A 144,179-nucleotide genomic window follows, 5' to 3' on the forward strand; every position below is an offset into this window, starting at 1 on the left:
CAGGTTTCAGTAGCTGTGGCACGTGGGCTTTAGTTGCCCCGCACCATGTGGAATCTTCCCAGACCAGGCATCAAACTCTTGTCCCTTGCACTGGCAGGAGGATTCTTAACCACTGGACCACCAGGAACGTCCCTCAATAGATATTTGCTGAATGAGTATATGAGTGAATATGGTTACAGGACACAAATCAAGAGCAAAGTATTAAAAGAATACAAAAGTTTTATAGGGAAGTCCTAAAGGCATTTCAATCCAATAGCTGAATACACGTGTACTTAATTTAGTTTCTCAAACCCTTGCTGTATCTCGGGAGGGATTCTCTTCTTCTCTGGGTGGGAAAGACAACCTGCCCATGCTGATTGCGATGATAATGACGGTGATGGTGACGACCATACAAGCTGCACATGGTTAGGCAGAATTCCCAGATGACCCAATGTCCTTCACCTTTGCATAATTCCCTCCTCTGTAAATATTATGTTACATCACATGACAAAAAGGTTTTGCAGATGTAATTAAGGTTACTAATCAATTGATCTTAAGATAGGGCTCACCCACTCACATGAGTCCTTCTCTGTTGGATGCAGAGGGGAAGTCTGAGACCTGCTTTGGCTGGCTTGAAAGACTACAAGCGTCTATTCCACGAGTTGCCCGTGGCGGGAGGGGGAGCTGAGGTCACAGGGGAAGAACCTGTGATCAGCTTCTGGGAGCTAGGAGTGGCCCCTGGCTGACAGCCAGCAAGGAAATAATAAGGGATCTCAGTTCTACAACTGCAGAACACTGAATTCTGCCAAAAGCAAGAATGATCTGGGAAGCCACTTTCTCCCCAGAGCCTCCAGACCAGCCAGACTGGATGACACCATGGTTTCTGCCAGAGAACCAGCCATGCCATACTAGTCTTCTGGCATACAGAGCTGTGGGTCAATATTGATACTGTTTTAAGCCACTACATCCCCTGGAGAAGGGAATGGCTACCCACTCCAGCCTTCTGGCCTGGAGAATTCCATGGACAAAGGAGCCTGGCAGGCTACAGTCTATGGAGTCGCAAAAAGTCGGACATGCCTGAGCAAATTTCACTTCACTTTAAGCCACTACGTTTGTGGTAATTTCCTATTAGCAACAGAAAACCAGTCCAGTTGTTGATGATATTTTTAAGGTGTGGAAAATTCCTGTGCAGTTTACGGGGAAGCCTGAGCGATGATTTAGAGAAACAGGGAAATAGGTGGGCTTGGCACCCTGGGCTGGGCAAGGTGCGGCCAGCCACCCGGAACTTCAGTATTCTGAAATGGAGTCTGACAGGCGGGAAGAAGACCATGCCATCAGCAAGTGCCTGAAAGACAGAGCATTATCTTTGGGAATCACTTAGAATAACATCTTCCTCTTTCATTCAACAATTTATATTTGTTCTATTCTCAGTGTTGCATGTAATTACATATATGTATACCAGTCAGATGGATAAGGTCCCTGTTCTCAAGGGGCTTCCATGCTAGTGAGCATGGAGGAACCAGAGGATAAAAAAACTTTTATCAGTGTCTGAGAGCAAAGTCATTCCAGGTAATAAATGCAAGAAAGACAACAAAGCACATGAATGTGAAGGAGGCAGCCAGGTAGGGGTGGGACTGCTGGGGTCGAAGAAGGCATCCGGGGGTGGGGAGGGACATTTCAAATGAGATCCAGATGGTGCAAAGTGGCAAGATGGTAAGGTCAGAGCATTCAGGACAGAGAGAACAGCAAGTGCAAAAACCCTGAGGTCAGAAAAGCAAGTAAATAATGTGGCCAAGTCACTGGGGAGAAGGAGGTAGGCTGAAGACAGGCGGTGGAAGATCGCATCGGCATCAGGGAGGAGCTGGGATTTAAATGTGCGTGCACTGGGTTCTAAGAAGGAGAAGGGAATCATCTGATGTGGTGTTTCTAAAAGGTTGTTCTCAGGGATAAGAGTCCGGGTAGGAGTGAGAGCAGGGAGGCCAGGGGAGAGAGGCATCAAGAGTTCTCATTCTTGGGCCTCCCTGGTAGCCCAGTGGTAAAGAATCCACCTGCCAATGTGGGAGACACGGGTTCAATCCCTGATTGGGGAAGATCCCGTACACCTCAGAGCAACTAAGCTTGTGCAGCAACTACTAAAGCCCTTGCACCCTAGAGCCTGTGCTCCACAAGAGGAGTCACTAAAAAAAAAAAAGGCATGCATACCACAACTAGAGAGTCGCCCCTGCTCAACGCAACTAGAGAAAAGCTCACGCAGCAGCAAAGACCCAGCCCAGTCACAAATCAATTAATCAATAAAAATAATTTTTTTTTAAAGTATTCTGGTCCTGGTGGATAGTTGGGAAATCTGTACACGAGCCTCCTGTAATGCTCATGGAGAGAAAATGAGGAAGCAGGCTCCAGAAGAAACAGTGAAGCTCTATGGACCTAGCAGGACGATTCTTAAAAGACAAGCAGGCAAGCAAATAAAACACTTTTATTCTGAAGTAATTTGAGGTGAATTTAACTCAGATGACCATTTTATCCACTACTGTGGGCAGGAATCCCTTAGAAGAAATGGAGTAGCCATTATAGTCAACAAAAGAGTCCGAAATGCAGTACTTGGATGCAATCTCAAAAACAAAAAATGATCTCTGTTCGTTTCCAAGGCAAACCATTCAGTATCATGGTAATCCAAGTCTATGCCCCGACCAGTAACGCTGAAGAAGCTGAACAGTTCTATGCAGACCTACAAGACCTTTTAGAACACCCAAAAAAGATGTCCTTTTCATTATAGGGGACTGGAATGCAAAAGTAGGAAGTCAAGAAACATCTGGAGTAACAGACAAATTTGGCCTTGGAGTACAGAATGAAGCAGGGCAAAAGCTAATAGAGTTCTGCCAAGAGAATGCACTGGTCATAGCAAACACCCTCTTCCAATAACACAAGAGAAGACTTTACACGTGGACATCACCAGATGGCCAACACCAAAATCAGACTGATTATATTCTTTGTAGCCAAAGATGGAGAAGCTCTATACAGTCAGCAAAAACAAGACCGGGAGCTGACTGTGGCTCAGATCATGAACTCCTTATTGACAAATTCAGACTTAAGTTGAAGAAAGTGGGGAAAACCACTAGACCATTCAGGTATGACCTAAATCAAATCCCTTATGATTACACAGTGGAGTGAGAAATAGATTTAAGGGACTAGATCTGATAGACAGAGTGCCTGATGAACTATGGACGGAGGTTTGTGACATTGTACAGAAGACAGGGATCAAGACCATCCCCATGGAAAAGAAATGCAAAAAAGCAAAATGGCTGTCTGGGGAGGCCTTACAAATAGCTGTGAAAAGAAGAGAAGCGAAAAGCAAAGAAGAGAAGAAAAGATATACCCAATTTGAATGCAGACCTACAAAGAATAGCAAGGAGAGATAAGAAAGCCTTCCTCAGTGATCAGTGCAAAGAAACAGAGGAAAAATAATAGAATGGGAAAGACTAGAGATCTCTTCAAGAAAATTAGAGATACCAAGGGAACATTTCATGCAAAGATGGGATCAATAAAGGACAGAAATGGTATGGACCTAACAGAAGCAGAAGATATTAAGAAGAAGTGGCAAGAATACACAGAAGAACTGTACAAAAAAGATCTTCATGACCCAGATAATCATGATGGTGTGATCACTCACCTAGAGCCAGACATCCTGGAATGTGAAGTCAAGTGGGCCTTAGAAAGCATCACTGCAAACAAAGCTACTGGAGGCGATGGAAATCCAGTTGAGCTATTTCAAATCCTAAAAGATGATGCTGTGAAAGTGCTGCACTCAATATGTCAGCAAATTTGGAGCATTCAGCAGTGGCCACAGGACTGGAAGAGGTCAGTTTTCATTCCAATCGCTAAGAAAGGCAATGCCAAAAAATGCTCAAACTACCTCACAATTGCATTCATCTCATATACTGGTAAAGTAACGCTCAAAATTCTCCAAGCCAGGCTTCAGCAATACATGAACTGTGAACTTCCAGATATTCAAGCTGGTTTAAGAAAAGGCAGAGGAACCAGAGATCAAATTGCCAACATCCCCTGGATCATCGAAAAAGCAAGAGAGTTCCAGAAAAACATCTATTTCTGCTTTATTGACTATGACAAAGCCTTTCACTGTGTGGATCACAATAAACTGGAAACTTCTGAAAGAGATGGGAATACCAGACCACCTGACCTGCCTCTTAAGAAATCTGTATGCAGGTCAGGAAGCAACAGTTAGAACTGGACATGGAACAACAGACTGGTTCCAAATCGGGAAAGGAGCACATCAAGGCTGTATACTGTCACTCTGCTTTTTTAACTTATATGCAGAGTACATCATGAAAAACGCTAGACTGGATGAAGCACAAGCTGGAATCAAGATTGCCGGGAGAAATATCAATGACCTCAGATATGCAGATGACACCACTCTTATGGCAGAAGAAGAACTAAAGAGCCTCTTGCTGAAAGTCAAAGAGAAGAGTGAAAAAGTTGGCTTAAAGCTCAACATTCAGAAAACTAAGATCATGGCATCTGGTCCCATCACTTCATGGGAAATAGATGGGGAAACAGTGGCTGACTTTATTTTTTGGGGCTCCAAAATCACTGCAGATGGTGACTGCCACCATGAAATTAAAAGACGCTTACTCCTTGGAAGGAAAGTTATGACCAACCTAGATAGCATATTCAAAAGCAAAGACATTACTTTGCCAACAAAGGGCCATCTAGTCAAGGCTATGGTTTTTCCAGTGGTCATGTATGGATGTGAGAGTTGGACTATAAAGAAAACTGAGCGCCAAAGAATTGATGCTTTTGAACTGTGGTGTTAGAGAAGACTCTTGAGAGTTCCTTGGACAGCAAGGAGGTTCAACCAGTCCATCCTAAAGGAGATCAGTCCTGAGTGTTCATTGGAAGGACTGATGTTGAAGCTGAAACTCCAATACTTCGGCCACCTGATGTGAAGAGCTGACTAATTTGAAAAGACCCTGATGCTGGGAAAGATTGAGGGCAGGAGTAGGGGACAGAGGATGAGATGGTTGGATGGCATCCCCGATTCGATGGACATGAGTTTGAGTAAACTCTGGGAATTGGTGATGGACAGGGATGCCTGGCGTGCTGTGGCCATGGGGGTCTCAAAGAGTCGGACACGACTGTGCGACTGAACTGAAGACATTAAGGTTGGTGCAGTTTTTATTAAGTAAACTACATATTGCATTCACATTTTACCAGTTTTTTCACTAATGTCATTTTCTGTTCCAAGATCGAATCCAGGACACTGTCGTGTTGCATTTAGGACTTAATTCTTTCTAGTGTTTTATTTAAGGATGCACAAATGTAAACCAAGCTGTAAGTTTATTAGGCTTTTAGCTCTTGTATTACTGTACACCAAAACAAACGCATAAGTTATTTTCATGCAAAACTGAAAAAAAAATTAAAACCAATATAACTCTAATTAACTTACTATGATGATTATTTTTTTAAACGAAAATCAATTGCTGCTTTGGTAAATGAATATGCAGCACTGCTACGGCCTGAGGGCTTTCACATTCTCTGTCCCTACCCTATTTACTTCTTCCCACCACTGTTATTGATTTGATCAACTGCAAAACCTTATTTCACACAGCAAGCCATGACATATTGGGTTTTCAGTAGGCTCAGACTCGCCCCTACTCTATTTTTTCACACTATCGCCTCTCCTTCCAACCACTGAACTGAGACAATAAAAGCAGTGGCATGTGGAACCAGTGAACTGTAAACTTAAACACAAACCTGGTGATGGTATGAGCAGTAGTACTTTTCAGAAGATGCCAATCAGAGAATTAGATATGTTTATATCAACTGTTTAAAAGGTTATTGTTGAAATAGAAAACAAAAACAAAAACAAAAACAACACCCGAGATGCTATTTTACAAATACATCTGTAAGCCCTAGTTTAAGAAACACTGCAGTGAGGTTACACATAATGTATGATGAGGATCTAGATTATTTAAAGCCTCCTGGAGATGAAGGAGATTGAGTGGGAGTTACTGAGGTACATGGGGAGGGGGTGGAAGTAGTCAGAAGAGCAGGTGCAAAGACTTGAAGGAGGCGTGAGAGAAGGTCTCACATTTTTCTACTTTTTATTGGAGTTTAGCTGCTTTGCAGTGTTAATTTCTACTGTATGACAAAGCAAATCGGCTATCAGTTCAGTTCAGTCGCTCAGTCGTGTCCGACTCTGTGCAACCCCATGGACTGCAGCATGCCGGGCCTCCCTGTCCATCACCAACTCCCAGAGTTTACTCAAACTCATCTCCATTGAGTCAGTGATGCCATCGAATCGGCTATACATATACATATATTCCACCCTTTTTGGATTTCCTTCCCTTTTAGGTCACCAAAGAGCAATGAGTAAAGTTCCCCGTGCTATACAGTAGGCTCTAGTTAGCTGTCTATTTTATCCATCATATCTATAGTGTATGTGTGTCAGTCCCATTCGGGGGTCTCATATTTTTCAAGCTGTATGTATTTCAGCCTGGAGAGTCTAGGGAGTGAGGGTGCAGATAAGAGAGGTGCTGGGGAGGGGCCAGCACCAGGTGCGGTGGCTGGGAAAGTCAGAAGGGGGCAGCCAGGTTGTTCAGATGTGTTCTTCTAGGTTTGCAGAGAACTAAAAAGTTTTGAGGTGGAGTGTTAACGTGATTGGGTTTGCCTATTAGAGACATGACTTTGTCTCCTGTGAGAGTCAGATTTGAGGCACAAAGATCAGAACAAAAAGATTTTGTTGGGCCAGGTGGGAGAGGATGAGATTTGATCTCGTCTCACAGTGAGAACACAGAAGAATGAATTCGACATCTGAAAGGTAGAATCAAAAGGATTTGGGTGTGAATGGGCTGTGGAAATAAGGAATTGGGAGAGGGATCTTGAAGGCTGCTTGAAGGTTTCTGGAATGGCAACTAATAACACAGCATTTAAGGTTATTTAGAGTCTACAACTTGATTTTTTTTTCCCCTTAAACTGTTTTGGTTCCCCAGCATTAATAACAACTAGTGCATAGTGCTTACTATGTCAGGAAGTGTTCTAAGCGCCCCGTATATATTTTATTGACTCTAAAAGCTCATTAACTATAAGATGCACCATTATCCCATGTACTATTAGAAGAAAAATTACTGTCAATTAAATATGCTTGACACACAAGACACATCCTGATTTCAAAGTAATAGATATCCTGGACTCAATGATTTATGGCATGCACTCATTTTATCTTTATGTCAAGCCCTCTGAGGTAGATTCTATAATTATCCTCATTGTTCAAATGAGGAAAACAGAGGCAGAGAGATTACAAAACTTGTTCTCTCCAGTCTCTATCCAGGTAGTCAGTGGTAGGGCCAGAATTTGGATCCAGGCAGTCTGGCTTTAAAGTCTGTGCTCTTAGCTCCAAGGATAGGTATTGAATAAAGCACTACATTCAAGTTCATCCCACTCTAATGACTGAATATTTGTGTTAGAGATGAAACTAGAAACACCTGAGAAGCAGCACCTGCTTTGTAGTTCCACCCTATAAAACACTGGATTGAACCCTCAGGCCAGTGACTGCGGGGAGGGCGCCATCCTGGCACGGAGGACCGAGAACACCTTGTTCTATCTGGCAGAAAACACTGCATTCCTTCAAGTGTGTTTCCTGACTCTAAGCTATGACATTTCTTGTTGGAGAGACAAGGTGTATAACTGGGCATGTTTGAAACAACCATCATCTGTCAGAGAGCTGTGCTGTTTTCAATATTCCAAAGGCCAAAAGGTAGGTTACAAATAACTAGGACTTTGGGTCAGGTTGAGGAGTGATCAACTGATACATTTTTAAATCAAGAAATCTTTACGAGAGTGTGCTATGTGCCAGGCACTGGGGTAGGAAATCCAGAGATGAATTAAGCCCCAGACTTGTCATCACATCTAGATAGAAGGGGTGGTCAGACAAGTACATTACAACCCACAGAGGTAATTGTCATGGACTGACTTCAAATCTTTCAAAGTAATCCAAGGATGAGGAAGTGGTAAGGGTGTAGCTGAAACATGATGGTTCATGTGTGAATTGTTGAAACTGGGTTTTACATATATGAGTTCAATACACTATTATACTTGTAAATACATAAAACAAAATCCCCTATGATAAATGAGGTAGAAAGAAAACAGGGTGAAGAACACGTTCAAAAGGACTCTACACCACATGGAAAAAACCTAAGGGTTCATCAAGAGATAAATTCTGTGTGTGTGTATTTCCATCAACACGTACAGTAGAATATCATGCAGTCATAAAAAGAATGAAACCTTGCCATTGGCAGCAACATGGAAGAACTTGGGGGGCATTATGCTAAGTGAAATAAATCAGTCAGAGAAAGATAAATACGTATGATATTGCCTATATATGTATTATGTTTATTCTAAAAACTACAGCAAACTAGCTGTAATAAAAGAAGCAGAGAGAGAGAACAAACTACTGGTTATCAGTTATGCGGGACAATAAAGGGGTGGAGGAGTGGGAGGTACAAACCACTGGGTGTAAGATAGGCACAGGATGCATTTAAAACATGGGGAATATAACCAATATTTTGTAATAACTGTAAACTACAAATAATTATAAAAGTCAGTATTTCATAGTAACCTTTAAAAATTTAGAAATTAATTTTTTAATTTTTAAAAAGAAGCCTATCCCAGGTTTAAAGAAAGGAAGTTTTATGGGCTTTATTTTTTAAAAAATGACATTTTAATTAGCCTTGAGAGATTGTGACTTAAAAGGAAAACAGTGCCTGAAGGAAACTGCCAAGAATAGGCATCTAGCATAGCATGCCATCCACATTGATTATTTATTATTTGTAGGATTTTGTGTATTTTGGTAATAAAAATCTACTAAAAAAAAGGCATTTATTCAGTACAGTGAAAGCATAGGAGAATGAGAAAAATATTCTACTCCAAGAATTCCTAAGTCCTCAGATCTAGGCAACAGTAAAGGCAGGTCTCTAAGTAACTGGATGATCAGCAGAGAAAGGTCGTGAACCTTCTGAAAATGATACGTAAGTGAGGGGCTGTGACTGTCAATACCGCCACACACCCATCTCATATGATATCACGTTCAAATCCACTTCATTCCTGATCACTTTTCCGTTTTTTTTCTTAGGACATTTTTTTTTTTTTTAATATCCTTATTTAGTGGAATTGCCAGGAAGGAAAAAAATCTACCCTTCTAGGTTCCTTTGGCTGGTTTAAGAATTGAATTGACATAAGACAGACTAATATGAGAAAAATCAAATAAAAGTGTACTAACATGAAACCACTAGACCATTCAGGTATGACCTAAATCAAATCCCTTATGATTACACAGTGGAAGTGAGAAATAGATTTAAGGGCCTAGATCTGATAGATTGAGTGCCTGATGAACTATGGACGGAGGTTCGTGACATTTTACAGGAGACAGGGATCAAGACCATCCCCATGGAAAAGAAATGCAAAAAAGCAAAATGGCTGTCTGGGGAGGCCTTACAAATAGCTGTGAAAAGAGACGTGAAAAGGAAAGATATAAGCATCTGAATGCAGAGTTTCAAAGAATAGCAAGGAGAGATAAGAAAGCCCTCCTCAGTGATCAATGCAAAGAAATAGAGGGAAACAACAGAATGGGAAAGACTAGGGATCTCTTCAAGAAAATTAGACATACCAAGGGAACATTTCATGCAAAGATGGGCTCAATAAAGGACAGAAATGGCATGGACCTAACAGAAGCACAAAATATTAAGAGGAGATGGCAAGAATACACAGAACTGTACAAAATAGATCTTCACAACCCAGATAATCACGATGGTGTGATCACTGACCTAGGGCCAGACATCCTGGAATGTGAAGTCAAGTGGGCCTTAGAAAGCATCACTGCGAACAAAGCTAGTGGAGGTGATGGAATTCCAGTTGAGCTATTTCAAATCCTGAAAGATGATGCTGTGAAAGTGCTGTGCTCAATATGCCAGCAAATTTGGAAAACTCAGCAGTGGCCACAGGACTGGAAAAGGTCAGTTTTCATTCCAATCCCAAAGAAAGGCAATGCCAAAGAATGCTCAAACTACCACACAATTGCACTCATCTCACATGCTAGTAAAGTAATGCTCAAAATTTTCCAAGCCAGGCTTCAGCAGTACGTGAACCATGAACTTCCAGATGTTCAAGCTGGTTTTAGAAAAGGCAGAGGAACCAGAGATCAAATTGCCAACATCCGCTGTATCATCGAAAAAGCAAGAGAGTTCCAGAAAAACATCTATTTCTGCTTTATTGACTATGCCAAAGCCTTTGACTGTGTGGATCACAATAAACTGTGGAAAATTCTGAAAGAGATGGGAATACCAGACCACCTGACTTGCCTCTTGAGAAACCTATATGCAGGTCAGGAAGCAACAGTTAGAACTGGACATGGAACAACAGACTGGTTCCAAATAGGAAAAGGAGCATGTCAAGGCTGTATATTGTCACCCTGCTTATTTAACTTCTATGCAGAGTACATCATGAGAAATGCTGGACTGGAAGTAGCACAAGCTGGAATCAAGATTGCCTGGAGAAATCTCAATAACCTCAGATATGTAGATGACACCACCCTTATGGCAGAAAGTGAAGAGGAACTCAAAAGCCTCTTGATGAAAGTGAAAGAGGAGAGTGAAAAAGTTGGTTTAAAGCTCAACATTCAGAAAACGAAGATCATGGCATCTGGTCCCATCACTTCATGGCAAACAGATGGAGAAACAGTGGAAACAGTGTCAGATTATATTTTGGGGGGCTCTAAAATCACTGCAGACGATGATTGCAGCCATGAAATTAAAAGACGCTTACTCCTTGGAAGGAAAGTTATGACCAACCTAGATAGCATATTCAAAGGCAGAGATGTTACTTGCCAACAAAGGTCCATCTAGTCAAGGCTATGGTTTTTCCAGTAGTCATGTATGGATGTGCGAGTTGGACTGTGAAGAAAGCTGAGCACCAAAGAATTGATGCTTTTGAACTGTGGTGTTGGAGAAGACTTCTGAGAGTCCCTTGGACAGCAAGGAGATCCAACCAGTCCATTCTCAAGGAGATCAGTCCTGGTTGTTCTTTGGAAGGAATGATGCTAAAGCTGAAACTCCAGTACGTTGGCCACCTCATGTAAAGAGTTGACTCATTGGAAAAGACTCTGATGCTGGGAGGGATTGAGGGCAGGAGGAGAAGGGGATGACAGAGGATGAGATGGCTGGATGGCATCACCGACTTGATGGACGTGAATTTGGGTGAACTCCGGGAGTTGATGATGGACAGGGAGGCCTGGCATGCTGCAATTCATGGGGTTTCAAGGAGTCAGACACAACTGAGTGACTGAACTGAACTGAACATGAATACACGGGAGAAACTCAGGGAAACTATTCAGTTACTCAACGCAGCAAAACAGTTGAAACCCTCACCTTAAATACCATCATTGCTGTTGCTGCTTAGTTGCTAAGTCCTGTCCAATTCTTTGGGACTCAATGGACTGTAACACACCAGGCTCCTCTGTCCATGGAATTTTCCAGGCAAGAATACTGCTTGTTGTTGTTCAGTCACTAAGTCGTGTCTGACTCTCTGTGACCCCATGGACTGCAACACACCAGATCTCCCTGTCCTTCACTATCTCCCAGAGTTTGCTCGAACTCCTGTCCACTGAGTCGGTGATGCCATCCAACCATTCCATCCCTGTCACCTCCTTCTCCTCCTGCAAGAATAGTATGAAAAGGCCAAAAGAACACTGGAGTGGGTTGCCATTTCCTACTCCAGAGGATCTTCCTGACCTAGGGACTGAACCCAAGTCTCCTGCATTGGCAGGTGGATTCTTTACCACTGAGCCATGTGGGGAGTCCAAATACAATATTTAGCTAAAGACAAAAAATTGTTTTGCACGCTGGTTTGAGACTTCAAAGGCCAGGAAGGCAACTGACATGGAGATTAAAAAGCAAATGTTTGGTAAACAAATAAATGCTTGCTGGGTTCCTCAGGGACAATAGGACACGGAGAAGAATTTTAACAGACTTTGGTAGGTTCCTCCTTGTCCACCACACCTAGTTCATACTGTAGTTATCTCTGGTGACAGCGCCCTTCCTAGAACAGGTCCTCTGGCTACATTCTACTAGACAGAGAAGGGGAAGGTCAAGTCTCTTTCCATGTCTTTTGGACTGTGATTGTTTTCAGATGGAAATAATGCACATGCAAAAGAGACATGTTGGGGTGGTGAATTTTACTCTTCTATGGATGAATGCCAAATCCATATGAAGGGACTTTCCTGGTCCCTGCGGTGGATAGGAATCCGCTTGCCAATGCAGGATTCCATTGGGGTCTGGGAAGATCCCACATGCTGCTGAGCAGCTAAGTCCACCCGTTGGCCGCATCCACTGAGCCTGCAAGCCCAGACTTCACAAGAGAAGGCACCGCAGGAACATCAAGCATCGCAGTGAAGCCCAAGCATCACAAAAGAGCGCCACCCCGACCCAACGCCCGCAAGTAGAGAAATCACATGCAGCAAAGAAGACCGATCGTAACCAATTGATAAATACTTAAAAAAAAATCCAGATAAAAAAAATCATTTAATTATTTAATTTTCATCTTTGGCCACTCCATGCAACACGCGGGACCTTAGTTCCCCGAGCAGGGACTGAACCCGTACCACCTCCAGAGGAAGCCCAGGATGGTCGGGGCAGTCCCCCCCAATTTTTCTTTTTTAAATACATCTCCAAAAGCATTTATTTCTATGGGAAGATTGCAGAAACACCGGTGAGAACAGAATTTTACTTCCACTCCGCATTTGCTCACAGGTCTCCTTCTCTACCTGGCTTCACTGACTGGGAGCCACTCGCCCCATTCCCGAAGGCTTCCAGTCAGCCCGGCCAGCCACGCCCTCCGGGGTACCTCGACGCTTCGGCCCGGGCAGCGACCCTAAGAGCTTCCTTCGTCTTCCTGCCGTGAGGAGGGAGAGCGATTTCGGCCCTCCCCATCTTCACAGGGCTCCCAGGACACTGCCATCTCTCCGAAATCCTCACCGGATCATCTTCCCTAATTCCGTCATTTCCGGAATCGGCCATTTCCCGCCCCCTCCCAACTTCCCCGGCACCCGGAAGTGCGTAATCACCCAGCGCCGGCGCTGGCCGGCGCTCGCGCCTGACGCTGCACAGGCGCTCCGGGACGCTTACTTAAGTTTCTGATGCTTGCTCCGCGTGGAGAGGGTCCCGGACAGGAACGGGGATTGTTCCCTCCTCGGCGCCGCCATGCAGGTCTCCAGCCTCAACGAGGTGAAGATTTACAGTCTGAGCTGTGGCAAGTCCCTTCCCGAGGTGAGTCAGGTCGGGTCCTCCTCCTCGCGGATGCCCCTCTCTCCTGCGCTCCGTCCCTGGCAGTTTCTGCTGGGCCCGGGCCGGCCCCGGTCCCGGGGAGGCTCAGAGGCGAGGAATGGTACCTGGGGAAGCTGATCGGTGCTGGGAGACGACGACCGTGCTGTTAGCGCGCCAGAAATTGGGCCTCGGGGTAATCAGGATGGATGAGTTTTTCTTGAACTATTTTGGGGGAAAGTTCTCTAGAAAGAGGAAGTGTCCCTTTGGACTTGTATGGATGTTCAAAACCGCTGCTACAACCAAGGAGGAAAACGTGGACAGTTTAGTTGACAGATATTTCTCCCCCGTTTAAATGCCCCTCATCAGCTTCCCTGGTGGCTCAGACGGTGAAGGATATGCCTACAATGCGGGAGATCCAGGTTTGATCCCTAGGTCCGGAAGATCCTTTAGAGAAGGGAAGGGCAACCCACTCCAGTGTTGTCTGAGGAATCCCACGAACTGAGGAACCTGGTGGGCTACAGTCCCTGGGGTCGCAAAAAGAGCCGGATAGGACTGAGCGACTAACACTTTGACATTTTTCAGCTGTTCTTGAACTTCTGTTATATGCCAAGTTCTAGAAATACAGCAGTGAAGGGAAATGCAGGCTTTGCAGCTGCAGAATTTATGACATGGACATATTTTTGAACCTTGCTGAAGTTAACTTGATATCATTGAGTCTTTAGACGTCAAAACTGGAAGGGGCTTGGAAAGTCAGCGGTTCTCTTCCAATCTTTTCATGTTAGAAATATGCAAAGTTCCAGGGAGGGGAAAAGTGACTTGTCCAGGGGTCACACACCTAGGCTCTGACGCTTCGATGTTATTTCTTAAGAGTGATGGTCAAGCCACTGTGGAAGCACTACCAGTGAGAAGAAAATTTGGCAGAAGGTCTTTTCCACTTGAGACTACTTGTTAGACAGTTGTTTTTAAAACATGGCCCTTCCTACATCCTGCTGTTGGTCTGAGTTCTGCCCTTGGAAATCAGAATCAATTTAGCTTTTTCTTGTGTCTGACCCTAAAAGGTTTGGAGCCAATGATCAGTTTCGTCTCAGAATTCAGGTTAAATAACTCCTCCAGCTGTCACACAGCACGATCCCTCTCAGTTTGTTCTTTTCCTCCGTGCATTTCCTGGGACGTGAGTACATGCAGGCAACCCTGAGCTAAGTGTTGGGATACGTGACAAACTGGTCAGATATGGTTTCCTGTTGGAGAAAAAGGTAATAAGTAAGCAAATAGAACAACTTCAGATACCAATAAGTGCTTTGAATGCTGAGTGTCTATAAGAGAGCTCTTGTGGATGAAGTGTTGAGAGAAAGTGGTTTGGACTAAAGCCTTGAGGGCGGTCTTCTCTACAAGAGGCAACCTTTGAGCAGAAACTTGGATAATGAAAAGGATGGAGTCTTGTGAAGATAAGGGGAAAGGAGGAGTTTTTTTGTGCTGAGAGAACAGGTGTCAATGACCCGCAATGGAATGCACTTGGCACATTGGAGACACAGAAGCATCACGGTGGTGGCTGTGGAATGCTCAATGGGGTGGGAGAGTGCGGGCAGATGAGACTGAAGAGATGGGCCTTGTAGGCTCAGGTAGAAAGTTAGGGTTTTATTCTTAATGCCTAAGGAAGGTATTGTTGGGTTTCAAACTGGCTACTCCGTGTCAGATTACTGCAGTTGGGGAGAGTGAGTGGGGATGAGTTAGATGGTCCAGCTGAGAGACTGATGCTTGGGCTAGGATGGTAGCAAAGGAGATACTAAGACTTGGTGGGGTAAAGGAGGTGTTTTGGAGATAGGCTAGTGGCGCTTGCTAGTGGGTTGAATAGCGGTAGGGAGTTGAGGTGAAGGGAAGGAAAGAATCCAGAGAGGACTCTTAGTGTTTGGATCTGAATGACTGGGGGCATGGTGTTGCTGATAGTTGAAATGGAGAATTGAGCACGTTGTGGGTCAGGGGGAAAGTAGTGGGCAAAAGAGATCAAGATTTTATTTCTTGGTATTGAAGTTTTGACGTTCTAATAAACATCAGATGGAAAAGTTGAGTAAACAGGTATGTCTATCCTGTCAATGGAATCGCTGAATCTTCTTTTAAAGTAAATCTGACTTATCAACAAATTGCCTATTTTGCTCTACCTATTTCACATGTAAGATCCACTAGGGTTTCTTTTTTTTTTCTCCCCCCAGTGATGGCAGGGTGCCTGTCTAGTGGGAGATTTAGGTCATCAGCATCTCCGGAGCTCTTTTGCTGGGTTTCAGGTTAAATTATTTGGCATTGGTAAAGTGCCATTCTCTATTAGCAGTGATTTTATAGAACACAAAGAGGATGCCCGGAATCAGTGAAAACTGTCAGGTCTTTGGTGAACTTCTAAAACTTAGACTGATTCGTTCTTGTACTGGACAGACTCTGTCTAGTGTGCTGTCCTGGAGTGCTGTCAGTTTGTACAGAAACTCCAGAATGAATTGTCTTTCCTTCCTGTCATCCCTGTGGTACAGAATTTCTGGCCCTTTAAGGTCCCAGGCTCCCATTTAGAAGGCAGTCTCCATCCCCTTCTCTTTGCCCCATGGTCATGATGTATGAGCATCCCTTATAGCATGGGAATCATAGCATTGGGCTTCCCTCATAGCTCAGTTGGTAAAGAATCCACCTGCAATGCAGGAGACCCCTGTTGGATTCCTGGGATGGGAAGATCCACTGGAGAAGGGATAGGCTACCCACTTCAGTATTCTTGGGCTTCCCTGGTGACTCAGCTGGTAAAGAATCTGCAATGTGGGAGACCTGGGTTCAATCCCTGGGTCGGGAAGATACCCTGGAGAAGGGAAAGGCTACCCATTCCAGTATTATGGACTGACTAGTCCATGGGGTCACAAAGAGTCAGACATGACTGAAAGACCTTCACCTTCACTTTTCATGATGTATGAGACCAGCTGTTGAGTGAACTGGCCTCTTCTTGAGCATAACTTCTGAGAAGAGGAACCTGAATACCCTGTTAAAGGAGAAGCCCTGGTAATATACCTCTGTTTTGCTTGTCTTTTGTTGTTGTTTAGTTGCTCAGTTGTTTCCAACTCTTTGTAACCCTGTGGACAGCAGCCCACCAGTCTCCTCTGTCCATGGGATTTTCCAGGCAAGAATGTGGGAATGGGTTGCCATTTCCTTCTCCAGGGGATCTTTCCGATCCAGGGATCGAACCCAAGTCTCCTGCATTGGCAGGTGGATTCTTTACCACTGAGCCACCAGGGAAGCCCTTTGCTTGCGTTAGTTTGATGTAAAAGAACATATCGAGTGCCCAGAAATACAGTTTAACATCACCTTTAGTTGAAAGATTATTGCCTCAAATGAAATCAGAACAATATAATCACAAAGACTAGTATAAACCCACAAATCAGTGCTCTGAAGACAAAGGCAGGAGGAGAACTCTGGCTCGGACTCAGGCCCTTCAAAGAGTGACACGTGTTGCAGTGACCACAGAGCCCTAAAGATTATAATGTCCGGTGTCTAACATGGGCTGTACGTTGGGTTTGTGCTTTTAGAAATGGTATCTGTTAATCTTTCTCTTGGTTTTCTTTGATTTCTTGAGCATATGTTTTTTTTAACCTTGTGATTATTGACATTTTGGGAGGGACAGTGCTTAGCCTACAGGCTGTCCTGTGCATTGTAGGAGGTTTGGCAGCATCCCTGACCTCTACCCACTAGATGCCAAGAGTGCCCACCCTGTCCCATTGTGCCAACCAGATACGCTTTAAGAATTACCAGATGTCCTTTGGAGGCAAAATTGCCCCTGGTTGAAAACCACTGCTTTAAGGTAATTGTACTTTATGGTGCTTCATCATTGGACCTGTTCATGCAGTGGAATTATATTGCTGGCTAAAATAAGGTATAGTAATCACAGAACAAAATGTGGTGTCTGTGAATATGAGTTTTAAAAGTATCATTTCTTTATCATCAAGTCTCAGCTATTTATCTAGTTTTTTGTTTTATAAAAAATATATTTATTTGAGACAGTTTGTCCATTTAATGTCTTGCTTTTTAAAATTTCACTTCAGGTGGTTCCATATATTAGTTATAACCCATACTATTTGAGGCTTACTCCTTTCCCTTAGGTTGATTAGATGAACTAGTTTTCTCTTGTGTAAAAATATGGTAGTTCTTAAAATATATTGTCTAGTATAGGAAAATGCATAGCAGGAAAAAATCTGTATTCCAGGATGTAACAGTAGGGTTAGGATTACAGAGTATTTTCCTTTTCTATGTTACATATTTCTTTAAGTTTCAGTTTTTAAATATGAGCATGTATTATTTTTTGTAAGCAGAGAGACAGTTCAAGTAAATGTGTTTTAAAATGAAGTCTCTTCACTTTCTTTAAGTGGCTTTCTGACAGGAAGAAGAGGGCACTTCAGAAGAAAGATGTCGGTGAGTATAATTTATTTTTTTTTCCCATTTCAGCCACATTTGTGATCCCTATTATAATGCTTTTACTCACTTATTATATTTAAGTGAAGGTTCAGAAAAACAGTGGAATTCGTGTGGTGGGAAATAAACATTCTTGCCCTTTCCCTCTGAAGAAAACTTGTGTTGTGGTAAATACAGTCACCTGTGGGCCTGGGGTTTGATTTTCACCAAGTCACACGGCAGTCAGTTAAACCTCTTACTGTTTCATGGATGATGGCAGAAGTCATAAGACGCCTGGGTCAGAGACAAGGACCCCTTGAGTCGTGTGGCACAGCAGATAGCCTGAACACCAGCATTCTTCCGTCACTTCCCTGCCCAGAGTCCCATGGGGGCACTCCGGGTGGCCTGGATGGGTGCTCTGCATGCAGTAGGTTTGTGCTGCGGCTGAGGACACTGAATATAGGGGTCCACTGCCTTTAAAGTAAGCGGTAAGCCAGCTGGCTCTTTGTCTAGAGGAGACTCACTCGTAAAGCTCCCCAGCTGCATAAATAATGCTGAGAAATGACTCAGGTTAACGGACTGGCCAGGGCCTTACACTCTTGCCACACCCACTGAAACAGTCCTAGAAGGACTAGCTGTCCTAACAGTTCTGTAATCGCTTTATTTTCCAGCATATTAAAATCTTTTTCCGTTTGTTAAATCCATCTGTCAGTTTTTGAGATGTAGAGACGTTGGACCTTTTTTTTCTGAACAAAGTGATTTTATATACAGGACATATAAACATGAACCCTGAAAGATCATTGTAGAAGATTTTGATTCTTTAAGTTATGACAGCAGGGAAGATAGGCTTGTAAGATCGGTTTTTAACTTAAATCATTTCAGACAGACTTTTATTAAATTTTCTCTGTTACAACTTGTAATGTATGAAAAATGATTAACTTCCCATATATTTTGTTCAGGTTATTTTCTACAAATCAAAGACCTAAGATAATGAAGGGGTTTCTGGATGTGAGATAAATACCTCAAAGCAAGCATCTTGGAAAAGTAGGCTTTATATAGTATCTATAAAATTAGAAAATTAAGGACCTCCCTGGTGGTCTAGTGGTTAAGAATCCGCCTTGTAATGCAGAGGACGTGGGTTCGATCCCTGGTTCGGGAAGATCCCACATGCAGTGGAGCAACTAAGCCCCTTCGCCACAACCCTGAGCACGTGCGCCTAGAACTCGTTCTCCACAACAAGAGAAGTCACAGCAACGAGAAGCCTACACACGGCACCTAGGGAGTAGCCCTCTCTCGCCACAACTATAGAAAGCTGTGCTCAGCAAGGAAGACTCAGTGCAAACAAAAATGATAAATCATTTAATTTTTTTATAATTAGGAAATTAAAACTTTAAATCAAAGGAAAAGAGCAGTTGCTGCTTTCACAGTGCTTACTGATTCTGATTTCTTCTGTTTCTCTCTTTGCCACTCCAGTGTTCAAGTGTGTAAGCAAACAGACTTAGATTATTTAGAGGAAAAACGTAGTTCACTGACTACTTTCTAACCCATCTCAAAACTATCCCTGTCTTCCAGGCTGTGTGGCCCACTCCTCCTTAGCTGGTTCGAATCTTAGGTTCAGGTTTAGTGACCGAGGCAATGAGGGGCCGGACAGTCATACACGGTCCTTGCAGAGGGCACATACAGCAGCCAGCCAGAAGCCACACCCCCTTGTGTTTGGGAACCCGTTTTTGAGAGTCCATCTTAGTGTTTTTAACCCAGAGAGATTGCTGTAAGTCTTCTCTAGCCTGAATCCTATTGGCTGCAGATCAGTGCTGCCAAGGAGAGGCAAAAGGCAGCTTGGTACCAGTTTCTTATATAAATTTTTAAAGATTTTAAAGGTTTAAGCTTATTAAGCCATGATCCATGATTGACTAATAGTAGTGGTTTAATCTTTATTCTGTCCCCTTTAATCCGGGGCTTGAAACTGGATGCTTAATGCACTATTACAAACATTTCCTGCCCCCCCCCCCCCCCCCCGCCCCATTAACGGTGATACTCTTTGCTTTTTGAAAAGTACAAATAAAATGGTGTAGAGAAATAAGGCAGGAGCTGGGAGAACATCTTGCTGTGTGGTGCGGCTGTGTTGGTACCTTCCCAAGGCTGAGAGGCCCTGGGTTCTTGTTGTTTATAGGGACTGCTCCACACACTCTCTCTTCCTGCGACACAGAGTAAGCACGTGGCCATTAAACCAGTTATGTATTTTCTTTCTTTGCAGATGTCCGTAGGAGAATTGAACTTATTCAGGATTTTGAAATGCCTACTGTTTGTACCACTATTAAGGTATCAAAAGATGGGCAGTATATTTTAGCAACTGGTAAGCAGCGTTTTTGTTATAATTTAACATATATTTCATACCAGGAAATGCTTTAGAGGAAAAGGGAAAATTATTCTAATATTTTATTATTATTAAATTTCAAACATACAGAAATACTGGAAAAATTGTACAGTGAACAGCCATTTACCTCTCACCTTGATGCTTCAGTAGTTCGCTATGTTTGCTTTATCACCTGTCTGTCTATCCATCTTTCTACCATCCATCTGTCCACCCTGTGTTTTGATGCTTTTCAGAGTAAGTTGCAGATATTAGTATCTTTCACCCCTAAATACCTCAGTGTGTATGTCATTAACTAGAGTTCAATATTTGTTTATGGCTTTTTTTTTACATTTGCGTAAGTAAATAATTTTGATGAGTTTGAACAAATGTATATACCTGTGTAGCCCAAACCCCCAGCAAGATCCAGAACTTTTCTTCCACCCAGAACATTCTCTTATGCACCTCACAGTCAGTCCCTGCCCCCACTCATGTGTAGCCAGGCACCTCTCTGTGATTTACTTTTTCCCCACAGACAAATTTAGCCTGTTTTAAATAGACTCTTTTATATAAATGCAATCATGTACTATGTATTCTTTTTGTGTAAGACTTATTTCACCTAGGACCTCGTATTTCAGATTCATTCATGTCATTATATGTGTGAATAGTTCTTTTTTTGTTGCTGTTACCAAGTGATATTTCCTTCGAGGAATATGCCACACTTTGTTTATTCTTCAGTTGATGGACATCTGAGCTATTTTCATTCTTTGGCTGTTATTGATAAAGCGTTATAAATCATCTCATACAAGTCTGTTTTGAGGACGTTGTTGGGTCATAGGGTAGGTGTGTATTTAGTTTGATGAGAACCTACTAGGTATTTTTCCAGAGTAGTCAGATCATTTTATACTCCCGCCAACAAGGAGTGAGAGTTCCAGGAAAGGTCATTTTTATCATAATGATTTTCTCTATCATGTACTAGTATTTCTTATGCTACTAAGACCTTGTGTTAGCAATAATTCATCAGTATGAAAAAGCCATAAAATACAGGGAACTTTTAATGTATTGTCCTTTACAGCAACATTACTCAACCATTTTTGGTTGTGATTTTGCTCCATATATTCTAGGTATTGTCCACTTACTTTTTATTGTTGTTTTTGGCTTAACATTCATCTATATCTCTTTTCCAACCACTTTCTTCTTTGACAGCTTTTATACATCTCATGCTGTTCTCTTTTGTTCTGTGTCGGTGGTTGTCTCATTACTAACACTATCCATGTGTTTTAGCCTCCAGTTTTATGTTCAGGATACAGACTACAATTGTAGATCATATATAACATATATGTTACGTAGAGAGTATGTATGTGTAGATATAGTGTACTATAATGTGTGTGCTCAGTCGCTCAGTCATGTCTGACTCTCTGTGACATTGTGGACTGGAGCCCCCCAGGCTCCTTGGTCCATGGGATTTCCCGGGGAAGAATACTGCAGTGGGTTGCCATTTCCTACTCCAGGGGATCTTCCTGACCCAGGGATCGAACCCTTATCTCTCACATCTCCTACATTGGAAGGTGGGTTCTTTACCACTAGTGCCACCTGAGAAGCCCATGCTATGCTATGTACTATTTTTAAGTGAGATCTTGGGCTTTGATCCATGTCAGACAATACAGAACTACTTCATCGCTTTCTTTTAGAAGTATCCTCATTGGTTTATGAACTTCCCTGATGGTCCAGTAGTTAAGTCTCTGTGCTTCCACTTCATGGGGCATGAGTTTGATCCCAGCTTGGGGAACTAACTTCCCACATGCAGTAGGGCATGGCTAAGAAATTTTTAAATATAGAAATATCCTTACTGGTTTTAAAAATCAGTCTTTTCCTGATTGCAAATGTGATAATCTTATAAAAAATGTAACAGAAATACACAGGAGAAAATTTGAAAGACCCTAAAATGGTATTAAAATATACCAGGTGTCTCTGTGCTTACTCCTCCATCGTTTTTTTGTGCAGAGGACTAGCACTGTCCCAGTCGAGTTTTACGGAAGCCGGATCGTGTTAATATTACGAGCATCGCCCTGCAGGGCTCACCTCTCTTGCTGCACTCACTCTGCGTTTCACTTCATGCTGTGTTTTGACAGCTTCCATGTCAGTGGTTACAGGTCTTTGTTATCCTCTTTATAAGTCATATAATGATTTACCATCATTTACATAACTGTTTCCCTCTCAGTGAACATTTAATTTGCTTTCGTCTTTTGGCCATTTGTAAATAATGCTTCAGTGAACATTCTTCATGTCTTTGGTACACTTATGGGTGTGTTTCTGTAGAATAAATTTGTATGAATTGAAATAAAGATTTAAGATGTAAGAATATCACATATTTTACAAATACTGCCAGATTGTCCTTCAAAGAATTTGTAACAATTTAAACTTGTCACTGTACTTTCCTGGTGGCTCAAACAGTAAAGAATATGCCTGCAGTGCAGAAGACCCAGGTTCGATCCCTGAGTTGGGAAGATCCCCTGGAAAAGGGGATGGCAATCCACTCTAGTATTCTTGCCTAGAGAATGCCATGGACAGAGGAGCCTGGTGGGCTACAGTCCATGGGATTGCAAAGAGTTGGACATGACTGAGCAACTAACGCTTTCAAACTTTCACTTTCATGCTTGTTACCAAAGTATGAGAGTAGATTTTTTTTTTTAATATCCACCTAAATGCAAATATTAACCAATTTCTCATCTTGGCCATTTGATAGATAAAAACTAGTTTTTAAAAAACCTACTTTGTTAGAGTATTTGTGAAGTTTATTAGTTATTTGTATTTCATTTTCTGTGTCTTGCTTGTTTATATCCTTTGCTCATTTTTCCCTTCACATGTTGGGAAGGGCTGCTTTAAATTCTTTTTGTTTGGTAAGCTTATAATTATCCTACTTAACCTCTAAACAAAAAGTATAATCAACATATTTGCAGGATATTGGTAATAAAAAGTATGTCCTTTAGGTTTTACATCCCATCGAATTTTTTATAGGAACATATAAACCTCGAGTTCGATGTTATGACACCTACCAATTATCCTTGAAGTTTGAAAGGTGTTTGGATTCAGAAGGTAAGAGATTATATTTGAATTCACGAAAATAGTTTTTATATTTGGGTACTTTTCTCCTTTTTAAGCTGGGCATGGCTTGTGTATTAGTTACAGTAAATGTGGCAGCTTTGAAAAGTTCATTTCATTACTCATAGCTTTGTTGGTGAACTCTGTGCTGGCTCGCCTGTGTTCTGTGCTCAGGACTGACCTCACGGTGTCAGCAGGATGGGACTCTTCCACAGGCCTTAGGCAGGATCTTTTTTCAAACTTACAGGTGGTTGGCAGAACGCAGTTTGCTGTGGTTGTTGGGTTGAGGTCCCGCTTGCTGCTGGCTGTGAGCCGGGGGGCCACACTCAGCTTCTGGAGGCCCTGTGTGCCTCCTCACCTGGTCTCTGCCTCCTTCAAGCCAGCAGCAGTTCCTTGTGCCCTGAATCTGCATCTTCTGCCTCCAGCTGGAGAAAACACTCACTGTTTTTAAAGGGCTTGGGAGAATTAGAAATCTCAGCTTTGCCATAAAATGTGATGTACTCACAAGAGTGGTGTCTCCTCATGTTGACAGGGTCCACCCACACTCTCCAGAGCAGGGGACTGTACCCGGGGGAAGGTCAGTGGGGTCGTTCTTAGAATTCTGCCTGGTACCAGGGGCAGGTTGAGATGGGAAAGTTCATCTCCAACATGGAGATGGCCCCATGTTTGAGGTGAGGGAAAAGACGTTAATGGAATTTGTATTCTCCTAACTTGTTTCACTCTTTTATTTTAAAAAAAGCAATACAGACTCCATGTGCTGCTAATAGTAACTGTTTTCACTCTTCAGTTTTGTTAACAGGTGTACCATGAATGAGTGAAAAGTTACTGTTACCTTTTTGCAAGCAAACATTTTTGAGCTTTTAATGTTTGTTATTTTACTTTGAACATCTCAGAAAAACTGGCAAAATTTACGAATCATTATATTTTGTGAATTTATTATCTAATTTGCTTCAGTTCTGTAGAAAATGCAGCTGATCTGTACTAAGAAACTATAAAACGTTTAACTTTCCACTTGGTGTTTTTTTTTCCCCCCACTTGGTGTTTTGAGGGCAATATAGTATGACATCTTTCTTCTTGTTTTATGTAGATGGCAAAAAAGGAAGCAAAACCCAGCATTTGTGTATAATATTTGTGTTGAATTAGAATCTGCATCAATTTTATATTTTTATTAAAAATACTGACAATTATATTTTTCTTACTACTTCTTATTTTTCAGTTGTCACCTTTGAAACTTTGTCTGATGACTATTCAAAGGTATGTTTTATAGCATTGGTTTGTACTGCCTGTGCTCAAGAAATGAATGAGTGGAGTTTATTTCTATGATAAGTTTTTATGGTATTTCCATTGTTAAATTTAAAATAGCTATGCAGTAAAATAAGACCTATTCTTTGCTATTAATATCTGTTTAGTTTGTCTTGTGAATGTGACAACAGGGATGGAGATAGTCTTTGGCAAGTCTAGTATCAAAATAAGTTTTCCATAGCATGTATAAATAAGACGTGACCTATATTTTTAAGAATTGGTAGCTGTCATCTTTTTAGACCATCTTATATCCTAGATGTGTGATTTTCATTATTGCATTTAAAGTAGTATTGTTTGCCAGGTTGCTTTCAGTTACTTATTCATATGTGAAAAGTACAATGGCAGGTTGTTTGTTTAATATTCTTAACTGTGCGAGTAGGTGGTTGTGGTATATACTGAAGCAGTTCAAGACACAGCTTATATGTTTACATTTGCTTTTTTTCATTTTTGGTGCCATTAATGCATCTTCCAGCTCTGTGGTCATTTTCAGCAGTTACAGGATTGTCAGTAGAAGTGCCTTATTAAATTCAAAATGAAAAATTTTTAGTGATGTCAGGTGTTACTGTGAAGGAAAATCGAAATTTCAGAGCTGGTGTGTTTTATATATAGTCTTCAGTTCTGGCAACTATGGAATACAGTTTCCATAGTCTGTGGCAGCTATTTATCATATGTTTCGGAATATTCAATTTTATGATAAATTTTCTCTAGATACTGATAAGTTTGCTTGTAAGTTTTTCAGTTACAAGGTAAAGTTTGCCAAAAAACCTATCTAGAATGCAGGAAGGCATTAAGTAACTAATGGAGAGGTTGATTCTTAACCTATTTCTTAGCCTTGATGGTGAGTTGTGTTTATACACGTGTGTTTACAGAGAGCAAGAAAAGACAAAATGAGAGTTTTTCTTGCTTTGCCAGTTTCAGAGATGATGAAATAAACACTTAATCTAGAAATCTAAGCAAACTAATTTTCTTGTTTCATTTTCAGATTGTCTTCCTGCATAATGACAGATACATTGAATTTCATTCACAGTCAGGTTTCTACTACAAAACCAGAATACCAAAGTTCGGGCGAGATTTCTCTTACCATTATCCGTCCTGTGACTTGTACTTTGTTGGCGCAAGGTATTGGGTCTCATCACCCTTTGTTTTCTCCTTTCCAGATTCCCAAACGATTTCTGTTCTTAAAATGGAGAAGAGGGATTAAAAGAAGAATAAGACATTATCCCTGCCTTCTGGTTGCTCAAAGGGTGTAGTTCCAAAGTGACTGGCTCATTTAAGGGTCACATCCTTGACTTTCATTGGCACGGGGCTTTAAATCTAGAGACATGGTAACCCATGTGGTGGTGGGAAGTCAGTATCTTAGCCCCATTGCATGCGTTGTAAAGCATTTTATTCTTAGATGCTACCTTCTTTATGATTATCCATTTTAGAAAATTGAGAAAACATGAAAAAGAATAAAGAAGAGAAAAGTCACCTAACTTATAATTATGCCACGCAGAGGAAGCCCTTATTAGTATATTACTGTTATTTCATTGTAGTCTTGTTCTTATATACACTTACAGATGCATTTTGGATCTCGTATTCTCCTGTTATTTGCAAATAATATTCTACTTAACAACTTCATAATTTTTCCTTGGCACATGGATGGTTAAAATCACTCTTATGCATGAACAAATTTACAAATAAGGTGATTATCTTTTAGGTTTAGAGTACATTTTTGTATCAGTTTTACAAAGGGAAGCAATGCCTTATGACAGATATATGTTTCTAAAAATTATACTTACTTGAAGAAAAGTTCCTTTAGTTTACTGGATTTTTAACTCTTTTATTGTTTGGCAGCTCTGAAGTTTATAGATTAAACTTGGAACAAGGACGGTACCTGAATCCTCTTCAGACGGATGCTGCGTGAGTGTTGTTATAAGAATCCTGCTGTATTTATTTCTGCCAGGAGGTGGAGCCAGACTCCCAATTTGTTGTCACACAGCCTGTGTTGCATTTAATCAGAGCTCTCTGGGCAGCTTAGGTAAAAGAGTAACATTAAATTTTCTCCTACACACACAAAAATCGCTGAAAGACCTAGTGATGTCTTAAAATTTAAAAAAAAAAATTGTTTTTTTGATCTACCCGAAAAGGTTTTAACTCAGCCCAGAAATTCAGTTATTGTTTTTTGCTGTGTTCTTTAAATTTTCATTCATGATTTAATTTTCTGATATTTTCTCTTGTAGGGAAATTTTTTTTCTTTTGGAAGGGAAATTTTGAATTAACTCAGAGTACCATTTTTTTAAATTTTATTTTTTATGTTTTTGCTAGTGGACATTTAAGATTTTTTCACGTTTTCTTTTTATCATGTGTTACAGTCTTTACTTTTGTTTTATTCATAGAGAAATATTTTAGGAATGAATCTGTCATAATATTAATACTGAGTAGTAGCAACAGCAACACAGTAGTGAATGCGCTTACTATGTGCCAGGCTATATTCAGGATTTTGTATATATTTACTCATTTGAAGCTTATAGCAAAATTTTACAGTATAGGTACTATTATTACCACCATTTTACAAATAGTACAGCTGAGACTCAGAGAGGGTAAGTAGCTTGTTTAAGGTCACACAGCTAGTATGGAGTGGAAGCTGGATTACTTCTCATCTAGGTATATAAAGAGCTTGCTAGAATTTCCTTATTGCTTTGAAAGGGATTTTTTAAGGTTGGATGAACAGGTAATGATAAAAACCAGTAAACTCTCGTTATCTTTTTTTTTTTTTACATTGGTTTGAAGTATCAATTTTATTTTCTTAAATTGTAACACCATGATGCATCCTTGAATAATGAAAGAGTTATCTGCTCTTTACTTCCAGAATTTCCTGTTTATAATAGCAACTTATATTTATTGAGTATCTTATAAACTCTAGACATTGTGCTGAGCATTTTATAGTTTTTTCATTTAATCCTCATGATGACCATATGAAGTTGGTGAACACCGTTTTGCAGAGAAAAGAAAATTCAAGCCTAGCACGGTGGACTCAACAGGCTGGTCAAGCCTCCGGATTGGTGTTTGGTAGCCTGTGTTATTTTGCTTTGGGAGAAATTACTGAGAAATTTGTTCTTGTGGCAGTAGGATAGTGGTTTTGAAGCCAGCCCTTCCGTGTCTCACCCCCTGGCAGGTAGAGTGTCACCCCGCGGTCTGACACTCCAGGGCGCTTGTGCCCAGTACTGAACCGTGTGCTGCCTTGGTGCTTTTCATATGCAGATGATCCAGAATCTGCTGGCTGCCGCCTGCTCCGAAGCAGTGGGTGCCTGTTTGTTTAGGAAGTTTAGGGGAATGTCCCTCCCCCTAAAGCAGATGCTAAAACTCTCTCCCTTATCACTTTACTGTTTTAGGGAGAATAATGTTTGTGACATAAATTCAGTGCATGGCTTATTTGCCACAGGAACGATAGAGGTAAGCATACATTGACTTCATTTTGAAAAACATTTGCCCTGCATTTGCTAACAGAGTTTCATGTAAAGACAGGGTTACTTGGTTCCTAAGAGCATGGTGCTGATGGTGAGACAAGCCCCTGGTTTGCTTTTCATGTGATTGGTGGGTCACGTTCCTGGGAGACACAGCTGTGCTCTTGCTGCAGACTGTGCCCCTCGGGGCTGGATTTGGCCTTGGGGGTGGGGGGCCGTCATCACTGAGGGTGAGGTTGATAGTCCCCAGCTCGTGTGGCGACCACTCTTGCTCTTCACCAGCTCTCTGCTCTTTGTTAGTTTTATGACTGTATTCCTTTCCCTGAGGCTTATTTTTCTCATCAGTGAAATGAAGATGATAAAACTTACCTTGCCAGCTGTGTGGAGGCGCTGTGCTGGTGAAGATCACATGGAAGAACCTACATGAGAGTATTATAAACTAAGGGGACGTGGAGTGTGATTGGGACGTCCTGTAGAGTAGCACTCAGTTATGCACATTTTCATTTTATTTTATTTAATTTTTTTTTACGTTTTCATTTTAAACTACGTAACACCTTTGATTCAATGTCTTTCATATTTAGGAGTTTTTCTAGATTTGATTTTTTAAATTACAATATTGTTAAATACAGTAAAAAAAAAAAAAGGTAAATATGTCAAAAATGTATTGTTAACAAATGCCCTTCTGTACCTTCCAGTCATCAAGTCCTACACCAGAGGTGACTCTTTAATGGCTTGCAATATTCTTTTTTCGTTTTTGTTTTTCTTTGTATATGCAGGTATGCATATGTGTTAGTAACATGTTTTTGAATGTTGTTTACAAAATTGAGATTATGCTGTGGTTCTTCATTTGCCTTTTTTTTTTTTTAATGTAATGCTATATAATGTACATGTTTATACACTGATGCTTGTAATTACTTGTAAAACTAAGGTAAATGTTTAAAACTGGTGGATAAGATTCCATTGTGTAGATGTACTGTAGTTTATTAAACCAATTCATATGGTGAAATGTAGATTTCTTTACTCAAATTATTTTTAGGTTAAAAGATTAAGATTTGAAATGGATTGCCTAAGGTTCATTTAATGGAAATATATAAAACTATGTTGACTGTGTTATAAAAACTAGTATGCCAAAGTTAGGCCAGTGAAGCATTATCTCACTAATTATTTTTCTTGAGATTACCAAGGGGAAATTTTAAAGTAATTTCCTTGAAAAATTTGTTTATTTGAATAGAGTCCTTACAGAGCAAGCTAGGCTAGACATCAGGAAACATGCTGTGTAAGAGAAGTTGTGAATTAGAGCAGGCTTCTCTTTCACCAACTGTTAAGACCAGTCATGAGACTTGTTGAAGGGGGCGCAGACCACCCAACTCAAAGGCTGGGTTCCTGAAATTCCTTGGGTTCCTTGATTACTGTATGTGTGTGTACGCAGTCATATTCAACCCTTTGTGACCCTGTGGGGATTTGATATTTGATATGCATAGTCAGACCACTTTAAAATTCATTTTTACATTAGTTTTGATATTATATGTTGGATTTTGATTTCTTCTGTGACAGTCATTGTGGTACATATATTAAATATTTATCATTGATACAATAATATTTATATTTAAATTTTGCCAGTTATACCAAAATATCTTTCATAACTCCTCTCCCCGCTACCACACCAACCAAATCAAGGTCCAGTCAGGTATCATGCATTGCATTTTGGACCTTTTTTCCCTTAACCATCATTTTTTATTTTTCCTTTTTTAAATTATAAAAGAAATGCAGTTGACTAAAAGGTACAAGTAAAAAGTTAAAAATGTTAAGTTCTTAATCTGCACACGATAACCAGTAAGGCTTTTCATTTTCTTTTTAGGGAGTATTTTTCTAAAAATTTCCTAGTAGCAGCAGTAATTTACAATGATTGTTCTGTTTGTTTAGGGCCGAGTAGAGTGTTGGGACCCGAGGACTCGGGGCCGAGTTGGTGTGTTAGACTGTGCGTTGAGTAGCGTCACGGCTGATTCCGAGTAAGTGGAAGTGAGTTTAAATACTCACCAACTTCTGATTTAAGCAGATGTATCAATGCTGAGATGTTGGGAAAGACTGACGGCCAAAGGAGAAGGGGGTCGCAGAGCGCAGCACTGACTCAGTGGTGCGAGTGTGAGCAAACTCGGGGAGACGGTGGGGACAGAGGGGCCTGGCGTGCTGCGGTCCATGGGGTTGCAAAGAGTGGATTATGACTTAGTGACAGAAGAACAGCAACAACAGTGTCAATACTAAATTAAAAGCAGTTGCTGAAGGATGAAACTCTTAAAACACATTTCTCCGAGGTTGTGGTTTTGTGATTGTTTTATGGAAAAATCCTTTCCTGCGGAAGCTCAGTAAGTGGGGAAGCTAGTGGAATTCCTTGTTTATTTAGTTACCGTGGAACTGAGTTAAAACGTATACGCTGCAAGAATTTATATTTCCCATTCTGTAGGATCTGGTGGTGGAATCCAGGGAAACTGCACAGTTACCTATTGAGTGTTATTACATTTTCATAAGAAAAACAGTGAACTTATATGTATACTGGGAAGAAATCTGGATATGTTGTAGTGTTGAAAGTAGCTTTACCTGTCGATTTAGTTTTGGGTGATTTTATTTATGACTTTTTTATGCTTAGCTTTATTTTTTTCCAACACAAGTGTTATAAGCTGTCACCTCTGTTATTGGACATAGGTGACCTTCTGGAAGGAGAAGCCAATACAGTCAAAGAAATATGAGTTAAATATTGGCTAGGGGAGGACAGGCTTTGTTGTTTACAGGTGATGTATGTGATTGTGTGCCTGAGAAACCCAGTAGAATGAACTGAAAAACTATAAAAGCTAGTATGAGATTTAAATAAATTGGTTACAAAGTAAATGTACAAAATCAATGGCTTTAATGTTTAACAGCAAAGTCCATGTAGAAAGATACAGTGAAAACCAGTTCTCATTTATAACAAAAATTGTAAAATATTAAGGGTTAATCTTGATAAGTAACTATCTGAAGGACAACATTTTATTAATAAACAAACAGGTTTGAATAAATGAGGAAAAACAGTATCACCTCACCAAGAAATGGTTCTGGAGTTCAGTTTGAAAAGTCAGTGACGGAAGTCGATGCTAACGAGAGGACCTGATACTTCAGCGTAGTTGCAGGCTGAGGCTCTAGGTGGCGTAAGCGGCCTGAGGATGCCAGCAGTCAGCCGCCTGGACTCTAGGTTCTGGTCCAAGGTCATGGAGACAACAGCTGTTGAAATCAGGATTATGGCCCGCTTCTGACCCGTCATCTAGGACCCTTCCCACCCCAGAGTTACTCTTGGTTACTGAGTGAGAAGTATATTCTAGATTAATAGCTGTAAACATCCATTGTTCTGTTACTTTTAGAGATTCTAGGCTCTCATCTGGGGACTAGTCTTTTTTTTTTTTTTAGCTTGACATCATTGACTTTAAAAGTGAAAATGGGTATACCCATGTTTGAATATAAAACTGTTTCCTCGTAAGCCAAAAAAGGGTCATTTCTGTAAATATCTCATTCTGGCTTAATCAAAATGAAAGATACTGTCACACTGGTCCTTTTCAGTTGGTTTTATATTTTTAGTAACTTTTATTGCTTGTTGTTACTTTAAGAATGTTTCTTACAGTTTTAAAAGAAGATAACCTGCAAATTTTTTCAGGTAGGTTACGTTTATAAATGAAGGTTAGTTTTCATTTTGACTTGGACAGTTTGGATACAGTTCTTTTAAATAGGAAATTAGAAATGTGATCCTCTCCATTAGAAGTGAAGAGTAATAATTTGTTCCTTGGAAGGAGATTTGACCATATATGCAAGGAACACAAATATTTTGCCTTTCAGAATAAACAGTTTGCCAACGATCTCTGCTTTGAAATTTAATGGTGCCTTGACCATGGCTGTTGGAACATCCACAGGGCAGGTAAATATGTTTCAGTTGGAAACTTCGCTCTTAAGTTACTGTTTCAGAGGTGTGTGTATCGCGGGAAACACCCACTCGTCTGTTCGCCGTGTGACCAGACACTGAGGCATTACTGTTTTGGCCAGCGCGGAGAGGGTACTCAGATTGCCGTGTTCCGTCAGGACCTTGAGAAGCTCTGCTTCTGGCCCCAATGGTGGGTCTGAGAGATTCTCAAGCTAGAAGCTGCAGTGGGGCTACGCCTCAGGTGTCCTCTTGACTTTGGTTTAGAACAGTGTTTTCTCGAGTATGTGGAACAGAGTTCTATGGAAAAACAAAAATTTGGGATTCTCCAGATTCCTATCTTTGAGGTTTATAGCGCATTGAAATCTATAGTGGAGGCTCTGAGAATCCCTGTAGACAAGAAATGTGCTGAGTCGGTGTTTCCAAAAGATATTTGTCCAAGGAGCTTTTTTTTTCCCACCCAGCACTGTCTCCCACATCCTGTGCAGGGAGTGGTCAGTGGGACATGCCTCAGCGAAAGCTGACTAGTCTGAGGAGTATGAATGAAATAGCTTCAGAGATTTAAATTCATCTTTCCCCCTTTCCTTCAAGGCAGAGCCCACACACTTAAGTCTGTCCAGACCTCAGCACAGGCGGGAGCCCTGCTTCCAGCAGAGTGCCTGTGTCATCTGTCACCTGGATCTGAGATCCAGCTTCCCCATGCCCCTCACCTATCAGGATAGAGCTCAGAAGAGAACCCTGCCCTCCACCCACCCCCCAAAGTCATAGCCTTGCCACCAGCGTCTGACTCTAATCTACCACCCCTGCCTTCATGATGATTCTTGTTCTTGTTTCTTTCAGCCACTGGGACAGTGCCTGGTACATACTAGGCCCTCAGTGTTTATATTTATTAAATTCATAAATGACACAAATTCTTGTGCACTTCTTCCTTTTGGTTCCTTCCTTAATATATCCAGGTAGTTCTCAATCTTAGTGTGCCTAAAAATTACTCTTAGGGTTGAATCCATAGAGCCATGCCCTGGAAGGGTAATTGAAGAGATTTTTCTGGAGTATTTTTGCTGGCTGACACTTACTTTAGAGTCTTTGTACTCTGAGTGAGGATGTTCATTTTTAAAAGTTTCTTTTTAAGATGAAATATCTTATTTAAACAGAAATACCTTTTTTTTTTCTTTTAGGTTTTATTGTATGATCTTCGATCTGATAAGCCATTGCTAGTTAAAGATCACCAATATGGGTTGCCCATTAAATCAGTTCACTTCCAGGATTCCTTAGATTTGATTTTGTCCGCTGACTCTCGAATTATCAAAATGTGGAATAAGAACTCAGTAAGTATTTTTTGTTGTTAAAATGACTTACTTGCTTATTTTCCTTATGTTCCTTTTCTTTCCAGTTGCCTTGTTTGAGTTATGTGGGTTCTTGAGAAAAAAATACTAAGTATCCATTCAGGCCCTTCCCTGAAAGTTAGTTATTTCCAGGTCCTCAAGGTCATTTTTTCCTGTTAATAACTTTTCCTCATTTGCTAGAACTGGCACGCATTTTTACATGTTCAGTTAGGTAGATATAAATCATTATTTTAAAAAAACTTGATCCATGAGAAACCCCCCAGATTTTGGGGCTCTTTTACAACCTTAGGAAACTTTTTATGAGCTACTACTAATCTTTCCAGGCTTCCCTGGTGGCTCAGTGATAAAGAATCCGCCTGCTAACACAGGAGATGCAGGCTCAATTCCTGGGTTGGGAAGATCCCCTGGAGATAGAAATGGCAACCCACTCCAGTATTCTTGCTTGGAAAAGACCATGGACAGAGGAACCTGGTGGGCTATAGTCCATGGGGTCACAAGAGTGGGACACAGCTGAGCACACATGCACTAATCTTCCCATATCAGTGTTCTTATGCATCTCAATTTCATACCCTTTCCTTGTGTCAACAAATAGATTTTAGATATGATACCTTTACAGTAATTTCTTACATGAAAAGTGAAAGTCGCTTAGTTGTGTCCGACTCTTTGCAACCCCATGGACTTTAGCCCACCAGGTTCCTCTGTCCATGGAATTCTCCAGGCAAGAATATGGGAGTGGGTAGCTGTTACCCTCTCCAGGGGATCTTCCCAACCCAGGGATCAAACCCAGGTCTTCTGCTTTGCAGGTGGATTCTTCATCATCTGAGCCACCAGGGAAGCCCAATTTCTTATATAGTGTTTTTCTTAAAAGCAATTTTTTCTTAAGAATATTTGATATTCTGTGCCCTTTTAAATGTTGTTTAAAAAGTAACAAAACCCTATGTTGTTGATTCTCGTGTTTGGAGAGAGTAGTAAAAGGTTAGTTCATCTACTGGGACAAAATTCATTCAGTGTAGCAATCGCTTTTAAGAGTCTTTGCATTTATTGATTTCAGACTTAGCATCTTTAAAGTGTTACTGTAAATAGAAAGATTCATTTTTGAGGTAAAGAGTGTGGGGGGCCTAGAGCCTCAGCATTAGTTGCTGGAGGGCAAGCGTGAGTCCTTCCTGTGGGGCTCCCCTACACAGGGCCGAGGGGCCACCAGCAGCCTCATCACAGATCAGCTGGTGATGGGAATCCCTGGCTGCTGGGACAGCTTGTCAGCTCTCAAAGTACTGACCTTACTCTGCTCCATCTGTGTTTTCCTCTGGATCTTTGTGGAGACTGAGTTATCCCTGGGGCATATCCTGTCTCTCAAGCCCCATCACTTTCTCTGGCCCTCCTGAGACTTCCTTACAGAGAAAAGGAAGGGCCTCTGGCTCTCATCAGTCCTCGGAAGAATTCCCCTGACACTTTATTGCCCAGGAGCCGACTGTCTCGCTCTGAGTTGGTAGGGTTTTGAGGGCTTTCTTGAAGATTCATGGTGTCTTAGGCCTGGATTTTTCTCTACTCTTTTCTGACAATCCAAACTAGTGTACTTTATTTTATTTTATTTTTTTTTATATTTTGTATTTTATTTATTTTTTTTTAATTTTATTTTATTTTTAAACTTTAACTAGTGTACTTTAAAACAACATTTCTTTTTACCTCTACAAATGCAGATTTTCCATGTTTGAAAGTTCCTAACACACTGGTAGAGTAAGTTTTCCATGGCCTGGCTCCCATTCTGCCTAAAGGTGATGAGTAACCAGTCGGAATGCCCCCTTCCCAGCCCTCCAGTGGGCATAGTTTTCCCCAATGTGGATTTCACGATTTCTTTTTTGTTCTGTGCTATTGTTATTCTGATTTCCCCTTCGTTTTTCCTCCTCTCTTTCCATTTTTCGTTTCATTGGAAACTTGAGACAAAAGGGAGGTAACTGTGTGAGCTTCACTGTCTGTCTTGAATTAGAACCTTGCTGCTGTTTTTCATGGAGCACGAAATTAGTTTTTTAATACCCCCCCTCCCCCGCCGCCATGGAGCCTCTAATAATGGGTTAATAAATGCAAAAGCTGGCAGACATTTTCAACATCAGTTCTTGAAGTCATGTTGTAGTTGCTACAGTAAGTTTTACCTTGGCGTTGTTGTAATGACTGAATACGCCCTCTTGACCAACACCCAAATTACTTGCTTTTTCTTGACTCACTCTCCTTGTTTATCTTTCTCATCATCCTTTCCCACTCCCATCTATTGTCTTCTTTTTTCTTTCACTTAATTTCTGTTAATTTCTTAAATTATGGCATATTTTCCCCTACATTTAAAATACAATATTTTACCCTTCACTGTATAATAACTAGCACCTTATGTATTTATAGCATTTTGTTAAATTATCTTATATTCATTATCTTATTTGATCCTCCTCAAATCCTAGCAATGCAGGATGGCAGATACCAGCCTCATATTACCATATTGACCACCTCTTCTTTGTTTCTTTGAGGACAAGTTTAACTAGGGTGTGTCTTCCAGATTGTGGACATTTTTAAGTTGACGTACAGTTTTATTTTAAACTTTACCCTTGCCTGTTGTGTAGACATTATCTTTAAAAGTTCGTATTTATTTTCCCAATAAAGTCAGCTCTCCCTACTGAGCCCCGGTTTCTTCCTCTCTAAAATGAGAGGATTTGATAAATTGATAAAAGAAATTCTCTAAGATTTTTTTTTTAACCTTAAATTCTGTGATTTCTGTTAGGTGATTTTATTTTCTCACATAAGCAGGATATATGGAGTTATGTCTCCAGCTTACTTCCTGTATATCACATTGCCAAAAGTTGTCTTCCTTTAACTGTTTTAACAGTTCACTTTTGCTTACTTCTTTAGGGAAAAATATTTACTTCCTTGGAGCCAGAACATGACCTTAATGATGTCTGCCTCTACCCCAACTCAGGTATGCACTACGGAGCGGCAGGCCATTTTGTGAGATGAATGTAGGCTTTGCTTTACAGGGTTTTAAACTCATTTCATTTCTTAAGACAGGGTTTGGCTTAGTTAAGACAGTTTTTAGATATTGTATTTACTTGAAAAATTAAGAACAGGAAGTGATGTGGATGCTTCAGAAAGTGACACGCTCAGTGACTCAGTCCTCAGCCAGCCTAGCTGTTAGGCGAAGCTGGTGGCAGCCTGTGGGTCGGTGGCAGGCGAGGTGCTATTTTAGTGTGCGCTTTAGCTCTTTTATGGGATTAGTAATTTTGTGTAGATTGAGGTTAGGGATGTGGAGGAGCCTGGAGTTGCCTGATGATACACAAGGCTGGCGAAGCCACGCGTCGAGTATATTCTGCGTTGCAGGCTCTTCTGTAAAGTACCTGGTAGATTTCGAGATTTAATAACACCTTCAAGCAAATCTGAAGAATTCTGGGGAAGGAGAGAAAATGAGAACGCTTCTCACTCTCCCACAGGGTTGTGTCCTGAGGACGGACACAGACAGATATTTCTGATGGAGTGATACCAGGCAAAACAGGAGAAGTTCTGCTACGGAGGTGCACGCTGGCCCTGAGACGGCAAGAGAGCGAGGGGCTCCAGGCAGAGCAGCGAGAGGAGGGCGGAGGGGAGGTTCTCGTTGGCTCCGAGTGTGGGTGCTGGGTGAGAGACATGCTGGGCAAGATGAGTCCCATGTGCCAGAGTGCAGTGTCTGTGGGAGGAATGGGGTGGGAAGCAGGTGGTGCGTGGGGTGGGGGCCCTGGAGTGACCATGCTGAGTGCCTAGGTGCTGTCTGTGGTCAGGACCGATGCAGACCATGCTCACAGAAGGTGGTTCTGTCCACTGGGCAGAAGGTAGATCAGTTTTGAACTAAAATGAGTAGGAAGAGATACGTAGAGCTGAGATCGGCCGCACAGGAGAGAGGGCAGACTCGGAGAGAAAGATGGTGTTGTCTTCTTTGAGCATCTGAGTCTGAGGCGGCAGTGAGGCAGTGATGGTGTCTGGCAGGGGGTCTCCAACCTGCCTGCCCACCAATATCACCTGGGGGCTTTTTAAGAAGTACAAATTCCTCAGCCGCATACCAGGTGTGCAGACTCAGAGCATCTGGGGGAGAGCCCCGAAATGGGTTATTTTTCACCTGCTTCCCAAGTGGCTGTGGAGCCCCGCCCTGACCTACAGCCTCATCCTGGGAGCCACGTCCAGGGCACAGTAGGCAGCGTGGCCCAAGGAAAGCAGGTCTGCAGACATAAAATTTTAAGACATGTAAATAGAGGTCATTGCAGAAGAAGTGGCAGTGGAGGCAATTACCGATGGGGAAAGTGGAGAGACCGCAAGACAGCAGGACCTGAGTATGGAAAGGGAGATGAGAGGGAAGAGCCAGTGGAGAGGCCGACAGAGTGACAGTGAAGGAACCGGCAGCTATTGAAGTAGAGAGAAGTGATTGCCCGGGCATTGCTCAGTGAGCAGAGCATCGCAGAAGTGGAGGCAGGAAGGGGCAGGAAGGCCCTGTGCTGTGGGTCTGGATGTCGTAGTGCTTGTCACTTAATCCTCATAACGTGGGAGACTTAGTGACTCCCTTACCATTCCTTTCCTTCCTTCCCCCTTCCCTTCCCTTCCCCTCTCCTTTCCTTCTCTTTTACATCTTTGGAGGTGAGGAAACTGAGATACGTGCCCAGGGTTGGTCACCCGGCCGCTGTGTGGCAGAGGCTCCGTTGGAGCAAGCCTCCCCTGATCTTGGAGCCTGTGCTCTTTCTTAAGTTACAGGGTACTCTCCTGAGAAAGACGAGAAACCCTGAACCTTTGTAATTAGCTTTTCATCTGTGATCGTTGGCAGAATTTTCTTATAATAGGAATGAGTCAAATTGTGATGAATTCAGAAATTAATGAAGGTGCTGGGTCCTAGGTTGAGATGCTGAGTGGTCTAAAATGGGGTTGGGACTAGGTACAAAGGTGAGTAAAATCGGGTGAAGCTGAAGTTAGAACAAGAGGTTAGTTGGATTGAAGGAGTGGGGGTATGAAGGGTACAGGTGGTGACGAAAGTTGTTGACCTGTGTTCTGACTGGTTTGTGCTCACCTGTGGCCACGGAGAACTTGCGGAGTAACTAATCTGAAATATGTGCTCTAAACATAAAATACACACCAGACTTCAGATGTACCAAAAAACAGGAAAGAATGTGAAGTAGATCATTAATTTTTATATTGATTACATATTAAAGTGAAAATATTTTAGACTTACTGGTTAATAAAAATATACTCAAATTTACCTGTTAAAAAAATTTTTTTTTAATGTGTCTACCAGAAGATTTTTAGTCACTTATGTGGCTTGCATGGTATTTCTGTTGGGCAGGGCTAGTCCAGACATGGAGGGCTTTGATAGTATAGAATACTGATAAGGTGCAAGGTGTTCAGAGTCAACTGCAGGCATGGAATGTGACTGTAATCTCACCAGAGTAGAAACCTTCTGGTACCAAAAATACCGTTACCCCATGTAAGAAAGCAGTCCTTTCCTAATAATACCTTTACTTTTTCACATTCCCCTGCTTGTCCACCAAATGCCTTTTTAAGCCCATTTATCTGAAACTAGTCTATCACCAAGTTTGTGGATTACATTTAGTAGTTGTGTTTTCCACTTCTTTCAATCAGGAATTCTCGCCCATCCTTTCTTCCCCTTCCTCCATGGCACTTGAGTTTTCTACATCAGGGTTGTAGTCTCGTAAGATGTTCTGCATCCTGGATTCCTGTGATTATTTTTCATGGTGTCCTTTACTTGTTCTTCCTGCCCCTGTATTTTTTATTGTTGTTGTTCTAAAATAGAAGTGAAATCTAACAGCCCGTGCACTGTGGGTTAAATATTTGGGACAAGGGTGGTGCTCAGGGCTGACGGGTTCTCCATGTCATTTCCCATCCTTTTGGTCATCCCAGAACGAGCAAGGAGAAGCGTAATGGCTCTGCCTTGATGGCCAGCAGTTCTCTCTGTTACACAGGATGCTTTCCTGGCAGGTAGAACCTTTAAGATGGTGTTTTGGTCAGAAGAGTGCCTTTATTGTCAGGTAGCTTATAAGAGCTTAATCAAACACAAACACTAGCCAGATGATTTATTTCACAAGCTGGCGAGCCCAGAAAGGCAAGTCCCTCCATGGCGGTCTTGGGGTTCGAACCGAGCATGATTGGTTCACAGGTTTTGCTGTCTTTCCCTTGCTTTACTCTCCTGTCCCGTTCACATTGCTGGTTAGGTTTTTTTGCTTCATCACTATGAGCGTAAGCATTCTTTATTTTCTCACTACTCGTTTTGGAGTAATTGAAGCCAAATCATGATTGCTTGCTGTTCTGTCCTGTGTTTCTGATACTCAGACTGCTCAGAACATTGAGAAACGGTTCTGCCTTAGTGGCTGCCTCAGCTTCTAGTTGCTCGTGCAGAGTCTCCACGTCAGGTGCTGCCCTGCAGGTTGGGAAACTGAGGTCGCGGCCCCACGACCCCGGTCTGCAGTGCTTGCTGAGCCCCAGCCCGACCTGTGGAATCCAGAACCACTGGGAGAAGGAAAAGGAGATGTCCACGCAGAAAGGCTACTCAGGCTTCAGAATTGTACCAGTGATCCAGGCTGTTTTTCACTGCTTTTAGGCCTGCTGGAGGCGGTCTGTATCATCAGACCTGAAGTCGCCTTTTATTCTCTCAGTAGCCTCCCAGTAGCCTGCCTAGAAATAAGATGTGGCCCATCACTAACCTTGGCGCCATGTGTAGTAAAACGGCAGGCTCCCCACTTTCTGTAGGAGTTGACCGCACGAAAAGGCGTGTCCTGTCCTTTCCAGCACAGGGCAGTTCCGCACAGCTTGTCTGCTCTGAGCCGCTCCAGCTATGACCCGATGCCCTCCGTTTCCGGGCAGTGATTCTCAGATGTATCTGATGAAGTACCAGCCTTTTATGTTTTTTGTTTTGTTTTTAAATTTCCAATCCATTGCAGGTGGATACTTTTGTCAAATATCATAAAGGTGAATTAGTAGAAAAAGGGTTACACGTTTGGAACTCGCTGCAAGGTCGAGTTGCTATACAGGTTTCTAAATTCTTCAGTTTCTACACTCACCGGCAAGCTTGATGGCAGTTTTCAGACTGGCCTGGGAAGCACGCTTTGAGTCGTTCTGGCTTGAGCAATGTTTCTGATTTCGAGCTGTGACCTTCCTTGAGTCCTTCGCCCCCAAAGCCTGGACAGATGAGATTTGTTCTCTGCGTGTCTCTGGGGAGCACGTCGTGTCCTACGCTCTCTGTCCACGCTGGAGCTGTGTGCTCCTCCTCAGTGCTGACGATCTCTGCCTTCTCTTCCAAGGTTCCCATTTTTATTGTTGGTGCTGTTGTTCAGCTGCCCAGTCGTATCCAACTCTTGGTGGCCCTGTGGACTGCAGCACACTAGGCTTCCCCGTCCTTCACTATCTCTCAGAGTTTACGCAAACTCATGTCCATTGAGTCGGTGATGCCATCCAACCATCTCACCCTCTGTCGCCCCCTTGTAAGGAAATTTAAAGGAAAAGCCATAATCTCACAATCTCTTCACAAGTGTCATTACTCCTTCCATTAGAGGAATTCTTTTTGGGGGGCCACGCTGAGCGGCCTGTGGCATCTTAGTTTCCCAGCCAGGGATCGAACCTGCACTCCCTGCCTTGGAAGCGTGGAGTCTTAAACACCGGACCACCAGGGAATTCCCAGAAATTCTTGTCTTAAAAATCACTTTTTCGTGTGTTTTAAATTGTCACCATGTGTAATTGTCTTTTGCTTTTCAGTTTGACATTGTTATTAAATACATTTGTCATGTTACTGTATGGTGTTTATATCTGTGTGTTTTAATGATTTATTTGATCGTGCAAGAAGTCTTTTCACTTTATCTTAGCTGTAGTTGGAGTTTTAGAGTCCCATGTTTCACGGGCTTTGGAATCAGTCCAGTATCAGCTGGCTCTGTGGTGACCTTGAGCAAACGGTCTTTCTTTCCCGAGCCACCTTCTCACCTGTGGAGGTAGAGTGCCTGGTCCGGTACTTCACTTTCTTCTCGCCTTTTACCTGTGATTGTCTTAATTTCTGCTGAACTAACTCCATCCCTGGGTTGACTTTCCTGCTTCCCTCTTGTTAGAAACTCCTCATGTTCCCTGGGCTGTGTGAGGTTGCTTTCTCTTTTATAACTTGTTTTGGTCCTAACTGGCCCGACTCGGTTTCTTGGTAGGTCAGCTTGTGTTGTTGGCCATGTTTGGTCAGGGGAGGTCCTGCTTGTTGTAGGAGACAGTCTGCTGCGTCGGGCCTGGATTCTCCTGTGTGATCAGTGCCGGATGTGCTGTGTTTCCCTGTAAAGCGTTTGCTGTTGAGTGTTCAGGGTTGAGCCAGGGAGGCTGGGCTTAGGGGATGTCTTTGTTGGGAGCCTTCTTTCTGATTGTAAGATGTCTCTTCAGTCTCCAGACCTTCTTCTTTAACCCTGTCTAAAGGTCTGGGAGAAGTTCTGATGGTGCTGTTAGACGTGGGAAGCGCAGGTCAGTAGAGGTGTTTCTTCCTGTGTGAGCTTCAGTGAGCAGTTGTCTCCAGGGCCAGAAAAAGTTCCCACATGAAAGAGTTTGTGGAGGCTACAAGCTATGAGAAAGTGTCTGGTTTTTACTTGACTTTCATTTAGACGTACATTTCTTGCTTCCTCGAGTGAGTGTGTGTGTGTGTGTGTGTGTGTGTGTGTGTGTGTGTTGTGGTGAAGATTGTGTGTGTGTGTGTGTGTGTTGTGGTGAAGATTGTGTGTGTGTGTGTGTGTGTGTGTGTGTGTTGCTTCCTCGGCTGTGTGTATATGTTGTGGTGAAGGTTGTGTGTGTGTGTGTGTGTCTCTTGCTTCCTCGGCTGTGTGTGTATGTGTTGTGGTGAAGGTTGTGTGTGTGTGTGTGTGTTCTGGTGAAGGGTGTGTGTGTGTATGTTCTGGGGAAGGTTGGTTCCAACTCAGGACTTGCTCCCTCTTTGGACTTGATGTGTGTAACATGGCTTTGCCGGCAGAACGTTGAGCTCCTGCTCTCTATCAGTGAACCTCCTCTACCTCAACATCATATTTCTGTTAACAGCATTGAAGAGCATCCCTTTGGCAAGCTTTTGTGTTAACTGAAGAGCAGCGCAAAAGTACTTTTTAAATCACAGAATTACATCACCATCCTTAGCATTTGGTGTACTTAATTAGGATTGTGAGCTTCCGTGGCATCTCAGACAGTAAAGAAGCTGCCTGCCTTGCAGGAGACCTGGGTTTGATCCCTGGGTCGGGGGTCTGGTAATCCAAATGTGTGCTTTCTGTGGATTTTTCTGTTGTATTTTACAAATAGATTTTTTAAATGAAGGTAATGTAAGTTGATATGTAAAGGTATTTAAAAACAAGAGCTCTTGACTGAAATTTTGCTCTTAAGTTCTGTAGCTTGTAATGTTCTGAATGTTCTGCTCAGCACTTGTAACTCAGTACATATGAGCTTTATTTTTTGATCTGTAAATAAGGATGATAGTCCTTACGGCAGAGAGTTGTCGCGTCTTCACCAAGATAAAGTACGCAGAAGTGTTTCGTAAATTACCAAGGCCTGACCTCAGTTTTGCTTCGGTGCGTCGTTCTGGAGCAGGGCAGAGAGGCTCAGAGCTGCCACGAGAGCCCCTGCAGGGTGGGGTGGGGGGCGAGTTGGCTGTGTGGCAGAGACCTGAGCCCAGGGCTGAGCCGGCTGAGCGCCCCGGTTCTGTGCTGAAGTGCAGTGGATTCGTTACTGTTGCTCCTGGGGCTTGAGGGGAGCCATCACTGGATGCCACAGGCTGTCCCTCACTCCATTCTCGCGTTCTGAGAGCGCTGATCCCTGGACTAAATTATCAGCCACTCTCTGGGTGAATCATTTTGGTAAAGGCTGTCAGATTCTATCTGGATCTTTTCTAGTGTAGCTACACGTAGCATTCCTCTTAAGCCATTTTGTTTTCTATTAAGGTGTAAAGTTTAATTCAAACATGAGGAACTACTTTGCTATGACATTTTGTGGGAAATGCTTTACTTTGGTTCTTTGATTCCTGATTAACAGAAAGATACCTTTCTTAACTTTCATAATACATAATAGTGCATCGAATCTACCTTTTATTGGTGTGTCTGAAGATTAAAACTTAACCCTTAAAAATGGTGGCCCTTCTCTGTGGGAACCACTCAATCACTTAGCTGATACAGCCTGAGTGTTTTGCAGATGGGGAAGCTGGTCTTTCTGATACTTCAGATGCCCCATCCAGGAGGGTCAGGGACCACAGCCCACAGCCTGACTCGGAGGGTGCCTGGCTGCTGGTCTGGCTCTTCTCCTGTTCATCATGTTCTGAGCATTTCACTCATTTCAAAATATAAAGCAAGTAGGAAGAGTATTTTTCTTTTCCCTTATGTTTACCTTTTTCATTGTGTTTATTTTTAGGAATGCTTCTTACCGCCAATGAAGCCCCCAAGATGGGCATCTATTATATTCCGGTAAGTGATACAAAAAGGAATTATGGTAAAAATAGAACAAGGAAAGACACTGTATTTTTAAGCTGGCTGTGTCGAGGGACTTTGGGCCTGCATGTGGCTGTGTAAATTAGACACAATGGCTCACTTGTCAAATCACTGTGCTTCCTGGAGCCAATAAAGTAATAAATGTTTAACCATTCTTTTATGGGAAACTACTTAACATCCCATTAAAAGTCGTCAGTAGAAATTCATCTTTATTCTTCAGATTTACATTTGTTTTTTGTTTCAGAATGTTTCAGAAACTTCCGGCTATTAGTGATCAAGAGACCTAATCCTCTAAAATAAAAGTCTAGGACTCTTTCGGTCATCACATTGACTTTTAAAAATGGATTCTGTGTATAAGAAACCATCTTAGATTGCCACGATCCGTGATGGCATGCAGCTTACTATCTTGTCCCTTTTTTTTTCTCCTTCCTTAAAGCATTCTTCCATTACATATGCCAGACACTTCCCTACCTGTACCTAAACAGAAAAGCCTGTACTGCAAAGTTGGCCTTAGATTCTGGTCAGCACACATCTCCTTTTCTGAGATTTGCAGAGAAAAGCATGGGGAGTGTGGAAGATCAGATATTTGGGGGAGTAAACGCTCTGTGATCAACGTTAGCCTCCAGTTATGAAGATTCTTCATATTTATGATGGTTCTTTTGAAATAGTTCAACCATGTGTATGTTTTGCCCCCGTCCCCCCCCAAAAAAAAGATATTCTGTTTATGTTGACTTTCTATGGCTTCAGGAACTTGATATGTTGTTGAAAGCACTTTGGGATGTTTCTTTTGGTTGGTGGTGAAGAAGGTCATTCAAACAGCAGCTTTTCCATTTTCCTAAATTGTCATTTGTTCCTTTTCTCCCCAGCCTCTCAGAGATGCTGCTTCCGTCTTCCTGTTAGTTTATGTGTCTTTGTCTACATTCAATCGGTAACTGTTTATTGATTTTATCAGCTGTGTCAGGCCCAGTGCTGTGGGTTGACAGTGTAACAGTGGATAGGGTACTACCCGTTTCCTTGCAGAGCTCATTATTAGGAAGTAAAACAAGAAAGTAGACAGTTTCCGGTCAGCGTGATGAACACTCTTAACTCAAGTAAGGAGCCTGGAACTGGAAACTAGTGGGAAGTATGGCAGATACTTGGAGGATACTTGGCAGATACTTCCAGAGGAATTGATTTCCGAGGAGCAACTGGAAGGCTGGTTCTGTGTTCTAGATGAAGGGGGTGGGGTGCAGAATGGGAGAAGGGTCTTGGAAGTAAAGGGAACGTTGTCTGCCAAGATCCAGAAGAAGGTAACACACACGGCTGGGCATTTGCCCTTGAGGAACGAGGTAGCTCAGGCTGAAGGGGTACTCTGCAGCCAGGGTACGATGATCCTGTGGGCTGGGTGTGGTGGTGCAGCTGCAAGAGTGATAGGATCAGACCTGCATTTCTGAAGGATTATTAACTTCTGGCTGCCACCAGGAGAAGGGATTAGATCAAATCTAACCCAGAAGCAGCAAGAACAGGCTGTGGTGATCTGCAGGAGAGACAGGGTCCCTGTGTTACCCTTGCCAGACCTCCCCTTTAGAAAATGGGGCTTGGGAGGTTCTAGGGTAGTTTCAGAGAAGTCTGATCTGGCAGGCAGTGATTCCAGGGGGTTATCCTCCTTGAATAGCCAGGCAGTGTGTCCAGAGGCATCCGCCGATAAAGACTTGTGTCTGTCACAAGAAGAGCCTTCCCTCAGTCCAGCGCTGAGTCTTCTCACAGCGTCAGCCCATCTGGGCACGTCAGGAGAGGCCGACTAAATCAGCTTGCCCCTCTCCAAACTTCTCCTGGGAGAGGTCTCACTCTGTCTTCCTCTCAGGAGGGTGTTCTGCGGTTTGATCTTCAGCATCTTCAGCATCTGCCTACAAGTTCTTGATGTCTCGTGTCAAAGAGCCCTTCTTCGTGTAAGAAGTGTGTAGAATCCACCAGTGGGAGGGCAAACGAGCACTGAGTAGGGCGTGGAGGCCGGATCAGGAGTCTGCTCAGCTGATGAGGAGCCTCCGGCTGGGCATCCCTCGGTGTGGAACGAGGTGGGGCGGTTCTATTTTTGCAGGAAGGCCATTTCACCAGCTTGTGCAAAGATGGTGGCAGTGGAGGCAGAATTGGGACAATTGACAACAGTTGTAAGATAGGCTTGGTCATTGCCTGGATGTGGAGAGGAAGGGAGAGGAAAGAACCACAGGTGACAGCCGCTTTCTCCCTGGTGAATGTGTGGACACGGAGGTGACTGCTTGAATCCAGGAGGAGAAAGGGGATGATAGAACTGGAGGAGACCCCCGTTCACTTCTGTTTGTCTGGATCCATTTCTCAGGCTGGGTTTTTTTTGTTCCAAGCACTGGGAACTTCACACAAGAGGGGGCCCGTTGCTGGCCAGGTGGTGAGAAGCAGCTTTTTTGATCAGCGTTAGCTTATCTTAGAAGATCTTTTTAGTTTCAACTCTGTAGCTCAGATGTAACCAAGCGAAGTCAAAAAGCCACCCAGAAACTGCTCCCAAGTGGCTAAGCACATGTGGACGGTCAGTGCGGAGTTGTTCGTGCTCAGCTGAGCATTGTGTGGCAGCTTGTACCTAAGTGTTCCTCCCTAACCTATCTTTCTGCCCTGCTGCCTTGTACACCGTGAGGGTTTATGGCGCCGCTTGTCTTTACTTGGAACCTGTTCTCCGTGACACTCCTTCAGAGCAAAAGAGCCCAGGGGTCTGAAAGCCTGCCGTCTTTGCTAAGATTTTATCAAACTCACCAGGCTGACATTTTTCACAGAGATTTATTTGAGGCCTATAGAACCAGAGAAGTGTGTGTTGAATATGCAATTCATGCCAAATATAGGCAGTTTGGACAACGATTTGTATTAACATCTTATAAACCAGTTATGAAAACCCTTTTTTTTCCCCCCTGCTTTGAGGCTGTGCTGAAAATGAAGACAGCTTAATGTTCTTTCAGCCTGTTAATTTTTGCCTGTGTACTCTATACCATCTTTCTTGAGCACTTGAAATCTTTTTAGAGTAAATGCACTTCCTGATTTATATAGTCTCTGCCACTTACTTATCCCAATAGCTAGCTAGTCTTTTACGACCAAATGGGTTTTCTCCAGCTCTTTCCCCATTTTCTCAGTGTTCTCTTTTTCTGTCTCTGAGAGACCAGGATCTATTCTTTTGTTTGTTTGCTTTTTAAATTCCAGGGCCTAATTCAGCTGAAGCTTTCAGGACTAATGCCAGAAACAGTTTTTCAAGTTTGGGTTCCTCTGATATATAATTTAATCGTAGGTTAGTTCTTCCTAATTAACACCTTTGGCAACTGCACGGACTCCAGAGGGAATCCAAGTCCTGTGGCACCCGGCCCAAACCTGCCAGGGTGCCGAGTACTGTTCCTGTTGAAAATGCTACTGGGCTCCAAGGCCCCATGGGTCAGTGAGCTCTGAGACCACACATGACGGACACGTGATGACTGGCATGCTTGATAATGTGTATGGATGCGTAAGGGCTTCCCAGGTGGCGCTAGTGGTAAAGGACTCACCTGCCAGTGTAGGAGATGTAAGAGACACAGGTTTTATCCCTGGGTCGGGGAGATCCCCTGGAGGAAGGCATGGCAACCCACTCCAGTATTCTTGCCTGGAGAATCCCGTGGACAGAGATGCCTGGAGGGCTACAGTCCATGGAGTCAAAGAGAGTTGGACCCGACTGAAGTAACTTAGTGCGCGTACACACACACGTGAATGCGTAAACGTGAGAAAAAGAATAATTACTTGTTTATTAGGAAGCTATTTGAATTAGAAGAATAAAAGTCAATTAATTGAGGATGTATGATTTTTTTTTTTAAACACGTAAGTTTTTTAAATTTGGAAAGTACTCCTGGAACCAGAGTACCTGCACGTAGGGCAGAGTTAAACACAGAGTTACACTTACTCACACCAGTGCTCCTGGTTTTTTTTAAGAAATAACACTGGAACTTACTCAGCATAATGCATGAAATGTACAGAACTCTTTGAAAAGAGAGATGACTGTGTATTAAGAAGCATAAAACCTCAAGGCCACTTGTTTCACTTAGTTGTAACACACAGGCACACATCCTCCCAGAGGCATTGCTGCTTGGGATGGGAGTGCTCAGTCACTCAGTCGTGTCCAACTCTGTGTGACTCCATGGACTGTCTAGCCAGCCAGACTCCTCTGTCATGGGGATTCTCCAGGCCGGAAAACTGGAGTGGATCACCATTTCTTTCTCCAGGGGATGGATCTTCCTGACCCAGGGATTGATCCCGCATCTCCTGTGTCTCCTGCGTTGCAGGAGGATTCTTCACCCACTGAGCCACCAGGGAAGGCATTACTGCTTGGAATGTTTTGGCATGATTTTCCAGAAGGCTCAAGGACATAGTTACATAGTGCTTCCTTGCAGTTACCTTCACCTCTTAAGATGGTAACATTTTTATGAGCTGTCTGTTTGGCAAATACATTATTTTAGTTTAGCATTAGATTTGACAGTACCTTACAGAGTATTTAGTGTCTCCTTTTTATATAGATACTTTCTTCCTCCTTTTAAAGTTTGGGGCTAGGGACTTGGTCTTCTATTTTGTCTCATGATTGCAGCGCACTTCTGGGGGCAAGATGGTGAAAGACTGGTCTCTCTCCCACAGTCTCTGGAGACGAGGCAGGCGGCAGAGAGAACTTTGGCCGACAGAGGTTCTGCTTTTCGTGCAGAGTCCATTGTGCAGGCAGACGTGCTTTCTCCCATAAAATAGATCTCTTCTGCAGATCACTTAGGCGGCATTTAGCCCCCTCGGCCAGGCCATGCTGGCTTCTGGAAGCCACATTGTCCTGGTTGTCATCCTGTCGCCTAGGTAGCCCTTCCAGTCAGTCTGCTTTCGTGGCTTTTCCTGCTCTCGTGGCCCAGTGATTGAGCCTCGGCACTCTCCCTTTGGTGCCGGGGCTTAGTCCTTGTCTCTTTGTTCTCCCCTCAGGGAGCTCACTTGTCCCCCAGGCTCCGTAGGGACACCTGTGTGCTACGGACTTCCAAACTTCTGTCTCCAGCCTTTCCTTCCCCTCGGAGCTGCAGAGTCACATACCCACCAGTCTGCTGGGCCGTGGAGGTGGAGACCTCTCCACTAGATGTCTCATTGGTGCCCTCTAGTTATGTGTCCACAGCAGAATTCCTGGTCCCAGCTCCCCACCCGCCCTACTTCTCACTTCGTTGCTTACTCAGTTCCTCGGCCCAGAGCACAGGCACAACTGTGTTTCCTTGCCCGTCCTCTTCGCGTGTCCTTGTCCAGGCCATCTGAACCTCACATCAACTCTTTTTCCAGTATTGGTTCAAATCCAGCCATTTTTCAGTACTTCTGCTTCTGCCACGCATCTGGGTTACCTTAATGGCCTCTTACTGGATCCTTCCTCTTTCCCTTTGTCTCTCTTGCATTCTGTTTTTCATACAACAGCCAGGTTAATGTAAAATATAAAAATAGGACTTCCCTGGTGGTTCAGTGGTGAAGACTCCATGCTTCCACTGCAGGGGGTGCAGGCTCCACACCTGGTCAGTGAATTCCATATGCAGCCTAACGTGGCCAAGAATAGTGATGATAAAATATAAAAGCAACCAGTCAGAGTCTAGCACTCTTCTCCTTGGCAGCTTCCAAGGGCTTATCATTTTGCTCAATAACATCTTAGCTCCTATCATTAACTTAGAATGCCCTACAAAATGGAAAAGTTTAAAACACTGGAGACTCCGTTTTCTCTAACCATCAGAGAACAGATCTCTGAAAACCGTTTATCCATTTACAGAGATCGACAAGTGGTTAGAGCAAAAGACCAAATCCCTCGTCATCGCTGCCAGCAGCAGGGAATAACTTACAGGTCGTAAACTAATCCCAAACACAGAATTAGTAGAGAGGAAAATTAAAGTTAGAAACAGAGAGTCCATGCAGCTCTCCTTTGGATTCATCTGGTGCCAAGGGAACAAGCTGTGCTTGGCAGTTCTTCTTGGTGCTAAAGTCTCTCTGACACTTTCAGGTGAGTCCATTGTGTGTCTTATGTCGAGATGGCAAAAACTGTTGAAGAATAATTTTCAGAAAAAAGGAAAGTCATGATTTTCACATAGATCTCAAAAAAACATGTTAAAAATTTCATTCAACTTATTAAAGGAATCAGGCATGTGTCATCAAAGGTGAAGTCTAAAATAGCCCAGATTTACGTGGAATAAGGTGATACTGAGTTGGGAATGTACAAATGAATAGATTGGCTTTTCCGAAGGTATGGAGGGTTATCTGTCCATGACAGAATTCTTTCGCGTGACTGTTAGCAATTAATCTTGCATTGCTGTCAGTTACTTACAGTTCACACAGTTGTAAAATGTATCCCATGGAATCAGAATCAGGTAATCTTGAAAGGCATGCTCTTAGACCAGGAGTTTGGCAAACTAAACACCTAACTAAATGCCCACTCCCTTGGAACAGTGCAGCCATTCATTTATGATGTGTTGTCTACAGCAGCTTTCTGACCAAAAAGGTAGAGTTGAGTAATTATGATAGAAATACCCCGTGGTCTGCAAGCCCCGAAATCTTTAAGAAAAAGTTTGTGGACCCCCTACTCTTGATTATACATAACTTTCCATTGAAGCACAAAATCTTCCTTATATTTATTTACTTATTTATATATTTATATAAATAAAAAACATGAATAAATATGTAATGAATGTGTATTTTTCTTTATTATGATATAAAAAACATGGACACAGGGATATTGTTTCTTTTTTTCCCAGTTACATTCCCACCACCTAAAGCAGTGCCTTTTATGCTGTAGGCATTCGATTAATATGTGCTGAAAAATTAATAAAACATATATGAGATAATCAGATAACTGTAATTTGAAGATATGTTTTGACAGTGGCTGGTTGGCAGTGATTTTTAGCTCTTATACCACATTTGAATTTAGCATCTGCCTTTTTCTGCTACCATTAGTGAAGTTAAAAAGTTAAGAACATGACTCATAAGTGCTAGACTGTAATTTTTATACAGCAGGATAAGAATCAGTTCCTTTGCTCTGACAGTATGTTCTAATCAGAATGATCACAGAATCTTGGGGTCATGCAGTCCTTATGCATTTCTGAACTTCCCTGGTGGTTCAGATGGTAAAGCGTCTGCCTATAATGCAGGAGATCTGGATTCAATCCCTGGGCCGCAAAGATCTCCTGGAGAAGGAAATGGCAACCCACTCCAGTATTCTTGCCTGGAAAATCCCATGGATTGAGGAACCTGGTACGCTACAGTCCATGGGGTTGCAAAAAGTCGGACACGACTGTGCGACTTCACTTTCACTTTCAATCATTATGTTTGTGAAGGCTGACGGATTTCTAAAAGAAATGCCTCATCCAAAAGATGTATGACTGGTGCTGTTGTGAGATAAACTCTTTCCTAAAAAAATATAGAAGGAGAATATGAAAGTAAGGACGTTGAGCTTTTGTTGTACCTCTTTTGAAATGTGTGGGGGAACTTTGTCTTTGCATCTAGGATCAGATCAGATCAGTCGCTCAGTCGTGTCCGACTCTTTGCGACCCCATGAATCGCAGCACGCCAGGCCTCCCTGTCCATCACCAACTCCCGGAGTTCACTGAGGGGCTATCGAGTCAGTGATGCCATCCAGCCATCTCATCCTCTGGCGTCCCCTTCTCCTCCTGCCCCCAATCCCTCCCAGCATCAGAGTCTTTTCCAATGAGTCAACTCTTCGCGTGAGGTGGCCAAAGTACTGGAGTTTCAGCTTTAGCATCATTCCTTCCAAAGAAATCCCAGGGCTGATCTCCTTCAGAATGGACTGGTTGGATCTCCTTGCAGTCCAAGGGACTCTCAAGAGTCTTCTCCAACACCACAGTTCAAAAGCATCAATTCTTCAGCGCTCAGCCTTCTTCACAGTCCAACTCTCACATCCATACATGACCACAGGAAAAACCATAGCCTTGACTAGACGAACCTTTGTTGGCAAAGTAGTGTCTCTGCTTTTCAATATACTATCTAGGTTGGTCATAACTTTCCTTCCAAGGAGTAAGCGTCTTTTAATTTCATGGCTGCAGTCACCATCTGTAGTGATTTTGGAGCCCAGAAAAATAAAGTCTGACACTGTTTCCACTGTTTGCCCATCTATTTCCCATGAAGTGATGGGACCGGATGCCATGATCTTCGTTTTCTGAATGTTGAGCTTTAAGCCAACTTTTTCACTTTCCACTTTAACTTTCACCAAGAGGCTTTTGAGTTCCTCTTCACTTTCTGCCATAAGGGTGGTGTCATCTGCATATCTGAGGTTATTGATATTTCTCCCGGCAATCTTGATTCCAGCTTGTGTTTCTTCCAGTCCAGCGTTTCTCATGATGTACTCTGCATATAAGTTAAATAAACAGGGTGACAATATACAGCCTTGACATACTGCTTTTCCTATTTGGAACCAGTCTGTTCCATGTCCAGTTCTAACTGTTGCTTCCTGACCTGCATACAGATTTCTCAAGAGGCAGGTCAGGTGGTCTGGTATTCCCATCTCTTGAAGAATTTTCCACAGTTTATTGTGATCCATCTAGGATAGGATGGGCTTATGCATTATAATGATTGGAAATGCATCATTTTTCTTCCTGTGCTTTTAGCTGGAGCTGCTGGAAGTGCCGTGCCTGCTGCTTTCTAAGATTTGGCTTCTAGTATGGACCATTGATCCAGTACGATTCAAAGCCGAGACTGACGGCTCTTATGTTTACTAATCTGATACCAGAGATTCCCCAGATGTGAGTTCTCTTTGACCCACTAGTATACGCTGAAATGGCCCTGAATATGTTAGTGTTCACATGGAATCCTAAAAGTAATGGATGACATTTTCCTCTCAGATGCTCATTTAAGCAGAGAGCTATTAGAGATAGTGACAGAAGTAGTTTTGTTAGAAATTCCTATTCTTTTTTTTTTTAATTGAGAAATTCCTATTTTCGAGTGCCAATTGCAGCATATTTTCTTGGTTTAAGGAGGCAGTACCAGATGTATCTGGGGAACTTTCTAGCATCAGAGGACATACAAGACAGAGCATGAACTGGACAGATAAATGCTGAAATGTTTTCCACAATAAATGGTTTCTCCACAGGCTGCAAAGGAACAGGGGAAGCTTTTGAAGCACAGAACACTAGAGCACGTCAGGAGCTTTGGGGTCATCTAGTCCAGCCCCTTAATTGATAGCTGAGAAACCGAGTCATTTGTTCAAGGTCAAATGACAAGCTAGTTCCAGAGCTGGATTGTGAAGGCATTTCGTCATTCCGAGTTGGTTATGGAAGGAATTTTAAAAATCATCTGACCTGAGTTTGAATTCCTGGATTGCCACTTAGGCGAATTTGGTGACTTCGAACAAGTTACTTATCCTGACTGAGCCTCTGTTTCTTGAGCTACAAAGGAAGAATGATTTTGTGAGACAGCTGTGTGCAGTAGACACTTAGTCATTTATCATGGTGCTTGCTGCCTGACAGACGTTCAGCTGATTATTGCTGTTGTACGTTTTTGCATTGAGTAAAATTTGATGGGTCCAGTGGCAAAGAGTATATTTAGCATTATATGAATGTGGGCTTTTATGTAGCTAGGAAGAATGTGGTATTGAACAAAATAAATATATACTGAAAAAGCTGTGACAAAATCACAGGTGTGAGTGAAGAAAATGATGTGAAAAATATGATTTGATACTGTTCGGTCTGTTACAGGTCATGTAAACTAGAGGTGGAGAGACCACTACTGAATGCCATTGGTTTTGCTGTTATTGAAACAGAAAGCAGTGATGAAGTTTGGTTGCTTAAATTAAAAATCTGAGTTTTAAAACTAAAGTCCATTTCCCACATTCTATTATCAAAAGCACAGTATAGAAAATGGCCAATAAAGACAAGTAGAGAACTCACTCTTCCATTAACCAAAGTGAAAGTGAAAGTCGCTCAGTTGTGTCCAGCTGTTTGCGATCCCATGACTATACAGTCCCTGGAATTCTCCAGGCCAGAATACTGGAGTGGGTAGCCTTTCCCTTCTCCAGGGGGTCTTCCCAACCCAGGGATTGAACCCAGGTCTCCCACATGGCAGGCGGATTCTTTACCAGCTGAGCCGCAAGGGAAGCCCAAGAATACTGGCGTGGGTAGCCTATCCCTTCTCCAGCGGATCTTCCCGACCCAGGAATCAAACTGGGGTCTCCTGCATTGCAGGTGGATTCTTTGCCAACTGAGCTGTCAGGGAAGAGCAAACACATTTTAACATTTTGCTCTATTTTTTCCATTGTTTTTAATTGATAATGATCTAATACCTTGCTTTTTTCTCACTTCTTGTTTTTCTATGTTATTATAAACTCTTAGAGATCACTTATTATGTGTTTGAGATGAGGCATGCGATTTGAAAGGGACTGCTTGAGTGTTTTCTTCAAAAGATATTTGTTCCCAATATCTCTTATAGCATTGCCATACTGAGGATGGTTCTGGTAATTTAAGATAAGAGTTTTTGGTGACAAGGCCTCTGGCTGCAGGTTGCCCACTGTATCTGATGCTGGTCAACACCCGAGGCACATGTGCTTTTTTAGACTTACTGAAGGGCAACCTGAAGGATTTTCAGGTTTGACTTTAATTGCTGCTGTTCTGTGCTCTACTCAGTTGTGTCCAACTCTTTGCGACCCTGTGGACTGTAGCCCGCCAGTCAAGAAGTCTAGAGTAGGTTGCGTTTCCTCCTCCAGGGAATCTTCTGACCCAGGGATCAAAGCTGAGTCTCTTGGGTCTTCTCTGTTGGCAGGCAGATTGTTTTGCACTATCTTGTTAATCTTAGCTGCTTGACTTTAGAACCTGGTCTCTATGTAAGAAGTTAAACCAGTGAAATTACAGCTCAGAAGTATTAAATACAGTGGTCAGAGTAGAAGAAAGGAAAGAAATTTTAAATATAGTTAGCAAGTTCAGAATGAGTGAGATAGGGCTTTGCAATGGTATCTGTGAAAACGGGGTCGGGGGTTTTGTGCAGCTCTAACTCAAAGGAATAAATTAAGCAGGGTGTTGGCAGTGATTCCACATGTGAGTGGGGCTGGGGAAGGACAAGAGATACAGTGAAGGGGTGTTCTTGAGGTTGTTAATATGCTTGTTCATTGAGAAATATTTCACAGATAGAGGATTAGAGAAAGCTCAGAAAAAGAGTTCAGGAATTATGTTATCAGGCACCATCTAGAGAAGGCATGTTTATAGGATTTAGGAAAAGAATAAGTTGATAAAAGAAAGACACCCCATGGGAGGTAAAGAAAATGATGGCACATTAGACTAAGGAAGAAACTTTTCATTATTGAGTGTGTGGGAAGAGCTATCAGAATACATGAGGCAGTGGAAAAGGAAAGAGAAGACAAATGTGAATGAAAAACCTGATGCATTTTAAATTGAGTTCAACTCTGAGTTCAGAGATGGGTATTTTTTAGATGTCTCGATTCATGATAATGTAGATGGAACATACATTTAATTTTGTTCTCTAAGAAAAGCATTTAAAAGATAAAGCCAAGCCCATAGGAAAGATCTGCGGGGATAAGACATCTTATGGAAGGTGATAGACCTAACTTGATGGAGAAAAATAAGCGAGGCACTTATAGGCAGAACAGCAGGTTAGTGGCAGTTAATTCCAAGCTCCGTGTATTTTCATTACTTTTTCTAATTAACAGAAAAAGAGAGGGATGAAAAGCAGAGTGAACTTCTTTTCTAACTTACCCAGCCTCACAGCAGATCTCTTGTAATTGAATTTTCTCTTATGCATGAAATTGCTTTATAAGGTGTTGTGTTCTATTTGTAATCTTTCAGTTATATGTTCAAAATTGTGAAATAGGAAGTAAGGCATGAGTGTCAGGTGGCTAATAAAGCATTCTGTTTTAATACAAACAAGTTGTTTGTGTCTTTACAAGGGGGAAATGTGGACTTCCTATTTTAATCTAAACACTTTCAGGCAGTAACAGTATCTTTGGCATTTTTCTCAACAAAGGAAATCCTCTCCATTTCCCATCACATTTTATTGGGTCACCAGAATAGCAGACGCACAGAGAGCATTAATGTGTAACACTCAGGAAGTAATTTTCTGAACATCCTGTCACATTTTCAAAAGTTAATTTCAGTTCCGGCAAGGCAGAAATGAACATAATTTCCATATGGAAATATTTGACGCACGTATGACATTAACTTGATTCTGTTAATATGTTTTTAGATGATACTTGTTTTTGCTAAAACGGTTGCACACCTGGCATGCCTGTTTGCTTGAAAGCTTCCTATTCAGATGCTGGTTTAGTTTTGAATCAAATATTGACCAAAGATCATACCTTTCCAGCTCTGGTGATTCCTTCCTTCTTGGTGCTCACCAGGTTCATCTCTTTACCATTCTTGTTTCGGGCAAAAGAGAGATGGGAACACTCTGGTACTCCAGGGGCCTGTTGGTATGGTCACCTAGACGGTGGTGGTAGAAGGTCGTGCTTACAGCCAGGGGTCGGTTTTGAGTTTCTGAGTTTGCCTGATAGTCTGAATCCTCTGGCACTTTCTTTGACAGATGTGCCTATTACCTACTGTGGAGTTGTTTTGTTTTGTTTTTTCTTTTTTAACCTTAAAAATAGAAGACAAGTTATACAAATAGGTAAGAAATTTGGGCTACATTCTTTTAAAAGGCCAGGCTAATACAGAAAACAGAAAGTTCTAAGACCTGGACTTGCTTTTACTTGGATTTGGTGTCCTCTCACATTCCAGGCAAGTTTGTCTTCCAGTGCACATGTGCCTGGATGTCAGCACGCTCAGGGCATGACTTTTGTGTGTTTTACTTTCTGCTCTATCCCTGGTGACGAGAACCGTGTCTGGTACTTCGTGGGCTCTCACTGAACACATGCTGATTTGAAGGAATGAGTATTTGACACTTCGTTTAAAAAATTTTATTATGTGTATGTTTCAAATATGCATAAGAGTAAAGATGGATATAATGAGCCTCCATCTATCCATCTCCTTGCTTCAGTGTCATCTGCTTTTCCCCCATGCCCTTTTGGGTGGTGATTGTGGGATTGACTTGTGTTATTAGCAGTTTAAATTGCTCTAGAAGGTAGTTTTGAAAATTGTTGTTGTTGCTGTTCAGTCACTCAGTCGTGTCTTTGTGACCCCATGGGCTGCAACATGCCAGGCTTCCCTGTCTTTCACTATCTTCTGGAGTTTGCTCAAACTCATGTGCATGAATCAGTGATGCCATCCAATCATCTCATCCTCTGCCACCCTCTTCTCCTACTTCAGTCTTTCCCAGCATCAGGGTCTTTTCCAGTGAGTAGGCTCTTTGCATCATGTGGCCACAATTACTAAATGGAGGGAATTCCTTGGTGGTCCAGTGGTTAGGACTCCATGCTTTCACTGCCAAGGGCCCAGGTTCATTCCTTGGTTGGGGAGCCAAGATCCCATGACTTCCCTGCATTGCACAGCAGATTCTTAACCACTGGACCACCAGGGAAGTCCCTGTACTGAATCTTGAAGGATGTGTAGGAATTAACCAGTGAAGGGATAGAAAGAAAGAGAGAGCTTTCTGCACACAGGAATTGAAATTAGAGCCTCAGATCTGTTAAGTGCACTGGGAAGGAGCTTAGGTTTTCCAGGGGTAGGGAGGGGCAAGAGATAAGTAAAACTGGAGAGATAAAAGGGCCTATCTCTAAACCTTTGTACAGTGTTTCTGGTTTTAGTTTAAAGTGGTGTGGCATGCTTTTGATGGGTTTTATTCAGGGGTGTGAGATCAGATATGGGGATAAGATTATTCTGCCTGTAGGAAGGGGTGACTTTGAAGCAGGGGTTATGCCTGTTAGTTGCTCAGTCCTGTCCAACTCTTTTCGACCCCATGGACTGCAGCCCTCCAGGGGATCTTCCCAACCCAGGGATCGAACCCAGGTCTCCTGCATTGCAGGCAGATTCTTGACCGTCTGAGCCACCAGGGAAGCAGGAGTTAGGATTGTAATTGATCAGGAAAAGTTCTGTGAGCTCCCTCTGAGATACTGGCAATGGGTGGTGAAGGAAGACACAGAAGAGGCAATAAGGAGGTAATACATCCTTAGGGCTTGGTGATCATTAGGTCATTGTTCAGTGGTTAAGTCATGTCTGACTTTTTGTGACCTTATGAACTGCAGCATGCTAGGCTTCCCTCTCTTTCACTGTCACCTGCAGTTTGCACAGATTCATGTCCGTTGCGTCGGTGATGCCATCCAGCCTTCTCATCCTCTGTTGCCCCCTTCTTCTCCTGCCCTCAATCTTTCCCAGCATCAGGGTCTTTTCCAGTGAGTTAGTTCTTTGCATCAGGTGGCCAAAGTATTGGAGCTTCAGCATCAGCATCAGTCTTTCCAATGACTATTCAGGGTTGATTTCCTTTAGGACTGACTGGTTTGATGTCCTTGCAGTCCAAGGGACTCTCAAGAGTCTTCTCCAGTACCGCAGTTCAAAACCATCAATTCTTAGACACTCAGCCTTCTTTATGGTCTAACTCTTACATCTGTTCATGGCTCCTAGAAAAACCATAGCTTTAGGATTGACTGGTTGGATCTTCTTGCAGTTCAAGGGACTATCAAGAGTCTTCTCCAGCACCACAATTCGAAAGCATCAATTCTATGGCACTCAGCCTTCTTAATGGTCCGACAACATCCGTACATGACTACTAGAAAAACCATAGCTTTGATTGTACAGATCTTTGTCAGCAAAGTGATACCTCTGGCTAGGCTTTTTAATACACTGGCTAGGCTTGTCATAGCTTTCCTTCCAAGGAGCAAGTGTCTTTTAATTTCATGGCTGCTGTCACTGTCCACGGTGATTTTAGAGTCCAAGAAAATAAAAATTGCCACTGTTTCCATTGTTTCCCCATTTGTTAGCCATGAAGTGATGGGACCGGATGCCATGTTCTTAGTTTTTTGAATATTGAGTTTTAACCCAGCTTTTTCACTCTCTCCTTTCACCTACATCAAGAAGGCTCTTTTTAGTACCACTTTGTTTTCTGCCATTAGAGTGGTATCATCTGCATTTCTGAGGTTGTTTCTCACAATGAAAGTTGTGAGTGAGTTAAGTTCTTGAATTTCCTGGAGAGAAAAAAAGAGCTTTTGTCTCTCGTAAAGGTCTCTTCTCAGTCAATATCACAAATACACTAAGTTCACTAAGGGCCTCAACCCTGAATTATAGGCTGGACCCCTGCTTCTTCGTAAAGATCATCTGAAACAATTGATGTTTCAGTTTGATGTTGTGTGGCTTGTTGATCAGTTGGTAACTCCATCTGTATGTGTGCCTCTCTCCCTTTGGGAACGTTGTTTTACTTTAGGAAAAATGCTCTATTAAAAAAAAAAAATCAAACGTATAAACCGAAGAAGTCCTTCATCACTGCCGCTCCCACTACTGTTGTTAACAAGATGGTGCACATTGTCTTTCCCTCCAGGCCTGCCCTGCAAGCCCTGCCCCACACCAGCTGTGATTTTGCAGAATTGGCATCTCATGATGCATACTGTTCTGAGAGAGATTTTTGTCGTGTAATGGTATATCAATATTATTCTGATCAGATCAGATAAATATAAAGTAAACCCATTCTTTCTAATGGTTCCGCAATATTTCGTTACATAAACATGTCATAATTTATTTGCCTAGTTTCCTATTAATGGGAATTCACCACTCATTTCTTTGAGTTCTCTAAACCAGTGCCGTTCAGAAAAACTTCTGATGGAGGCATTCCAAGATCTGCTCTGTCCAACATGTCCGCAAATAGCCATGTGTGATTATTGAGCATTTAAAATGTGCTCAGTGTGCCTAAGGAACTGAATTTTACATTTTATTCCATCTTAGTTAAGTCTAAGTAGCCACATGTAGCTAGTGGCTACTGTATTGGACAACAGAGTCAAGTTAGGTCATCAAGCTGTTTGCTTGGATCACGTTACTTGGACCTTCATAAATTACAGTTTAATGCTTCTTTGATGTTTAACAGTCATATGAAGTTTCTTTTGTAAACCTGTTTTAAAGAAATACTGTCCAGTTAGAGTTCCTTAGAGAGAGATCTATGAAATGCTTCTCAAGTTTAGTTCTAAAAGAGAGCTTCTCTTTCCAGACATATCAGTATGCTTCTTTTATCAAGTAAATAATGTCCCTCTACCTTATTATACATCACTTTTTGCCTTGGTTGCCATGAGTCCGATTTTTGGAGTCCAGTTTTTGGTTCTGCTACAGGGGTGATCTTTTCCCTTTTATCACTCCCCCTACCAAACGACATAGCTTTCCTTTCATTCTGAGTTTGAAGATTTCATTATGTGTATGCTTTTCTTGTAAAGCGCTTCTCTTTTTGAAAATGATTAGATTTATGTCAAGTTTTTGAAATCTATCCTAAGACTTCACTAAAAAAAAAAGATTAATACAATATACATACTGCATCCTTCCCACAACCTTGTACATACACACACATACCGTATATCCTAGTAGGGCCATTATATTGTCATTTGTAGGAATCCGGTCTGTCACCATAGTGGGGAACACGCATATTTAAAATCTGAAATAGACTTTCCACCTGGGTTGTAGAAAATTACTTAAGTGCATTATGGTCGGTTACATTTTATTCAATTATGAATTGAACTTGGGTTCTTTTACCCTCTTTTGCTCTGTCAATATAATGCTCTACTTTGGCTTTCTTTGGGAATATATGGAAAATCTTCTTTTGCTTGAATTTAAAGTGCATTCTTCAGGATTTCCTAGTTCCACATTGCACCTTGTAGATAAATATTAACTGCTAAATGTTGGGGCAAAATATTTTTTGGACCCCCCCCCCCAAAAAAAATAGCAGTGTTGAGGAGTGTAACCTTAATTTTAAAACATTTTACTCTTCCTATGTCTCTGCCAAGTTTCTTCAGGATACCTTTAGATTTTACATGGACTTTAGAATTAGAAGGCATCAGAATATGCTGAAAAATTTTTAATAAATTCCTTTGCCTGTAAGGAAGTAGAATAGAACCAGGAAACTGCTGATGTGGTAACCAGGATAGCACACTAAAACCATCTGTGTAACTCCTGGCAGGAATAAAATGACAAAACAAGATCTCGGAGAGTGGGTGTTACCAGGTGTGTGATCAAAAAGATAAATACATTCTCAAATGATTAAATTGGCCAAGTGCCTTTAGCACCCATGGGGCTGTTGCGTGTATTCTTATGTGCAGACATAGCCGTCAAGGTTGAGCATTTTTAGCATAGTTAGGAAATTGGGACCGGAAAAGACTGGAAGCAGAGGATTTTAACATTGCTTGAAGTCTTTGGAGCTGTAGACTCTGGATGTGAACTTGAGGAAACTGTGTGGAATTTCAAGTGTAACCTGATAAACATCCAGTGATATTTGCTGCAGAGCCACAGTCAGGCTGTCTAGGATAGAATGAAGAGGGCAGCACATATAGAATGGAGAGGAGACCCTACGAGAGCATGTTCGTCCCATTGAACAGTGGACTTTGAAAAAGAGGGACCATGTTGAGATTCTTCCTTTTTTCTTGGGCATTGAAGGGAGATGGAAGCTGAGGACTTTTTCATACTATTTAATGACTGTTTGCAATTTTTGGAAAAAGCAAAAATGAACAGTTTTTCATTCTAACTCAAATTAGAAATATTTAGGTTAAATATAGTACAGCTTTGAATACTTAAAAGAGAACTTGAAGATATTTGGTTTATGAAGGAATGTCGTGGTTTTGAATAAGATTTTTGCTCTCTTGAATTGGCTGTGGTTCACTTGAGAGTAATTCTTTTAGGCCCTTTTCCTCAATTTAGCCGGACTATTTGGTGTTCACTAAGCTTGCATGTTCTGAATATCACCAAGCTCAAAGTCAGTAGATCTCCAGTGGATATATGCATTTAGTTTTCAGTGCATATAAAAGATATGTTTACATTATACTATATTGTGTGCAAGAGCATTATGTCTAAAAAATGTACATATCTTAATTTTAAAATATTTTATTGCTGAAAAAGAGGGGGGCTTTCCTGGTGGCTCAGTGGTAAAGAATCCACCTGCCAATGCCAGAGATAAGGTTTGATCCCAGGGTCAGGAAGAATCCCCTTGAGAAGGAAATGGCAACCCACTCCAATTTTATTGCCCAGGAAATCCCGTGGATAGAGGAGCCTGGCGAGGCTACAGTCCATGAGATGCCAAGAAAGCAACTGAGCACGCACACTCATACTTAGTTGCTAAGTCGTGTCTGACTCTTTGTGACCCCCACGGACTGTAGCCTTGCCAGGCTTCTTGTTCATGTGATTTCCCAGGCAAGAAAAATGGAGTGGGTTGCCCTTTCCTTCTCCAGGGGATCTTCTTGATCCCAGGGATCAACAGCTCGTCATCTGACAACGCAGGGTTGTCATACACCTTCAGTTTCTAAAGAACATAGTATCAGAAAAGTGCAATAAAATGAGGTCTGTGCCTGTATTGGAGAATTCCCAGATAGGGACATTGGGAAGGCTCTCTTTGGGGATCTTTAGTTTTCTATAGAGAATCCACCAGTTTCTCACCAGGAGTGTTGGGGGTTTCGACTGGCAGGGATGGAAGCCCAGCAGCACAAGTGTGGCTCCTGGCCTTCCGGGAGTTTGTGTAGGCTGCCAGTTAGTTTGCTGATTCCAGCCCTACAGCTCAAGTCACCACTGCCGGGTATCCACTCACATGGAGCAGCTTTCCTTCACTCTCTCCAGGGAATGATCCTCTGGTTTCTTAAGGGGCCTCATCAACTCTGTCATCTCCCCTGTGTTCGGGCCCATCTTCCCAGATACATGGAGCCTGGGAGTGCTGGTCTCAAGGACTCTAAGGAAAGAATCTAGTCGCCTCTTTGTTATTACCTCTGTAATTTATACTGTGTTAAATCTGTTAACCACTGTATTTTCTTCTTTTGTTCTTTTTGTCCTTGCGGGTTATTATCTTTTATATTGATTTACTGTCATTTTAACTAGGCTTGGGAGGGAGAGGAGGTAATATATAGTTGGTGTGCCACTAAAGTGTTTGTCGGCTGATGGTGGTAGGGTGGCATAAGTGATCTTACTTTTTCCTTTTCACCTGGCCTTACTTTATGATCGAGCTTCCCTGGTGGCCCAGGGGTAAAGAATCTACCTGCCAATGCAGGAGACGTGGGTTCAATCCTTGGGTGGGGAAGATGCCCTGGAGAAGGAAATGGCAACCCACTCCATTGTTCTTGCCTGGGAAATCCCATGGACAGAGGAGCCTGGCAGGTTGTAGTCGGACACGACTTAGCAACTAAACAACAATTATTTTATTTTATTATCATTTTATCTCAGTGGCTAAACCTACTTTTCAAAAACGGAATGAGAATTGAAACCATGGCAGACAATAATTTTTCTCCTTTTTAAAATTAATATTTTTAAATGTTAAAATTAAATCGCTCTTTTGCTAATCTGATTTTTAGGAATGAGAGAACAAAGCACTACTAGTCAGGTACCTTTAAATGACTCATAATTACTCATGCAAATGCATGTAAACTTGGCTTTGCAATTAGGCAGCTCATTATGTTGCAAATGCAATTACCTGCTCAAATTCATGGTCACTCCCTTGGCTCACCCAGCTGTCTCTCTTGTCTTAGGCTTATTTATGATCGGGTATTAGTAATCCCCAGCTGTCAGAATTTGAACATACATGCTGGTGCTAGTGGTGCCATTCAGCTAATAATGGAGGGAAAGTTTGAAAAGGAAGCTTGCCTTTGAGTTTATGTATGCAGGGTTGGTCGTCGTAGTTGGCAAAATCCATTCCCCTTCTGAAGGTACAGGCTTTCCCTTTAGAAAAATCATCATTAATAGTGGTTAATGATATTTACAGTACAGTATACTCCATCATCTCTGATCTGCCATTCTGAAGTCCAAAAAGCTCTTAGTTGTTTTTTTTGTTTTGTTTTGTTTTATTATAACTCATTGGCGGCAAAATCAGAAATGCTTCATTAGGACTCAAATCTGACATGTAATGGCAAGAGCCTTTCTAGTCTGTTTATCCAGATCACTAGCATGAAGATGTATGGATTTTGCCTCAGAAAACCTTTAATGTGTTTAGTTATGGACCACTGACCCAGACACCACTGAAGACTTTACATAAATGCAGTATACCTACTCTGTTACCTTTTGAAAATGCCTAAGGTTCTGAGTGAGTTTCAGATGCTTTTTGGCCCCAGCTGTTTCTAATAAAGAATATTGGCCTTACAGTGAGAGTAACAGAGTCCACATTAGATATGGGTTAAAATTCTAGTAGGGGAAAACTTTAACTGATATATGTATTAGACCACTTGGGTATTTTACATACAGTTAGTTTCCCATTTTGATTCAGAGTTACTGTGAAAAAAGAAAGAAGTTATTTATTGTATGCTGATATAGTTCTACTAAATGGAGTAAACTAAAGTTTTTTAAACTGTTTTGTAGATAATTAGTTTAAAACTCAAGATAACAATTTCATATTTAATTGCTGTTCTATATTGTCAGTGACTTTTAGATTAATAGTAGGAAATACTCTCAGTGTTGTTATAAGTAAATGGAAAAAACTGTCATCTATAGTGAGTTAGTACAGTTGGTTCTTTGTCTCTAATATTGTCAATAATTGTTAATCACCCTTGATGTATTAAAACCATCCATCCAGTAATACTCAATGCTTAGTTCTGCCTTAGCCCAGCTTTAGGTGAGGCACAGTGGTTTTTCAAAAGAAGAAGAAGGGAAGGGATACCGTTTTCTGTTAACTCTCTGAGAATTTTACTATTCATTGCCTTTCCTCCCCACTCTTCATCATTTTTGTCCGTTTCCAGAATATACGAGAATTTTGAGGTTTTAAACTAGGCGTATATGGTTAACCTCTTACAGGTAGCTTGTAATCATGCAGACAGATAATCTTGGGCACGTGGCATGTATTTTCATGTACCTTCAAATTGGTTCTTTTGCCCAAATGGATTAGAGCAAGCAGATACTTGGCTGCATTTGAGTCAAGGGCGTCCCATAGCAGGCCGATAAAGATTCTCTCCTCTTTTGGAGGACAGGTATTTCTGTTTAAATTGGTTGTCATTAAAATTGCCGAGAAACACCTCAGTATCCTTTATATCAGTTTGTTGAGTCAGTTTCCAGTTCTGTACTTTTACTGACCTGTGACTTTAGAAAATTCTTTATGAATAAACAGTGGAAGATCATTGACAGATCACTGAAGTTTAAAATAGAAGAATCTTCACCAAGTTTCTGAAGCAAAACTCTTACAGTGCATAAAAATGTAGATCATCAAAGAATAATCAGTTTTGACTGCAGTAGAGAATATAACAATATGATACTACAGAAAACCTAGAAACTTTTGAGATAGTAGTAATAGTATGTCGGTTGTTAAAAAAAAAAAGATGTTTTCTTCAAGTTGTGAGGCATGAATTTTAAGAATAAGTTAATTTATTTTAAAATCTTAGTTGAAGGATTACCATTTTATGAGTAAGGACAGTGAGGAGTTTTTACACATGAATTAATACTGTGGTCATTACAGATACATCAGAGCTGTGCATGATGTGGTTAAACCCTCTTTGTTGGTTAAGCTGACCACTGTTTTTGCAATTTATTGGGGGTAGACCTTTGTGGAAAGCTCTTATGTGGATAAAACCTCTAGTTAATGCCAGCTAAATCAGAAATTTCAACTTTGTTATCATCATTTTGATGTTTTTTTCTCTGAGTAGGAAGTAGGGAAACGTGATTAATAAAATCAGCCCATTAGACTTTCTTGTTTTTGATGGAACTATTTCCTCCTGTAAAATTTGATGGTCGTGAATTTGATGGCAGAGATTATTTACCTAGCCAGACTTGTCCCTAGAGAGGCAATCTGAAACAATTCCATTAGAATCCAGATAACGATCAAGAAACATAATAAAAAAGAACCACGTGAAAGTAAGTTCAGATCTGGTCTGATATTTTGATACTCCTACATCTCCTCCCCCAAGAATAGTCAGTAAACAGAGTAGTATCTTTTCATTGTCTTTGAACCTCATGTTTATGACTGATTTAAGGTTTAAATGTGAAACTATTGTGTATTTAAAAAATACTTTTACCAGACAAGACCCTTTAAGTCTTGTTTGGAAATCTTAAATGCATTCATATGTGTTTTATGTATGACTCGATTTATTTATGAAACACTTAACACCTGCTACTTGGCAGGCAATGTTCTAGGTACTGGAAATTAAGCACTTAAAACAGGTGAAGTTTGGACCCTCCCGTGAGAACCTACCTTGGATCTTACATCCTGGAAAAGTGCTAATAGTGAATACACCTTGTTCCTCTCTGAAAGAGGAGACTGCCGACCTGGGTCATACAGCAGCACGTGGTAGAGCGGCACTTTCGCAGATTTGTGACTGATGGAAAGCAGATTCCTCTGTAGCTCCGGTGCCTAAACTCTCACTCTCGGAAGATGCCCCGTAGTTGTCCCAGCTTGCTCACATGTTCATTCCAGCCGGAAGTCCTTTCAGATATACTTAGCCCAGCCCAGCCTGTTTCATCTGGCCCTCACTTGTCTTCCACATGGACTGAGTGCAATCTCAGTCCATTGCTATAAGCAGCTGAGTGTGTGTGCATGTGCATGCGTGTGCACACACATACACGCTGTCTGCTCCAGTTAGGTTTTTTTAACTCCTTGGGGGATAAGACCATGGTCGGGGACTTTGGTTTAGCACAGTGTTTTATATCTAGTAGTAATTAATATCAGTATTCGTTGCTTCAAGCAACTGTCCTAAAATTGCTTAATTTTAGAACAGTTTCTTTAAAGTGGTCTACACTGGATTTTTTTTTTAATGCCTTGCATTTCTTAAAAATTTGTCTTTTATGGTTAGTCAAACCACTTAGTATATCAAGACCTTTCCTTCTGTTTTTAAGAATTATATAGATTATGCTAGTAAGAAAATTCTCAGTGGTACTTTTTAATGGTCATTAAGAGTTGTTTTTCTTGTTCATGAGCCCCATAGCCTTTGGCAGGAGTGGTGGGATCACTCTCTTTCTAATCAGGCAAAATAATAAGACTAAATTAGTATGGTTATATCTAACATCTGCTTTTTTCTTTTTTTTAATGGTTGAAGAGGATATTAGGGGCCATTTTTCTTTGATGTTAACTCTCTTCCTCCTGCCTTCCTTTCTCTAAAAAGTTTAAGCGAAATTTAATAATTTCCACTATGAGTTTTGTTTTTTTTCCCCCCTGTTTAATTGATTACAGAATACACAGGCAGGTAGATCCATTTTGTAAGAGCCCAGAGTTCTCTCTTCTGAAAGCCTCTACCATGAGCTTGGCTTTCCCGCTGAGTGTTATTTCCTTTGGGATAAATGTTGACCTCAGTGGGTGAGGCATCTGGTGGGAAAGATTTGTATCAAGGGCAAAAAAGTGAAAAACAATCATTATTTTATGGAAGTAATTGGGTTACAAATTGAAGTATCCATATTTTATTACTTGGTTATAAATTCTCTTTAATCCTTTGTTTCTCAGCCTTTCGTTGGGACTAATTGTGGATCTTGGGCACCCCTTTTAGGTTAAATCTGAAGAATTCTATACACAGGATTTTAATTTTTTCATCAATTAAATGAAATGGACCATACAAGATAGAATGTAATTATCAAGTCATTAGTTGAAAACTCTTTAAGAAAGGGTGATTCTCCTTTTGTTTAGACTTTTGTTTGTCATGCATGACAAATTTAAAAAATCTGCTATGCCAAGTGTATGCCTTTGTAAATTCTATTTATGTTTTGAATGAGAGAAGTGGTGGAACTATGTAGATGGATGTTATTCTTAGTATCTGAATTATTATTTATTTTTCATAGTTCTCATGTAAGAATATTCATTAATATCATTGTATCCCAGACTGAGATTTTTTTTCCCTTGTAAGCCTAAGCTTCTTCCTGCTTTGTTTATTCTCTTACATTACAGACTTGATAATGCATTTTGCAGTTATTTCTCGGTACTTCTGATGGAATCAAGGATTTTAAAAGTATATTTATGGAAACTGGTTGTAAAATAACTGGCTCTTAGTTGATACGATGAGGGTATACACTTGCTAACTTTTCGTCAACCCGGCAGGTTTTGGGTCCTGCTCCCAGGTGGTGCTCCTTCTTGGACAACTTGACAGAAGAATTAGAAGAGAACCCAGAAAGCACAGTTTATGATGATTACAAATTTGTCACCAAGAAAGACCTTGAAAATTTAGGTAAAAGAAAATTATGATGAAATGTTTATAAAATTATTTCTACTTGTTTTGAATTTTGAACATCAAAAGTGATGGAGTAAAAAAAAAAAAGAAAAAAAAAAAAAGAAAAAAGTGATGGAGTCACATTTATCTGATGTTGCAGAGCTTCTCTTTCTGACAAATCAGGTATTAAACATAGTACATACAGTGTCTGCTTAGAAGATTCAGATAAGTTCAATCTACTGAAGTGTTTTTGTATGTTAAGTGAGGAACAATTTTTTAGCCTACCACCTGTGTATAGGAAAATACCAGTCCAGGAAGCAGTGACTTTCTTTCAAGTACTATTTGAATGTAATAAGATTGTGAGAAATCTCAGAGACTGCACGTAAATGATTTTTGTCTCTCTTGTAGGTTTGCTTATTAATAGACCTAATCCGCAACTTAGAAACCATGAGTTGAATCCTCAAATATGTAGAACCTTAACTGTTATTTGGGTTTAAAGAATACAAACCAAAAATGCTTCTTAATAATGGCCAACATTAAAACATTAAAATAGGGCTTACATGTGCCCATGCGGTATTCTGAATGTTTTATATATATTTTATTTAATCCTCACACCTGTGGTGTGGATATTACTATGATTTCGTTTTATAGGCAAAGAAACTCTGGCATGGAAAGATTAAAGTAACTTCCCAAAGGCTTCAGTGGTGGTAAATGTGAGGGTTAGAATTTAAACCTAGAGTCTGTGCTCTTAACTAGCCTCAGCCATACTGATACCCTGAAGAACATACTTGTCTTAGTTGACTAGCACTAGTTTGCAGGATGAGAGTAGGTTTTGTTAATCTTGTTCTCTTGGGAAAAGGCTGCATAGCAAATTATTGAGAATAGGAAAACAGGATCCATTCTCCGCAAGCCTAGGCAGCTTAGTTGTCTTAATTGTCTTTAGAACAGAGAGATATACAATAGCAGTTGAAAGTTAAAAGAAAATAGACTCATGTAACAGATTAGATGAGAGTCTTAAACTTCATATTTAAACCATATAATTCAGGCAAAATTATTTTCTGCCAGCTACCACCAAAATAATTCCTTAAATTTTAATGTGTCTAAAAAGAAAAGAGTTGTGTTTAGCCTTTAGAAAAGTGACTTATGGATGAAATAAGGTAAAACAGATCTTTCTATGGAAATGCCTTCTTAAATATCTCCAGCATAATTTTTACAGTATGGTTGTGTGACACTCACCTACATTCTTATACTGGAGAATAAAAAGACATTTTTATTTTGTGAATTTTTAAAAACTACTGTGTTTAGTATATTTTGGGTGCTTTTTCAGTCTCTTGACTATGTTTATTTTGGCTGAGGAAGGCAGTTACAAAGATTTAAATACGTTTCGTTAAAATACATTCATGCTGCCAATTTTTTTCTTCAGATGCTTGTTTTTTTATGCATTTATTTGACTGCACAGAGTCTCAGTTGCAGCACACAGGATCTTTAGTTGTGGCATGTGAACTCTTAGTTGCAGCATGTGGGATCTTGTTCCCCAACCAGGGTTCACATCTGGGTCCCCTGCATTGAGAGCATGGAGTCTTAGCCACTGGACCATCAGGGAAGTTCCCACACTGCCTGTTTTTAAGGCTATGGAAATAGATATAATAATCAACAAAATAAATTATACTAGAAATCATCTTCATGTAGATTATTATCTTTTAATATAAATTAGCCATTGGTTATATTGGTTTAACATAAGTAGCTTGTGTTAAAGTAAAAATAAGGCCATGTAACTGACTTCTCTTATTTCTTAAGATTATAGCATTTGAAAACTTGCAAGTTCTGTCATTTCCTAGCTATGGCCTTTAGCAGGTCCCGTACCGTGCCATTTCCTAAAATGTGTTTCGTGGACCCCTGCTTCTGTAAGAAGTGCTAGGTGGGCAGCTTAGTGGCTAACACAGGCTTTAGAGAGGCTGACATGGGCTCACACCCCACCTCTACCACGTAATAGCTCTGTGACTTGACCAGTTTACTTAACTACATTGTGCCTTGGTTTCCTCGTCTATAAAATAATAATGACACCTACCCATCGAGTTGCCTAGAGAATGAATCAGATCATGCCTGAAAATTACTCAGTACAGTATTTAAACAATCCATAATGTTACCTATCAAGAGATTTGGGGCAAATAAGTTTGAGAAATGTTCAGTTTAACCAAGTTAATTCAGTTTCTCTACTGTGGACTTTGAGCCTTTAATGTCATTATACGCTGTAAATCACCAGGAGGGAGGAAACTTACTTAGTCACAGAACCTTGTCTTCCTCCAAAATCTGTTGGGACTAGTGTTGTCTGGAGCTAAGGATGAGAAAACCTGATGCCAGATCTCTCCTTAGAATTGTTTTAATATGAAAAACTTCCTGCTGGATTTTATTCATGACCTAACTTGGAATGGGAGTAATCCTGGGCCACAAATATAAGTTCTGTATACTTAATAGAGGAAATAAAAAACTATAAAACACATGTGCAGGTACCTCAGTGCAGATTGTTGTGCGTTTGGACATTTCATTAAGGCTCAGCCCGCCCCACTGCCCCTTTAAGTTTCCACTGTGTGAATTCAAACAGTGGAGTTTTATCGACCTAACATTCTAGGAAAGTACTTTTCTGACCAAGGCTTATAATTACCTTATGAAATTATCCTAAATTTAGGTTTGCCTTTTCATGTTGTTCTATTTAGGTTTTGTACACCTATGTGATTTTTACCTAGACATTATTTGTAGCCCTGGAGGGTTGTTTATTTCTAAAATTTGGAAATCAGGGTAACGCTTTCCTTGGAACTTTAGTCACTTAGTATTATACCAACTAAAGCTGCTGTTCATGTGAATTATTTCATAGGCGATCTTATTCTGAAGATGAATATTCTCGTAACCTTTCTCTGTGTAAATATTTGCAGTTAATAATTTCTATGACATAGGCAGGGCATCCTTATGTGACCCCCAGCACCACTAATTGTAAATGAAATCTGCTAAATCTTGGGAACCCTGTGAAAGATACTCTTTAAAGCAGGGCTGCTAGACACTCATCGGCATTGGACTTTTCATTCATCCATATGCAGTATGTGTGTATATAGTACATGTGTTGGTATACATTTGCCAGTTATTCTGTTTTGGGGGAACACATACCCTTTCTACATTATTGTTGTGACACAGTTTTTCTTTTGTTTTTGGAAATTACGGGCCATCTCCTTCCCCCACCTCACTCCCGCCCCTACCCTGGCCCTGTTCTTGCTTGGCAATATGAAAGTTGACAACCTAGTGTTGAATCTCAGTATTATTTTTAGATTTAAAACTGGCTTATAAAATAAAAGGCTTCCCTGGTGGCTCAGAGGGTAAAGCGTCTGCCTGCAATGCAGGAGACCTGACTTGATCCCTGGGTCGGGAACATTCCCTGGAGAAGGAAATGGCAACCCACTCCAGTATCCTTGCCGGGAGAATCCCATGGACGGAGGAGCCTGGTGGGCTACAGTCCACAGGGTCGCAAAGAGTGACACGACTGAGTGACTTCACTTTCATGAAATGAAAAAAACCTGAGAACCGGTAGTATAGGAAGCCCTTCTTTACTAGTCTGTTATAGCTCATGAATACCTTTCCTTCATTTTTATGCTTAGTACAATGTTACATTAAAAATAAGTAAGATAATGTTGCTGAAGTAGATTAAAATTTTCTTTGCAGTTATTAAAGAAGATTAGTGGTTCTAATCCTTACATTTTTACTTAGAAGTGAAATTATAATCAAATTGTAGACCATGAAAAACTGCTGAATTTTAATCAGGATTTCATAAAGGTCTGCCCTCTTTTGGTTAACTTCCCCCAGGGCTCACACATCTCATTGGATCACCTTTTCTTCGGGCATATATGCATGGATTTTTCATGGATATAAGGCTCTACCATAAGGTAAGTATAAAGCTACAGTTACTTAAGGTGACTGACAATCACTTTGTGGCCATTTCTTCTCTACTTATGTATATTTTTATAAAACATACTTTAGATTTGTAAAATATCTATCCTTTGGCATAATATTCATGCTGTATATGAGACATGCTACTAAATATAGTTCTCTTGTGTTTCATTTTCTTCTACTTCAAAAAGGTGAAATTGATGGTAAATCCATTTGCTTATGAAGAATATAGGAAAGATAAGATCCGGCAGAAGATAGAAGAAACACGAGCACAAAGAGTGCAATTAAAGGTAAATATTAGAGTCAGCATTGAAACTACTAGAGAAAGGCTCTTCATTTTTATTTTACTATTCTGAGAAGCTTGCCATCCATTTCTTACTTTTCCCATTCTTAGTTTACATCATTCACTAATATTTTTGACATGTTTTATGTGTCGTGAGGGTGGATGTTCTAGTTCATCCTTATGGTAAAGGTAACAGTGTTGTGGCAAGTAATGCCAGGTGAGCTGATACTGTCAGTCCTACCAAGAAAATATGATGCTGCTTTCAAACAGGTGTTTTTAGACTTTGGAGTGCTGGGGCTTTGCTATTCCCCATTTCTTGGTGACACGTGGGAGTGCCTTAGGCTAGCTGCTTGGATCATGGGAAACAGTCATCAGACTATGCCAGGGCCCAGACAAGAATCAGGCCACACTAGTTCTATTATCAGAGAGAATTTAATGTAAAAGAATTGTTACCCGGGTATTAGAGAGATGAAGAGGCAAAAACACTGCGGTACTCATAAAGGAGGCGGTGGCTACAGGGAGCAGCTAACTCGCCAGGACCGGGCAGTAGGAGACAGGCGGGCCTAGAGACTCGGACCTCGGAGGAGGGTTGACAGCTGGCGGTGGGGCCCTCAAGGTAGGACGAGGCTGTTCCCGGGAGTGTGGGGGAGCCACAGACTGGACTCCCTTGCTCTGCTGAAGCCACGTCATTGCTGCCAGGAGACAGAACCATTGACGCATGACACCAGCCCTGCAGCCAGCAGAGGGGAAGCGGAAACCCCGTCTCCTCCTGCCTTCCCGGCCTGATCGAGATCGGCCACCAAGGGATATGATCGTTTCCAACTGTACATTTTGTAAAACACACACACACACTTTCAGTGCAGAGACTAGTAGCAAGCTTTTCCTTTTTCCAGATTATTAGGTGCAAGGAGTGAATATGTGTGTGTGTATTGGCCAGGGCAGTGTAGGACATAGAGTCCCTTTGTCCCTGCTCTTTGCTTTAACCTTCGAAGCTCAGTTGTAGGTATTGCAGTACAACTTTTTATTTTTTTCTCCTCCACTAGAAATTGCCAAAAGTTAACAAAGAGTTGGCACTTAAATTAATTGAGGAAGAGGAGGAGAAACAAAAATCTACCTGGAAAAAGAAAGTTAAGGTAAGATTTTATAAGGCAAAGATAATATTGATAAGTTATTTCTCTGTTTTCTTGATAGTAGATTATATCCTTTTACTTTGAAAATGTGTTTGGTTTTCCTTGTTCCCTCTGCTTATTAGATAGTATATGCTCAATATGGGAAGTTTGTAAAACAGATAAAGAGTATAAAGAAGAAAGTCACTCATGTACTTCTTTTTTTTTTTTCTTCACTCATGTACTTCTATCCAGAGAAAGGCATCATGAATAGTTTAGTGAATTTCCTTCCTGTCTTATTTATCTTAAAATTATAAACTGTAATAAGATACTACTATATATATATATATAAAATATTTATCTTGGGTCTGTAAAATGACACGTGGCTTCCCATTTTACTAAACAGTCTTTATAAATATTTTGAGAGCTGATTTTGAGAGCTGCATATTTTATCTTGTGGATATATTTTAAATAACCCTTTTATTGTTAAATAGTTTGTTTATTGTTTTTCTCTGTAGTCACTAGGTTTGTTTTTAACTGAAAAACTAACCAGCTTTTGTTTAGACTTGGCATTACTGGGCGCATGCACTCTAAGGAATAACTGCTTTCTACCTTCCATCCCTGATGTAAAATGGACAAAGGTCAGTCATAAATTAAGTAAGGGTCAGCTGGTGGTGTCAAGACAGGAGGCGGATTTTTTCTCATTTTCCCACAGAAGTGAGAGCTTCCTCGTTCCTCTCCGTGCTGTTTCCCCATCAGCTTAGATCAGGCAGGCAGATAAGTGGGCCGGACTCTTCTCTGGAATGAGTTGTAAAGATACCATCTCTCCTAAGAGCCTGCAGGACTTGCCTGAGTAGATGGCCAAACTGTGTATCTGGGCCAGCTGTGTCGAGCTGTCCAGAGAGTTTTGTTAGTGTTTATTCTTTCTCAGTTCTCTCTTTAGTTTTTTAACCAGGTAAGTGAATGGAGACAAGTGAGCTCTTCGTGTGTTTATTTTTGTACGACTGTCTTCAGGAGTGTCAGGGGGCTGCCACTGAAGAGTCTCGTGTCTGGTCCCCCTTGCTCAATAATTGTGGGTGTCATTGTGGGTGACCCTGAGCTTCACTGGGTCTAGCTTGTTCTTCTCTAAGATGAAGAGTAGGACTGCGGTGGGGACGGGGGGCCTTCTTGGTGCTGTGATTGTGTTTGTGGCTGTGTACCTTCCTAATTTCATCAGCGTATCACATGTATGCGTAGAGCTTTAAATGTTCAAAACTAAGTGCTTCCAGCTCCCTTGACGTTCTCTTTGGCATGCTCCCAGTGATTTTCTTGTTAACCCAGCCCGAGAATGGTTAGGGAGATAACTTGTCAGCTTTATAGGTCATTCCCCAAGCTTCACGGATACGATCTTTGGATTTACACGCCTGGAAGCTGCAGTGGGAAGGGAAAGGAGCTGGTTTACACCGCAGAGGTCTTCTTTCCTGTCTACAGTTTATGCATCTGAGTCCGTATGACATTCAGTGTTACAGAGAATATGACACAAATTACTGTTTAATTTTGATACTTTGTGCAGCATGGTTTACACAGTGTACGGGAGCCTTTCTTAAAGGTCTTATGATTATGAAGATGCGGGGGAAGCTCCCTTTCTCTCTGCCCACCCCCCGCCTTCTTCACACTTTTGCTGAGGTTAGAGACGGCTGAAGGAGATGGAGAACACAGTTGGTATTTGCTGTGCCCAAGGGTGCAGGATGGTAGCAACAACCCCAAGAGCTGAAAACATGCAGTGTGACCTGTGGAGTCCATGGGAAAGTCATGGTTGTCTGTGCCTTTAAAACAGTTTATAGGGTTATCCTATAAAGAAGCATCCAGCTACGTGCTGTTCATACTGCAAGTGCAAAGAGGAAGAACCTGAGAAATCCCTCTCTTCTTCCATCAATTTCCCTTCAGCTGTTGGAAGCTGGAAGCATGGTGCTTATAAGTGGTGTGAACTCTAGAATACTGCTAGAAAGGGGTGTTTGTCATTGACTTTTCAGTGGCTTGCTGACCCAAGTCAGGTCTCATTATCGGAGTTCAGTTTCTTTCCAGAAATTCTTAATTTAGGAAGATCCCCCAGAGAAGGAAATGGCAACCCACTCTAGTATTCTTGCCTGGGAAATCCCATGGACAGAATAGCTTGGCGGACCACAGTCCATGGGATCGCAAAGAGTCAGACACCGCTTAGCTACTAAATACTAAACAACAGCAACAACAAAAAGTCTGTTGTTAGAGAGCGTGTCTAATTTGTCATTTAACAGTTTTATCTAATTCAAATGACCTTGGAACTTCCCTAGTGGTCCAGTGGTTAGGACTTGGTGCTTTCACTGCTGGCACCTGGACTGCATCCTAGGGAATTAAGATCCTGCAAGGTGAGGCCAAAAATAAAACAACAAAAAATGAAGACTTTAAAAACTGTTCCTGAATTAAGAAAAAAGTCCTTCATTACAACTGTAAAGAATACTTGAAAGAATTGTTAAATCCATCAGCACTTCATTAGTCTTGTCTTTGAACTCAGCTTTTCAGACCCTTAAGAGCCTTAATAGTTCTGGTAACTTCTGATTTAAAAGTCAGTACGGTGCAGTTATGGCCTGCTTTGACTCCAGCTGAAATTTCATGGAGGCAGACAATGAAATATGTTCCCAGATACTGCTCTCACTGATAACATAATTAAATTCTAAAAAGATGTTTACCATTCACTTCATGTTAGATCTCCAATGGCAAGTGACCCACCACATAATGTCGGGGAGCAATTATCTGGACTTTATCCAAACTTAGAAATGTGGTGGTGTTAATTCTAATTAAGAATCAATTCATTTATTCTTTCAGCTAATATATATTGAGCTCCCAGTAGGTACAGCACTTTGGGAGAGGCAAGCAAATGGTGATCCATTTGATCTATAAAGGTATGCGTTGTAGCTAAGCCACTTTCTTACAAGGGCCATTTCTTGCCCGTTGGCCTTTTCTGCCAAATTTTCACCATTGCCTTAAAGTCTTGTATGAAGGTACTTCTCTCGAATTCTGCAGCAGCCCAGCCAGGCACTGTCATGCATGACATCAGTAGGCAAGGTATGTTCTGTGGTTCAGAGACCGTGGGAGAAGTATCCTACCAGCCTTAAGGATTCTTCCATACCAGCATCAGCTTAGATGTTAAGTAATTATTTATCTCCCCAGGGAAAAGACATAATTATGCATAGACCCTGGGTTGGATCAGATGAATTTAAACATCCAAAATGTTATGTTTTAAAGCTTTTCGGTACCAATTAAAGATTGTGTGGTTTCTGTTGTTGTTACAGTTCTGTACACAGAGTTTTGAAAACTAAGTATTTCTCCAAGGTTTGTTAGGAGTGTTGCCTGCCCTTCTATCCTTCTATTCACCCTCTTCTTTCCCCTCTCCCATTTTCAGCTCCCCTGACACTCTTGCCTTTTTAGTTCATTATTTTGGTCTAAAACTCTGTCCCTTACTGCTGGCCTATGGTGCTACTTCTTGATTTTCAAATGTCAGGAATTTTCTTTTCTTTCTTTTCTTTTTTTTTGTCTTTAAAAATTTATTTAAGCAATAAACTTGATCACCTCACAAGGACTCTTCAGTAACATAGCTCTCAGTTGTCTGAGAATATGGAGGCGTTGTCTTTTGATAACCTTTCCTCTCTTCTAACTTTGGGTAAGTCAGTATTCAGCATTTCAGTGAGTTCAGTTCAGTCGCTCAGTCTGACTCTGTGATCCCATGGACTGCAGCATGCCAGGCTTCCCTGTCTATCACCAACTCCCGGAGTTTACCCAAACTCATGTTCATCATGTCGGTGAGGCCATCCAACCATCTCATCCTCTGTCGTCCCCTTCTCTTCCTGCATGAGTCAGTTCTTCACATCAGGTGGCCAGAGTATTGGAGTTTCAGCTTCAGCATCAGTCCTTCCAGTGAATATTCAGGACTAATTTCCTTTAGGATGGACTGGTTGGATCTCGTTGCAGCCCAAGGGACTCTCAAGAGTCTTTTCCAATACCACAGTTCAAAAGCATCAATTCTTCAGTGTTCAGCTTTCTTTATAGTCCAACTCTCACATCCATACATGACTATTCAGCATTTGCTTTGTTACAAAAATGCAGATACTCTTTACATCTCCTCCTCCTCTCCCTGAGTGCTCTCTTGTGTTTGACTCTTTGCAACCCTCTGGACCGTTGCCTGCCAGACTCTTCTGTCCATGGAATTTCCCAGGCAAGAATACTGGAATGGATTGCCATTTCCTTCTCTAGGGGACCTTCCTGACCCAGGAATTGAACCCATGTCTCTTGTGTCTTCTGCGTTGGCAGGTGGGTTCTTCACCACATCTCCTACATGACCTTATTTGGTCTTATTTCCTGCACAACCTTAGTCGTCCCTGGACTTAGTAATTGACTTTTTGTTAGTTTTCTATGTACTTATCTGCCGGGGTCCAGCCCCGGCTGATCCAGGGTATTCGAAGCGGGGATGGTGTCGGCGACCTATTTAATTATTTATTCATCAAAGATATAAAGAGTAATAGAATGAGGATAGCTCAGTAGGAAAATTCAGTGGAGAAAAGAGGCTGAGTAGCTTGGTTTACGCGGGAGACCAATAAAACTTCAAGACAAGAAGTTTGCACCACTTACGTAGGCCGCAGGCGTCCTTCCGTTCTCCCGAAGGAGAGGAGACACTGAGGCCTCCCCGGTCGGATCTTAGAAGCCCAGGCATAATTAGCAAGCATGGTGGGTTCCGCGCTCCAGATGGAGACTCAGCTAGAATTTGGGAGAGAGAGTGACATGGGGAGACCAAGTTTCAGTGAACAAGGCCCGCACTTTATTTTCCAAAGTAGTTTTTATACCTTAAGGTATGCATAGAGGATAATGGGGGAAGGGGTGGAGTCATGCAAGGACAGCAGTTCCTGGTTCTAATCTAAGCCAGGCTTTCAAACTTATCATATGCAAAAGTTCAGGTGATTGACATCATCTTCTGGCCCGGAGGCCTGTTAACATTTTAAGAAACTTATTTTTCTCTAAAGGTGATTATTCCAAAGTCAGGCACCAGCCTCCCAAAAAGCATTGGACAAAGCTGCGTTTTACATTTCTATACACCCATTATATCAATCAATACACTGCCAAGGACACAGTAGGTAAGGAGTATGGAGACTTAGCAGCAAACATTGGCCCAACAAGTGAAAAACCCTTCACCAATACAATTTCTAATCAATCTTTTAACTACTCAAAGGAATCTGTGTTTAGGCAGTTTAGAACATCTCCTGCCTCTCACAGTTGGGAGGCTCTGAACAATCACATGTGGCCGGAAAAACCCATTCAGGCAGGCTAGAGGATTTCCAAAGGAGTTTGTAGGTTGAAACACTGTCACATCCAAGAATTATTAACTCGAGCTGTAAGCTAACTCTTTTTCCAGAGAGAGGTAGTGGGGGACAGCCCCCCATAAAGTCAGAGGTGTAGGTGAAAGCACAAAGCAGAAAGTAGGCAGACTCTGGTTTTGGGGGTAGATGCTCGAGAATTTCCAGGGGGACTCCTGAGGCTCGATCCCGCCTTTGCGTATGCCAAGCCTCCTTCCTCATGACCTTTGTCATGGGCGGAGTGCCTCACGCTGGCTCCCGGCAGTGATAGAATTCCAGTTGAGCTATTCCAGATCCTGAAAGATGATGCTGTGGAAAGTGCTGCACTCAATATGCAATATGCACTCAATATGCAATTTGCACTCAATATGCAATATGCACTCAATATGCAATATGCACTCAATATGCAATATGCCGGCTCCCGGCACTTATCAGTAGTCAATACTCAGTTCTTTGCCACTTGTCTAAATCTCATCTTTTCATAGTTATGTGAAGATCACCAGTTGTTATATAAAACTTGACTTTCCTGAAGAAGTCTCTTCTACATCATTCTGCTCAGCTCCATTCTGGAATGGTCCCCTTCAAATCCTGGTTCACAGCCAGCATCCTGGTGGTTCACTCCACCTCACCCCTGTGACGAACCCAGAATTATAAGGACCTGCAGTTTTCTGAAGGAGTGTTTCCAGCCCAGACAGACAAGCAGTCTGTATAAGGTGTAGTAAAGAGATCCTTACACCCCACAGTTCTCAGTAGCAACAACAGCAAATCATTCTTACATGCGGCTTTTCCTCAGGAAGTTCCTTTAGGTTTTCTCCTCCAATGTGAGAGTAAGGCAAGAAAGAGAAAGAGTCCAAGGAAGTCTCTGGACCGGCCCAGGGCCATTCTGGGGGCCATCTTCCACCAGAGATCTAGCCTCAATGCTGGCCACCTTGGGGCCTCCTCAGTCCAGGAACTCAGGTGCTGGGAAACAGTCTTGGGTAAAAACTGTACGTAGTTTTTGCCTGCTGGGATGCATAGTCCTTGGTTTAGATTTAAAAGAGCGGAAGACATAAAAAGCTGAGTGGAGGCCCTGAGGTGAGACAGGGCACCTCAGTCCTGTGTGCTGACCTGGCCAATCTGTTTGTTTGGAAACGCACCAAACGACAGTGTCTTTCAGCCTCTCTCTTCCGGTCAGACTCTGTTGCTCAGAGGGTGACGGCCTGGCTGCCAGCATTTCGAGGACTGGGAGCTGTCAGCAGGAGGGTGGGGATGTGGGGTGAGGCGGCATCTCCTCCTTGCCTGCCTCCCTGGGGGCCAGGTGCGTCCTCAGCGTGCCGTGGCCCCTGCCGGATGCGTCCCCCTCCGGAAGGGCCTCTGCTTGGGGATGCCGGGTGCTAGACCTTCCTCTCTTGCTTCTGCAGCCTCATTGCTCCCATCTCCTTTCCTGGCCTCCTCATCCTTAGGGATTTGTGTCCTTTTAAAGCCGCTCTTCTGTTCCTTAGGGATTCGTGTCCTTTTAAAGCCCTTCTTCTGTTGCTTTAGTGGTGTTTTAGCAGAGATTGGAAGGAGATGCTCCTGTTCAAACTGTCTTTACTCAGAAGTCAGCATCACCTTAATTTCATAGATACCATTGCGTTGCAAGTGTTGATCTGTTTTAAATGTGGAGTATTCCTCATGTATATTGCTGTGTTGGAGCACAGCATGGATAATGAGCATCCCCACTCAGATCTACCCAGAACACCCTTCTCTGAGGCTGGGTTACAGTGTGACAGTACCTTACGATGTTTCCCAGATTCCAGTGGCACGTGTTTGGCATACATACACGTATATTTATAGGGCAAACTGCTAACCAGACGTGTGTAAACTACTACAGGACATCACTAGCTACATCTCATCCTACTTTTTTTTTTAAGACAGCTGTGAAAACAACAATTAGACTAGGAAAACTCTCTGGGGGAAATATTTTTACAGCTTGGTTATAAGAGTTTTTACTTTATATTTGTTCATCCAAGGCATACTTGTCTTTGGGCAATGCAACTTGTTTTAAATTAAGGGAAAAAAGAGAATACTAGCCAACTTACTCTTTTTTTTTTTTTAAACATGTTTCTCTGTTATTTATTAAATGTGATAATACAGTAGGATGTAGAAAAGATTTCCCTTGGGATTTGTATATTTACATATGTATATGCATATACATTGGCTTCCCTTGTGGTTCAGACAGTAAAGCATCTGTCTGCCTGAAATGCGGGAGACCTGGGTTTGATATCTGGATTGGGAAGATCTCCAGGAGAAGGAAATGGCAACCCACTCTAGTACTGTTGCCTGGAAAATTCCTTTGACGGAGGTGCCTGGTAGGCTACAGTCAGTAGGATCACAAAGAGTCGTACGTGACTGAGCAACTTCACATACATATACGTTATACATTTTATATCTAAATATACATTTTATATACATATACATTACATTTTACATCTAAGTATATAAAACCTGACAATATATAACTATAAAACCTGAAAATATATACTTAGCAAATAGCTGTTCTTCTGGTCTTGGGCAGTATCACCTGCCCTGTGTTTACAGGTAACTCCAAAATGTATCCAGTGTAGCCCTCTCTTCTCTCCTGAGCCCTGGTGCGTGGTTTCAGATACCTGATGGCATCCATCAGAATCCAGGCATACACTGAGTTAACCAGTCTTAAATGGAACATAATTTTGTTTTTTTCTCTGTTTAACTTCTCTCATTCACTGGATTTTTCTAAAGACACTTTTTAATAACAGTTTTACATTCACAGCAAAAGCGAGAGGAAGGTACAGAGATTTCCCACATACCCCCTGTCCCCCACACGTGTGTTACGTCCAGCCCCAACCCACCTCGCTGTTAATATCCTCCACCAAGGGAGGATGTTTGTTACAGCTGATGAACCTACATTAATATGTGATAATCCCCTGAAGCCCACAGTTTACATTAGGGTTCACCCTTGGTGGTATTCATGCTGTGGTTTGAGACTCGTGTCCACTATTAGAAGGTAAAGATATTTTCGCTTCCTCCATACCCTCTGAGCTCCACCTTTTCATCCCTTCCCTGGACCCCTGGCACCCACTGAGCTTTTGCCTAAGTCCATTGTTTTACCTTTTCTTCAGTGTCATTTAGTTGAGATCGTAGCCTTTTCAGATTGGCTTCTTTTGCTTAGAAAGGGTCTCTCTCTGTCTTTTTGTAGCTTGATAACCTATTTCTTTTTAGCGCTAAATAATACTCTGTTGTCTGAATGTATCATGGTACACTTATGGCCACTGGGGGACGTCTTGGTTTCTTGGGTACATAATTTTTGCCCTTTATTCCACCCTATGTCTTTTTTTTTCTGATCGTCTCCAATGATAGATCCGAACTTAACGGTATTCCCCAGCTTTCTAGTCACTTTAACTAGACATTTGGTATAAATTTTTAACAGTATTTAAAAATTTTTTTTAAATACTATTTTTCAGTATTCCTCCTCCCATCTCCTCCATAGCGATATCTGTCAATTCTAGCTTACTCATGTATCTTTACCTTGGGTTCTAGTTGCCCTGATTCAGGCCCTGTCCTTGTTCCCATTTCCTCATGTGGCCTCTTTTGTCTTGCTTGTGTCTGAGTTCTGTCTCAGTAGCCCACCATGTACCATGCGGCTGCAGAATCACAAAGCAGCTTTCTTTGTTGTGAAATTCTTGACTCACTGTTCTGTTTGTCACCTTTCTCCTCCTTATCCTCTTTTTCCCTAGTCATTTCCCCTTACCTGCAGAGTGAGGTCACGGCATATTAAATCTTTTACAATCTGGCCTGATGAAAAATTGTTTTTTTCAAATTTTGCCACTATCCTTGCATTATCAGACTGCTCACCACTCCTCAGGAGGCTGGAAATGCTCTTCCCAAATTCCTATCTGTTGCAGAGTACCCTTCTTTCAAGCCTCCTCTCTGATGTGCTCCCCTCCCCCCTCCCCCTCCCCACTGAGATGTCTTTTGTTGGAATTACTTTTTACCCCTCTGCTCCTAGAGTACTGTCATGTCTGCTTAGCATCCTTCATAAGGTGCCTTGTAGCATAGAGTCTGGTTTGTTTTTTACTCAAGTTGTGAATGAGTGAGTGCCTTGGGGTCAAGAACTAGGACATATCTCTTTGTTTCTAAATCTGTCTTGGAAATGATAATAGGGAAGCCTTCAGTGTGTCTCAAATATTAATTCAGCATATCACAGAATTTTAGTAAAGGTTAGTCAGATATTAGGTACATACAGGTAATAAATAGCCCAAGTTCCTTAGTGTCTCATGGTTTGCCAATTTTTTTGTGTAGTTCAGTTCAGTTGCTCAATTGTGTCCAACTCTTTGTGACCCCATGGACTGCAGCACACCAGGCTTCCCTGTCCATCACCAGCTCCTGGAGCTTGCTTAAAAATCATGTCCGTCTAGTCAGTGATGCCATCCAACCATCTCATCCTCTGTTACCCCTTCTCCTCCTGCTTTGAATCTTTCCCAGCACCACGGTCTTTTCCAGTGAGTCAGTTCTTCACATCAGGTGGCCAAAGTATTGGAGCTTCAGCTTCAGCATCAGTCCTTCCAATGAATATTCAGGACTGATTTCCTTTAGGATTGACTAGTTTGATCTCTTTCCAGTCCAAAAGACTCTCAAGAGTCTTCTCCAACACCAGTGTTCAAAAGCATCAATTCTTTGATGCTCAGCTTTCTTTATAGTCCAACTCTCATGTCCATACATGACTACTGGAAAAACCATAGCTTTGACTAGATGGACCCTTGGGCAATTTTTTGTGTAGTTGTTATACAAAAACAGCATTCTGACTCAACAGCTTAGAGCCGTATTTACTCTCAGTAGTGGAGAAGCAGAAAGTAAGATAAAGTCTGTTAGGTAGATTCAGGGGCCACCACAGACAGGTTCATTTTTTCCAGCCTGTTCCTTAGGCTGTGTGCAAACCCTGTCAGGCAGGTTAGTTTATCTTGTTTCCAAGCCTACTGCATATAAGGACAGTAGGAAGCCCTGAGTGTGTACAAGTATCATCTGTTTAAGTTTATGGTTGGGCTACAGTGATAGCTCAGTTGGTAAAGAACCCACCTGCAATGCCGGAGACCCTGGTTCGATTCCGGGGTCGGGAAGATCTGCTGGAGAAGGAATAGGCTATCCACTCCGTGTTCTTGGGCTTCCCTTGTGGCTCAGCTGGTAAAGAATCCTCTTGCAATGTGAGAAACCTGGGTTCAATCCCTGAGTTGGAAAGATCCCTTGGAGAAGGGAAAGGCTACCCCCTCCAGTATTCTGGCCTGGAGAATTCTATGGACTGTATAATCCATGGGGTCGCAAGGAGTCGGACATGACTGAGCGACTTTTCACTTCACTAAGTTTATAGTACATTTCTAGAAAATGTTCTGTTTAGAAGTGATACAAATAAAAAGGAATTCAGTGTCAGTCTTAAGCTATCCAAATGGGTCTCAATCTTAAAGCTTTATTATGTTGAAATCTCAGTGGTACACTGTATCCTTTGAGAACAATGCAGTGGCCTAGGGTGAAATTGATGAGGCTATCCTATAAGGGAAGGAAATATCCATTATGTTTCCAAGTAACTCAGACTCAGTAAACTAACACCGTCAGCTTCCCACCCCATGTCAATACTTTTATTATTGGTGCATGCTTCCTCTCCCAGTTTTGGAATCTGAAGTTGACAGACTCGCTGATTCTCATTCAGCGTAGTAGCCATGCTTAGAAAGCCATGTTTCAAAACCATGTATTTCCTTGAGAAATGTTTTTACATCAAAAAAATGTTAACTAAAGAAAATTCTTTCCAACATATTAAGCATAAAGTTAGCCCAAAAGACTCATTCTTAGCTCATTGTGTGCAGCAGCCAAGTAATACATATTTGCTGTGAAACAGGTTAATAGGGTTTGATTGTGGGTAAGAAATAAGCAAGAAGGAAGGCCTGGAAACTGGTTAACAATTTCATAATAATTTAATAAATTGTGCCTTAAATAGCTTTTTAATAAATTGTTGAGTAAGATGTTTTTAAGCTATCTTCCTGGGCAGATTTTATTCTAATATTAACTTTAAATTTTGATATTCTTTTTGTTACAGAGCCTTCCTAATATTCTCACCGATGATCGATTTAAAGTTATGTTTGAGAACCCTGACTTCCAAGTAGACGAAGAGAGTGAAGAATTTAGGCTTTTGAATCCACTTGTTTCCAAAATTAGTGAAAAAAGGAAGAAGAAACTGAGACTCTTAGAACAACAGGAACTTCATGGAAAAGTAATGTACTGTTTATCATTTAGAATTTGTGTAATATTTAGTTTTCTGTATAGGTTAGAAGAGTCATTGAATAAAGCTGTAATTTGTTTGACCTTCAGCTTAGGAATATACCTTCTTTTATTAAAGACATTTTTTTCCAATGCATGCAATGTCTGATAGACTCTGATAGGCTAATGCTATTTAAAAGGAAATAACGGGTCAATGTTTTTGGCAGAGGAAAAGGAGCTGCTTCTTACTATTTTTATTTTCAGGAAGAGGAGGAAGAACCAGAAGGAAAACCAAGTGATGCAGAAAGTTCTGAGAGTTCAGATGATGAAAAAGACTGGGTCGCAGAGGTCAGGAAACAGCGCCGGCTTCTCCAACAGGAGGAAAAAGTGAAGAGGCAGGAACAGCTCCGGGAGGATCAACAGACGGTCCTCAAGCCGCAGTTCTATGAGATCAAAGCTGGCGAGGAATTCAGAAGCTTCAAAGATTCGGCCACAAAACAGAAGCTGATGAAGTGAGTAATGCTGCCCCGATGTTGGCTTGCTGGATGTCCAGCCTTGCTCTTCCTGGCTGGCCCTGTGCCCTCAAGGGGTCATCTTGATCTTTGGAGTTCATGTGACAGCTCAAGGCCAGAGGGCCGTGCACTGGTCCTTACTGTGGTGATTCTGAACCACTTTTTGAGGCCTAGTTTACATAGAGTAAGATGCAGGGTGTGGCCCCAGGAGTATTGGTAAATACGTACATTAGAGCACTTTGGTTCTGCAAAACCCACACTCTTAAAAATGATGATGGCAATTAAAGAGGTAACAGCTGCTTTGACAAAAAGTTATTTTAAAAATATTTCAGTTATGTTTACTCTCATTGTAGGTTATCTGAGTATTTAAAAGGTCATTTGGAAAATTTGCCAGAAATTTTTTTAGCTTTATGTAGGAAAACAAAGAGATCAGAAAGAGTGGTATTCTGGAATAGGTGAGTACACAGGGACAAAAAGTGGAATGGTGGTTGCCAGGGTTGGGGGCTGGGGAGACACCATTTAATGAGCTATGGGGTTTCCATTTGGAAGGATGAGAAAGTTCTAGAAATGGATAGTGATAATGGTTGCACAACAGTGTGAATGTTCACTGAAGAATAGTTAAAATGGTAAGTTTTATGGTTAAATATTTTACCACAGTAAAGATAAAAAAATAAAAGTCATCGTTAAAAAGAAATGGTATTATTTGAACAGTCTCAGTTGTCAGGTGTCTAAGTAAGGAGTTAGGTATTTAAGCCCCCAGTGTTTATAAGCTCTAAGTCACATGAGAGTCACATGAAATTCTCTGCTTTGAGAATTTCTTGGCCAAGTGTTGATATACAGGATCTGGATGTGATAGAGTAGACAGTCTTGTAAGACGAGCCTAAAGGTCTGGGGGGCCAGAGGGAAAGGGCAGGGGGAGCCAGGCAAGGCAGATGAGGCGTCAGACGGGGGCTGTACCAGTTCTGTACCTGTGCTTACCTAACCCCCAGCTTCCTGGTTTAAAAATTGTGCTTTTTCAGACAGAAGAAGAGGGGAAAGGTGGGGAGGACATTGATAGATAGACTGAATTGTTTCTGGAATAGAGAGATGCCTGTTTATCTTTATTTTGCCAGTTTCTAGCAAATGTCTGAGACATGAAATGTTGAAGGAATCCTTCAACTTAGATCCAGGAGCATCTAGAAATTCTGGCTCTGCCTAACAGAAGATACATCAGTAGACAAACAATCTAGTAATAGGTTTAATATCTCATGAAGAGATTTTCTTTACCTACCAACCTCACTTTTTTTTTGGTAACAAGTTTCTTTAAATATAATTTACGTAACAGTCACATACATAAAGTATATAGCCCACTGGTTTTTGGTATAGTCACTGAGTTGGACAGCCACCACCAGAGTCAGTTTTAGAGCATTTCATCACAGCCCCACAAGCAGAGTTCCTTACCCCGTCCATCAGTCCCATTTACTCCACCTCATCTCACCCCAGGCAACCACTGATCTGTTCTCTAGCTCTATAGGTTTGTCTTTTGTGACATTTCATGTGAATGTTATCATATATGTGGCATCTTGTCCCACTGCCTTTACTTGGAATGATGTCTTTAATGTTCATCCATGTGGTAGCATGTGTGAGTATTCCATTCAGTTTTATTCCAGGGTATGGGTAACACTGTATTTTATTTGTCCATATATCAGTTGATGGGTATGCATGGTGTTTCAACTTTCAGTGCTGCCGTGAACATTCGTATATGTGTTTGCATGGACATATGCTTTCATTTCTCCTGGCTGCATACCTAGGAGTGGGACTGCTGGTCACACGGTAATGTTATGTCTAACCTTCTGAGAAACTGCCAAACTTTTTTCCAGAAAGACTGCTTCACTTTATGTCTCCATCAGCAGTGTGTGCAACCCCACTTTTTATGTAGCTGTCATTCTTAGATTTTTACCTGGAGTCCTAGTTAGAAGCAGAGGGAAGACTGCTTGTTTTCAGTATTCTGTTTCTATGGAGTGAATTTCTTTGTTAGATTATCTCGTGTTTTGTCTTGCATTATTTACTTTACCTCTAGCTCCTGAATCTGTATCTGGACCCGAGTAGGCACTTGATAAATCCTTGTGAGGGTGTGGATCTTCTATGCACTGACTCCTTGTCAGGCAGCCCTGGAAGTTACTCTTCCAAGATCTGCTGAAAAAGAACTCATTTACCCAAAAACCACTGACCAGGACAGTCCGGGAGCAGTTTTCAGTGTATGGTAACAGGAAGCTGCAATTTGAGGGTGGGAGACATGACCAAACTGTCTCACATTCTTGTTTTGCCTGTGAGCTTTGGTAGGATATTTAAGTAGAAAACAAAAGGGATGTACATTTAGTATTTAACAATAAATGATAGCCAAGCTAATACACTGCAGCTACACTTTCTTAATAAGTTAAGTGTCAAAAAGTTAGACAGTTGTTTTGAGAAGAGGAGCTGTACGAGTGATAATCCTTACACAGGCTTAAAAGTCCCATTGCTTAAAGTAACCACCCTTTGGTAGGAATAGCCCGAAGTTTGCTGGCGTTTGGGCGCACACTCCTTGTTGAATTCTAGTCTTGACTGGATTATTTTGGCAAATCCTGAACTTGTAATGTTCTAATATTATTTAATGAAGCATTGCACCATTATCCTTCAGAGAGCTAAAGTGACTCCTTATGTTTATTCTTGGAGTTACCACAAGGCAATCAGCAAAACGCAGCATTGGAGTCAGGTGGATTATGTTTGAAAGTTCACTTGGACTTGTTCAGCTTTAAAACCACTTCAGTTTTTAAAACCAGAGCAAGTTCTCTCCATTGCTTAGCCTGGTAACAAGAGCTGCACGTAAACACACATGTCTGTCAGCACATTCTTATGTGCCTTCCAGTGCGCTGTGCTTTCCTCCTGACTTTATTCATCCACCTGTCAACCTCTCCACCCAGCCATCCATCAGTCAGACAGTCGTCTGGTGCCTCGGGTGAGCAGAGTGCTGTCCTGGGCCCCGGGGGTGGGAAGGAAGGGCCCGGCTCACATGCCGGAAGTACCGCTGTTCTCTCCGGGGCTCTGTGAGCCGTCTGGAGGCCCTGGGAACATGTGCGAGGAAGAAAGGGGGTGGATTTTTAGAGGTTCACTGAAGTCTTAATTAGAGGTCATATTGAAACTGGTCTTTTGAAAGAAAAAGGATGAACATGGAGAGCAGGGTGGGAAAGCTGGCTTTCTTGGCCGAAGGGGCCATATGAACAGGACTGCTGTTTGGAGGCGAGGGAAGAGCTGTGGTTGTGCTGCGAGAGCACAAAGTGAGCGGCAGGGAGCGCAGCCTGGGAGCCAGGGAGGCAGGCGCGTGAGGCCCTGGCCCTGGCTGAGGTGCGGGCGAGCCAGGGGAGGTTGGGGCTAAGATTATCGTGATCAGATCTGTTCAGTCCCTCCTCCCAATTATGTAAATATTTAACACAGTAAAAGCAGTACATGTTTGTTGTAGAAAATAAAAGCATAGGCTTAACAAAGCCCTATTTCCCAGAAACTGTTAGTGAAATACTGTTTAGAGAGAAAATGCAGGGAGAAACTGGGCCCATGAGATCAGCTAGCCAACTGTAATAAAGCAGTCCCAGGGGCAAGTGATGAATGCCCGACATGGGGTGGAGAGCAGCAGACAGACGTTGAACCAGATTACTCCTGAGCATGTCCAAGAATAAGACGCACACTACAGCGCCGTTTGATTACTAACTTAATATCAAAGGAGTTGGGGCGATGTTGAAATGTCTAGCAGTGTTGCCACTGAGATAAAGGATACAGAATGAAAAACAAATTTAAGGCTCAACGTATTGAGCTGGGTATTCAGCACATTGAGTCCCCAGGACCCATGTGTCCTCCTGGTCATGTTCGGCTGACAAATGGGAATGTAGGAGGTAGGCCAGAGACCCTGGTTTAAGAGATACCAGCCTCCCTGTGGGATTGAGACCCTGGCATAAAAAGACTTTGCAGAAGTGCGTACAGGGAAACAAGGGCTCAGAATAAAGCCCTTGGGAACAACAAATGTTTTTTTTTAAGTCTATGGTGAAAACCGTAGACTTCTCTAAAAGCATACAAGTTCATGCAAAGTAATAGATACGGTTTTAGAGGTGTCAGGAATATATTGCTGGCCTGGGGCTAAGAGGTCTGATTTAGAGGGCTGAAGGAGAAGGTGGGCAGTAAACAGTACTAAGGAGTTGCCCAAAAGGTGGGGGGGGAATCTGGAAAGAGCCGAGTGTGGAGAGGATGTCACAGAGAAGGGCATGGTACCGATGTCGGGTGGAGGGGGGTCCCCAACATGGAGGCGTGACCGTGGGAAGAGTGTCAAGATCAAGGAAGGAATGGGAGAAAAAAGAACATTGTGAACAGTTAGTGTAGATGGTTCCTTCAGGGTACTGGCAGTGAAAGGAAGGAACCAAGGCCAATAGCTTGACAGGAAAGGATTTTTAGGCTTGAGAAGTGTCTTATTAATATGCAGAGAGGAATTAATCATGGAAAGGGCAGGGTGGAGAAATGACTGGACTGAATTGGCAGCGCTGTACTGGGTGAGCAGTCAGGAGTGAACTGGTGGCCAGGAGCCACCAGTTAGAGAGATGGTCCATCTTCAGAAACCAGGGAGACAAGTCAGGATGGGTGAGAGTGACTCTGTTTCTAGGTAGAAAGAGAGGATGTTCACCCTGGCCTCTGTTGGGAATCGGGGCATGTGACCCCCTTCAGTTACCGGGGTAGCCTTGATCTGGGGCACCTGATGTACATGCTGGAGGTGTCTGTAGGTAAACCCAGGAGAAAGAGTCCTTAGGATAGCTTTCCAGATTTCGGTAACAGAGAATAGTTCCTCTTCTTAGGTGATAAATACTACATGCTGGGAGCCCCGTTCAGCTCAATTCATGAAAACATTCTTTGAAGCACCTACTCTGTGGTCGTTGTAGTTGTTGTTCAGTCACTAAATTGTGTCCAACTCTCTGCGAAGAGATTTTCTGCCTTCAAGGAACTCATCTTCATCAGGTACTTTGGTATCTCGTGGTGAGTTGCTTATCATGTCTGCAACCTTATCCTCTTTGAATCAAACAACTGTGGCCAGCTTTTCCTCGTCAGCTAATTTCCTTCTCACTGATAGTGGATACGAACTACAAGTCTAATTCTGAAAGAAGTTTCATTTCAAACTTCCTCTTTTTTTAAAAAAGAGAATCTTTTATTACTCCAGTAATCGGTACTCCACTGATACACAAGCATGTTATCATCGCTGTATGTATGACTTTATTATCACAAGCATGCTATCGCTGAAATACAAAGGTAGGATGGAGGGTAACAGTCTTCTCTCCCCCGACACTCCCTCCCTGAGGTCCTGAGTGACCTCCTGGTCACTCCCAGGTATGCACACACTCATGTGTACACTTGTGCATTGCACTAATCTCATTGCCAAGTCACATGTTCTTTTCATTGAGAAACAAGTTTTGAAATGTTTTCTTTGTAAGTGCATGGAGGTTTGCCTTATGGCTGCATAAGTATTTCATAAGGTGGATGGGCCGTAATACCTAATTTTGAGTGTTTAGGTTGTTTCTTGATTTTATCTTCCATTTTCACAGTTATAAATATGTATCCACGTGCAAGAATATCTTTAGACCATATTACCTGACGATGGTGTTTGCTGGGTCATAATAGGTGTGTGTGATCAGTGTGGCCAGGTTGTCCTCCAGAAAGGCCTCATATGCCTGTCTCCCCTACACTGGCAACGACAGTGGACCTTCTCAGATTTTAACTGAGCGAAGGTTGAGCTAACACCTAGTGGCTGCCTGAACTTATATCTGCTGCAGTGGAGACTTGGAAGCCATGTGTGCAGACTGGAAGGACTCAGAGTTTTCAGTAACCTTTATGTGTTACAAAGTTACATGTTTAAAACAAAGTACTTAAAATTCACCATTTATCTGCTGATTTATTCCTCTATTCTCTTTGTATCCTCTTTAATGCAGACTATGAAGGGGTGATCCCTTTATTTTCCATCAGTTTACCTCTTCTCTTCTGTGTATTCTTGCCACCTCTTCTTAATATCTTCTGCTTCTGTTAGGTCCATACCATTTCTGTCCTTTATCGAGCCCATCTTTGCATGAAATGTTCCCTTGGTATCTCTGATTTTCTTGAAGAGATCTCTAGTCTTTCCCATTCTGTTGTTTTCTTCTATTTCTTTTCATTGATCGCTGAGGAAGGCTTTCTTATCTCTCCTTGCTGTTCATTGGAACTCTGCATTCAGATGCTTATATCTTTCCTTTTCTCCTTTGCTTTTCACTTCTCTTTTCACAGCTATTTGTAAGGCCTCCCCTGACAGCCATTTTGCTTTTTTGCATTTCTTTTCCATGGGGATAGTCTTGATCCTTGTCTCCTGGACAATGTCACGAACCTCCATCCATAGTTCATCAGGCACTCTATCTATCAGATCTAGTCCCTTAAATCTATTTCTCACTTCCACTGTATAATCATAAGGGATTTGATTTAGGTCATACCTGAATGGTCTTGTCTTTGCTGACTGTATAGAGCTTCTCCATCTTTGGCTGCAAAGAATATAATCAATCTGATTTCGGTGTTGACCATCTGGTGATGTCCACGTGTAAAGTCTTCTCTTGTGTTGTTGGAAGAGGGTGTTTGTTATGACCAGTGCATTCTCTTGACAAAACTCTATTAGCCTTTGCCCTGCTTCATTCCGTATTCCAAGGCCAAATTTGCCTGTTACCCCAGGTGTTTCTTGACTTCGTACTTTTGCATCAAAATTCTCCAAGCCAGGCTTCAGCAATATGTGAACCGTGAACTTCCAGATGTTCAAGCTGGTTTTAGAAAAGGCAGAGGAACCAGAGATCAAATTGCCAACATCTGCTGAATCAGGGGAAAAGCAAGAGAGTTCCAGAAAAACATCTATTTCTGCTTTATTGACTATGACAAAGCCTTTGACTGTGTGCATCACAATAAACTGTGGAAAATTCTTCAAGAGATGGGAATACCAGACCACCTGATCTGCCTCTTGAGAAACTTATATGCAGGTCAGGAAGCAAGAGTTAGAAATGAACTTGGAACAACAGACTGGTTCCAAATAGGAAAAGGAGTACATCAAGGCTGTATATTGTCACCCTACTTATTTAACTTCTATGCAGAGTACATCATGAGAAACGCTGGGCTGTAAGAAACACAAGCTGAAATCAAGATTGCCGGGAGAAATATCAATAACCTCAGATATGCAGATGACACCACCCTTATGGCAGAAAGTGAAGAGGAACTCAAAAGCCTCTTGATGAAAGTGAAAGAGGAGAGTGGAAAAGTTGGCTTAAAGCTCAACATTCAGAAAACGAAGATCATGGCTTCTGGTCCCATCACTTCATGGGAAATAGATGGGGAAACAGTGTCATACTTTATTTTTCTGGGCTCCAAAATCACTGCAGATGGTGATTGCAGCTATGAAATTAAAAGACGCTTACTCCTTGGAAGGAAAGTTATGACCAACCTAGATAGCATATTCAAAAGCAGACACATTACTTTGCCAACAAAGGTCCATCTAGTCAAGGCTGTGGTTTTTCCAGTGGTCATGTTTGGATGTGAGAGTTGGACTGTGAAGAAAGCTGAGCGCCAAAGAATTGATGCTTTTGAACTGTGGTGTTGGAGAAGACTCTTGAGAGTCCCTTGGACTGCAAAAAGATCCAACCAGTCCATTCTAAAGGAGATCAGTCCTGGGATTTCTTTGGAAGGAATGATGCTAAAGCTGAAACTCCAATACTTTGGCTACCTGATGCGAAGAGTTGACTCATTGGAAAAGACTCAACTCAGATGCTGGGAGGGACTGGGGGCAGGAGGAGAAGAGGACGACAGAGGATGAGATGGCTGGATGGCATCACCAACTCAATGGACATGAGTTTGGTTGAACTCCGGGAGTTGGTGATAGACAGGGAGGCCTGGCGTGCTGCAATTCATGGGGTTGCAAAGAGTTGGACAGGACTGAGCAACTGAACTGAACTTACCTCTTCTCTGTGCCTTAATGGATTTCTTCCACTCTCCCCCTCCCTTTCCTCACAAAATGATTTTAAGAACTCCAAGAAGGAGCATTATTTGTAATTAAATATCAGTGCATGTGTGTTTTAGAGCCTCAAAGAAGTAAATCATTCAGCTATCCTGGAGCATCTATTAAATACCTTAGTATTTCCCCCTGGCGTTTATACCCACTCTTCTTTCTTCTTATACAGCCGTACTGATCATGTAGGTCTTGACCCCATGTCCACTCCATCCTGTGCTGAGTACTTCTCTCACTTTCCACCTGCTATAGCCTGTGTTGTATCTGTCTTCTTGGCAGTCCCCGCAGTCATCTCATGAAAAAAGCTTTTTTTTTTTCCCTCCTGAAATTCTTAACTTGACCATCAATTACAAAGTAGCCAGAAGCCAGCTGACCTGAAGCCTAGACAGGGAGGGGCGTGGGACTGGGAGGGCCAGCCGTCCTGGGCGAGCATGAGGAGGACAAGCACCGAGGCTCCTGCATTTTCTTCTTTGTTCACAGTAGACAGTTTGCAGGTGTCTGGCCGGGTCTTCCATCGTCTCTGACCGAATTCACACTCGGGTAGCAGGCTCGGGGACTGCTGGTTCGCAGCCACGTTCGCAGGCTGACTTTGAAGGGAGGAAAGTGGGACCTGCTTTACTGCAGAAGCCTCTGCCCTTGGCCCCCGCGTCTGATCCTCTGCCACGGCTCCTTCCAAAGCTCAGGTCTCTCCAGGGAGCCAAGACAGGACAAGTCTCTACAAGCGCACGGCCAGGAACCCGGAGAGGAGACCAGAGCCGCGCTGCCCTGTCATGGAGGAGCTAGGTCATCCTGAGAAGAGTAGTAATTTCCCACAATTTACTTGAAAAGTCTTTTTCTTCCCAAATTAGTATTCTCTATGTACCACCTTGTCTCAGTGGCTCCATAGTTATTCAGAATTCCTGTTACCTGTAAAATCTCAGCGTTTATAGCCCTGAAAAGAAAGAACAAAAATGAAATGAACAACCAAAGGCATTTGCTGAGGCTGACATGAGTCACACGTATGCTGGAGTCGGTTTACACTTTACTTTTGAATTCTGGTTTAAAAAAAAAAGAAAAGGCGAAACCAAACCTTCATTTCACTCAGTTTGTCATGTGGAAGCTTGTCATTTAGAATATTTAATGGACACATTTCCTGAAAAAAACTTTATAAATCAAGCATGGTCTGACACACGCCTGGAAACCAAAAATTCTTAAATTGGAATCCTGGTTTTAGACTCGAATCCTTCTGTGGCCTGGGGCAAGTCATAGAATATCTTACCTCCCTTTTGCCATCTATATTCTGTCTCAGGGATGTTGAAAGGATTAATTAGTTAGTCTGTTAGGAACTTTGAAGATGAAAAGTACTTTAAAAGTGCTTCTTAATAGCATTATTGCTTAGAAAAGAGTTGCCACTTTTATGCTAACCACTTTATGTCTCAAATTATATAAGGAAGGTATATTTAGTACTAACTAGTAGTCGTAAACTAGAGGTAGAGCTTTCAAAGCTGTGAACATCAAACACTGGCTTTCAGAATTTCAAAGGAGCATCACTTTGTCTCGTGGAGCTGTGTTCTCAGTAATTAGTCCCAAAGATCCTATTTCAGGAAAAAGACGACCCTTTCATACAATGTACCACCACCACCACCACCAGTCTCTTTAAAATTCAGCCAAGCTTTTAAATTACAAAAGGGTGCATTTAGTTTTAAGTTGGTGCAAGGAGTATTGGAAGTGTTTTTGCTTTTTTTTTTTTTTGAGGAAGGAACTGAATAGAAGAGATAACCTTATTCTTTTTGGTTCCCTCTCCTCTGCTCTCCCAGTTTCATCCCAGGGATGTGAGGATATTGCTTTAACCTTTTCTAGAGGGCTTCCCAAATCCGCCTGCCAAAGGAGATGTGGGTATGATCCCTGGGTCAGGAAAATTCCCTGGAGGAGGAAATGGCAACCTACTCCAATATTTTTTTTTTCTTTTCAAATGAAGAATAATTGCTTTACAGTATTGTGTTGGTTTCTGCCACACATCAACGAGAATCATCAGATCAGATCAGTCGCTCAGTCGTGTCGGACTCTTTGCGACCCCATGAATCGCAGCACGCCAGGCCTCCCTGTCCATCACCAACTCCCGGAGTTCACTCAGACTCACGTCCATCGAGTCAGTGATGCCATCCAGCCATCTCATCCTCTGGCGTCCCCTTCTCCTCCTGCCCCCAATCCCTCCCAGCATCAGAGTCTTTTCCAATGAGTCAACTCTTCGCATGAGGTGGCCAAAGTACCGGAGTTTCAGCTTTAGCATCATTCCTTCCAAAGAAATCCCAGGGCTGATCTCCTTCAGAATGGACTGGTTGGATCTCCTTGCAGTCCAAGGGACTCTCAAGAGTCTTCTCCAACACCACAGTTCAAAAGCATCAATTCTTCAGTGCTCAGCCTTCTTCACAGTCCAACTCTCACATCCATACATGACCACAGGAAAAACCATAGCCTTGACTAGACGAACCTTTGTTGGCAAAGTAGCGTCTCTGCTTTTCAATATACTATCTAGGTTGGTCATAACCTTCCTTCCAAGGAGTAAGTGTCTTTTCATTTCATGGCTGCAGTCACCATCTGTAGTGATTTTGGAGCCCAGAAAAATAAAGTCTGACACTGTTTCCACTGTTTGCCCATCTATTTCCCATGAAGTGGTGGGACCGGATGCCATGATCTTCATTTTCTGAATGTTGAGCTTTAAGCCAACTTTTTCACTCTCCACTTTCACTTTCATCAAGCGGCTTTTGAGTTCCTCTTCACTTTCTGCCATAAGGGTGGTGTCATCTGCATATCTGAGGTTATTGATATTTCTCCCGGCAATCTTGATTCCAGCTTGTGTTTCTTCCAGTCCAGCGTTTCTCATGATGTACTCTGCATATAAGTTAAATAAGCAGGGTGACAATATACAGCCTTGACATACTGCTTTTCCTATTTGGAACCAGTCTGTTCCATGTCCAGTTCTAACTGTTGCTTCCTGACCTGCATACAAATTTCTCAAGAGGCAGATCAGGTGGTCTGGTATTCCCATCTCTCTCAGAATTTTCCACAGTTTATTGTGACCCACACAGTCAAAGGCTTTGGCATAGTCAATAAAGCACAAATAGATGTTTTTCTGGAACTCTCTTGCCCTTTCCATGATCCAGTGGATGTTGGCAATTTGATCTCTGGTTCCTCTGCCTTTTCTAAAACCAGCTTGAACATCAGGAAGTTCACAGTTCACATATTGCTGAAGCCTGGCTTGGAGAATTTTGAGCATTACTTTACTAGCGTGTGAGATGAGTGTAATTGGGCGGTAGTTTGAGCATTCTTTGGCATTGCCTTTCTTTGGGATTGGAATGAAAACTGACCTTTTCCAGTCCTGTGGCCACTGCTGAGTTTTCCAAATTTGCTGGCATATTGAGTGCAGTGCTTTCACAGCATCATCTTTCAGGATTTGAAATAGCTCAACTGCAATTCCATCACCTCCACTAGCTTTGTTCGCAGTGATGCTTTCTAAGGCCCACTTGACTTCACATTCCAGGATGTCTGGCTCTAGGTCAGTGATCACACCATCGTGATTATCTGGGTCATGAAGATCTTTTTTGTACAGTTCTTCTGTGTATTCTTGCCATCTCTTCTTAATATCTTCTGCTTCGGTTAGGTCCATACCATTTGTGTCCTTTATTGAGCCCATCTTTGCATGAAATGTTCCCTTGGTATCTCTGATTTTCTTGAAGAGATCCCTCGTCTTTCCCATTCTGTTGTTTTCCTCTATTTCTTTGCATTGATTGCTGAAGAAGGCTTTCTTATCTCTTCTTGCTATACTTTGGAACTCTACATTCAGATGTGTATATCTTTCCTTTTCTCCTTTGCTTTTTGCTTCTCTTCTTTTCACAGCTATTTGTAAGGCCTCCCCAGACAGCCATTTTGCTTTTTTGCATTTCTTTTCCATGGGGATGGTCTTGATCCCTGTCTCCTGGACAATGTCACGAACTTCCATCCATAGTTCATCAGGCACTCTATCAGATCTAGGCCCTTAAATCTATTTCTCACTTCCACTGTATAATCATAAGGGATTTGATTTAGGTCATACCTGAATGGTCTAGTGGTTTTCCCTACTTTCTTCAATTTTAAGTCTGAATTTGGCAATAAGGAGTTCATGGTCTGAGCCACAGTCAGCTCCTGGTCTTGTTTTTGTTGACTGTGTAGAGCTTCTCCATCTTTGGCTGCAAAGAATATAATCTATCTGATTTCGGTGTTGACTATCTGGTGATGTCCATGTATAGAGTCTTCTCTTGTGTTGTTGGAAGAGGGTGTTTGTTATGACCAGTGCATTTTCTTGGCAAAACTCTATTAGTCTTTGCCCTGCTTCATTCTGTATTCCAAGGCCAAATTTGCCTGTTACTCCAGGTGTTTCTTGACTTCCTACTTTTGTGTTCCAGTCCCCTATAATGAAAAGGACATCTTTTTTGGGTGTTAGTTCTAAAAGGTCTTGTAGGTCTTCGTAGAACCGTTCAACTTCAGCTTCTTCAGCGTTACTGGTTGGGGCATAGACTTGGATTACTGTGATATTGAATGGTTTGCCTTGGAAACGAACAGAGATCATTCTGTCGTTTTTGAGATTGCCTCCAAGTACTGCATTTCAGACTCTTTTGTTGACCATGATGGCCACTCCATGTCTTCTGAGGGATTCCTGCCTGCAGTAGTAGATATAATGGTCATCTGAGTTACATTCACCTATTCCAGCTCACTGATTCCTAGAATGTCGACATTCACTCTTGCCATCTCTTGTTTGACCACTTCCAATTTACCTTGATTCATGGACCTGACATTCCAGGTTCCTTTGCAATATTGTTCTTTACAGCATTGGACCTTGCTTCTATCACCAGTCACATCCACAGCTGGGTATTGTTTTTGCTTTGGCTCCATCCCTTCATTCTTCCTGGAGTTATTTCTCCACTGATCTCCAGTAGCATATTGGGCACCTACTGACCTGGGGAGTTTCTCTTTCAGTATCCTATCATTTTGCCTTTTCATACTGTTCATGGGGTTCTCAAGGCAAGAATACTGAAGTGGTTTGCCATTCCCTTCTCCAGTGGACCACATTCTGTCAAATCTCTCCACCATGACCCGCCTGTCTTGGGTGGCCCCACGGGCATGGCTTAGTTTCATTGAGTTAGACAAGGCTGTGGTCCTAGTGTGATTAGATTGACTAGTTTTCTGTGAGTATGGTTTCAGTGTGTTTGCCCTCTGATGCCCTCCTGCAACACCTACCGTCCTACTTGGGTTTCTCTCACCTTGGGCATGGGGCATCTCCTCACGTGCGTGAATCATACCACTCTAATATTCTTAACCTGGAGAATCCTGTGCACAGAGGAGCCTGGTAGGCTCCAGTCCATGGGGTCGCAAAGAGTTGGAAATGAATGAGCACACACACATGCAGAAGGGCTAGAGCTAACATTAAAACTTACTAAAAATATCTATCTTTAGTCTTAGTTCTGTTTTTTCTCTCTAAAGCAAGTTAACGCTGATCTGCTTTTATAATAAAGCATTGTTATAAGAACACGTGAAAGTGAAGTCGCTCAGTCATGTCCAAATGAAGTGTTATATAACTGGTACTAAATCTAAATTCAGAATCAACATCTTGACTGTCGTAGATGCAGTGAGTTGCCAGGCACAGCAGACCATAACAAGGACAAAGATTATAGAGAGAGACTTTAGAAACATGGTCAAGAAACGAAATTTGAATTGGGGGTAAATTGTGTCAGAAAGCAAGTCAAGTACGAAGTTTAAAGGAGAGATAGCCCTGAATCAGGCTAAGTCAAATCCCCAGTGTGATTGCTTTTGTTTTCTCCGTGTCATCAGATGATCTCATGTGTCAAGTTGCTTGTACTCTGGGTAATGAGTGTGGTCGATAAGCTAAGACCGAGTGAAGGAAAAGTCAGATTTCTCATAGCACTTCTCTGTGGCTTGACCCGAAAGGCTTTGCTTGTGTTCACTGCTGTGTAGAAGGTGAATGAGTTGCTGAGATGCTCACATACCTAACTGGTGCCTGGATTTAATATAAAATGCTTTAGCAGCTTAAGTGCCTCTGACCGTTACAGTAAATTACATGCTTCAGAAATATGGCTCCTTTGCATTTTGGCTTCAGAAATGTGATTTAGTAACATAAATAGCAAGCACTGAAATATTTGGAACCACCACTTAAAATACTTAATTAGTGGGTGTTTGGGACAGCCATTGTTTCTACTGCATATTTGCTGAGTCTGAGTAATGACGGTTTGAGTGTCTGCAATTCTGTCCATTGATTGTGTTAAACAAATGCCATTTTCTGTCTTTACCACATGTGTAAAAGGTCATTCTTTGTGTGATCGATTCTAATTAAAGCTTGTTTCTAATGGGAAATCAAAACATAACCCTAATTAATGTGTCATTCTCTTAAATTTCCTGCAGTAAAACCCTTGAAGACCGGTTGAAACTTGAAGCGAAAAACGGAACATTGAGTGTATCCGACACCACGGTTGGCAGCAAACAACTGACATTTACATTAAAGAAGGTAAGTTGCTTTCTCGTGTTCTTTTTTAATTCACAGAAGAAGACAAGGCTTCCAGCAGTGTTGTGTGTGTCTGACCTCAGAGCTGCCTTCCAAGCTTCCCCCTGTTGAGGGAGCGTGTGCTGTTCGGGCATGTTTTCCCTGTAGCCAGAGCCCCTCCTGGGTTGCAAGCACATTGCAGGGCAGAGCATTGGCAGAGCCAGGCGTCCGTCTGGTGTCCCGAGGGAGGCAGGCCCCCCGTGACCCCAGGCTCGGTACTGTTGGTGAAGAACCGCAGCATGGTTTCGGGGTCGCTGGGCCACCTGAGGTGGGACCTTGTAAAACAGAAGTCCTGACCATCCACCACTGTGAAAGAATAGTTCAGGCTCACATGGACTAGAAGATGATCAAGAACTGGTGATTTCTAATGTGTTCATCACAGTGCAGTCAGCTTGCCCAGGGTGGATAGTTTCAGGAGGCGAATTACTTTATCCGCAGTAGGTCCCATTCTAAACTGACTTAACCACAGTCATTTCTAAGCCACCTTTGATGACACCTGACATACAATGAAGGAGGAATAAGCTGCTTTAAATATTTGCTATGAACAGATGAGTGAAGAAGCTCCATGGTTTTAGTTTTCAAAAAAATTTTTTTCTCATTTAGTCACTCTCGCTTAATATGTATTGTCACAAAAAGGGAAAGAATGACAAAGACTTCACTTCTGATCCTTTTCTTAAATTGAGATATAATACAAGTATCTAAAATCCACCCTTTTAAAAATATACAGTTCAGGGTTTTTCAGTTCAGTTCAGTTCAGTAGCTGAGTCGTGTCCGACTCTGCGACCCCATGAATCGCAGCACACCAGGCCTCCCTGTCCATCACCAACTCCCGGAGTTTTTAGTAGTCGCCAAATGCTGTGCTCAATTATCACCATCTAAATCTGGACCATCCTCATCACTCCAGAACAAAACCCCACCCTCTCATGTCCCAGCCTATGGATTTGCCTGTTCTGGACATTGTGTATATATATAGAATCACACAACGTGTTTTCTTTTGTGACTAGCCTCTTTTACCTTAGCATGTTTTTAAAGGCTAATCCATGTTGCAGCATGTACAAGAGCTTTATTCATTTTTGTGACTGAGTAATATTTAATTCTATGAATATACCACAGTTTTTTGTTGTTCAGTTGCTAAGTTGAGTCCGACTCTTCTGCGATATTATAGACTGTAGTCCACCAGGTTCCTCTGTCCATGAGATTCTTTGGGCAAGAATACTGGAGTGGGTTGCCATTTCCTTCTCCAGGGGATCTTCCAGACCCAGGGATCAAATCCATGTCTCCTTCAGTGGCAACGGATTCTTTACCACTGAACTACCTGGGAAGCCCATACCACAATTTGCTTATCCCTTAATCTGATGGTGGACATTAGGGTTGTTTGTTGTTTTAACTTTTTGAGGAACGACTAGACTGTTTTCCAAAGCGATGGCACCATTGCCCATTCCCACCAGCAGTCTGTGAGGGTTCTGTTTTTCTCATCCTTGCCAATACTTGTTACTGTTGGTCTTTATTGTAGTCATCCTTGTGGGTGTGAAGTGGTATCTCACTATGGTTTTGATTGACATTTTCCTGATGACTAACAATGGTAGAGCATTTTTTTATGTGCTTATTGGCCATTCATACATTTCCTTCGGAGAAATGTGTTCACAACGTCCGCTCATTCATCTCTGGTTGTTGACAGTTCTTTCTGATGTCGTCAGAAGGCCTGCCAAATGATAAGGATATTTTTTACTTAGTTATCATTCATTATCTTATATAGATACAAAAAAAAAGGCAGAAAAAGAAAAAATATTGTTTTTTCTTTGTGATGAGAACTCTAAGGATTTACCCTCTGAACAGCTTTCCTGTGTGTAATATAGCAGTTTTGACTGTAGTCTTCACACTGTACATCACACCCCTAATACTCCTTTATCTCGTGACTGAAGTTTGTACTTTTGATCACCTTTTCCCAAATCCCCCTCTTCCCACTCCTCCCATTAGAACTTTTTTATTCTGTGTGTAAGAAGCTTTTCAGTTAACTCTGTCTCCATTTACAGCAAACTTGCATCTTACATTTCTCATTTAAATAAGCCAAAACTGGCTGTGTGTTCAGACTAACTCATTGTGCCTACTTTCTTAGAGATTCTCTGTACCCTCGAACGTTTCCTAATTCCCTCTGAAGTTCACGATGCTGAGGGGGCGGCAGGCATAGGTCTCCTGTAGGAAGACCTCGCAGGCTCCCAGCTGCCCAGCCCAGGGCTCCCTCTGCCACACGAGGTGAGCTGGGAGGACACAAGCACACTCCTTCCCCACGTTTCCCCAGTTGGAAGGTACTGAGGTCAGTATCAGTTTATGATTTGTGGTAAACTGGAAATAAGATGGCTCTGATTCCCCCACCCCCACCCCCAAAAAACAATAGAGGGCTACCCTGATGGCTCAGCGGTAAAGAATCGCCTGCAATGCAGGAGACGTGGGTTCAATCCCTTCGCCTGGAAGACCCCCTGGAGGAGGGATTGGCAACCCACACCAGTATTCTTGCCTGGGAAACTCCTTGGACAGACAAGCCTGGTGGGCTGCAGTCCATGGGGTTGCAGAGTTGGATACAACTTAGTGACTAAACTGCAACACAAAAATGAAACATTTAAGTGAAAATACTTAAAACAGCCTTGAGGTTGAGTCTAGCAGAGGCTTTGAAACTAGGGAATGCATCAGTTTGCGTTTGTCTTGTGCCTGTTTCATCCTTTGACTAATAGAATTTCAACTATTAAATCTTTTTATATATAAGAATTTTATATAAGAATTTTTATGCAATTATTGTTGTGGGTTTTTTTTAATACAAATTCTTTTATACTAGGTATGTGATATATTCAGGTAAAATCTTGAGTTTTCCAAGTATTTTTATATATACTTTCTAAAATGTTAATCAAATCGAAGGAGAAAAACCTATGCTTTAATATTATTTAAAATTGTGTAGTGGCAAAACTAGGATTAGGTCCCAGATTCTACTTTTAAATACCCTGTAGTTCATTCCCTCAGGGGCCCTGGGCCAGCCGGGTACTGGTGCAGGTGTGGGCTTTGCATTTAGCCTCCCCTGTGTCCTGAGATAGGACTGCCATGGATGTGGGGAAGGAGTCAGGACAGGAACAGGGAGGAGAAGGAGCTGGTTGGCTCTTAACTTGTAACGAATTGGTCACACAGTGGCAACATCTTGCAAATACAGCTCTTCTCTAGATTGGGGATAAGAACAGTTTTTTTTTTTTTCTGGACATGGGCTTCCCAGGTGGTGCAGTGGTAAAGTTTCAAAGCCTGCCAGTGCAAGAGATGCAAGAGACCCAGGTTTGATTCCTGGGTCAGGAAGATCCCCTGGAGTAGGGAATGGCAATGCACTCTAGTTTTCTTGCCTGGAGGATCCCATAGACAGGGGAGCCTGGCGGACTGCCCATGGGGTCACGAAAGAGTCAGACACAAATGAACACACACATGTTTTTGGACAGAGGTTTTTCTGCAGGGATCGCTGCTACCTCTGAGCTCACGTGTAGACACCTGCCTTTGTGGGGACTCCACGGGCCAGGCCTCGTGGAGTGCACTCCAGGAGACGGAGGGGGGGCTCCTGGAAGCCGGCTTTGCCACCACATCCCCAAGGGAAATCCATGACAGATGTCCGTATCAAAGACGCAGAGCAGCTCATGACTTAAAAAGCCCTAGCACCCCCTGTTTATCTTTATTTAGTACCTTATTTCCCAAAGTTACTTGGGCCAGAGGCATTTTTAAAGGGATGCTTCTTAATATGAGTGTTTCCCTGGTGGCTCAGAATGTTAAGCGTCTGCCTGCAATGCAGGAGATCCCTGGGTCGGGAAGAGTCCCTGGAGAAGGAAATGGCAACCCACTCCAGTATTCTTGCCTGGAGAATCCCATGGATGGAAGAGCCTGGTAGGCTACAGTCCACAGGGTCGCACAGAGTCGACACTTCAATTTTCTTAATATGAAGAAACAGAATATTAAATAAGCAGTGTTCAGGGGCTTGCTGACACACCATTATCTGGTCTGCTAGGGAGCCTGCAGTTTCCCTCGGGTTTCTGAGTTCTCCATTCACAAAGGAGCCTCAGCCTGCTCTCTGCCACGTGCTAGGGACACACAGAACAGACAGACGTGGCCGTGGGTGCCGCAGTCCCATGGATGGAGGGAGATCACATACAGTCACCTCATCGTAATGTGGGACATGCCCCTGGAGGCCCAGGGCTGGGCGTGTCAGGGGCCCGGCCCAGTGGAGGAGTGAGGGACAGCTGGGCGAGGGGCAGGCAGCGCCCTGAGGGGCGGGCAGGGTTCCAGCCTCCAGCCTCGCTGTGGGGTGGGAGTGAGCCTACGCGTGAGAAGCATAGCCGTCACGGGGCTGCCAACTGTGGCCTCACACGTAGCTGGAAAGGCACGTAGAGCTGTCCAACAGGGCCGTGTCCAAAGTTAAATTTTAACCGTGGTCTTAAGAACCGTGGAAAGCGGTTGAAAAGGTCTAGTTAGCAGGAGACCGGCATACCGTTTCTATTTTTAAAGAGTCACTGTGGTCCGTTGCAGGAGGAGGCAGACTGAAGGGGGCTGACAGAGGTTCCTCATCCTGTAGTGAGAGGTCAGGCTGGCCTCAGGCAGGAAGGACCGCGCCCCGGACTGGGTGGGGCCAGGGGGTGACCTACAGAGGAGCACACTGGGCAGGGTCACTTTGAAAAGGCTTTGAAAAATGGTACATAGGAAAAGTGCTCGATTCTTCAGAATCTCAGTCCAAGGGTTTCCTCAAATAGGAAAGAGTCATCAGTTTTTGGTCTTACAAATCGTGTTCTTTGCTCATGATTCCGTCACCTCCCAGCTCTTTCACTTTACAGAAGTGGAATGATCCCAGCAATAAGTGAACACAGAGACTTGTTCTTCAAGGTGGACATATGAATGAGTACCCCCAGGTGCCTGGAACCGGCGGGTCACAGGCCGCAGGCCGTGCAGGTGTCTCTAAGGCGCCATTTTGCAACTTTGAAAGTGGTTGCCCCGCCACTGCTGTCAAAGTTGGACTTTCTTTCGGTTCCACCAGCTAAGAGTTTTATTTTGAGCTTCACAGTTAGGGGTTAGTATTCTCCAAACCAGACTCGGTGGAACGGAGCTGTATTCTTAGAACTCCGAAGCTTCTCTTCCCTTCAGCGCAGATTCTGCACTGATGTAGCTCTCTTCTGTGAGATTAGTGACACTGTTTGGAGGAGGTCTGGTTTTCTCACCTGAGTGTTGAGAACAGTGCCTTCAAAGCAGCCATCCCAGAACTCATGTGCCCTTCCGGCCGTGAACTTGCGATTGACTGATGTGTCTGCTGAGCCTTTATCAGTGTTTAGTGGTAGCTCTCTCCCTTTCAAGGGAGTTTGATTCTCTTTGGAACCAGTTCCGGGGGACTGCATTGTTAATCATGGGTGGGTTATTACACAGTTTGGGAGCACAGAAGGACTTTTTTTGTCTTTAAGACAATGTGAGTAAACTGATGGGTAGCTCTGGCTTGTCAACGAAGGACAGTTCCTCAAGAGAAGTCGTGGGCGTTTGGAAAGCCATCACGTCTTCCTCAGGCTAGCTCCCCCGTGAGGGGCTGTGTGGCATGTGGGCTGAGGAGCCAGCCTCGAGCTGCGTGGTTCAGGCAGCGCCCCGGCCCCGGGGGTTTAAGGCTCTGGGCCTCACAGTGACCGTGGCCCTGGCACTGGTCCTGCTGTCCCTGCCGGAACTGGGCTGAGAGTGCTGGTTGTGCCGTTGGCATTCCGATGGCCCCTTGGAAAGGGGTGTTGGCACGTCCTTTCTCTTTCTTTCCCCTCATGTACTCTTCTTTCTCAGTCGGAGCAGCAAAAGAAGCAGCAGGAGGCTGAGAAACTGCACCGGCAGGAGAGGAAGGCTGTGCGCCGCTCGGCGGGCCATCTCAGGTCCCGGCCCCGGCGGGGGCGGCCATTCCACTGATTCTGGAGCAGGCCCTGCGCGTGACCCCGAGGAGCTCAGTGCATCTCCCCCGCCGGATCGTCGTTCATTTGTGCGTGTTAGCCACAGCCGGGGTTGGGCAGCCCTCAAGTCCCTGGGAGCCCTCGCATCTGCAGAGAGAAGTCCAGACTGGGCCATGGTCCCCAGGCCTCTGGTCAGACTCTGGGGCTGGGCCCGCTGGCCACGTGGCGCCCTGGGGCACCTCTGTGCCGTGTGGCTCCCTGAGAACATTATTCCTTCCCCCTGGTTTTAATCCAGTGTGAGAGGTGGTTGTCTTCGAATACTGTAAGAGGTGCCCCGTGAGCTGAGAGGGTCTCCTGGGCTGCAGACCAGGGCGTGGGGTTTTCTGGAACTGTCTGCCCTGCCCGCTGCTGCCCACACCTCCGCTTTGCCCCCACCCCCACTCCCACCCCAAGAGGCCACTCCCGTCTCTCCCAACTATGGGCTTCGGTCAGGTTTGTGTTTTTAAGAATGTGCCGGTAAGTGTGTTTATGTGTTGGTCTGGGATTTTTTTAAACATATTTTTATACCAAGGGAATGTAAATTAAATGGTAATAGCCATTTAAAACAGAAAGTGGAAGCTACTGGATATTCTTTTAACTTGGCAGAGGATTAAATACAGGTTTTTTTTTCCCCCAGTGTCTTAAGTGCAATTAGAGATATACTGGCTGGAGACAACGTTTATAAAAATAAATGCTTTCATTTGAACAGCTTCTTGGAGAGAAACCCATTCCTTGAGTTAATTTGAAAAATGACTTTGGTTTCTTTGTATGCGAATGTGTGAAGAGTCCCTGAGATAGTGACTCTTGGGGTTGTAAATGATAGAATCTAAGTTGAGATGTCAGGAGCAAAAAGACAAAGGCTCTAATGAACACAGCCAGGCTGGAGAGTAACCGCCTCAGGCCACTGGGGTCCAGGCCTCTGCACCCAGGCCGGCCTCCTCCTTTCTCGTCTCCCTCCTGTTGGGACCTTGCTTCTGACTCCTCGGTCTCCCCTCCTGTCTTCCTACAGCCCCACCCCCACCACGTGTCTCTGCTGCCCTGCAGACTGGGAACAGCACAGGTCAGGCTGTGATCTCTGTGGTATGAGAGGGAGAGATGTTTCCAGGAAAAAAAGGAGAGAGAGAGACAGAGTGTGTGTGTGTGTGTGTGTGTGTGTGTGTGTGTGTGTGTGTGTGATGGGGTGGGGGGGGGGTTGTGTATACACAGACACGTCACCAGAAAGAGACTCCTGTTACCTGGGTTGTGTGTGTGTGTGTGTACGTACACAGACACGTCACCAGAAAGAGATCTTGTTACCCAGAGGGTCCTCTGTGGTCTGAGAGAGAGAGGATGTTTACAGGAAAAAAAAGAAGAGAGTGTATGTGACTGTCTGTGTGGTGAGGTGGGGTGGAGTGTGTGTGTGTACACAGACCCATCACCAGAAAGACTCTTGTTACCTGGGCTGTATGTGTGTGTGTGTGTGTGTATGTGTGCGTGCGCACAGACATGTCACCAGAAAGAGCCTCCAGTTACCTGGGCAGCCAACACGACTTGTGTTGTGATACCAGAGGGCCCCCACCATGCCTTTCTCGGCCTGTCCCCTGGTCTTTTCTCAGGGCTCCAGCTTCCTGTGACTCTTGTGTCTCCCACATCGTTTGAGAAGAAGGTAAAGAAGGATGCTGCCGGCTGGCGTGTTTCCCTGAGGTTGAGGGACCTATTTCCAGATCTGTGTCCTGGGGTCAGGCTCTTCTGCACCTATACCTGGCTTTCCCGGCACCCCCCCCCCACCTTTTCCTTCTTTCTTTGGGGGTCCTCCCTGTGGTTTGGGGAGCCAGTACACCTTTTGGGGAGTTCGCAGAAGCAACGCTGCTTCTGGCCAAGGGGCTTCGCTCGCCTGTGAAGTGAGGGCTCGTCTAAGTCTGGAGCCTCAGCAGGATCAGGGCGATGGTGCAGGCCCGTCCAGGATGCCTGAGCCGGGGGCATCGGGGCCAGCCTGTGACCCGGTGGGCAGTCCCAGCCCTGTTGCTACCACCTGGGCGTCCACTGGCTGTTTAACCTCTCTGGGTCTTGTTTCCTCCTGAAAGTGGGCCCAACCCTTCCTTTGGGTGAGGAGCGCGTTGGGCCCGCGCATCCGTGTGTACCTGGCACAGTGAGGCTCTGCAGTGCTCCGTGAAGTGCCATCAGCACCGTCCTGCCCCCACGCTGCACGCCCTCTGAACTCAGCGTGTTCCTTAGCACCAAGGTGTTCCCAGGGTGAGGGGCCCCTCAGCGTTTGCTCTGGGGGATTCCTGAAAGGGCAGATGGAGGCCTGAGCTGAAGCTGTGAGGGACGTTTAAGACAACTTGCCGAATAGATAGAAAGCTGCAGAACGCATCCTCCAGGCCCTACGGTTCCCCTAGGGACTCCTTGAAACAGCCCCTCCTCTTCAGAGTGGCTGTTCCTGGAGCACCTGCTATAAACCCCACGTTATCTTCGAAGTACCTTGTGTTTTTAAAATGTCACATGAGTTTTGTGCTCCATGATTTCTGATCGCTTCCTCACAAGCCTGAGAACATGACCGCGCTTCTCCTGGGCTTCCACCTAGAAGGTGCTGGCAGGGTGTCCACGAGCCAGAGGCCCAGCCTGAAGCTGGGGGCCTGGGTTTTACCATCAGGACCATCCTGGGGTTGTTGTTCAGTCACTCAGTCATGTCCGACTCTGCAACCCCATGGACTGCAGCATGCCAGGCTTCCCTGTCCTTCACTATCTCCTGGAGCTTGCTCAAACTCATGTCCACTGAGTCAGTGATGCCATCCAACCATCTCATCCTCTGTTGCCCCCTTCTCCTTATGGAAAATTTCAAACCCAGACCAAAGCCAAAGAGAGCTTAAAGAGCTTCCGTGCACCTATTCATTGTCCAGCTTCAATAATTAACAACATAGACTCCCCCTGGTGGTACAGTGGATAGGAATCCACCTGCCAATGTAGGGGACATGGAGACACAGGTTTGAGCCCTGGCTCAGGAAGATTGCACATGCCACAGAGCAATTAAGCCCACATACCACAGTTACGGAGCCCCCGTACCGCAGCTAAAGCCTGGGCCCTGCAACAAGAGACGTCACCGCAATGAGGAACCCATCCACCGCAACAAGGAGTAGTCCCTGCTTGCCACAACTAGAGAATCCTGGCTCACAGCAACAGAGACCCAATGCAACCAAAAACAAATTAATAAAAATAATTTTTTTAAAAGTTTAAAAAATGATTAATGACAATGACGCAAGCTCGTCTGTTTTCCTCTCTGCTCCTATCCATTGGCCTTTTATTTTAACTGTTTTATCCCAGACATCATGTCATTTTACCAGAAACATGCATAATGCTTTACTAACATTGTGTGTCCCATCCGCACCCCCCCCCCCCCACATACCAGAATGTAAACTCCATAGGAAAGATAGGAGTGGGTGTTTTTTTTTTTCCCCTTTTCTGGTCTGTTTTGCTTACTGCTATATATCAATCATCTAGTACAATGCCTGTTACACAGTAGCTACTTAATAGATATTTATCAAATGAATAGTTGTGTCAAGTTAGACGAGGACTGTAGGTTGGATTTTGGATTAAAGAAAAGGGGTGATTCTTACTTGACAAGAGCTTTTTCAGAGCTGAAATGCCTATTTGAATAGCTCTGGAAAAAAGAGGGGAAAGAGAATCAGAAATAGTGACTATAGAACCGTTAGTAGGAATTTCAGTGTACAGAAGAATAAAAAATGTGAGATCAAGAGTTTCTGAAAAAGAGATTCCAGCACGACTATACACCTCTGGGGATAATCCAGAAAAGGAGACAGTCATGTCGGACAGGGGATGGTTATTGGTCTGAGATCCATCAGTAGGCAGTTCCTATTGCTGTGTAACAGATTATCTCAAAACATAGTAGCTTAAAGTAACAGCTGTCCAGCAGCATCAGGGGATCAGGAACTCAGAAGCAGCTTCGCAGGGTGGTTCTGACTCCTGGTCTCCACAATCAGCTAAAGGCTTGACTGGGGCCAGGGGAGCCCCTTTCCAAGTTCACACACGTGGCAGTGGGCAGGAGGCCTCAGCTCTGTGCCACATGGGTCTCTCCATAGGGCCACATGGGTGTCCTCCCCTCACCCAGAGCCAGGGATCCAAGACAGCAAAAGAGACCGAGACCAAGGCCACAGTGCTTTTTAGATCTGGTTTAGGGCTGGCACGGAGAAGGCAAAGGCAACCCACTCCAGTACTCTTGCCTGGAAAATCCCATGGACGGAGGAGCCTGGTAGGCTGCAGTCCATGAGGTCGCTAAGAGTCGGACATGACTGAGTGACTTCACTTTCACTTTTCACTTTCATGCATTGCAAAAGGAAATGGCAACCCACTCCAGTGTTCTTGCCTGGAGAATCCCAGGGATGGGGGAGCCTAGTGGGCTGCCGTCTATGGGGTCGCACAGAGTCGGACACGACTGAAGCAATTTAGCAGCAGCGGCAGCAGCAGCAGGGCTGGCACGTCATCACTTACCTTTTCTCTGATCCGTCGCTGGTGAGTCACTAAGTACAGTCCACACAAAGTGGAAGAGAAATTAGGTACCATCTTTTGAGAGGATGGAGTATCAAGTAGGGTTGCCAGATAAAATATAGTTACATTTAAATTTCAGGCAAACATAACTTGGTATAGATATGTCCCAAATATTGCATGGGGCATATTTACCTTAAAAAATCATTTATCTGAAAATCAGATGTAATGGGTGGCCTGTATTTTTATCTGCTAGATTTGGCTACCCTGGGAAGCATCTGTAGACATATTTTAGCAAGACCTCACTAGCCAAAGAGGGATAGGTTGGAGTGCACAGAGGCACGGACCTCACCTAGATGACACGGGGCAGAGGATGCAGGCAGTTCAGATCGGCAGGCGGCAGGGAAGCAGGTGGCTGTTCTAATTGCTTGTTTTCTCACTGGGCTGAGGTGAGTTTCTTCCCCCGCTGACCGTGCCCTGAACTTCCGTGCTTATGACCAAGCTCACCCTTGATTTCAGAGCCTTTGTTCTCTGTGAATCTCTTAATCCCCAGGAACTGTCCATCCGTTTCCTCTGTCTCCTTCGTACCCCTCCACCCCCATGAGCACCTTTGGAGAACACTCATCGCTTGTTCAGAGTAATGAAACAAAAGACATCGAGTTGAGTTGAGAATCCTGGGCTTTTGCTTTTCCTCTGATTTTATTACCCCTCTGAATTTCCATAATTCTACCTCAGTGTTTTTCAAATGTTTTTTTCACTGTGTCCCATAGTAAGAAATACATTTGACCCTGGAGAAGGAAATGGACAGTATTCTTCCCTGGAGAATCCCATGGACAGAGGAGACTGGCAGGCAAGAGTCCATGGGGTTGCAAAAGAGTCTGAGAAGATTTAGTGACTAAACAATAGCAAATATGTATAAATACTATAAGTTGACCCTTGATTGTTTCTTCAACATCCCTGTCCAAATGAGCAGAATTTTTTTTTTCTTCTCCTTGGCAAAATATGGTGCTGCCTTATATTTGGAGTTGCCTTTTAATTAGGCTGATACAGTGGCTTGATTTAGAATCTGCTCAGTCCCATGGTTGTGTCCTACTCTTTGTGACCCCATGGACTGTAGCCCCAGGCTCCTCTGTCCATGGGATTCTCCAGGCAAGAACACTGCAGTGGGTTGCCATGCCCTCCTCCAGGGGATCTTCCCAACCCAGAGATCAAACCCACATCTCTTGTGTCTCCTGCATTGGCAGGCAGGTTCTTTACCACACCTCAGAAGCCCAAATACTACACACCTTTTTGTACATGTAAGGAAAATTCCAGTCTTAACAGTTTTGATTTTTTTTTTTTTTTGGCTGCACTGGGTCTTTGTTGCAGCATGCCGTTTTCTCTAGCATGTGGGATCTTAGTTCCCCAACCAGGGATCAAACCTGCGTCTCCTGCATTGGAAGGCAAATTCCTGATCACTGGACCACCAGGGATGTCCCCATTCCTAATAGTTTTTATTCTTGAAATTCATTTTTTTTATCCACATGTAAATTTTCTAAAATTAGTGCAATAAAAGTCTAACAGATTTGAAAGAATTCTTTTGGGAATTAGGGTCCTGCCTCCTACTTAAGACTTAACCTTCATCATCAGCACATCCTGGGTGAATGGAAATTTATTAGAAAACATTCTGTCCTTGCCCTTGAAGATACGATGTCCTGGAGCCAGGTTTTGGGAGGGACACATCTCAGGGTGTTTGTGGGGTGTCCTGCTGCTCAGACTCCTGCAGAGGCTGGAAATCACCCATGGGCTCCAGGCCTTCCTGCCTACCAACCCCCACTGCCCCCCAACCCCTCCCCTCCACCCCTCCATACACACGTCTTAATTGGGCAGGAAGTTGTTGTTTTCTGACGGTGCTGGAATCCAGACCCGAGCCTATTATGGAAACCCAGATGGCACTTCAAAGTTGGAGGGCCATACACTTTCCTGTTGGGTGGGAGGAAGGCCAACTGTATTTTCCTAGTAGCCTTGGGTTTCTTTCAGACTCAGGGCAGCATCACGAATCCTAGGCTCTCGGAATTTGATGGGACCGACCTTGACGTTCAGCAGGCCCTCACACCTGCCTGATTGGATTTCCCCTGTCCTGTCCCTTTGAACTCAAGGTCCAGCTTCTGCCGACACACCCGGCTGACCAAGGGCCTTCCTCCTGTTTCAGATGCTCCAATTGTGAGTTAAAATTTGAGTGGAAACCTCCCTCCCCCAGCCTGGGTTTCTGAAAGGCGAGTTGAGGGTCCCCCTCCCTGCCTCCCTTCCCCTGATGTCCTCCCCCACTCCTCAACTGAAGCCCTGTAGACCAGGGGGGCTCACCTCTCAATTTTTCCGCATCTTAGACCCTCTCCTCCCCGCTGCTTGACTCCTTTGCGTGTTGGGCGCTGTCTGGCCCTTGGCTCGTCTTCACCCACCTGTGCAGGTGCAGGCGCGCCCAGGTTTCCTCCTTCTTTCTCAGGACCATGTCCCCTACCAACAGCCTCTCACCCTTCATCTGTGTGCCTGCTAGAGTCTCAAGTCAACACACCCAGAACATGGCAGGGACCCCCTGCCCCTTGTTCCTCCCCCTTGTTGCTCATCCAGTAGCCTGAGTCAGAAATCATGGTTCCTATCAGTATCTATTGATGACACTGTGCAAGGGTTACCTTCTTGCAGAACTTGCATTTTCATGGAGGGAACAGACAATACCTCACAGGCTTTGTGAAGGTGATGAGAGCCATGAGGGCCGGCTCAGGGAGAGACAGGGAGTGAGAAGGGGCCGTCACTGGGCTGATGAGGCTTGGTCAGGATAGCCCCTGTTGAGAAGGTGAGATCTGAAAAAGGCTTGAAGGAGGGGAAGAACATTCCAGGCAGAGAGGCTGGAGAAGCCCTCAGAGAGCTTGAGAATCAGATTGTCTTTTGGCGGCTCTGAGATGAGCAGAGCCCCTTGGTTTCTGACATCATAGCTGCTCCTCTGATCTGGGCCCCCTCCAAGAGCTGCTGAGCAGAGGCCCCAGCACAGCGTTTCTCTGGGATGTTGACGGTACAGCCTGTTGGCCAGTGTGGCTGGCACTGTCACTCTTGTGACTGAAGCGGGAGCCACTTGGTGTCAGGCGTGCCCTGAGGCCCCAGCGCCCCTGGCCAAGTGTGTGAGCCTCCCATGCCTGTAGATGTTGGCTCCACGGGCTGAGAGTCCGGGTAGCAGCGCCTCCTGCAGACCCCCAACAGCCCTGCCTCTCCTCTCCCCACCCCCCATTCCTGCCATCCTTGAGCCTCCCGGGCTGGGCAGATTTTTCTGCACAGGGATGGTGGCAGAATCTGGGGTACCCCAATCACGCTCTGGGAAACTGAGCCTTTCACGATGAAGGGCTTACAAAACCCCCATTGGAGACGGATGAGTAGAGAAAACAGAAGGAAACGAGGAGACGTGGGTCTGGCCCAGGCTTGCTCCTGGTTAAGCTGCCTGTCAGTGGCCAAGTCACTTAACCCATCCATGCCTTGGTGTCTATGTCTGTAAAATGGTTTAATAATATCTGTCCCCTAAAGACTTCAGAGGATGGAGCTTAATGAATGAGGTCCATTAAACTCCTCAGAAGAAAGGTGTAACTAAATATAAAGCACTATTGTAATTAGCTCTCAGGCTCTTTAAACCTTGTTGCATCTTGTTTTAAGAGAGTTACCATGACAACAAGTTTGTTTGAAAAACACGTAGAAGAGGCATGGCTATAACTCTCACAATAATAAGTGAACTCTATTTCGCTGGTTTCTGTTGTAACCAAGAAGCTCCCTACTCCCTAGTTGCCTTAGTGGTCTTCTGTGGACATCCAGCTACTGCTGCGACTGTTAACTTCTGTGTCTGTGGCGAGACCTGTGTGGTTATTCTCCCGTGCACACAGCAGGCACTTAATTAATGATTCTGAGTTAATGAACTCCACAGGCTCTGGGTGTTTGTTGGGCTGCATAAATTGGAGACATGGTCACGCTATTAACCATGCTGACTCTATTAGTCAGGGTTCCCCAGAGAACAGAACCAATAGGAGATTTTACATCTACATAAAGAGATTTACTATTAGCAGTTAATTGGCCCATGTGATGATGGAGGCTGACAAGTCCCAAGCCATGCAGCCAGCAAGCTGGCTTGGGTCTTTCCCAAGAAGAGCCAGTTTTTCAGTCTGAGTCCAAAGGTCAGAAAAAGACCGGTGTCCGAGCTCGCAGTCGGGCGTGAGGAGTTCCCTTTAGTTCTGCCTTCTTGTTACGTTCAGACTCCAGATGACCAGACGAGGCCCACTCACCCTGGGGAGGCCCATCTGCTTCGCCCGGTCTACCCCATTCGAACGCGCGTCTCAACCAGAGACAACCTCACATACACACCTGACCGAAAGTTGGTACCCATGGCCCAGCCAAGCTGACACTCAGCCCTCCTCCCTAATTAGAGCTCCCGGTTGGCAGACATGGTGGCCCTCAGTAATGGTAGATGGTTCCAGATCCGTGGGCCTCTCTCTTCAGCCACCAGGATGGCGGGGGTGGGGGGGGGTGGCATTCCTGCTGCCAGTGGGAAATGGGGCATGGATCTTTGAAGAGTCATTTAAGAAACGTCTGCTAGAAAATAATTATTTCCCCTGAGGGTTTGGCCTGGAAGTAGGGTCTTTGCCTTTCATGTAGTCAAATGTAGCCCCACATGAAGGGAAACCAGCATGTTCTCCTTTCTTCAAGGAGAGCTGAGTAACAGACCCTCCATGAAACTATATGAAAAACCTCAGGTTGGGGGCTCAGACCCACCCGCTCACCCTCAGGGTAAGTCCCCAGGGGCCACACCATCTGAGGCTTCTGTTCGTGTCTCCTCACTTTCTGTTCTTCCTCAGCTTTTATTATTACTTTTCTTCTTCTTTTTGGTTGTGTTTTAAATTTAGCAATATCCTTTTTTAAATTTTCATTTACTGTTTTTGGCCCTGCAGCATGGCATGTGGTATCTTAGTTCCCTGACCAGGGATCAAACCCAAACACTTGGCATTGGAAGCACAGAGTCCTAACCACTGGTCACCAAGGAAGTCATGTTATTACTTTCTAAACCTTGGTGTGTCCATTCACAGGGCCATCTATCGTCTCCACCCTAAACCCTCCAATTAACTCACCCAGCTCTGGCAGCCCAGGAGATGGGCTGTGTCCACCCTGAGCAGCCCTGTTTTAACTGATGCTGATAAAGGGAAAGGGAGCTGGACAGAACACACTGCACGTCTCCCCCTGTTCTGGCTCCTGTTGGACCCTCTAGAGACAGTGGTGACATCAGGTAAGGCCGGGGGTTGGGGGGGCACCTGTGCAAAAAGGCCATCAGATTGGCCTGGAGCTTTGCAAGCTTTATCAAACACGTGGGTTGAGCTCCTTCCTGCTACTGTTAACCATAGCAACACCTTCCTGGGGCATGGACTTTGCTCACAGCGGTGCCTCCCACTTTCGGGTCCCCAGGTACTACCAGCTAAGGAAACAGCTGGGCTTGCAGGTTACCACATCTAGAAATGTGCTGGATTTCTTTCTCTGTCAAATGGACATACATGTTTCTGCCTCCCAAGGCCATTTAATGAGATAAAGTGCATAAAGAACAAGACTTATGTTGTGACCCCATAGACTATACAGTCCATGGAATTCTCCAGACCAAAATACTGAAGTGGGTAGCCTTTCCCTTCTCCAGGGGATCTTCCCAACCCAGGGATCAAACCCAGGTCTCCTGCATTGCAGGTAGATTCTTTACCAGCTGAGCCACAAGGGAAGCCCAAAGAAGCAGACACTGCCTAGAAAATGATAGGATCTGGTGGATGTTAAACATCCACGGGGTTTCCTTGGTGGCTCAGTGATAAAGAATCCACCTGCCAATGCAGGAGATGCAGGTTCGATCCCTGGGTTGGGAAGATCCCCTGGAGAAGGAAATGTCAACCTACTCCAGTATTCTTGCCTAGAGAATTCCGTGGACAGAGAAGCCTGGCAGGGTACAGTCCATGGGGTTGTAAAGAGTCGGACACAGCTTAGTAAGTAAACAACAACAAACACCCTCCCCCCTTCTCTGTTCTCCCCCCTTCCCTCGCCAGTCTGGCCAGCACAGTTGGCCCAGTGTGGACCAGGTAGGTGACGTGAAAGGAGCAACACTGCAGGAGCGACCTTGCGGTGGGTTCTGCCCACAGGACAGCCACCTGACTGTGTGACAAGGTGGCACCATGGTGGAGACTCGGCCTCAAATGTTAGTGAAGTGGGATCCATGCTTGGGTCACAGGCTCCATCACCATGGAAACAGTTGGTGGAGTCCTAGGCTTCACTCCCCACTGCCTGACCCCATTTGTGCCACCACTGATTCATCAGCAGGAGCCAAGTCCTCACCAGTCCTCTTCCTCGTGAGTCCCCTGTGCGCTCAGTCGTGTCCTACTCTTTGCAGCCGCATGGACTGTAGCCCGCCAGGCTCCTCTGCCCATGGGATTTCCCAGGCAAGAACACTGGAGTGGGTTGCCATTTTCTCCTCCAGGGGATCTTCCCAACCCGAAGATTGAATCCACCTCTCTGGCGTCTTCAGCACTGATAGGTGGGTTCTTTGCCACTATTGCCACTGCCTCTGTTTTTGAAGGAACATCTCAGAGAAGGCTCTGGATAAAGACCCGAGAACTCACTTCCTGAATCTCTTTCTTCCCGCTGCCTGGTGGTCACTGGGGTCTCCCTTCCCTTGCTTGGGATGTTGCCAAGACCCCAAATAGGAAAATGCCTTCTGTTCCTTTCTGTGTGGTTTTCTTGATGAGAATAAAGCCTGAGTTTTGGGTGAATTTGAAAATCTTTCCTGCACACATTCATCTCTGTCCTTTCTCACTTGGATTTCAGAATCCCAGTTTCTTTCTAAAAGCATATTTGCAGTTTAAAGAATGACACACAATACTTATCAATAAATCTGACTTCCAGCTCAGCAGTTTTCAAAAATATTTCCATCATATCTACGCTGCAGAATGTCTGGTGGAAAAAACTCATTGTTCGCCCACTTCTCCCCGAGGGCCCTGGCTGGGCAGATGGTCACCAGGTCAGGGCTAATGCAGATGGCAGCCAGGTGGGCGTGGCTGTGATGGGTTGGAGGAGAAGCCCCCGAAGCTGAGGGCAATCCGGCCCTAGAGACCTGGCTTATTTTGCCTGCTTCCCTTATTAGGACATGGTCTCTAAACAGGGCTTGAGGCTTCAGAGTTTCTGTCAATTATACTTGAAAATACTTGTTCCATCAGTTTACTTTTCGAACTCTACAGGCAAGGTGTGTTCGAGCCCTCAAGTGTGTGCCTGGCATTGCCCCAGACAGTGGATGGGAGATGGGGGACATGTAAGAGACAGATAAGGCCAGGTCCTTCCCTCCGTGGGGACACAAGTGAGCCAAGAAAAGCAGGATGGGGCTAGGCAATGCAGGGCAGGGTTGGGGTGAGGAGTGCCAGGACGCCCTGGAGAGTGGGGAATAGAGTCTGAAGTCTCCAGGCACAGACATGAATGACAGGCAGCAGCTGTGCTGGGAGGTGGAAGGCCTCGTGGGGGGCACGGTGGGGTGGGGGTGGGGGGGTGCCTCGATTCTGGAGCAAGGGCGACCTGGCAGCATCTTGAGCCCAAGTGTGACTTGGCCACCTCAAGCGTTCCTTCCTCCATCACCGCATCGCCTCGCTCATCCCAACGAGGGTTTCTTTTCAGAAATGGAATATGGGGACCCGGAATGCTTCAGGAGGAAACTGGGTTGTGGGCATGTGTCAGATTTCATTCATATCCAACAGCTTTGAAGTCTTTGTCTTTCCGGGCACCTTGCTTGGGTGAGGACTGGAAGGAGCCAGCCCACTGTGCTCTGGGCTCCTCTTGGACCTGCTGGTCACCCCAGGCAGCTGCCCCATATCTGGGGCACCAGACTCTTCGTCTGTCAAGGGGGTGACATCTGGGCACCTCCAGTGCTGAGAGAACCTGCCCAGGCTGTGTTCTTAAACCATCAGGCCCCAACTTGGAACCTGACTTTACCTTATTCTTTCTAATTAGGAGAGAAATACATGCTGATTATTTAAAGTGCTTTAAACATTATAAAGAAGGCTGAGTGCCGAAGAATTGATGCTTTTCAACTGCAGTGCTGGAGAAGACTCTTGAGAGTCCCTTGGACTGCAAGAAGATCAAATCAGTCAATCCTAAAGGAAATCAACTCTGACAATTCATTGGAAGGACTAATGTTGAAGCTGAAGCTCCAATATTTTGGTCACAAAGAGCTGACTCATTGGAAAAGACCCTGATGCTGGGAAAGATAGAAGGCAGGAGGAGAAGGGGATGACAGAGGATGACATGACTGGATGGCATCACCGACTGGATGGACATGAGTTTTTGAGCGAGCTCCAGGAGATGGTGAAGGACAGGGAAGCCTGCTGTGCCACAGTCCATGGGGTCACAAAGTGTCGGACACAACTTACTGACTGAACAACAACAACAAAACGTTATAGAAATGTAACAAGGAAAGTGAAATTCCCCCAGAACCCCGGTTCTCCAGAAATGACTGCTGTTGTTACTCACTTGATCTTATTGTCTGGACGTTTGCTAGGAGGAAACAGCCACAACCCACGGCCGAGGTTCCATGCACAGCCCTTCCATGTCTCTGGGCCTCTTGATGGGCAAAGCACATTTGAGGGTACTGTGAGGGGTTGGGAGGCACTTTTTGCCATTAAGGAGCTTCCAGTCTAAGGAGGGAGACAAAAATCCAGGTGAAACTTAAGCCAAGAGGAACCTAAGGAGACATGGTGCTAAAGGTCATGTGGTGACCTGGCTGGGGTCCTGGCACAGAGAAAGGACTTCAATTTAAAAACCAAGGAAATCCGGGGCATCCCTGGTGTTCCAGTGGTTAAGACTCCTCACCTTCACTGCATGGGGAGCGGGTTCAGTCTCTGGTCGGGAAACTAAGATCCCACGTGCCTCGGGGCCAATAAATAAATAAAACCAAGGAAATCTGAGTAAACTTTGGACTTAAAGATAACGTACCCACATTGGGGCGTGAACTATAACAAATGTGCCATGTGGATCTAAGATGCTTCCAAGAGCAGAAACCGGTGCAGGGACACCCTGTATCATATTCTCAATTTTTTGGTAAACCTGAAACTATTAGAAAACACTAAGTGTATTAAAAAAAAAAACAAAACAAAACAACAAAGCCATAGAACAGGCGAAGTAGTGAATGGTTTTTGAGGTGGAAGCTCAAGAATTTCGGCTCTGCAGGCTGGAAGCACCAAGGGCTCTCGCTCGGGGACCACCTCCCAGCCACGTTGGGGAGGGTGGGGCTAGAGGGAAGCGAGCTGGATGGCCCATGAGAGAGTAATCAGAGGCCCCATCCAGACACCGGTCCTCAGCCTCCCCCTGAGAACCTGGAAATGCCACATGAGAAAGGGGACAATTAACTGTCATCAGGTGGGGAAGGCTGGCCTTCCTTCCTCCTCTGCCAGCCTCTCGGGGAGGCCCTGCAGGTGCCGGTAAATAGATGCTCAGTAAGTCTTCTGATTCCTGTTCCTGTTTACAGTCATTTCATGGCCAGAGATCAAGTCCAGAAAGCAGCGCAGAGAGTCTCTCGGCTTCCTGACCCCCTCGGTTGGCCTCCACCACCATGTTCCTGTTAAAACACTCAAGGCATGCTGGGGCCAAGGGAATTGACCGGCAGGCCTGGAGAAAGCCTGCTTTCTTCTGGTTCCTTCCCCTGGACGTGTGTTTATGAAGGTCTCTGCAAACGCAACTGCTTGGAAACATCTTGAAATAGGAAGCAGAGTCCCAGCTGAGTGTCTAGGTGAGATGAGAGTCAAAAAAAAAAAAAAAAAAAAACTGAAAATCATTTCCTCGGCGGCTGCCAAGTTTGGAGGCCCTCCACGGATCTGTGTACATCCTGCCGATGACTCAACTCTAGGCTCCCCTCTGTCCCCCGCGCTCTTGGCCTGCACTAGTGCAGCCGGGACCTGAGGGAGCCCGCAGCCCAGCGGGGGCCCCGAGCCAGCCTCCTACTCTGTCACAGCACCCACTCTTCCCCAGCCCAGGCTCAGGCCCTGATGCCCGGCGAGGCTTGCTCTGCCAAAGGCTCACGGAAGATGCCATTCTCAGCACAAGCGACTACATCCCGTGCTGTTCACGGGGGAAATTTCTCTGCTCTGTTTTATTCTTTGTTGCTGTGCAGGCTTCCCACTGTGGTCCTTTGCCCATTTTTAAATTGGGTAGTTTGGGGTTTTTTGTTGTTGTTGTTAAGTTGTAGTTTTATATACTCGATGCATGTCTGAATACTAACTTGTTTCGGTTGTTTCTGACTCTTTGTGACTCCACGCTCCTCTGTCCATGGGATTCTCCAGGCAAGAACACTGGAGTGGGTTGCCATGCCTTCCTCCAGGGGATCTTCCCAACCCAAGGATTGAACCCGCATCTCTTACATCTCCTGCACTGCAGGTGGATTCTTTACCACTAGCACCACCTGGGAAGTCCCCAATATACTGGATCAGGTCAGTTCAGTCGCTCAGTCGTGTCTGACTCTTTGTGACCCCATGAACCGCAGCACACCAGGCCTCCCTGTCCATCACCTACTCCCGGAGTCTACCCAAACCCATGTCCATCGAGTTGGTGATGCCATCCAACCATCTCATCCTCTGTTGTCCCCTTCTTCTCCCACCCTCAATCTTTCCCAGCATCAGAGTCTTTTCAAATGAGTCAGCTCTTCACATGAGATTGCCAAAGTACTGGAGTTTCAGCTTCAATATCAGTCCTTCCAATGAACACCCAGGACTGATCTCCTTTAGGATGGACTGATTGGATCTCCTTGCAGTCCAAGGGACTCTCAAGAGTCTTCTCCAACACCACAGTTCAAAAGCATCAATTCTTCGGCACTCAGATTTCTTTATACTGGATATCTACCCCTTATTCTATTTGATTTGTATCTGTCTGTACACACATACCTGGGAACAGAAATCAAGGTATGCACATACCTCTGCTGACTGCTGCTGCTGCTGCTGCTAAGTCACTTCAGTCGTGTCTGACTCTGTGTGACCCCATAGACGGCAGCCCACCAGGCTCCCCCGTCCCTGGGATTCTCCAGGCAAGAACACTGGAGTGGGTTGCCATTTCCTTCTCCAGTGCATGAAAGTGAAAAGTGAAAAGTGAAAGTGAAGTCACTCAGTCGTGTCCGACTCTTAGCGACCCCATGGACTGCAGCTTACCAGGCTCCTCCATCCAAGGGATTTTTGAGGCAAGAGTACTGGAGTAGGTTGCCATTATTCTTAGGCATTTCATGCTCCAGGAAAGGGGATCTGGGTTACCCAGGTGTCTCATGGTGCCAGACTGGGAACAGGAGGAAAGGAGAGAAAACTGGAGACCAGAGCTGGATATCTGCATCCAGGGTGGCTTACAGCTCCAGCCTCCAGTCCCCGATCTCTGCATAGCAGTATCTGGAGGACTCTTCACACACAGGTGAATTTGTGATTCTTCACTTGGAGTGGAGCCTGTGCAATACCATGACCACTGCCCCCTCCACCCCAGTCCTATTGAAGGTAACTGCATGTCCAGTAAAACCAATACATCTTTGGGCAGTCTGGTCTTGACACCCTTCACACCAGCCAAGGGAACTCTACTCACAGGGCTTTTCTTGTTAGTCTGCCAGGCTCCTCTGTCCATGGGATTTCCCAGGCAAGCATGCATACTGGAGTGGGTTGCCACGCCTTCCTCCAAGGGATCTTCCCAACCCACAGATTGAACCTGGGTTTTCTGCATTTCAGGCAGATTCTTTACTGTCTGAGCCACCAGAGAAGCCCCTTTCTTGTTACCCCAGTTAAATCAAAAGACTTGATTATAAAAAACAGAGGCATCCCAGTAAGTAGGAAGCCCACTTCGCCCACTGTGGCCTCAGGCTGGCTCCAGGCAGAACCCTGCCCTCTGCTCCATGCCCCTGTGCACCAGCTGAGGTCACGGTGGCTTTTCATACCACAGGACCAAAGCTTCTAAGTGAAGGGGACCACAATTCTCAGAGAGAGTCCCCTCAGATGGGAGCCTGTTTCCTTCTCCTAAAAGAGGAGAACACGGGGTGAATAGTGACTAGAGAGTCCGTGCACCGCAGTGTGTAAAGGAACTTGTAGTCACATGACCACAGATCTGTCTGCTTGCTTCCACATTCATCTTTCTAGCTCTGCTGCAGGCTCGAAAATGATCCTCGGATTCTGAGCACCATTGTCTTTATGCAATAATTTGCATGCAGCATATCTTATCAACTTAGATGGCATATTAAAAAGCAGAGACATTACTTTGCCAACAAAGGTCTATCTAGTCCAGGCTATGGTTTTTCCAGTAGTCATGTATGTATGTGAGAGTTGGACTATAAAGAAAGCTGAGCACCGAAGAACTGATGCATTTGAACTGTGGTGTTGGAGAAGACTCTTGAGAGTCCTTGGACTGCAAGGAGATCCAACCAGTCCATCCTACAGGAGATCAGTCCTGAATGTTCATTGGAAGGACTGATGCTGAAGCTGAAACTCCAATACTTTGGCCACCCGATGTGAAGAGCTGACTCATTTGAAAAGACCCTGATGCCTGGAAGGATTGAAGGCAGGAGGAGAAGGGGATGACAGAGGATGAGATGGTTGGATGGCATCACTGACTCAATGGATATGAGTTTGAATAAACTCTGGAAGTTGGTGATAGACAGGGAGGCCTGGCGTGCTGCAGTCCATGGAGTTGCAAAGAGTCAGACACGACTGTGCGACTCAACTGAACTGAACTATCTTAATTCAGTGCCACTAACCAGATCATTTGGGAGGTTGTGAGCATTAATAGCAAACTTGATAACAAGGCCTGTTGCTGGCAGGGCACCTAGAATATTCCAGACATGGTGCCAGTGCTTTTCCACTTGTGGAAACCCCAGGGTCAGATTCCACAGTTTTGCAGAAGTGAAAGTGTGGAGGCTCTCCTAGTTGTTCTGGACCGTTTTCTACTGAGAACTGAGGGCAGAAGACCAATTCCTGTTATCTGGAAGCTCTGATAACTCGGGGCCAATGTCCTCAGTCTTGAGAACTTGAAGTTGACCTCACTTTGTTGGCTTGACTGAAGGACATTAGCTGTTGTGAGATTGCCGAGGTGGAGTGAGCTGGGGGCCACCATGGCCCCTCTGGCCCAGAACACTGTGCTCCTGCTTTGCTTTGCCCACCATGCACATGCGTCTCATGAACCCCCTCAGCCCCCCTGCACCCCCGCAGACCCACGATGCCTCCTTCCCTTCCTGCACTGCATGTGCCTCCCTGCACCCACCAGCACCCATCTCCCCTCTCTGGGAGGAATTTCGTCTGCAGTGCTTGATGGATCTCTGTGGATCCAGTTTCGTCATTCAGGGAAACAATGAGTATGGATGTTAAATACCAGTTATGAGAAAAGAGAGCAAAACCCAAGCCAGTGTTATTGCACAAGGTGTGGTGTATTCGAGGGACATGGTAGACCTTCCCATCTGAGCCACGGCCCGTCTATTTGTCAGATTCCTCCAACTGTGCAGACATCCCAATTCTTCCTCTTGTGGGTGTTCGTCACCCACAGTCAGGCTCCATAGATTAGGCTCCTTGTCACCACTTGGGGTTTTCAACGAGTGAACACACCTGTAGACTCTGCAGAAACTCTGAAGCAGCGGTGAGCAGCACGTCCTAGGGAAGATGCAAGCCAGACATGATGGATCCAGGTCCCGGACTGGAACCAGGTGCTTCATGCCGCTTAAGGGGCTGCTGGGGTCTCTGTGGCTGCCAGGAGTGAGTGCCAGCTTGATCCCTCTGCTCAGCCTGGCCGTGCCACCAGAATGGGGCTAAGAAAGCCCTGAGCCACTGGGCAGAGATGCAAGGACCCCCATCTCCCAAAGCTTCTGCTTGGCCCTAATAACTGCCCCTTATATAATCACATCGTGATTCACCGTCTCCTCAGCCACGGTGGAGCTCAGCCCCTCGGTACAGAAGAACTTGAAGGAGTTCAAACCACAACTGGTGTCATCTGTTTGAACAACTTTCCTGTCATCATCCCTGGGGAGCTGCTCACCACAGTGGAAAATCTGTATTTCTAGAACAGTGGATAGAGCGGTATGCTCCGGCTTTCACTGAGTGGAGAAAGCTCTGAACGCAGGTGGCCCATGGCCAGGCCGCCTGCATCTTCGAGACGGGGCAGCTGGCTGTGTGGCCAGGGCTGGGGGGACCTGCGGGTGCCCCTCAAGTGAAGGGAGCCTCCAGCCCGCCAGCCTCCCATGCCAGCCTCTCACCTTGAGGACGGAGGGGTTCACTTCCCCGAAGGGACCCAGGCCCAGGTTCAATGTGGGGACTTCAGCACTTCCCCTGCCCTTACTCACCAGACTCTCTGTGTCCCTCGGGCTCCCCGTCGTTACCTGGCCATGGAGTTCACATTTGCCTCCCTCTTGTTCTTCCTGGATAACTGCCTGTAGCCCAGGACTGAAACTGCAGCCTGCACCCTGGTGGGCCTGATAGTCTAAGTGGCTAGGGGGCCTATCTGCCATGTGTGCTGAATCCCTCAGTCGTGTCCAACTCTTTGCGACCCCATGGACTGTAGCCCACCAGGCTCCTCCGTCCGTGGGATTCTCCAGGCAAGAATACTGGAGTGGGTTGCCATGCCCTCCTCCAGGGGATCTCCTCGACCCAGAGATCGAACTGGCATCTCTTACATATCCTGCATGGCAGGCAGATTCTTTCCTCCCTGAGCCACCAGAGAAGCCCAGTTTATCTGCTATTGTGGGTTAAATTGTCCCCACTCTCCCCCCAAATCCACATGTTGAAGTTCTAACCTGCAAGACCCATGAGTGTGACCCATGAATGTGACCTTATTTGGAGATGGGGTCGTTCAGAGGATCAAGTTAAAATGGGGTCCTTAGGGTGGATCCTAATCCGAGATGACTGTGTTCTTACAAAGGGTGAACTTCGGACACATGCAGACCCAAGGAGAGGCCGTGAGAAGATGGAGGCCGAATCCCAGTGTTGCTTCTCCCAGGCAAGGAATGCCAGAAATTGCCAGCAAGCCACCAGCAGCAGGGGGTGGGAGGCCTGAGAGAATTCTCCCTCACAGCCTCCAAAGGAACCTGCTGACACACAGATCCTGGTCCTCCAGCCCCAGACTCATGAGCTGATGAATTTCTGTCATTTAAGGCATTCGGTTTGTGGTGCTGTGTTACGGTAGTCCCTAGGCAACCAAACAGCCGACACAGAGTCACTTGGTTTGAAAAAATGTACCTAGGAGGGGCTGGGGCAGGGGGCTGGACCCATCTCCGCCCTCCCGGGCCCAGGCCTCAACAGGATGCACTGCAGGATCAGGTGGTATCCGTGATCTTTCCTGTGGTCCTCAGGGAGAGCGGACAGAAAGACCATGTGTGGCTGACGGAGCTTGCCTTGTAATTCCGGTCAGAAGGTAGGGGTCCCTGGGTGAGAGAGGGCTGCAGCAAGACTGCGTGTGTGCAGGAGGGGAGACGCATGTGGCCGGCCTGCAGATCTCCATTGCATCTTGTTTGCTGGAGGAGCAGGGCAGCCGTCCCCTGGGGACCGCTGCAAAGCCCATGTTTGGGGACAGATGCGCTGTGAAGTCCTTTTCACGGACTGGAGGACTCAGCCACTGAGAAATCAGTGATGCCACAGTATTGCTTCCTGCGGGCTGGGCTTCCTTCCTGTGAGCCGCAGCTCCCTCCCTGGAAAAGCTGCAGACACGTGTATCCCGGACAGCTGGCGTTGAGAGTATTTCCTCTCGGTTGTGCGGAGGAACTCTCAGGGGTCAACGTGGAAAAAGCCAGCTTGTGCAGGCTGCCGCCTGACCCCTGAGGCCTGGCTGGTCCCCCAGGAAGTGGCCATAGGGCTGGGCTGTCTCCCTGCTCTGGGCCTTTTGTCAGATGATCTGTAGGGCTGCTGGGTCTGATGGGACAAGGGGAGCATCATTTCAGGGGTGCTCGGGGGCTCCCCACTGCCTGTGGCAACGTGGGGATCTGGGAAGCTGGGCAGGGGACACCCCGCCCATCCGGCTCACCTCAGTGGGGCCACCACATGGGGCTTGCACCCAGGTGTACCCCAGTACTAAAGATGCTCACAGACCAGCGAGCCTGGGGTAAAGCCCACCCCAAGCCTGTCTCTCCCCCCTCATCTGGGCAGCCCCCTCCTGGCCTCCTCTCACTTCTGAGTGGGAGGGGAGACCCTTCCTGACCACCCACAGGACACACACTAAGCCCCGAGTGCCCGGAGGTCTCTGTGCACACTGAGGAGTCCCCTCTCATGGTCTCTTCATCCCCCACCTGGCATGACACCCATACCCCCATTCGGGTCTTAATTTAACCTAATTATTCCTGGGTAGAAATTGGAAAACCCCCTGATGCTGGGAAAGATTGAAGGCAGGAGAAGGGGACAGCAGAGGATGAGACGGTTGGATGGCACCACTGACTCAATGGATATGAGTCTGAATAAACTCCGGGAGTTGGTGATGGACAGGGAGGCCTGGCGTGCTGCAGTCCATGGGGTCGCAAAGCTTCAGACACAACTGAGTGACTGAACTGAACTGAGAAATTGTGGGCTTGCTTAAGTTCAAGCTACAGAAGGACCACTGAAGTCAAAGAAGTGAGAACTGCCTTGGGAGGAGATGACGACATGTCACAGGTCTGCTCAAACAGAAGAGGGGCAGCCACATGAGCGGCCACCGATGTCACTAGGACGTCTGAAGTGGGAACAAGTGTCCTCCAGGCGTTTCGGCCCGAGGGTCTCAGAATCTGTATAACCAAGCAGAGCATACTGTGGTCTGTGTGTGCTAGGCATGGTGTCAAGGGGCCTGACAGCCCAGCTTCTCCCAGGTCAGTCTCCCAGACCTTCGCACTTCCTTCTGCTATCACAACATAGTAACCACAGCCCCAAGACTGCCTCTTCCCATTGGCCAATAGAAATCCCAAACGCTAGCTAGCACATGCCCTTCTGGAATAAAGACTACCCTTCCCAGACTTCCTGGAGCTAGGTATAACCATGTCACTAAGTTCTAGACAAGGGAATATGGCATCAGGAAGTGCCTGGAGTGGGTTGCCATGACTTCCTCCAGGGGATCTTCCTGATCCAGAGATTGAACCTGTATCTCTTATGTCTCCTGCACTGGCAGTTGGGTTCTTTAGCTGTGCCACTTGGGCAATCCAGCTAGCACATAATAAGTGTTTGTTTTTTTTCCCACAATATAACTCTCCATTTATTTAGATTATCTTTCATTTCTTTCACAATGTTTTGTAGATATTAGGGTTTTTTTTTAATAGCTTTTGTCAGAAATATCCCAAGTGTCTCATATTTTTAAAAAAGATTATTGAATATATTTGACATATAACTGCAAATTTAAGGTGTACAACATGCTACTTTGGCACATTTATATATTATAGTATGGTTGCGGTTGTAGCAATATGTATCACATTATATATTTTTGATACTATTGTAAATGGTATCCGTTATTAGTATGTAGGAGTTAGTGTTTTGATTTTATTTCATCCAACCTTTCAAAATCCTGTTCCTTAGGGAGTAAAAAAATCTATACCGTGACTTCCTGTTGTGTCCAATAACCCTTCTCTTTTTTTCATTCTGAAAGCTCCCTATTTTAAGTTCCAGACAGGCCCTTTGAGGGATGTCAAGCTCACTTTTGACCCAGTTTCTGCCGATGGCAGACCCGGATGACCTCACTTCTTAGCACTAGTCTTTCCAGATGGCAGGTTTCCTCCAGAGGCTGCTGAGTGAAGCCTTTGGCCCCAGCCATGTGTGGGTCAGCATCCCGGAGAGGAAGGGCCTCCAGGAAGGAAGGTCTGGGGTCAGCTGTCCGGGCCTGGGCAGGGCTCCTGGTGCGGTGGCTGTGGTGCCTGGGGACAGGGGACAGGGGCCACCGGGTGAAGGGAGCACACGCTGCCAACACAGGGGAGGAGCTGGAGCTGGAGGGCCAGGCCAGCCCACAGCCAGCCTGGGGGAAGAAACGTCTCCTGTAGGGCAGGGCGTCGGGGCTGCGAGGCCAGCTGCCTTTGCAGGGAAAGGCAGCCGCTCTTTTTAACACAGGCAGTCCTTCTGGCTTGGGGTAGGCGGAGGGGAGGAATTTTATATTTTCCTCTGTACACATTCCTATTGTTTCTAGTTCTTCAAAGCCAGTTTGCCTACTTCTGCCATTGAGAAAGAAACATTTTAGATAGATTCTTTAAAAAGAAACTGTTGTTTTCAATATCCTGTGATAAACCCTGATAGAAAAGAATACTTTTTAAAAAAAGCGTATATATGTGTATAGCTGAGTCACTTTGCTATACAGCAGAAATTAACACAACCTTATAAATCAACTATGCTTCAATAAAAATAAATAAATAAACCTATTATATATAGAATGCATCAACAACAAGGTCCTACAGTACTAGCACAGGGAATTATGTTCTATAACCTGGGATAAACCGTAGGGGAAAGAACAGAAAAAAGAATATATATAGGCATAACTGAGTCAATTTGTTGTTCAGTAGAAATTAACATAACGTTGTTAATCAACTAAGCTTCAATAAAAATAAATAGATAAATAAGAAATCTTTAACAATTAGAGAGAAAACCCTAGGACGATCTCTCGAAGGCTTCTCTGACAATGAGGCTTGTTTCCAACCGTGGGGTCAACTAAAAGGGTCACTGGTGAGAAGAGCTTTGGGAATTCCAGTTGCTACAAGAACCTGGCTTTGGGGAGAAAGGTCAGAGTGGAAGCCGCAGTCTCAGACCACAGGGACGTTGACATCCCTGCCTCTGGGCACCAGGGGGCTTCGGATCCCAGCACCTCCCTGTAGTCCCTTGACCTGGAGCCCAGCCTCACACTTTAGTTTTTTTCCAGTTCTTTTCTTCCTGAGAAAAAAAGAGCCAGTCAGCAGTGGCGGGCATGTGGCTTGGGTTGGGGTGAGGCCAGGGTCTTATGACCGTCACATGGCGTCCACAGGGAAAGGACCCCACAGAATCTCTTTCTTGTTTTCCACACTCAGTTTGTTCCTGCAGCCCCTGAGTGGGGCTCCCGTCACAGAAAGCCAGGGACAGCGGAGCTCTGGGGTGAGCATCGTGGCCAGAGCCCTGGGTTGGGTGGGCAGGGGAGGCGCACCATCACCGCGGACTATGTCCAAGTCCCCCACTCACTGTAGACTTCGTGCCTTTAAGTGCTGCAGACTGTGGGGCATGCGTCACATGTGGTGTCCAACTGCTGTGCCCAATGACCCCAGAAAGCCTACAGCAGATGCCCATTTTGTAGATGAAAAACTCGAGGCTGACCCATCAAGGTCACATAGCCACGGAGGGGCCCAGCTGGAGCGTGACCCAGGGCTTCCTAGTCTTCAAGGCTGAGGTGTGTCTGCTCCAGGCCTGGGAGCCCCTGACTGCTGACTGGGCTGACAGACACAGAAAGTGTCTCCTTAATTGACTTACAAAGGCAGGGGTTCTTAGGAAATGTACCATGGTTCATGCATATTTTTTCTTTTTTTTCTGCTCTGGATCTTAACTGCGGCATGTGGGATCTTAGTTCCCTGACCAGGAATCGAATCCAGGCCTCCTGAATTGAGAGCGTGAAGTCCTAGCCACTGGACCACCAGGGAAGTCCCTGTTTATGCATTTCTGCATTTCCTTTTCAGGCTCCTGTTGTGCAGGTGGTCTAGGGTAGAGCTCACAGGGGTTTCAGGGACACACAAGGCCAAGTCTTCCTTCAAGAGCAGGCCCTGGAGACTGAGAAGCAGGGTGCACACACAGGGGACAGCCCAGCGTGCTGCATGCAGATTACAAGTGCTGAGGGACCCCAGGAAAGAGAAAGCCCCCTCTGGGGTGTGATCCAAGAATGCTTCCTGAAGGGAAGGTTCGAGCTGAGCTCCAAGCATGAGCAGGGCTTGAGTTGGTGGGAACAAGGGAAGAACATTCCAGAAGGGAGAAATAGAATGAGCAGTGGGTCAGAGGCAAATATGTGAAAGGCATTTTGGGCAACAATAGGTTAGCCTGGCTGCAACAGTCAAGGGCGTGGTGGTGTCTAGAGGGAGATAAGTTTGAAAGTTTCAGTTCTGACACCTGGTACAATTAGGAGACATTATGCGAAGTGAAATAAATATATAACAGTAGAGTACAAACAAACAAATAAGGGCTTCACTTTCTAAATTCATGCTTCTCTTCTAAATCCACCAGTTACAAGGACTTCCTTGGTGGTCCAGTGGTCAGGACTCTGCGATTTCACTGCTGAGGACATGGGTTCAATCCCTGGTTATGGAACTAAGATCTCACAGGCTGTGCAGTGAGGCCAAATAAATGAGTAAATAAATCCACCAATTACATAAAGATCCTTTTTTTGTCATTAAAAACTAGTGAACAACTTTCCATCTTCCCTGTTGTATATCTGTTGTTGTGGCAAACTAACCAGAGGCTTTTGGTTACACTTTTAATAAATATATTCAAAACCCACCAGGGCTCTTTATAGGGATGGTTTTAAAACAGAGAATTGTGTTCCCAAGTGTCTTTGCTGTTGTTCCCAACTCCACTTTTTGGAGTGTGCAGATATGGAAGTTTTTTTATTGATGACTTGATCATCAGTTATCCCTCTCAAAAATCACAAAGCAATGGGAACATTTTCAATTTTCAAATGCTCAAATGCACAAACTAAAGCAAGCCCTTTCTTAGAATTATCAGGACAGCACGTTTTTTCCTGAAGGGACGCATTGTGTGCACACGCGTGTCTAGGCTTGAAGTATCTGCTAAGTGACGGTCATGTGATCAGAGAAAGTCTCTCTACATTTTGGACACTTGCTTTTTGTCTGTTCTCAGTTCAGTGGGTCTTTTAAGCGTTCTGTCACCTGATCACTTTTGGATATCTGTGGAATGGAAGATTTTGTTCACTCTTATCTCATTGCAAATTATTGAAAATCTTCTGCTACGTTTAAAAGTTTTGGTTTTTTTTTTTTACAAAATTAACCACTTTTGGCTGCCTTGCTCTTTGGTGTCACTCTCTGCCTTCCTTAACGATAAGGGCAGTGAGTTCCCTGCTTTGCTATCTTTGTAACCTGATTCTGAATTTTTTTTTTTTAATTCCAAGTAAAATGCAACTCCAATTGCTCACAGAGTTTTTCAATAGCACATTGTTTTGAAGAGGTCATTTAGGGTTGAGAAAATACCTTCCTGGGTAGTCTTTCCTTTGAAGGCTCAGGAGAAAATAGTAGCTGTTTGTGCACCTCGTTCTTAAAACATGACCTTTTCCAGAGACAGAAGCAATATCCATAGTTTTATCCAATTGTATACAGTAAGCTTACCACTGAGTAATTTGTTCTAATGATTGTCTGTTCAAATTTCCACTCATGTTTTCTAGGCATTTTCCAATGGTATTTGTTGACAAAGGGATGTATTTTTGTTTGTTACCATCTTGTATTCCATTATTTTAGCCATTTAAGCATTTACACACTGGTAATAGATGGGGAAACAGTGGAAACAGTCTCAGACTTTATTTTCTTGGGCTCCAAAATCACTGCAGATGGTGACTGCAGCCATGAAATTAAAAGACGCTTACTCCTTGGAAGGAAAGTTATGACCAACCTAGATAGCATATTCAAAAGCAGAAACATTACTTTGCCAACAAACGTCTGTCTAGTCAAGGCTATGGTTTTTCCTGTGGTCATGTATGGATGTGAGAGTTGGACTGTGAAGAAGGCTGAGCGCCGAAGAATTGATGCTTTTGAACTGTGGTGTTGGAGAAGACTCTTGAGAGTCCCTTGGACTGCAAGGAGATCCAACCAGTCCATTCTGAAGGAGATCAGCCCTGGGATTTCTTTGGAAGGAATGATGCTAAAGCTGAAACTCCAGTACTTTGGCCACCTCATGCGAAGAGTTGACTCATTGGAAAAGACTCTGATGCTGGGAGGGATTGGGGGCAGGAGGAGAAGGGGACGCCAGAGGATGAGATGGCTGGATGGCATCACTGACTCGATGGACGTGAGTCTGAGTGAACTCCAGGAGTTGGTGATGGACAAGGAGGCCTGGCGTGCTGCGATTCATGGGGTCACAAAGAGTCGGACACGACTGAGCGACTGAACTGAACTGAACTGAATTCCTCCTAGGGGCTTCCCTGGTGGCTCAGTGGTAAACAATCTGCCTGCCAATGCAGGAGATGAAGGTTCCATGCCTGGGACAGAAAGATCCCCTGGAGGAGGAAATGGCCACCCACTCCAGTATTCTTACCTGGGAAATCCCATGGACAGAGGAGCCTGGTGAGCTGCAGTCCATGGAGTTGCAAAGAGTAGGACGTGACTGAGCAACTAAACAACGTCTCTTAGGCTTTTTCTACTAAAATAAAACTCAAAAGGAGCTTCTAGATATTTTTCATTACATTTGCAAGAGTTTGCAAAGAACTAGGTTGAGTAAAGAAAAGTTTATAGAGAAAAGTTTGAGGTGTGTCTTGGGCTCTAGGGGCTTAGTTTTCAAATGGGTGGCTACTTAAAGAAGTGTCCCACAATAACCATGAACTTGGAAGGAGGCTTCTTGTCAGCAAGAGCGATCGATATGAATCCACATTTCAAATGGTCTCGATGGTTTTTAAAGAATGGCTGATTTCCCGTCACAGATCACTAGGTCTGCACTGTTTTTGCTGGGTGTCTGTCAGCTCTGCACCTATTATGCAGTGTTTTTTTGCCATCATTTGTGGAAAATGATGGCAAAATGCTGTTTTTTTTCCATACCAATAACTAATTCTCCAATTCTCTGGTGCCAGTGGAGAGACAGGGTGCAGGGCACTACCAATTCAGTCCAATTTTGACGTGATGTACCTTTTTTTTTTGGCCAAGCTGAACGGCTTCCAGGATCTTAGTTTCCCAACAAAGGACTGAACCTACACCCTCAGCAGTGAAAGCGTGGAGTCCTAACCACTGGACCACCAGGGAATCCCTAGATGGGCCCCATTTCAGATGCCAGTCACATACGGGGACCCCAGGTGGCCCACGAATTGGCCCCAATGCCTATATAAATTCAGGTGTTTCCCACAACCCCCTCCCCACTCCACAGTGCCTGGGATTGATAATTAAATTCAGAACTCAGGAAATGCTTTACTTACTCTCACAGTTCATTGTAATGGGCACAAATGAACAGCATAGACCAGGTCTGGCATAGCCTGAACACAGGGGCCTCCTCCCTGTGGAATGGGGTCCATCGCCTGCTGGTACAGGGATGTGTTTGCCAAACCCCATTGGTTAAGGGTTTGTAATGGGGGTCCCACTACATAGGCACAATTGATTAAACCATTGGCCATTGGAGGCCGACTGGTGAACTCAATCTCCAGTCCTCTCCCCTGCTTGTAGATCAGGGGTTGCAGCTCAAAGTTCCAACTCCCTAATCATGGCTTAGTCTTTCTGGTGATCAACCTCCATCCTGAAATGATCTAGGAGGCCCTTTAAGAGTCATCACATTTGCATACAAAATATGCATCATACTGGACACTTGGAACACTTTAGGAGTTCCAAGCCAGGAACTTGGGACAGAGACCAAATCTTTATTTTTTTCATACCGTATCTATTCACTTGGAGCTGTATATCAGGATTATTTCCACTTTGAGGTTTTTCAGGGGGTTTTGGTTTTGGTGTTTTTTTTTTCTTTTTTTTTCTTTTTTTGGTTGTTTTCTGGGATATTTAAAACCACTTCTGCATTTTAACACAGTTACTTCAGTTAATATCAGATTCTGTAATCCAGATATCCATATGAATTCCCTGGATACCAAGGATTTGCAAATGTCACATGATGCTAAAAAGGGACAAAATGTGGGATAGAACGTGGATGAGAGCTCCCTGTATACTATGCGCAGGACAACCTTCTGACATGCAGGCTGTGTGGGACCAGCGTCAGCTAGAACAATCAATATTTGTACATCTTACTTTCTTTGGATGATCGAGTCAGTGGAGATTCTCGAGGTTGAGTGACTCATTCACCCATTCATCCCACAGGCATGTGCTAGGAGCCTCCTGAGTTCCAGATGCTGGGAACAGGCTGAAGCCACGAGGCGCGGTCCTCGCCTTTGAGAAGGGCAAGTGCATGGTGCAGCCATCAGTCCAAGGGACAGACAGTCCCAGTGTCCGTGTAAGTACCACTGGCTGATGACGAGTGCTGGAACCTGTACAAGCGGGCACCTACATCAGTCATGAGTCATGGGAAAAGAGTCGAAGATAAACTTCCAGGAGGAGATGAGGTTCTGGCTGAAGTTATGATATCTGTCATGGCAATTAAGATTCAGGAAACTACAAGGAATGCAGTGAAACCAGAGGGAAGTTTCCTGGGACTGAGTTGGGCGGAAGAGAAGTTAGCAAGAGCCGAGGCTAAGGAGTTTCGACCTTACCCAGAAGGTAACAGGGGCCGATGAGGGGCAGAAGAAGGGAGGGGCCTGGTAAGCATTGAGGTTTGGGGTTTGTGTTTTTTTAATGTATTTTTAATTTGAAGCCTCCTCTCCTTTTAAAAACATTTTATCGATTTACTTGGCTGCCCCAGGTCTTAGTTTCGGCATGCAGGATCTTTCGTTGCGGCATGTGAACTCTTAGCTGTGGCATGTGGGACCTAGTTCTCTGATCAGGGATTGAACCTGGGCCCTCTGCATTGGGAACACTGAGTCTTAGCCACTGGACCAAGAGGGAAGTCCCAAGATTTGGGTTTCTGAAGTAGGTTGAAAGATGACACAAAGCAAAGATGAGACAGAAGTCAGGGAGCCAGCGAGAGGGGTGCTCTAACTGGTGGGGTGCTGTGGAAAAGAGAAAGCCTCAGGAAGGGATGCTCCCTGGGCTCAGCCACACTCAAGGTTAAGTGCCCTGACTCCATGAGACAGACCTCATTTTAGACCAACCGCAAGCTCAGACCAGCTGGCTATAAACTCAGGGGTTCCCATAGACTCTTTCAGGTCTGATAATCCCTAGAGTAGCTGAGTGAACTCAGGAAAGTGCTAGACTCTATGGTTACAGTTTTATGACAGCAAGATATGAATTAGAGCTGCCCAGAGGAAGAGGCGTGTGGGGGTGAGGTCAGAAGGGCTCTGAGCCCAGAGCTTCCTTTATCTTCGGGTCATGGCATTCCTACAGCAGCCGAGTATGACAATTGTCCAAAAGTACTCCGACTCTCACCCGAGCTTCGGAGTCCAGCATTTTGGGGGGATTCCACTCCCTAGGCATGATTGACCCATGGGTGTGTGGTCAACTCAGCCTCTGCAAACCCCTCCCACCATCACGCCCCAGCTTGAATTTGGTATCTTGTGGCTCAAGTCACACAGCGGTTGTCTTCCTGTGACCAGTCCCTGTCCTGAGCCATTGGTTTGCATAAACCATCAGAATGGTCCGAGGGGCCCACCGTGAATAGCAAGACACCCTGGCACATGGGAAATCCGGAGAGTTTCAATGTTCTTTCCCCCTGGGCAGACACAATACCCAGTGGGAAGAGTAGGATACAGGAAGTGCTGGAGGAGGGTTTCTGAGTGATGGTGGTGGGAAGGACTGCTGGGCGGGCATCAGTGGGAAGAGATGGGGGAGAGGGGGGCGGTGGGGAGTGGCGGCTGGGAAAGCAGAATCTGTTTTTGTTCACCCATCACTGGCTCCGGGGCCAGTGTCTCCAAGCCAGCTTTGCCTGGCATGGCCTTGCAGTGCTGGGGGACGGATGGGGTGGGAGGGAGAGGGGCAAGGATGCTGAGCCCTGTCCTCAAGGTACCCTCTTCCCTGCCACTTCCTCTGAGGGCTCCCAGACCCTCTCTCCGGGCCAGAGGACTGGGGTGACTGTGGACAGTCATGCTAGGACAGTCCTGGGCAAACCTGGACATCTTGCCCCTACGTCAGCATCACCTCACCCCCTAGAAATGAAGGAAAGAATCTGCTCCTGTTTTGGAAATCACCGACCCCCAACTCCAGTTTGTCTGCAGAGCCTCCCTTCTCTAAGCATGCTGGAATCATCTTCACCAGTTCAAGAAAGAAAGATTTTCCAGAAACAAGATCAAAGACGAGACATCAAAAGAATATTAGGTTCCAAGGAAAGGAGTTTCTAAACCACCAGGCCTGATGGTTTTCGCATCTTGAAGGTCCTGATAGGAAAAGCCCTTTCTTTTCTTGCTGGCCTATCGGTGGTAACAGAGCTAAGCAAATAGCAGAGAGCGGTGGTGGCCAGCACACGAGGACTGGTTGGTGAGCCACGGCTGGGGCTTGACTGGGGAGGTGAGGGGAAAGCTGGCCTCGTCTTTAATAGCAGAGGAGCCGTCAGACAGGAGGCGCCTGTCTATCTAAGTGCCAGGAAGGAGCGATGCCAAATCTGAAGCAGTGGCCTGGCCGCCGATGACGAGACTGGAGGGTATGTGGGAGGCCTGGCCGCTGCAGCCCAGCTCGGCTCAGCCCACACCGGGTCTGGGAGCTCGCCAGCTTCCTATGTGAGGAAGGGTGCCTGGGAAAGACCAGGCCTCCTGCCTATGAAGCAGGCCAGGGCAGGTGGCTCTCTCTGTACGTGCTAGGACTCCTCATCACTGCCATCCCTGCCTCTGGGTTCTGGTGGCGGTCTCTCCATCCCCCGGGTGGCCTTTGACTGGGGTTCAAGGTCCAGGAAGGCCATTCCAGGTGTCCGTTCCAGGACCCAGTTCCATGCACAACATCCCTATATCTGTCTGCCAGGTGTCCCATCCCTGGGGTGAAGCCCTTGCAGCTTGGAGCTCTGCAGCCCCCTCCCTTGGTTCCAACTGCCAGCCTCCACCCCTCAGGGTTGCTCTGCAGAAGCTGACCCCTTCCTTCCTCTGACAGCTGTGCTCCAGAGGTGACAGGCCTGGCTCTGGGTTGGGGTCGGGGATGGAGGTGGAGTTTGCTTTGGACCACGCCCCTCCTCGCCACCGTGCTCAGGCCCTGCTACAGAATCTGCAGGTAGATTTCAGTATTTAGGGCAGACTCATACTCCCCACCTGGGCTCGAGTTGTGAGATCAGGATGTCACTTGTGCTTCTGACGGATCCCCTCCTCTGATTAATTTACTTGCGTGGCTCGAAGAACCCAGGGAAACAGTTCACCTGCTGTTTGCTGGTTTATGATGAAGGGATGGGATCAAAGACGCAGAGGAGCATCCAGATCCAGGAGCTGTTTAGGGCAAGGAGTGTCGGGGAGGCGGGGTGGGTGAGAAGCCACCCCTCCCCCCTGCACCCCCACCTGTCCTTCAACCCGGAAGTCCTCTGAACTCTGTACTTTTGAGATGTTTATGGAAGTTTTTATCGTGCAGGCATGATTGATCATTAACATCTCCAATGCCTCTTTCCTCTCTTGAGAAGGAGCTGGGGAGGTGGGGCTGAAGATTCCAAGCTTCTAATCATGGCTTGTTCATTCATTCTGGATGGGGGGTGACCAGCCCTCACCAAGGAATCATCCAAGAGTCACCTCCTTTGACCAAAACACGCCTGTTATCACCCAGGAAGTTCCAAGCTATTTAAGAAGTCGTGTCAGGAGCGCGGGATCAAAGGGCAAATATTGGAACAAAAAACTCTTGAAAAGCTCTTATCACCATCTCAAAGGTCTTAGGAGCTCTGTGCCAGGAACCAGGGCAGAAATCAGTATATATATTTCCTACTCTCTCACACCAGTCCAAAAAATAAAAAAGGTAAAGCCCTTATTAAAACATTGTTATGAATTTCAGGATGGCAGGAAAGTGAAAGTGAAGGTGTTGGCTGCTCAGTCATGTCAGACGCTTTGCAACCCCATGGTCTGTCCATGTAATTCTCCAGGCAAGAATACTGGAGTGGGTCGCCATTCTCTTCTCCAGGAGGGAATCTTCCCAACCAAGGGATTGAACCTGGGTCTCTTGCATTTCAGGCAGATTCTTTACCACCTGAGCTACCAGATGGCAGGAACAGAGCATTAAACCAGAGCAGGGTCACAGGGTGCCCATCCTGGCCAATCCTCAAGGATGCCTTCTGGCTTTTCAATGTCCTGCTTGGAGGACAGAGGTCAGGCTCCTTTGGCTGGACAAGGTGGGCAACCTGTCCGCTGTAGCAACTTGTAGGCAGAGAAGTGACCTCTGTCCTCTGAACAGGGCGGGTCCACTAAACCTCCCATTCTCCTTCTGAGGCTGCTGCTCAGCCCATCACCCATCCTTGGCACAAACAAGCTTTTTTCTGACCTTCTTTGTAAGAGCAGAACCTAAGTTTTCATCACTTGCCAGGGAGAGAAGCAGAGATGGCCTGAAGGAAGGCCACCCAGTTGCCCCAGACGGGAGGACACCCTGGGACTTGGGTCTGTTCAGGGCTCTCGCCATGTTCCTGGGAGACCAGACGTACCAGCAGAGCCACCAGGGCCCAGGACAGTTGAGAAGGAGGTGTGGATGTCAGAACACACTCAGGTGGAACAGACACGGAGACGCTTGTTTGCAGCCCTGAAGCCTTGCTGGGCCCCCAGAGGACCTGGACTGTGGCCTTCCTTCAAGGCCCTTCTCTTCCCCCATCTCCTATCCTGATTTTCCTTCTTAGTCCCCAAACATGTTTCCCATCAGTTCTACACAGCTCAGAGCATGAAATCTGCCTCCCAGGGACTCCTGAAGCTCTCAGGACCTCCTGGATCCAGAGCCTGAGAGAGAGCCCCGAGGCAGCGCTGCCTGAAAGAACTGGGAGGCCAGGGACAGGGTCAGAAAGAGGCTCTGGCCCCCACCCCTGCTTTGCTTCATGCCAGGGATGAGTGCAGTGAAAGAAAGGTTTCCATCACTATGTGCCAGAGGGCAGGCCCCCTGAGTTGGCCCAGCCACATCACTGCACAGGTGAGGAGATTCTCCACTCTCCCTTGCTCTCTGACTCCTTCCAGTCCAGAATCCTGGAAATGACCTCCTCCTGAGACTGCATTGCTGGGCTCCTTCCCTTACCCAGAGTCCCAGTGGGTGGATGCCCAGGACCCCACACACACGCCTTGGTTTGCTCTTTCCTCTAAGCAAGGACCCCTGGAAATAATTCTAAAGCTCCTGAACCTCTGTACACGCAGCAGCTGAGGACACCGCTTGGAGATAGCCTCTTTTGAATCTTTTAGTAAAAACCCTTCTAAAATAAGGCAGCAGTCCCAGAGTTTTCTTATCTGCTTATCTGGATTCTTATGCCACTAACTTACAGAGCATTCTATGGGAAATTGTAGAAATAAACCCTGGAGGGAATTTTGTTCGTTGCAGATGGAAGTGCTTTCAATATTAAAAGAAACATCATTTTAAACAATAAGGGGCAAGGAAGCCACATTTTTTGGTTGTTAGGTGTGATGCTGCTATGAACATCCATGTACAGGTTTTTGTGCTGACATGTGTTTTCATTTCTCTGAGACCCAGACTCAGTGGTGCCTGAGTGTGTGGTGCCTGGTGTCTTTCCAGGATCTGGTCCCACTCTCCTTGGGAGCAGGTTGGTGTCTTGCCAACTATTAGGGCCTTTAGGCATGGAGAAAACTGTTAAGAGTCAGTTGACTCGTGGGGTCTTCATGAAGTTCCCTGGGTCGGGTCTCCATGAAGTTCCCTGGGCCCTTCCCCCACTCGTTCACTGGCATGAACCCTGGGGAGGGAGCCTGGGAGCAGGAGAAGGGGACGAGTCCCGCCTGGAGAGGCCCTCACCCTGCCATGTGGGCAGCGCTCTGTCTGCCGCACAGACACGTTACGCTGCCCCTGGACACACACTCTGACGGAGCACGGCCCGGAATCATTTTCTCACTGTTCACCTTCCAGGGGCAGTTTACGGCCCCTCGAGAGAATCATTTTCACCCCTTCAGGCCCCCAGATCTGGACACTCCCCAGCGCAAACCCCTGTGTCCTCACCAGACTCGGTGTGGATATTCCCACTTTGAAAGTTGTTGTTCAGTCACTCAGTCGTGTCCAAATCTTTGTGACCCCTTGGACTGCAGCACACCAGGCTTCCCTGTCCTTCACTATCTCCTGGATCTTACTCAAACTCATGTCCATTGAGTTGGTGATGCCATCCAACCATCTCATCCTCTGTTGTCGTCCCCTTCTCCTGCTCTCAATCTTTCCTGGCATCAGGGTCTTTTCCAATAAGTCAGCTCTTGGCATCAGGTGGCCAAAGAATTGGAGCTTCAGCTTCAGCACAGTCCTTCCAGTGAATATTCAGGACTGATTTCCATTAGGATTGACTGGTTTGATGATAGTTACCTTCTGCAAAGAGCAGAAGTTCCTGGAGAGGCAGCTCCTCAGAACTGATGGGTGGTACTACAGGCAGCACTGGTACAGCCTTAAGCCGATCAGAGGCAGTGGCCTCCGAGTTGAATTTTCCAAGGTTCTGTAGACCCACTGTCTGGTCTGCTCTTTGCAATAACCTCTGAACTAGAGATTCTTGTCCCACTTCTACTGACAAGAGGTGGAAGCTCAGAGGGGATGGAGGACTTTCTGAAGCCACACAATGACTGAGCTAAAAGCCAAGAGCTGAACTGAGGTTGGTCTTGGACCAAAGTCTGGCGTCAGAGATGACAGAGGTGTCTGGTGTTTGCTCCCAGCGCTGGGTTGGCCCGAGTTCTGGCCTTCTGTCTGCATTGTTGGGAAAGGGTTCGGTAGCCTCCTCATCACCCCATTGCCATTCCTTCTTGTGGAAGACAGTTTCATGCCCACCGTCTCATTGTGCCCCTGACATCTAGGGGGTGTCAGTTCTGTTTTTCAGGACCAGAAAGTGAGACATCACATAGGATGCCAAAAAGAGGTCAGGTGAGTCTAAGGAGCAGTAGATGGCAATGCCTGGGTCCCTGGGAGGGGTGTCACTGGTGCCACCCTCTGAATGGTTGCAAACTGAACCTTTAGGGACAGAAGTTCAAGAAGGGAACAGCCCAGGGGCCAAGTCTCCAGTGGCCATAGGAAGTGCCCCCCCACCCGGCTCCTCCAGGCCACGTCCCTCCAGGCTGTGCTCCCTAGTGGCTCCCCAGAGGGGTCCTTAGGGCTGAGGGGTCCAGACCTAGGACCTCAACACTGACTGGGTGACTGGGGTCAGGTCAAGGTGAGGCAGGAGATAGATGGGGCCCAGGCTGAGAAGCTGGAATCTGTCCCCTGTAATGGATATACCCTTAGCAAGAGCAAGGAGGAACTGAATCCTGCTTAGATGAAAGATAAAGAGACCATGTATTTCTCATTCTTCAGGTCAAGGAGACACTCCCCCCATCCTCAACTACACATGCACAAAAAATTCCTTAGAGGTCAGAGAAGGCTTGTGCTAGAAAAAACCCTTCCTCTCCCACCCCACTGCTCGTCCCTTTAGACGAATAACCCAGCAAGATACAGGAAGATGAGCATGGTCTTCTGGAAATAGAGCATCATCCTCTTCTACCAAAAACCTCTGCCAGTTTGTTTTGTTAAAAACTTGGGGAATATATATGAGAATGGACTTGAGAAAATTAGACTAGGAAGAAAGAAATAGAATTTTAGATTGCTGATTTTTATTAATTAGGTTGCACTGAGCAAAATTTTGGAGTCCCTGGGCTAGCCCGGGCACTGGGAACAATGCTGTTGGCTGGGTCGTTGACTGGGAACTGGACCCAGTGTTGGCCTGAGATAAGCATTTGGAGATTCCTTGCACTAATGTGAGACTACCCGGTGGGTAATCTGCCTTGTGAGGCCCCCCACCCCACCCCTCACTGTCCCCTCTGAGGACGTAGGGGAGCCTCCCTTTACCTGCTGTCTGGGCAGTGCCAGCGTCCTGAAGAGAGATGTCGTGAATGCCTTCCCCCAGCTGCTTGGGCAGCTGTAGGATTTGCTGTTGCTGAGATGAGCTCTGATTTCAAAGGAAATTATGGGATATCAAGTAGCAACACCTGACTTCCGGCCATTCTAGGACGCCTGGGACACAAATAGATGAGCAGCCCCTGAAGCCCTCCTTGGTCTGTGTGACCGAGGACATGTCAAGCCTGACAGGTGGAGACTGGGGTTGAGTCATCAATATGCAGACTTACAGTACTTCATCAGCCCCCCCACACCACAGAGCCCCTGAATTTAGAGAGAGGAAACTCCTTGAGGTAAACCTGCCTAAACATCACCCAGGAGGCCATGGCCATTAACAGGGGAATGTGGAGGGAGCTCAAGGAGATCCAACCAGTCCATTCTGAAGGAGATCAGCCCTGGGATTTCTTTGGAAGGAATGATGCTAAAGCTGAAACTCCAGTACTTTGGCCACCTCATGCGAAGAGTTGACTCATTGGAAAAGACTCTGATGCTGGGAGGGATTGGGGGCAAGAGGAGAAGGGGACGACAGAGGATGAGATGGCTGGATGGCGTCACTGACTCGATAGGCGTGAGTCTGAGTGAACTCCAGGAGTTGGTGATGGACAGGGAGGCCTGGCGTGCTGCGATTCATGGGGTCGAAAAGAGTCAAACACGACTGAGCAACTGATCTGATCTGATCTGATCTGTGGAGGGAGCGATTGGAACCAAGATTCTAGGGGTTTGTCCGACACTAGTTCTGAGCTTTAAGGACTAAGGACCAGTTAGTAGGATCTAGTGACTTCAGCCCTCCAGTCAGAGTACTGGCTTCTGAGGGTCAAGTGACAAAACAGGTTTTTGACTGATTCCCTCATATAAGGGCCTTGTGGATCTGGGACCCCATGGATAGACAGTTGGAATCCGCACTGGCTTCCCATCTCCCAGGATGAGGATGGTCACACCAGGAACCAGCTAAGTGCCTGTAGCTGAAGGTCCCTCTTCTTACAAAAAGTATCAAAGCAAGATTGCATCCCTGGTCAAGTCAGAGAGGTAATTTTCACCATCCAAGACTCAAATGATGCAGATTAATTATAGAGACCTCATCAAATTGCCAAATTCCATTGGATCATAGAAAAAGCAAGAGAGTTCCAGATAAACATCTACTGCTTTATTAATTATGCCAAAGCCTTTGACTGTGTCAATCACAACAAACTGTGGAAAATTCTTCAAGAAATAGGAATACCAGACCACTTTACCTGTCTCCTGAGAAATCTGTATGCAGGTCAAGAAGCAACAGTTAGAAATGGACATGGAACAACAGACTGGTTCCAAATCGGGAAAGGAGTACATTAAGGCTGTATATTGTCACCCTGTTTATTTAACTTATATGCAGAGTATATCAGGCGAAATACCAGGCTGGATGAAGCACAAGCTAGAATCAAGATTGCCAGAAAAAATTTCAATAACCTCACATAGGCAGATGACACCGCCCTTATGGCAGAAAGTGAAGAGGAACTAAAGAACCTCTTGATGAAAGTGAAAGAGTAGATTGAAAGAGCTGGCTTAAAACTCAACATTCAATACCCTAATATCATGGCATCTGATCCCATCACTCCATGGCAAATAGATGGAGAAACAGTGGAAACAGTGACAGACTTTATTTTCTTGGGCTCCAAAATCACTGCAGCCATGAAATCAAAAGATGTTTGCCCCTTGGAAGAAAAGCTATGACCAAGCTAGACAGCATATTAAAAAGCAGAGACATTACTTTGCCCACAAAGATTTATCTAGTCAAAGCTATGGTTTTTCCAGTAGTCATGTATGGATGTAAGAGTTGGACTATAAAGAAAGCTGAGTGCTGAATAATTGATGCATTTGAACTGTGGTGTTGGAGAAGACTCTTGAGAATCCCTTGGACTGCAAGGAGATCCAACCAGTCCATCCTAAAGGAGATCAGTCCTGGGTGTTCATTGGAAGGACTGATGCTGAAGCTGAAATTCCAATACTTTGGCCACCTGATGTAAAGAGCTGATTCATTGGAAAAGACCCTGATGCTGGGAAAGATTGAAGGTGGGAAGAGAAGGGGACAACAGAGGATGAGATGGTTGGATGGCATCACTGACTCAATGGACATGAGTTTGAGTAAGCTCCGAGAGCTGG

The 144,179-nt window shown here is 44.3% G+C and overlaps 1 protein-coding gene across 1 annotated transcript; it reads left to right on the top strand.

The window, feature by feature from the left end:
- Positions 1 to 13,091: 13,091 nt before the first annotated feature.
- On the top strand, positions 13,092 to 106,582 carry NOL10 (nucleolar protein 10). The gene is made up of 21 exons (XM_055540933.1): positions 13,092 to 13,310; positions 17,693 to 17,738; positions 19,972 to 20,070; positions 23,086 to 23,163; positions 24,386 to 24,423; positions 25,454 to 25,590; positions 26,308 to 26,373; positions 27,846 to 27,906; positions 29,841 to 29,926; positions 31,776 to 31,854; positions 33,030 to 33,179; positions 36,087 to 36,153; positions 43,602 to 43,654; positions 67,736 to 67,862; positions 71,694 to 71,773; positions 71,969 to 72,067; positions 73,104 to 73,193; positions 84,609 to 84,782; positions 85,034 to 85,281; positions 99,770 to 99,872; positions 105,732 to 106,582. Exons 1-21 carry the CDS (start codon positions 13,245 to 13,247, stop codon positions 105,849 to 105,851), a joined length of 2,067 nt encoding a protein of 688 aa, XP_055396908.1. The 5' UTR covers positions 13,092 to 13,244; the 3' UTR covers positions 105,852 to 106,582.
- The last annotated feature ends 37,597 nt before the right edge of the window (positions 106,583 to 144,179 follow it).

The sequence above is a fragment of the Bubalus kerabau genome, chromosome 11 (genome assembly GCF_029407905.1).
Source record: "Bubalus kerabau isolate K-KA32 ecotype Philippines breed swamp buffalo chromosome 11, PCC_UOA_SB_1v2, whole genome shotgun sequence".
NCBI classification, from domain to species: domain Eukaryota; kingdom Metazoa; phylum Chordata; class Mammalia; order Artiodactyla; family Bovidae; genus Bubalus; species Bubalus kerabau.

Bases quoted from the DNA above. Each gene is read 5' to 3' on its own strand.
- NOL10 (XM_055540933.1), top strand. From the start codon at position 13,245: ATGCAGGTCTCCAGCCTCAACGAGGTGAAGATTTACAGTCTGAGCTGT. The intron at 72,068-73,103 runs GTAAATATTAGA...CTCCTCCACTAG, and splicing joins CACAAAGAGTGCAATTAAAG to AAATTGCCAAAAGTTAACAA. The intron at 99,873-105,731 runs GTAAGTTGCTTT...CTTCTTTCTCAG, and splicing joins TGACATTTACATTAAAGAAG to TCGGAGCAGCAAAAGAAGCA.